The 144179-nt window shown below is 39.4% G+C and overlaps 3 protein-coding genes, 1 non-coding gene and 1 pseudogene across 5 annotated transcripts; 4 read left to right on the forward strand and 1 right to left on the reverse strand.

The window, feature by feature from the left end:
* The first annotated feature begins 27480 nt into the window (after positions 1–27480).
* On the forward strand, positions 27481–48281 carry LOC122025672 (probable aminotransferase ACS12). Its single transcript, XM_042584510.1, has 4 exons — positions 27481–28053; positions 28154–28285; positions 46850–47010; positions 47085–48281. Exons 1-4 carry the CDS (start codon positions 27676–27678, stop codon positions 47926–47928), a joined length of 1515 nt encoding a protein of 504 aa, XP_042440444.1. The 5' UTR covers positions 27481–27675; the 3' UTR covers positions 47929–48281.
* Positions 48282–81111: 32830 nt separating this feature from the next.
* Positions 81112–82909, forward strand: LOC122025681 (GTP-binding protein SAR1A-like). Its single transcript, XM_042584521.1, has 3 exons — positions 81112–81374; positions 81468–81599; positions 82395–82909. The coding sequence occupies exons 1-3, from the start codon at positions 81246–81248 to the stop codon at positions 82713–82715; spliced, it is 582 nt and encodes a 193-aa protein (XP_042440455.1). The 5' UTR covers positions 81112–81245; the 3' UTR covers positions 82716–82909.
* An 18822-nt stretch (positions 82910–101731) lies between these two features.
* LOC121998187 lies at positions 101732–103339 on the forward strand (annotated as a pseudogene).
* Positions 103340–103620: 281 nt separating this feature from the next.
* LOC122025690 (F-box protein SKP2A-like) lies at positions 103621–106234 on the reverse strand. 2 transcript variants are annotated; one of them, XM_042584534.1, is made up of 5 exons: positions 106061–106234; positions 105528–105748; positions 104533–104884; positions 104307–104448; positions 103621–104158 (listed from the first exon to the last, which is right to left on the reverse strand). In XM_042584534.1, exons 2-5 carry the CDS (start codon positions 105698–105700, stop codon positions 103779–103781), a joined length of 1047 nt encoding a protein of 348 aa, XP_042440468.1. In that variant the 5' UTR covers positions 105701–105748; positions 106061–106234; the 3' UTR covers positions 103621–103778. The 2 variants fall into 2 exon arrangements, with proteins under 2 accessions (XP_042440468.1, XP_042440476.1); XM_042584542.1 differs by lacking the exon at positions 105528–105748 and having other exon boundaries at positions 106061–106176.
* Positions 106235–118557: 12323 nt separating this feature from the next.
* LOC122039310 lies at positions 118558–118663 on the forward strand. The gene has a single exon (XR_006128160.1). It is a non-coding gene; the product is annotated as a small nucleolar RNA R71 (small nucleolar RNA).
* Positions 118664–144179: the final 25516 nt, after the last annotated feature.

Raw genomic sequence — 144179 nt, forward strand, 5'->3', positions numbered from 1 at the left:
ATTAGCCACATACGGCTGGAATATATACACAACCACGCAGTTAATAATCTCAGCCTACACGGCTGGACAAATATAACAACAACCACGCAGTTATATATATTTTTATCAACCCACTCGGCTGAAATCAAAACTAACACAGCGGAAAAACATAAATACAAGCCCATACAAAACAAAACAAAACACTGCTAGCCGGCTAGGCTTACACCACACAACAACACAACACTCCGGAACAAAATCGGAACACACAAGCCAAATACACACATATCATATACCACAATAAAATAACACAAAAAAAGGCGGAGACATGTCTTCTGATGTGATGTGGGGACCGGCAAGTAGGATATTCCAAGCGACTCCATAAACAACCTGGTACCTGAAAAAGATAGTGTCCGCGGGGGTGAGTTCAACAACTAAGCGGGTAACAACTGATATGCATAATAAAGAAAATAACAACCAGCACTAATCATGCGTACAGTCTCCTGATATAAGAAGAGTAAATGCAACTGAAATAAGCAGGAGAAAACTGTACTAACCAGGACCAGGGTATAAGTACAACAGGGTCGTCAGACCGAGAGTGTCATAAATCCTGTATGCATGTCAATCATATGCATCCATATAAATGCAGCAAGTAAATACAGCAAACACAAGCAATAAATGTATCATGTATATGATGCAAATGTAATGGTCACCCCTGACACGAGTCAGCCATGTCACACACAATGGTGAAACCGAGTGGGTAGGGCTGTGACAACCGTGCACTCTGACGTCACTGCTCCTGATGAGTGACCGAGTGGACGGGATGTTGTCGGAGTACACTTATCCTCCTACCCCAAATCATAAATGGGGGAGCACAATGCTCTCATCTCCAGGTACACGATGACAGGGAGGAATCTCTGCCGGCTACCACGCTGCGTCACACTACCCATGAGCGGACCAACGGAGCCAAACAAAGTCCAACTGTCTGCCGGCTACCACGCTGCTACACTAAACCAACGGAGCCAAACAGAGCAGAACATTCTGTTGGATCGAGAAGCGCTAGAGGGGGTGAATAGCACTCGCGACTATTTCGTTCGATTATCGGAATCATAAATCGTTCGTCGAGTGATTAAAGCAACAGAAATGAAATAACGAAAACATAGACACGAAGGATTTACTTCGTTCGGAGCCTAAGGCGACTCCTACTCGAAGGCCCGCGATCCTTGATCGCCTTCTGTGGGTAACAACTATAAGCACGTTTAAAACTAGTTACAAATTGCAAGTATAACAATCACTAAAAATATACCAACAACAATGCAGAATTGAAAAGTCTGAGCTCCGGGTCGTCGGGGTGTTCTTGCAGCACTTAGGGATGGTTGGGTTCGCAGCACTTAACAGAAGTTTGCTTCTAAGAACATTGATACAGCTGCTGCCTCGACCCCTATTTTTATACAATGTTTAAGGCGCCTTAAACAAACTCCAAGGCGCCTTGAAACTGAATTCTATCCTGATCAGTTCGCTGCGATAAGCCTTTGACTGTTGCGACCTGAAGGCACCTTCAACGCCCTTCAAGGCGCCTTCAGGCTTCTGTCCAAGGCGCCTTGGCTTCCTCCAAGGCGCCTCCAAGCTGGTTTCACAGCCAGCTCAGGTTTTGCACCCGAGGCGCCTCCAAACTCCATGGAGGCGCATCGGACATTGTTCATCCGAGGGTAATTGTGCACTTTGGTCCCTGCAAGATATGTTAATCACAAAAACACTCTGCAACACAAAGTTAGCATACAACAACAGTATGAATATGATAAAGAATATTGTGACAGTCTCCGGACTGTTCGGGTCTGACTTCGGATTTCCTACCGGAAACCTTAGGTCGACCCGACGCCTACTGTTCCCTCTACAGGGAACGCGTGCTCACCTACTCCACTCAGGAGATTTACCTGTTGCCAGTGCGATCCTCCAGATCGACTAAACTTTTGCTCAGCACTCGACACTTCCGGACTTTCTGCTGGACATCCGCTTCCTGGCTAGTCCAGTCTTTCACCTGGTTCGCGACACCAGGACTTTCCACCTAGGGTTACCACCCCCTAGGACTTTTGCCTGAAGCCTTCGACCTGCCAAGACTTTTCGCATAGGGTTACCACCCCCTATGACCTAGGGTTACAGCCCCCTAGGGTTTTCCCTTTGCCTAACCGCAGCTAGGACTTTTCTCCACCTAGGGTTACCACCCCCTAGGACCTAAGGTTACCACCCCCTAGGGTTTTCACCTGCCTAAATGCAGTTAGGACTTTCCTGCAATCTCATTCAAACTGTTAGATCACCACACACCTTAACTTTTAATCCTTTGTCATTATCAAAACTCAGGTTCGATCATCGGATGCTTCCTGCACCAACAATCTCCCCCTTTTTGATTATGGCAACCCAAATTCAAAGTTAAGTAAAACAAATGCATAAGTATATAAGAAGATTTTAAGTGAGCAAGCTTAAGTATATAAATTCGAATAAAAGCATAACTTAAGCTAACACTTAAACTTTGTGAAGCTCCCCCTTAATACAGGGCTTCCTTTTTGAATTTAAATAAAGTTTTACTTTTGAATTACCTACTCTCCCCCTTAATAAAAGCAACACTTTTTACTTTTGAATTTCCTACTCTCCCCCTTTGCCATATATCAAAAAAAATAAGCCAGTTGGAAAGCATGTTTCAAGTTTTTAGAAAAAATAGTTTTAGTCTTTGAAAAAATGCTTGTGAAACACTTAGCTTGTAACTAAAAAATTTGTTAGTTAAGGGAGAAAGAGGACTTGAAAAGGAATATTTTTCTCCTAAGTTAAAAAGGCTAATTTATGGATGACTTGAAGGATGGCTTTAGCCTCTTTGTAAACTTAGTTGGTTTTAGAGGAAAAGAGAAAAAAAATATGTAACTAAGTTTAGAAAAACTTAGCTAGATTTTAAAGAATTTTGGATGCAAATTATTTTAAAGGATCTTTTTAGGCTAAGTTTGAAAGTTGCTATATGAGTCACTTAGCTAAGCCTTTTGCAAACATTAAATTTTTGAAAATGTAGTTTCAGTTTGAAAAGGTAATCAGTTAAACAAAAACTTACTTTTGAAGAAAATAGGAGTAAGAATTTATGAAATCTTAGGACGAAGAGGGAGTAACTAAATATTTAATTTAGGTTATTTTTCCAGTTGGTCCTTAAGTCCAAGTATAAGTCAGGTTAAATAGATGTTAAGTTATCCAAATTGTTTTGATCAGGTATCAGAGCCCTAAAGCATGCTCAATCTTACAATCTCCATTTGAAAAGTTTTTCGAAAGATATTTAATTAAATTTGAAAATCTCTTCAAAAGTTACTTGATAATTAGCTTGACTCCGTTCACTCCCCCTTAATTAATGCAAACATGAATCCCTAGAGTTCTAGAGTCCAAGCATGTATAAAATATAATAGGTCTTTTATATTTTGTCTAATTTTCCATCTAAACCATTCTAGGTTTTCAGGCATGTTTAGCTTATGAGTGAGTGTCAGATAAAGTTAACTTTCCCACTAAAACTATTGAAAATATAAGTTTGAATTTCAAATTAGTAAATAGTAAACTTGGAGACTATAGTAACAATTAATTGAATAATATTTTGAAATTAATTGACTAATAATTTAAAAAAAAATTAAACGATTTTGGAATGAATATTCAAAAGATTTTTCAAATAATTTTTAAATGATTTTGAAATTTATTTCCAAAATATTTTTCAAATAATTTTTAAATGATTTTGAAATAAGTTTTTCAAATATTTTTCAAGGGATTTTGAACAGTTTTTCAAATATTTATCAAAGGATTTTGAAATAAGTTTTTCACACATTTTTCAAAGAATTTTTAAATAAGTTTTTCAAATATTTTTCAAAGGATTGTTAAATAAGTTTTTCAAATATTTTTCGAAGGATTTTTAATAAGTTTTTCAAATATTTTTCAAAGTATTTTTAATAAGTTTTTCAAATATTTTTGAAAGTATTTTTAAAAGAATTTTTAAAGGATTTTTAAAGGAATTCTTAAAATGATTTTTAAAATAATTTTTAAAAGGATTTTTAAAGTAATTTTTAAAATAATTTTTAAAGTATTTTTTAAAGGAATTTTTAAAGTGATTTTAAAAATAATTTTTAAAGTAATTTTTAAAGGAATTTTTTTAAGTAATTTTTAAAAGGATTTTTAAAATAATTTTTAAAGGAATGTTTTAAAGTAATTTTTAAAAGGATTTTTAAAGTCATTTTTAAAGGAATTTTTAAAATAATTTTTAAAGGATTTTTAAAGTAATTTTTAAAGGAATTTTTTAAAGTAATTTTTAAAAAGATTTTTAAAGTAATTTTTAAAAGGATTTTTAGAAGAATTTTTAAAAGGATTTTTAAAGTAATTTTTAAAGGAATTTTTAAAATAATTTTTAAAGGATTTTTAAAGTAATTTTTAAAAGGATTTTTAGAAGAATTTTTAAAATAATTTTTAAAGGATTTTTAAAGGAATTTTTAATATGATTTTCAAAATAATTTTTAAAGAAATTTTTTAAATGATTTTTCAAATAATTTTTTAAAAGGATTTTTAAATTAATTTTTAAAATGATTTTTCAAATAATTTTTTTAAAAAGGATTTTTGAAGGAATTTTTTAAAATGATTTTCAAAATAATTTTTAAAGGATTTTTAAAGTAATTTTTAAAGGAATTTTTAAAATAATTTTAAAAGGATTTTTCAAGTAATTTTTAAAGTAATTTTTAAAAGGATTTTTAAAGTAATTTTTAAAATAATTTTTAAAGTATTTTTTAAAGTGATTTTCAAAATAATTTTTAAAAGGATTTTTAAAGTAATTTTTAAAAGGATTTTTAAAGTAACTTTTAAAGGAATTTTTTAAAGGAATTTTTAAAGTAATTTTTAAAGGGATTTTTAAAATGATTTTTCAATTAATTTTTTGAAAGGATTTTTAAAGGAATTTTTTAAAATAATTTTAAAGGATTTTTAAAATAATTTTTAAAGGATTTTTTAAAATAATTTTTTAAAATTGATTAATTGATTATAGAATTTGAATTACTTATAGTTATGAGTTTAATTTTGAATTTGAATTCCTTAGTCATCTCACCTGATCTAAATTTTCAATCAGGGAATCCTATAATTTTTGTGAGATGAATTGAGGTTCAATTTAAGGGTTTGGTTTAACTTTGTGTTAGATTCAGGTTTAGCTTTGGGTTCAACAAGTAAGCATTCTTTGGATAAACTTCTGGGCTATGATGAGTCACAAGGAACTCATTAAAGTAATCATGCCTTCGAGGTTTTTCAAATAGTCCTACCAATTGAACTTAATACTAAACCTTGGTCTAACTGGTTAGGATCCATTTAAGGGTAGCTTCGGTCAGTTCGACTTGGCCAAATGCACCAGGTCGAAGCCATATCTTCCTAGACATACGATGCCCAAGCTTCCCTAACGTACTATCATCCAAAAACTTCACCAGTACCGTTGGTCAAGTTAAACCTAGCCCATTTTATCTAACCTTAATTACCCTGCCGGGTAGTCTACTCTTGTTTACCCATTTCGGGTAGATTAAGTTCGGTTACCCAGTCGGATAGTTTAGTTAGGGGTGCCAGCTATTCTGGATCCTCCTTCTATATTTTTATTTGATTTTAATTTAATTTTTAAGTTTGAATTTTAATTTAATTTTGAATTTAATTTAATTTTGAATTTTAAGTTCGTTTAATTAATTTTCTTTTTCTTCCCCCTGGATCGTAGCCTCGATATGGTCTATCGAGGTAGTAGACTTGATCCTTGGGGACCCAATATTGACCAAGTCCAACTTGATTGACCAAGTTGGACTTAGGTACCCATGCTTGGACTACCTTTCTATTTGATCTATTAACGAGTGATAAATATGAGTGGTATTTCCTTTTAGCCTTGAATTCAAGTCCTGATCGGTTGTAAACGGCTTTTTGTTTTCCGAGAATCAGATCAAGATTCTTGAAACCCAAAGTAAATCGTTCCAACATGTTCTTGAGTTCTTTAACTTGATTTTTCAAATTGGAATTTCGCTCGTCGAGTGATTAAAGCAGCGGCTATTTCGTTCGATTATCGGAATCGTAAATTGTTCGTCGAGTGATTAAAGCAGCGGAAATGAAATAACGAAAACACAGACACGAAGGATTTACTTCATTCGGAGCCTAAGCCGACTCCTACTTGAAGGCCCGCGATCCTTGATCGCTTTCTGTGGGCAACAACTATAAGCACGTTTAAAACTAGTTACAAATTGCAAGTATAACAATCACTAAAAATATACCAATGACAATGCAGAATTGAAAAGTCTGAGCTCCGGGTTGTCGGGGTGTTCTTGCAGCACTTAGGGATGGTTGGGTTCGCAGCACTTAACAGAAGTTTGCTTCGAAGAACATTGATACAGCTATTGCCTCGACCCCTGTTTTTATACAGTGTTCAAGGCACCTTAAACAAACTCCAAGGCGCCTTGAAACTGAATTCTATCCCGATCAGTTCGCTGTGATAAGCCTTTGACTGCTGCGACCTGAAGGTGCCTTCAACGCCCTTCAAGGCGCCTTCAGGCTTCTGTCTAAGGTGCCTTGGCTTCCTCCAAGGCGCCTCCAAGCTGGTTTCGCAGCTAGCTCAGGTTTTGCACCCGAGGCGCCTCCAAACTCCATGGAGGTGCCTCGGACACTGTTCATCCGAGGGTAATTGTGTAACAACCCGATTTTTCCCTATTTCGAGTTCCAAATATCCATAAAAATATTTGAAAATGCTTTTAAAATATTCTAGAGATTTTTAGAAATTTTTAGAGTATTTTTACGTAATTTTTGGAGGTCGTTTAGTATGTTTACAAAAAGAAAGAAATTTTGACAAAAACCGTTGAAGGCGAGGTTCGAACCTACGACCTCGGGTCGGACTGACCCAACCAAACCTGGCCCAATCAGTTGAGCTACACGGACTTTGTCAATCCAATATGGAGAAAATTGATATTAAAGCATAGTTGTGATTAAACCCGAATATAAGAAAGGAAATTAGGTTTTCATTTCCGAAAAACCAAAACAAATTCTCTCAAAAATCCCTCTCCTTCTCCCTCTCGACGGCGCCTCCTCTTTCTCGGGTGAAAACCGCAGGCACACCTAGGTGATTCCGACGGCCGACCAAAGCTTCCCGAGGGGCTCTCTTCAACTCCTTAAGGTCGCCTTGTCAGGGGAAGCACGCGAGCACAAAGGAAGCACCGCGAGCTCGGGTTTTCTCCGAACCCTAGAATCTCTTCCACCCTTCGGTTGTAAGTCCAAGAACCGTTAGTAAGTACTACTCACCTGTGGTAGGAGTAGTTCTGAGTCTCCAATTTTGTTTCCTTGCTCACGAGATTTGCAATGTCGGATAGATGATGCTAGGGATTAGTTTCATTCTTTCCTTCAATTGCTGCTTAGTTATGTTATCGTGTAGTGCTATGTAGTTTGGATTCTTCAATTCTTCCTTGCTGAACCGAATAAGAACGGCCTTAAGGTTTGCTGTTTTGTGATAGTTTAGGTTCATTTGCAGAAATCCTTACAAGGTCTTAGATGGAAATTTCTTCTGTTATTTCCTGCTGTAACCGATCATGTGGTTAGGGAATTAGTTGCTATTTCCTTACTTTTAAACCTGCTGTACCAGATTTAGCCTTATTGGTTGGTTCCCTTGTAGTTTAACAAGCCTGTATAGTTGGTGATTTGGAAGTGCAGTTTCAAAATTCGGTTGTTTGTTTTTTTGATAACTGTAAGTTATGCCTCCTCCATTATTTAGCCATGACCATTAGTGTTTAAAGCTTGAAACATTGATGTTTTGTGCTTCTGTGCTTGCTGTCGTGGGCTTTGAAGGAAGGAGAATAAGGGACAGGTTGTGGTCACTGGAATGGATAGTCATGGGTAGCATTTTTGGTCTCTTTTGCTTGTTACCAGGGTGCTAAATAGTGGCAGGAGTATCCTATATAAGTAGAAGAAGTATTGCAGATTTGGTTTAGCTTATGTGGCTTGCATTATCTCGGATTAATGGGGCTGGTAGTTAGCTTTCTTTTGCTCTATTTTACAGCATGTTTAGAAAGTCCAAGTTAACTTTCTTTTGCTCTATTTTACAGCATGTTTAGAAAGTCCAAATTAGCTTTCTTTTGCTCTATTTTACAGCATGTTTAGAAAGTTTGAACTAGCTCTCTTTTGCTCTATTTTATAGCATGATTAGCAAGTTTGAATTAGCTTTTTTTTGCTCTATTTTATAGCATAATTAGTAAGTTCATATTTGCTTTCCTGTGCCATGTTTTATAACGTGCTTAGAGAGTTCAGATCGGCTTCTCTTGTGTTATTTTCATGTAGCATGCTTGGTTAGTTGTAATCCTACACTTGTTAGATATATCTACAGGATTCTAATAGGCTCCAATAAAGGATTATAAGAAGCATAAGTAAAGAAAAAGACTAAAGTCTAGTTAAAAAGAGATAACAAGTAAATTAAAGTAAGAGGCTAGTACCCGACTTCCGAGGTTGTCGTTAAACAAATCCAGGTGACCAATTTCGAGGTCTTGGCCCTGGTAAGACCGAGGTCTTTATCCTCATAGGGCTGGAGGCTCGCTACCCCAGTCACTATTAGAGAGCGCGCAAAACAAAGATGGTACTAAGCCTGGGTCCAAAGAAAAAGAAAAGAAGAAGAAAGTGAAAGAGAAATTAAAAGATTAATTTCTGGTATAAAGATATAAGAAAATGAAACAAGTTTATGCTTAGAATCAATAAAAGTTTAGTTCTTTAATTCTAAGCCTACAGTAGTAGTTTCATTACTTTCCTGTCAGTTAGTGAGCATGTTTAGTATTCAGTTTTATTTCTGTATACCATGAGTACATGCAGTTTTGCTTTAGCATTACAGTTTCAGTATTATTGCATTACTTTTATGCACTTCGAAGTTTTTGTGAGATAGATTAGTACTTACTAAGCGTTTTCGCTTATAGTTTTGTTTTCTTTCCTCCTACTGCAGATAAAGGAAAAGCTAAGATATGAAGGGAGACGACAGAGTGGTAGTGGTGATGAAGGTGTGTGGTGACTGGACTATGGAGAGATCCAGAGAGTGCTACCAAACCTGCAAAACCTATTTGATTAGAGTTTATGCTTTAGTTCTTTCCTTTAACACTATTATGAAGTTTGTGAGATTGTAGTTGAGTTTATTTCCGCATATGCATTTAGTCACTTTAATTATTTGTGGAGTGATTTAGTTGGTTGTTTTTACTGGAGTAGTTCTTTCTTTTACTGTTGTTTTTATAACTGCGTGGTTGTGAAAAATGTGTTCCAGCCGCCTGTGGCTGCGTATATATCTTATGTACTATGGATTTGGTCACCGGTACAGGGGAGACTCTGTCGAAATTTTTCGGTAGGAATTTCTCTGAATCGTGATAAATCTAACTGATTCTAATAATAGCGTCAGTGACACTAGTAAGTAGAGTAGTAGTTAGGTAACGGTCACCCTTAGAGAGTAGTAGTAAGAAGGGTGGTCGTTACAAATTGTGCACTTTGGTCCCTGCAAGATATGTTAATCACAAAAACACCCTGCAACACAAAGTTAGCATACAACAACAGTATGAATATGATAAAGAATATTGTGACAGTCTCTGGACTGTCCGGGTCTAACTTCGGATTTTCTACCGGAAAGCCTAGGTCGACCCGACGCCTACTGCTCCCTCTACGGGGAACGCGTCCTCACCTACTCCACTCAGGAGATTTACCTGTTGCCAGTGCGATCCTCCAGATCGACTGGACTTTTGCTCAGCACTCGACGCTTCCGGACTTTCTGCTGGACATCCGCTTCCCGGCTAGTCCAGTCTTTCACCTGGTTCGCGACACCAGGACTTTCCACCTAGGGTTACCACCCCCTAGGAATTTTGCCTGAAGCCTTCGACCTGCCAAGACTTTCCGTATAGGGTTACCACCCCCTATGACCTAGGATTACCGCCCCCTAGGGTTTTCCCTTTGCCTAACCGCAGCTAGGACTTTTCTCCACCTAGGTTACCACCCCCTAGGACCTAAGGTTACCACCCCTTAGGGTTTTCACCTACCTAACTGCAGTTAGGACTTTCCTGCAATCTCATTCAGGCTGTTAGATCACCACACACCTTAACTTTGAATCCTTTGCCATTATCAAAACTCAGGTTCGATCGTCGGATGCTTCCCGCACCAACACATTCTGCCAGCTACCACGCTGAGTCACCAGACCAATGGAGCCAAACAATAGAACTGCCACACACCTGTCTGATATACCGCTAACCCATGAGTGGTGGTGTGTACAGATACATGTAATTGGCGATGTGCTCGACAATAATGGAGCAGACTATCGCACAGCATGCAATCATGCGAGATGATGCATGACATTAAACATGGCAATATCCTGAACAGCACAACAATATCCATATATAAATATAAAATGTGTACCACAGGACAATGAATCAAATCAAAGGTACACAGATCAGATAGGGTATCAAATAAACCCTAGGTCTTGAACAATGTATATAACATGGTTGTGTCACTACCTCTATAAGCATGTATGTGTTGGATCGAGAAAGCGCTAGAGGGGGGTGAATAGCGCTCGCAGCTATTTCGTTTTTTGAATCGCAAAACTATCGGAGTTAAAACGCAGCGGAATAAAAACAAACACACAAACACTGGGGAATTTACTTCGTTCGGAGCCTAAGATGACTCCTACTCGAAGGCCCGCGATCCTTGATCGCTTTCCGTGGGCAACAACTATAAGTTCGAATAAAGTACAAGTATTGCAAATAAGTACAGTAAAAAGAAACACGGTTATACCGACAACAGTATAAAAACCACAAGTTATGGAGCTCCGGGTCGTCGGAATGTTGCAGCAGCACTTCGGAATGATCTTGTTAGCGGCACGTTGAAGGAAGGAAGCCTGGAAGTTGATGATTCAAGGTGCTGCTCGAAACCCCCTTATAAAGGGTGTTCAAGGCGCCTTGAAGGCTATTCAAGGCGCCTCCATGCTGTCGAGTCTCCCGCGTGGATCAAGCTTGAACTGGTCGAAGTTCATCTGCTTAAGGCGCCTTATGCCCCATTCAAGGCGCCTTATGTCTCTTTCAAGGCACCTCCCAAGGTGCTTCACAGCCAGCTCCAGCTTTGCACCCGAGGCGCCTCCAAGCTCCATGGAGGCGCCTCGGACACTGTTCATCCGAGGGAAGACTTTATTATTTTGTACCTGCAAGACATGTTAGTCCCAAACAATATCCTGTAACACAAAGTTAGCACATAAAGTCATAAATAAGGTAACAAAATATTATCGATAGTCATCAGACTATCCGGGTCTGACTTCGGATTTCCGTCTGGAAACCCTAGGTCGACCCGACGCCTACTGTTCCCTCTACGGGGAACGCGTCCTCACCTACTCCACTCAGGAGATTTACCTGTTGCCAGTGCGATCCTCTAGATCGACTGGACTTTTGCTCAGCACTCGACGCTTCCGGACTTTCTGCTAGACATCCACTTCCCGGCTAGTCCAGTCTTTCACCTAATTCGCGACACCAGGACTTTCCACCTAGGGTTACCACCCCCTAGGACTTTTGCCTGAAGCCATCAACCTGCCAAGACTTTCCGCATAGGGTTACCACCCCCTATGACCTAGGGTTACCACCCCCTATGACCTAGGGTTACCACCCCCTAGGGTTTTCCCTTTGCCTAACCGCAGCTAGGACTTTCCGAAAATACTCAAGCAGACTTGTTAGATCACACAACACCTTAATTTTGAATCCTTTGCCATTATCAAAACATGAGTTCGATCGTCGGATGCTTCCCACATCAACAGTATGATCAGGTAAATACTAACATGATGTGCATAAAAATAAACAAACAAGCATGTAATAGATCGGGTAGTGATCAACCGAAGCAAATGAGAAACACAATCATTGCTATATGTTAAAAACATTATTATGCTTATCGAATGACATAAAGTCAAAGTACCCGCCTCCAAAAGAAAGGATCGTATCCGGTCCAAATCCGACGTCGAGATACTCATCTCGCATCAAAATCCTGTGTCACCAATAAATATATATTTTATTTAGCTACATTCCTATAAATAGCTAAATAAAAATCTCTTACACTAAATTAGGGTCAAACCCTAATTAACACAATAACATAGACCTAATTCCAATTACACATGTACAACCAATTACACAATCCAATTCATACCTAATCCAACCTAATTAAATATCTTACCTCAACACCAAAGTCTCCTCTATTGATCCACAACAGGTAGTTGCTGTCGGAACAGGGGCAGCCGCTGAAAACTAGATACACCACCGTCGAATTGAATCTAAAATTAGAGACTACCATCCTTAGTTAGCATAACCTTCCACACAACCCAAGTGCTGCTCATGGCAGGATAAGAACCAGATCACAGAATTGAAAACAAAAACAAACCCTAAGCCTTACCTCAAGTTCCACAACCGTTCTCGCTGCTGGAACCCAAGAGTTGCTGCCCAATAGGGTTGTTCACCGCTAGAAGGTGGCTGCCGAAAAATGGGTGGCTGCTGAAAGACACTCCTCACTGCCCGGATCAAAAGAACATCATAAATCAACCTAGAAATCCATTCACAACTACAATCCAGCCATAAAAAAAAAAGTTTTTTCCTTACCCTTCTCTGGATTTGGTGAAAATCTAGGGTCCTTTGGCGTGGCAGAAGACCATCGGCTGGAGACCTCACACAGATGGCGGCTGAGGAATTAGGGCAGAGGAAAAGGTGGTGCTGTGAGGAGATCGGAGAGGGTGTCGGTTGTGGCGCTCGGGTGGCTGGCGACTAGGGCACAAGAGGAAGATGGCAGCCGGAAATCGGGTGGTGCCGACCGGTCAAGTCAGCGTTGCTGGAGGGGAGAGGGAGGCAGCGGCGCTAGGGCTGAGGAGCGAGGGAGAAGGAAACCGCCGGCGCTAGGAGGTTAGGGCACGGGGTGAGTTCGGCGGAGGAGAAGAGGAATGGCACGCGGGGAAAAATGAGGGAAACGGCGAGGGAGAGGAGAAAAAAAAATAAAAGAAAAGAAAAAGGAAAAAGGAAATGATTTAAAGAAAATAAACATTTCCTCGTTAAAACGGGGTAACCTAAATAGGCTTTCCCAAGCCCCACTTTTATCCCAGTAAACTTGTCCATAGGATCTCCGAAAAATTCCAGAAAAATTTCTAAAAATTCCAAAAAAATTCCCTTATCATTATTCGCCATTTTTCGGTATTTTACATTCTCCCCCACTAATAAAATTTTGGTTCCCAAATTTCATTATCTACCATCAGCAAATACTAACAACAGGTAAATAGTGTAAATGCTGAACGGTAAATTAAATCACATACCTCAAGTGAAAAGATGGGGATATCGAGCTCGGATCGTATCCTCGAGCTCCCAGGTAGCCTTCTCATCTGAATGATGTTGTCATCCGACTTTAACCAGTCAGATTGTCCTGTTCCGCAACTGACGTTCTTTCCGGTCCAGAATCCATACCGGAACCTCCTCATAAGCGACGTCAGACTGAATGGGATCTGAGATATCTGTCAGTATATATGCTGGGTCGGCTACGTATCTCCTCAGCATAGATACGTGGAATACGTCATGAATGCCTGCTAGGGACGGTGGTAGTGCCAGCCGATAAGCTACTACTCCAATCCTCTCTAGAATTTAGAAAAGGCCAATGCATCGCGGAGCTAGCTTACCTCTGAGGCCAAATCTCCTCACCCCTTTCGTGGGTGAAACTCGCAGAAAAATATGGTCGCCTAAAAAGAACTCCAGGGGTCTGCGTCTCCGATATGCATAACTCTTCTGGTGGTCCTGCGCCTCTGACATCCTCCGTCTGATAGTATGTACCAACTCTGTCTCAAGCTGAGCTCTATGAGGTCCCAATAACTGGGCCTCCCCAACCTCATCCCAGAGGGTGGGTGTCCGACAAGGCCTACCATACAACGCTTCAAACGGTGCCATCTGGATAGCCAAATGCAAACCGTTGTTGTAGGCGAACTCTACCAATGGCAAATGGTCCTCCCAACTGCCTCCAAAATCTAATACACCTGACCTCAACAAGTCCTCTAGAGTCTGAATGGTCCACTTTGACTATCCATCTGTCTGCGGATGGAAAGCTGGAGCTGAGTGCCCAAGGCCTGCTGCTGACTCTGCCAGAAACGAGACATGAACCAGGGGTCTCTATCCGAAATAATAGTCAAAGGGGCAATCATGAAATCTGATGATCTCCCGACAATACAGATCTGCCAATCGATCCAGGAAATCAGTCTTCCGGATCGCTAAGAAGTGTGCGGATTTGGTTAATCAATCTACGATTAGCCAAATCACGTCATGGCCTCGTCGTGTCCTCGGCAAACCCACCACAAAGTCCATGGTGATGTGTTCCCATTTCCACTCAGGAATAGAAATCTGCTGAAGTAAGCCGGCAGGTCTCTGGTGTTCGGCCTTCACTTGCTGACAGACAAGACATCTAGCTTCAAAATCCGCGATGTCTTTCTTCATTCCGTTCCACCAATAGAAACGCCTCAAATCTCGGTACATACGGGTCCCGCCTGGGTGGATGGAAAATCGTGAGCGATGAGCCTCCTGAAGTAACTCCTCCCTGACCGGGTGAGATGGAGGTACGCATAAATGGCCTCGAAAATATATAATACCCGCTTCATCTTGGGTAAACTCGGGCTGCTGCCTAGAAGCTATCTGGCTGCCAATGAACTACAAATGCTAATCACCAGCCTGAGCCTCTCGGATCCTCGTCCTGATCGACGATTGAGCAACCATGGTAACCAGAATACCCTGCTCTATCTGTCCCTGCTCCTCAATGCCTAACTCGTAGAAACCCTGAATCAAATCTGTGACCACAACTCGGTGGCAAACTAAAGTCCCTCTAGACTTCCTGTCGAGTGCATCGGCAACCACATTAGCTTTTCCCCTCGGATAATAGCTAATGGTACAATCGTAATCCTTCAAGAATTCTATCGATCTCCTCTATTGGAAATTAAGTTCCTTCTGAGTAAAAAGTTATTTGAGACTCTTATGATCAGTGAGAATCTCAACTGTAATACCATAAAGGTGATGCCGCCAAATCTTCAAGGCAAAAATAATGGCGGCCAGCTACAAATCATGTACTGGGTAGTTCTTCTCATGCTCCTCCAACTGCCGAGAAGCATAGGAGACTACCCTGCCGTGCTGCATCAAAACAGCGTCCAAACCCTGTAGAGATGCGTCGGTATAGAGCATGAATCTGTCCTCTCCTGAAGGTAAAACCAAAATCGGAGCGGACACTAGTCTCCGCTTCAGCTCCTGGAAGCTGGCCTCGTAATCCTCAGTCCAAGTGAACTTCACGCCTTTCCTGGTCAGGTGTGTAAGTGGCATATCAATCCGAGAGAAATCCTCAACGTATCTCCGGAAATATCGAGCCAAACAAAGGAAGTTGCGAGCCTCCTCTATAGACTCCGTCTACTCCCAACGGTAACAACCTCTATCTCCTGTGGAACCACGGTATACTCCTACTGGTGACCGTGTGTCTCAAACATCTCACAGAAGACAACCAAAATACGCACTACTGTTCTTCACATATAGACATTTCCATCGAAACATCTCTAGAACTATGCGTAGATGGTGTACGAGACTCACCTCGGATCCGTAATAGATCACAACATCATCAACAAAGACAATGGAAACCGATCCAAACATCCTAGGAATACCAAATTCATCGAGTCCCTGAAAACATCTAAGGCTCCGCAAGCCCTAATGGTAAAACCAAGACACATAATGTCCGTATCACAGACATTCCTAACCATAAGATCCCCGACAATAAGTCAGAAATCTGATCACCAACAATATAAATCACCAAAGAATAGATCCTCCAGTGTGAGAGCAACGCTCCATCATAAGAAATACCACATATGTGGGAGTAACGCTCTACCACAAGAAATCCTCAATATGTAGGAGTAACACTCCACTACAAATAATCCGTAATATGTATCTGCAATAAATATGGGAGCAATGCTCCGCTACATGCAATCCGCAATATGTGGGAGCAACGCTCCACCACAAACGATCCATAACATGTGTGGGAGCAACACTCCACCACAAACAATACATAAGTGCCCAAGGCACCTAACTATCCAGCTAGAGACTGCACAAGATCTCTCTACCACAGATCACTATGGGTAGCCTAGGGTATAGCAACCCAGTAAGCAAATCAAATCCATAATCAACTCTATCATCATCCTAGTGGGTCGGTCACCCACTAATAGAAGAATTAGTTGACAGGGTAATACAACCAATAACATAATGTAGACACTCAACATTTTACATTCAACATAGGTAGAATCATCATGATGTCATCAACCATACACTTGGCACACGTGCACACACAACATATGTATAATCGACATAATCTTCCAATTAGTATACACCAAACATACTCACAACATAGGTATAATTTATCGTGATACCTCCAACAATGCATACCGAACTCGTGTGCATATATCAACATAGGTATAATCGACAATACACCTCAAACAACACTCACATGACATATATATACACCTATGCCAAGAGTATAATCAACATAATACTTCCAACAAATCATAATCGACACGAGTGTACACACAAAACAAATAGAATGAACAAGATACCTCGAATATTACACTCAAACACATATGCACATTTCACAACATAGATTTAATCGACAAAATACCTCCAATAAACCAATCAGACCACTCGGGTATAATCTACTAGAAACCCACAACAATCATAACTGGAAAAAATATACACCCACTACATGCAATTAGACCATCCATCATAACACTCCTACAACACATAATAATCACATGTACACACCACATAGATATGCAGAATCAGCATATTTAATCCAATCAATTTGATATTCCCTATGCTACCTTCTATGTTATCCAACTAGGCAAATACAGTCTAAAATTAACGTACCCATGGAATAGGATACATCGATTCTCTATAGATTGACTAACCCGACAATGGTATACGGCTAATTCAGTCTTTCCACGTCCGTACAAGCCATGTACTCAATGTGCTCAAGATATCCAACTAAGCACGAATAACCCAAAGATCAGCATTTCTATAAAATAGAGTAAGTCGATCCCCTATTGATCGAACCAACCAAAATAAATGAATCGGTCATTGACTATTTAAATTTAACAAATGTACGTTAATCCTCCGCAATCACAAAGGTATATCGATCTACGACTACCCAAGTCGACAAACGTAAATCAGTCTTCTACTGACCAATCTAACAAGAGTAAATCAATCATTTACTGACGAAACTAACTAAAGTGTATCAGTATACTACTGGCTGAGTCAACAAAAATATGTACTTACTAGTCATTACCTAGCACCTAGCCAATAACAACAGAGACTGGTATGTGTCTCCAACCTCTAACCAACTAGTAGTAACAGAAGCTAAAACTACTGGTGATATGATATGGAAAATCACCAGAGACTGTAATCCTCGATCTCTATTAAAGTCGACCATGATCAGGGGTTTACCTAACACATAAAATATATGCTATATCAACTAGACAGGTACTAATAAAGAATGCTAATACATGTTATAAACTGTAATAGTCAACGGTGCATATACTAACAAAAAGGTAGGACAACAGTATACCAACATGCCTCTTATAGCTTGGAGATGTCCTGTTGCTGCCAGGTCCCAAAACCCGAAAAGTCACATCGAGAAAACTAAAACGTGAAATCCAAAACACGGGATATAAAACTCGTAAACCGTGCTCTGATACCAAATAAATTGGTATCAGATAAATCTCGAAAATCCAGAACACATAGCAAGTATCGTATACCTGCTCTGATACCACTAAATTGTCACGCCCCGGGGGAGTCCCTGTCCGAAGAAAATTTCGGCAGCACCTCCCTTGTACGGCTAACAATCTGAAGCATTTCTACAGACACAATATACATCATCCACATGCGGCTGGAATATATACACAACCACGCAGTTAATAATCTCAGCCTACACGGTTGGACAAATATAACAACAACCACGTAGTTATATATATTTTTATCAGCCCACTCGGCTGAAATCAAAACCAACACAGCGAAAAAACATAAATACAAGCCCATACAAAACAAAACAAAACACTGCTAGTCGGCTAGGCTTACACCACACAACAACACAACACTCCGGAACAAAACCGGAACACACAAGCCAAATACACACATATCATATACCACAATAAAATAAACAAAAAAAGGCAGAGACATGTCTTCTGATGTGACGTGGGGACCGGCAGGTAGGATACTCCAAGCGACTCCATAAACAACCTGGTACCTGAAAAAGATAGTGTCCACGGGGGTGAGTTCAACAACTCAGCGGGTAACAACTGATATGCATAATAAAGAAAATAACAACCAGCACTAATCATGCATACAGTCTCCTGATACAAGAAGAGTAAATGCAACTGAAATAAGCAGGAGAAAACTGTACTAACCAGGACCAGGGTATAAGTACAACAGGGTCGTCAGACCGAGAGTGTCATAAATCCTGTATACATGTCAATCATATGCATCCATATAAATCAGCAAGTAAATGCAGCAAACACAAGCAATAAATGCATCAGGCATATGATGCAAATGTCATGGTCACCCCTGACGCCAGTCAGCCATGTCACACACAATGGTGAGACCGAGTGGGTAGGGCTGTGATAACCATGCACTCTGACGTCACTGCTCCTGATGAGTGACCGAGTGGACGGGATGCTGTCGGAGTATACCTATCCTCCTACCCCAAATCATAAATGGGGGAGCACAATTCTCTCATCTCCCGGTACATGATGACGGGGAGGAATTTCTGCCGGCTACCACGCTGCGTCACACTACCCATGAGCGGACCAACGGAGCCAAACAAAGTCCAACTGCCTGCCGGCTACCACGCTGCTACACAAAACCAACGGAGCCAAACAGAGCAGAACCGTCTGCCGGCTACCACGCTGAGTCACCAGACCAACGGAGCCAAACAACAGAACTGTCACACTCCTGTCTGATATACCACTAACCCATGAGTCGTGGTGTGTACAGATACATGTAACTGGCGATGTGCTAGACAATAATGGAGCAGACTATCGCACAGCATGCAATCATGCGAGATGATGCATGACACTAAACATGACAATATCCTGAACAGCACAGCAATATCCACATATAAATATAAAATGTGTACCACAGGACAATGAATCAAATCAAAGGTACACAGATCAGATAGGGTATCAAATAAACCCTAGGTCCTGAACATAGTATATAACATGGTTGTGTCACTACCTCTATAAGCATGTATGATCAGGTAAATACTAACATGATGTGTATAAAAATAAACAAACAAGCATGTAATAGATCGGGTAGTGATCAACCGAAGCAAATGAGAAACACAATCATTGTTATATGTTAAAAACATTATTATGCATATCGAATGACATAAAGTCAAAGTACCCGCCTCCAAAAGAAAGGATCGTATCCGGTCCAAATCCGACGTCGAGATACTCATCTCGCGTCAAAATCCTGTGTCACAAATAAATATATATTTTATTTAGCTACATTCCTATAAATAGCTAAATAAAAATCTCTTACACTAAATTAGGGTCAAACCCTAATTAACACAATAACATAGACCTAATTCCAATTACACATGTACAACGAATTACACAATCCAACTCATACCTAATCCAACCTAATTAAATATCTTACCTCAACACCAAAGTCTCCTCTATTGATCCACAACAGGTAGTTGCTGTCGGAACAGGGGCAGTCGCTGAAAACTAGATGCACCACCGTCAAATTGAATCTAAAATTAGAGACTACCATCCTTAGTTAGCATAACCTTCCACACAACCCAAGTGCTGCTCACAGCAGGATAAGAACCAGATCACAGAATTGAAAACAAAAACAAACCCTAAGCCTTACCTCAAGTTCCACAACCGTTCTCGCTGCTGGAACCCAAGAGTTGCTGCCCAATAGGGTTGTTCACCGCTAGAAGGTGGCTGCCGGAAAATGGGTGGCTGCTGAAAGACACTCCTCACTGCCCGGATCAAAAGAACAACATAAATCAACCTAGAAATCCATTCACAACTACAATCCAGCCACAAAAAAAAATGTTTTTTCCTTACCCTTCTCTAGATTTGGTGAAAATCTACGGTCCTTTGGCGTGGCAGAAGACCATCGGCTGGAGACCTCACATAGACGACGGCTGAGGAACTAGGGCAGAGGAAAAGGTGGTGCCGTGAGGAGATCGAAGAGGGCGTCGGTTGTGGCACTCGGGTGGCTGGCGGCTAGGGCACAAGAGGAAGATGACAGCCAGAAATCGGGTGGTGCCGACCGGTCAAGTTGGTGTCGCTGGAGGGGAGAGGGAGGCAGCGGCGCTAGGGCTAAGGAGCGGCTCGACCGGCGGTGGCTCGTGCTCGCCGGCGCTTGGGCAGGGATAGAGGAGAAGGGAATCGCCGGCGCTAGGAGGTTAGGGCACGGGGTGAGTTCGACGGAGGAGAAGAGGAATGACACGCAGGGAAAAATGAGGGAAACAGCGAGGGAGAGGAGAAAAAAAAATAAAAGAAAAGAAAAGGAAAAAGGAAATGATTTAAAGAAAATAAACATTTCCTCGTTAAAACGGGATAACCTAAACAGGCTTTCCCAAGCCCCATTTTTATCCCCGTAAACTCGTCCATACGATCTCCGAAAAATTCCAGAAAAATTTCTAAAAATTTCAAAAAATTTCCTTATCATTATTCGCCATTTTTCGGTATTTTACATGCAATCAAGGCCAACCCTTTCTCGGCCAGATGTGAGTTAGTTTGTTCATGAAGCTCAAACTCAGAAAACAATTCGTCTAACTTAATAGTAGAGAGGTCCTTAGAAACCTTGTAGGCATCTACCATGGATGCCCACAAGGTGTTCCTCAGAAAGGCGTTTAAGGAGTACCTTATAATGTCCCAGTTATCTACCTTCTGTCTGATCACATGGAGTCCATTTAGTAGTTCTTGAATTTGGGCGTGGAGCTGGCTGGCCGTCTCACCTTCCTGTATTTTCAGATTATACAATTTATTAACAGATCTCTTTTTCTTACCTTGGTGTCTGAGGTGCCCTCGTGGAGTTCGATCAACTTCTCCCATAGCTCTTTTGCGCTGGAGAACGGTCCCACTCTGTTGAGTTCCTCCTTGGTCAGTCCACACTGGAGTATGTAGGTAGCCTTTGTGTTCACCTCAACTTTCTTTATTAAAGATGCGTCATAGTTCTGGTATGACACTAATTTGCTTGAGCCGTCTAGTGGGAGTTCAAGTCCTATCTTGGTGATCATCCAGACTTCGAACTGGGTTTGCAAGTACGCCTCCATCCTGCCCTTCCAGCACCCGAAATCGTCTCTGGTGAAGAGCGGTGGTCGAGCGGTGCTATAACCTTCTTGGAGTGCCATTTAGCAAATCTGCACACACACACAGAAAAATCTGTCCCAAGACTAGGTCTTGGATTAGTAGTGCGGGAATAAGTTTAATAAAATAACGAACTCGAGTGGTGTTGCACCGACTTCGAGTTAAAGCCGATTCGAAGGAAAAATAATTAGAATTTAGCTATTGAGCTAATTCTAATAGACTCTGTAAAACTAAAAATACCACGAAAAAATTGCTTGAACGGTGGTTGCACCGATTCAAAGCGACCCCGCTCTGATACCAATTGTTGGATCGAAAGCGCTAGATGGGGGGTGAATAGCGCTCGTGGCTTTCACTCGATTCAGAATCACAAAACTCGAGTAATAACGCAGCGGAAATAAAAAGAGGACAATCACACAAGAACTCGAGGAGTTACTTGGTTCGAAGCCTTGAGCGACTCCTACTCCAAGGCCCACGATCGTTGATCGCTTTCGGCGGGCAACAATTATAATATCAAAAATGAATTACAAGTTAAGTACAAGGAAAATAGTAAACTTATACCAACGATAGAAGGAAAATAATAATATTAAGTCTCCGGGTCGTCGGCGTCAAGTCACAAATTCGTCGGATAGTCTCGTTAGCAATTTGTCGCAAGAAGATAGCTCGTGAGTTGTTGTTTTTTGGCTGCTGCTTAAATCCTCTTTTATACAGTGCTGGAGGCGCCTTCAATACCATCCAAGGCGCCTCCAAGTCTCCAAGTCAATCGCGTGGATCATTGTTGAACTCGTCGCACCTTATCAACTTGAAGGCGCCTCCATGGCCGTCCAAGGCACCTCAACTCCCTGGTCCAAGGCGCCTTCAGTCCTCATGAAGGTGCCTCCATCTCCTCTGGATAGCTGGCGTCGGCTTGTACCCGAGGTGCCTCCAAGCTCCATGGAGACGCCTCGGACACTATTCATCCGAGGCTTAACTTTGGTTTTTTGTACCTGCAAGATGTGTTAGCTCCACAACAATAACCTACCCTGTAAGACAAATATTAGCACACATAAAATATAGTAAAGACAGTAAATGATAGTCTCCAAACTGTTCGGGTCTGACTTCAGGTTTCCGATCGGAAACCCTAGGTCGACCCGACACCTACTGTTCTCTCTACGGGGAATGCGTCCTCACCTACTCCACTCAGAAGAGTTACCTGATGCCAGTCCGGTCCTCCAGACCGACTAGTCTTTCTGCCTAGGGTTACCGCCCCCTATGACCTAGGGTTACCGCCCCCTAGGACCTAAGGTTGCCGCCCCTTAGAGTTTTTCTCCACCTAGGGTTACCACCCCCTAGGACCTAAGGTTACCCCCTTAGGGTTTTTCTCCACCTAGGGTTACCATCTCCTATGACCTAGGGTTACCACCCCCTAGGGTTTTCACCTTGCCTAACCGCAGCTAGGACTTTTGCCTAAGTATCACTTAGGACTTACCTGCAAGCTCCATGAACATATTAGATAACAAATAATCTTAACTTTGAATCCCTTTTCCATTATCAAAACTAAAGTTCGATCGTCGGATGCTTCCCGCACCAACAAGGACTTGTTATGTGCTTGTTATATGTCGGTCATGTATTTATTTATGCAGGATTTGGATGTACTACATGTACTCCTGATGTATTAGTTTTACCTAGTTGAGCAGATTAGTAGATGATTATGTAGTTTCTTATGTGGCAAAAGGCAATTCGCTCATCCCAGCGCCCCCGCTAACCCGTCCTTAGGCCAACACGGAGGAGATAAATCATGGGTGACTACTAGCCATTAGTACAGGTGACAAGTCATGGGGGGAGGTATGCTCAGACACGTCGAGTTTTGACTTCAAGACCTCATGTGGCAACACTCCATGCCTTAACCACCGCACCACCCCAAGGGGACCAGATTATGTAGTTGCTTATGCTTTCATTAGAGGTAGTTTATATTGACTATCTTACTTTACAGTAAGTATTTCACCTGAGACTACATCCTTTAATTTCCTTATATATAGTATCATGCACTATTTTCTTATATTCGCTGAGTATTTTGTACTTACTATCCCTTGTTTTCCCTTTATTTTTATGTTAGTAGGTAGAGGATGTGCCGTGTCACTCAAAGGTCCTGACTGCTAGTCCCACATCACACTTGAGATCATGTTTTTCACATTATGTCTTGTTGCTTTGTATTTACATTTGGTTTTGTTCGTGGATTTTAGTCTTGCGGTGTATCTGTATTTGGTTACGATACTCGTTGTATTAATCCTTGCTGACACGCAGTCCATTTATGTTTTCTATGTTGTGTGAAATTGTGTAAATCCCTCTATTGTATAGTTGGTTATCTTTTATCTTCTGCTGTCTTTATTTCCAGCTGTGTGGGCTATATTATGTTATATTGTACATTGTTACAAAGGGTACCATCCGTTCTATTAGACAAGTATACCTCTGGGGCGTGACACATGTAGAAGTATATAAATACTCTCTATGAGAAGAAGAGAGTAGTAATTTTAATTTTGATAGAAAACTCTAATTTGATTAGGGCTTCTTCTTATTCTCGTCTCCCTCTCTCTCTCTTTATCAATATCCCAAGCTCTTGCCTCCCAAGAGTTACCGTCGGACATCTCCAGCCACCTAATTTGGCATCAACAAATTCAGTGTCGACAAATTTAGTGCCGATGAATTCGGTGCTGACGAATTCGATGCCAATGATTTTGGTGTCGACGAATTCAATTTTGATGATTTCAGTGTCGTTCCACTCTCCAAATCATGCCATGGGAGTTTTCTCAGATTGCTTTGTCTTCACGCTTGGCTAGTACCGATTGGTGATGAATAACTTGTGGCTTTGTGAAGCTATCTGAACGACAACTTGATGTTGGACTGTATACTAAAAGTCTAGCTTTTGTAAACATTTATTTTTGAAATAAAAGAATCACATTGGTCAATATCTGCATTTATTTGTTAAATGTAATTGTTCAATTAATTTATAAAGTAGATAACATGGAGTATGGTGTCACACTCAGGAGATCATGTTGTCGGTTCTCTATAAATTATAAACAGTTGCTCACGACTAAGATGGAAAGGAACAAACCATCAGAATAGTCGTAGTATAATTAAGTATTAGTTTATCTTTACTAATAAATTACACTGATACACTTTAAGTGTATTGAGTAGGATCATTTAGGTAAGTTATTTTTGTACTGACCTAGTAAAAGAACTAGACCTTAGTTATTATGGAAGTGTGTGCTCTTAATCCTAATATAATAACAAGCACATTTATTTCTTTGACTTATCAAAGGGTGAGGTTTAGCTCGATAAATCAATATGCCCGATAAGTTGGGAAATGATATTACTTATAGTGTGTGTTGTTGATTATAGAAGGAATCTGTATCCTAGTTATCTAGGTTGAGAATGTCCCAAGAGGAGCTCATAAGGATTGTCATGTTAAACCCTGCAGGTGGACTTAGTCCGACATGACAATGAAGTTGAGTGGTACTACTCTTGGAGCTAGATATTAATTAAGTGAGTTGTCGGTAACTTACTTAAGTAGTGGGCATTCATAATCTTAAACACAGAGAGACTAACACACTCATGATAAGAAGGAACCCATAATGTAATTTGGGATTGGTGCGGTAGTGCGGTAATAACTCTCTAGTGGAATGAGTTATTATCGATGAACTTGAGTTGTGTGTTCAGGGCGAGCACGGGATACTCAAGCTCATCGGAAGGCCAAAACCAATTTCTCCTCTAGGTCCTTGTCGTAGCCTCATTATAGCCTCAAGTCCATCCAAATGTAAGGCTCTTCTTGGTGTCCAAGAAATGGGTCGGTCCAATGCTTGGTCACCAAGCAAGGGCCGACCACATCCTCTCCTATAGGGGTCGACCCTTTGCTTGGTGACCAAGCATGAAGGGGTCGGCCACAATATTCAAGCAAGGAGGGTTGTTTTTGAATTTTTAAAATCTTCTCTTTGTAGAAAACTATAAGTTTTAAAAGAGAGATTTTAATTTTAAAAACTTTCCTTATTTGAATTTGGCCACATGTTTTAATAGAGAGTTTTAAAAGTTTTAAAACTTTCCTTTTTTAACCATCCTCATGGTTTAAGAAAAAAAGGAAGATAAGTTTTAAAATTAAAATTTTCTATCATCATGTTAAAAAAGGAAATTTTGTAAGAGAAGTTTTAAATTTTAAAACATGGTTTTAATTTTTAGAACTTTCCTTTTTTAACTCCTACTTTAGGGAAGAGAGCTTGTAAAATTTTATAAGAGTTTTTCTTGTAAAATTTTATAAAAATAAAATTCCTTTTTCCCCTTGATGAGGTGGCTGGCCACCTTGCTTGGTGCCCAAGCAAGTGGCCAACCATATTAATTTAATTAAAATCATCACAAAATTAAAATTAGTGATTGATTCAATCAAGAGGAAAGAAAAGGAAAAAGAAAAAGGAAAAAGAAAAAACTCTTGGATGATTTTATTTTTTGTAAAAAGTTTTTCCTTATTTACCTTGGGGAATATAAAAAAAGGGGTGAGGGGGCTTCATGAGATACAACTCTTATTCTCTTGCTTGGAGATCTCTTGGTGGTCGGCCCTCTCCCTTCTCCCTTTCCCTTTGCTCTCTTCTCCTTGGTGGTGGTGGTGGCCGGATTTTAGAAGAAGAGGAGGAAACTTTTGGGTGGTGTTCATCTTGGAGGATCGTCGCCCACACGACGTCCAAGGCGAGATGAGGAATACGGCAGAAGATCTTAAGGTCATTAGCTTACAAAGAGAAGGTATAACTAGTATTTTTCTTCCGCATCATACTAGTTATTTTTCTTTGTATGAATTCTAAATATAAAAGGAAATTAGATCTAGTTTATCGAATTTATTTTTCGAGTTTGTGTTTTCTTCTTTTTCGAATTTATGATTCGATTGTTCTTTTTGGTTAATCTAGAGTTATTTAAGGAAATAAATATTATCTTTCCTTAAAAGGCTTTGCCTAGGCGGTGGTGGTTGCTCCCATATCCAAGAAGGCCATGTGTCTCGCCATGCAGTCCTGGAAGCTAATTTTGCAAATAATATTTATGGAATTAATAACTTAGGTAGATTTGAATCAATAGTGTTAAGTTCCGCTTGCGATTCGAATCTAAACCATTAAAAACATATAAGTTAAATTTGGAATCAATGATGTTAAGTTTCGTCTGCGATTCCTAATTTAACTTCTAAAGAACACAATAGGTTATTTAAGGAAAGGTTCGACACTTGTACAAGAAATTTTTGTACAGTGGAACCGGTACATTTTCCTAAGATTAACCAACACTTGACGTGGATACGAATAGAGACGAATCTTTCGAGTATCGCTTGGTTGATTCTTATTCCACTCCTCATCAATCGGTTACTTGTTCGTTAATTTTGAAGGAGACTTGCCTTGTGAGGCTAGCAAACATTATCTATAAGGTTTGATCACGAACTGTTAGATATGCCTAGTATAAATTTACTTTCCATAAATTTGTAATCATGTAATTATGTCTAGCCGTGTTGTATCCTTATATGCGTCTGATATGTGTGATATAATAATTAAGAATTATTATGTTTTTATTTTCACTATGTCTATTTACGAAGCATATTTTAGTACGCACCACATCAAACATTCCTCAACACCTACATCATTTAAAAATTTAAAAGTTTAATTTTTTCAAATCAAAAGAATTTGAGGAATCTATTGATGATGTTAGTTAGTAAGTATCATTATTTTAAGTCTTATAATAAACTTGTGTTATTAAGTCTTTGAAATTTAAAAAATTCAAACCTTTTATTATCACAACTAATGTATTTCTGTTAGTCTGCCCTTATATATAAATTCGATAGCATAAATTAAAATCAAAATTTTGTAAATGAGTAGAATAAAAATTTTAATGTGGAAAGAAATGAGGATTATAATGGAAATATGATATATGTTTTTGGAATGAAAATTAGGCGTGTGAAATGCATGATACCAACTTTCTTACGTGAAATGTCGAAAAAATAATGTATGATTTGTTTAAAAAATAAAATATGATATATAATTTAAGAATTTTTAATTTTTTATTAAAATGCAAAAATAAAATTCAAAATCGCATCCCCGTTCCTGTCTTCTATCAGACCTCGTCAGTAGCGTCGGATATTCGCCTTATTATCTCCGTCAAATCGTAAAGCCCTGCGACAGCCACTTCTCCTCCGCTCGATGGCCTCCCTCCTCAGCTCCGCCTCCGGCCGATAACCTGCTACTCCATTCCTCTCCGAGAATAAAAGCGCATATCCGTCTTCAACTCGGACCGCTGCCATGCGCCTCATAGTCCCTCTCCAGGCGGTAGCCCAGGGGAGGGGTGGCCTCGTTCTTGGTTCCCTCATCCCCTGCGCCCTCTTCTATTTCCTCCAGTTCTACCTTCGCCGCCACCGTCCCTCCTCATCCTCCTCGCCTCCTCCTTCCTCCTCAGAATCCAACCTTTCTGAGCTCACCTCCATGCATCGCTCGTTCTCGAGGAACCTCCTCTCCACCCGTGGATCCGCCGGACCCTCCTGCATCTCCTCTCGCGGCGCTGCCCTCGCCAGGGGCGACGATAATCCCTATTATGTCGGATTGAAGAGGTGCGCCGAGGATCCGTATGATGCCTCATCCAATCCTGATGGCTTCCTGCAGCTCGGCCTGGCTGAGAACCGGGTACGAGATATCTCTTTTTATTCTTATCTTTCAAAGAGCGTTTCCTTTTTTTTTTTTGGTTCTGACGATTGTTTTTACCTTTTGTTTCTTTGCGTCTTAGTTGTCGCTAGATTTGATCCGTGATTGGTTGGTGAGTAATTGGAAGGACTCATTGTTGTCGGAGGAGCAAGAATTGAGTGTCAGGGGATTGGCGACGTATCAGCCGCATGATGGATTGATGGAATTGAAGATGGTGAGTGATATTCCTTTCTTTTTCTGTCTATATTCATTGAAAGGCTTTAAAATCTCAATGGGCGTGCTTTAGTCTGCATGACCTCTGGTTGCCTGTATTGATTTCCTGAGATTCTTGAATTAAATGGTAGATCAAATACTAATTGGCTATGGTGAATTATATAACTTGTTTGAAATTCTTCTCATGTCTCGGAATAATTTCATTCGTGCAAGAACTTTCAACATGATGTTACTTCTTCTTCCCTTGTTTTTCATATGTGAAGATTAATTTGAGACAGTGACTCATCAAAATTTTCAGATTTTTCTTAAGCATTTTTTATTTAAAAAAACAAAAGTATTTCAACAATCATAATTGCCTATTGTTTAAACATACTACATATGGAAAGAATTTTGAACTGTTGGAGTTGAAACGGTTCATTGCTCTTTAATTAATCCTTGATGTAAGGTTTCTTTCACAGGATTTTATAATTTATTGCATTCACAATTTAATTTGTTGCTCCTTTAGCTCATGATAAGAAAGTTTGCATGTCATGGTGTCTGTATTATCTCATTATCCCAGCTTAATTCGTGTACAGGCATATTCTAGAGATTTCTATTTCAAGTTTAATTTTGGTCGTTTTTCTTTATTAAAACCATATCTTTGTGCCAAGATATCACTGAGAAAAGTAAAAGGTACGAATTATCTAGTTTAGTCCCTTAGTGAAATCATATATCTTAATCAACTTATTGATGTAGACTAGTAAAAAAATATAATTTTATTTATTAGGAAAAACACGAAATTTGTTGCCTAGGATACTTAAGAGCAGAGCTGTTTATGTTTTTGGATCTCATGGTATAAGGTCTGGAAGCTATTCAGTTGTTTACCCAACACACTGACTTAAAATTTTTTGTGTAGATTGATATAAAAGTTGTACATACTGCTGTTTGGAATCCACTAATTTTTCTTGATGTTTCAAATAGGCATTATTGGAGACAAGATATTTATTTTGGGCCAAAATATTATTATTTTGCATAATGTATCAAACTTGTGTAATAAAATCTGCTAGAGTTAGTAAGAAATGGTCACTTTATATTTTCTCGTAGTGAATCTTTATTTCAGGCTGACATATATAAGCCTATGCATAGTCAGTGAGTGTTTCTTTTGTTTTATATAATCATAAATGCAATATCATGTTGCTTCACTCTTTGATTAGTTGAGATAGACCAACTTAATCCAAGTGAGTGGTTCTTTTGTTTTATATAATCATAAATGCAATATCATGTTGCTTCACTCTTTGATTAGTTGAGATAGACCAACTTAATCCCATCATCACATGGAGTAGACTATAGGTTAAGTGGATGACTTATCCACTTCATGTCCAATTTTGATGTAAACATCAAGGGTCAACAAAAACAAAAGAGAAGATACTACTTATTGGAAAAGAGGCAATAAATGAAAATAATTTATTGGATTGTTACATTTTTAATATCCTTGCTGTGAGATTTGGTTGTGAATCTTGAGAGCTATTGAGCTACTCCAACCATGAGAGAGTAAAGCATATGTTGATTATGAGTTGATTAGTCATTATTATTACTGATCATTATCAAAATTTTCACCTCATTTGTCTTTTTTTTTTCTTGAGTAAGATGTAGGATCAATGGTGCTTAGCTAGAAACTTGAAAATTAAAACGATTCGACACTCTTAAATAAAATACAAGGCTCAAGCTCAAATAAAGTAACAAATAATACTAGTATGATTTTTAATGTGGTTTAGACTTCCACTTCTACTTCGTGGCCTACTCGCTGGGCAAGTTGCTTGAAAATTTCAGTAAAATTGTTTTACTTCAAGAGATGGAGAAACCTAGTATAAAAGCTTTCGTTTTTACAAGCGCGGAAGTAAAACTTGTAACAAAAATAACACCTTTGCAAGAGATTAGGTTTGAAAAGAGTATTAAAAGACTATAAAACAGCAAGAGTAAGGGAATCTTAAGCTGTACAATTGTCATTGTAGTTTTCAAGTTAAGTTTGGATCAACTTCATACAGTTGTTTTGTTTAAATCTAATTGACTTAAATCTTCTCCAGTCTAGTGAAGCAGTGTTCTTGGAACCCTTATTTATAAATAACTATTCTTAAGTTGAATCAATATTTATTTAGTCAACTTAAATCCACATTTATTAACTTGGAACCCTATTAGTCAACTTTACTTATTTATAAATATCTACTCTTAAGTTGACTCAACATTTATTCAGTCGACTTAAATCCTCATTAGTCGACTTTATATCACAAACTTATTTGTCAACGGATAACATTTCTAGTTGACTTAAACTAGGTTCAAGTTGCTCATATTTATCTCAGTGATTTAATTGACTAATACTTTTCGATTCAACTTAATTCACATAAAGAGCAACCTGTTTTGGCAGTCAACTACATTAACTACTTAAATCATTGCAGTCCACTTAATTCTCCTTTAGTCAACTTAGGCCGAAATAGGACGCTTTTGTTTGTGAATAGAACATCTACAATTGACTATCAAGTCGATTCAATTGTTCATTCAACTAAATTTGCTTGAGGATCTTGACATAACCTGATATCAAACCCAAAACATTTATTCCTTAGTCGAATGAATGCCTAACTAAATCTCTACATTCCTTAGTAGCTTGTAATCTCTCAAGTCTCACTTGTCTTTACCTGCTAAGAGACCTTACCTCTAGAATTTCATCTTGTAAGAGACCTTGCTTTTGAGTCTTCATCTGTTTGCCTAGAATCCTTGCTTCCAAATCTTTCTCAACCACACCTGTTACGCTCTTGGTCAACCTTGACCTTTTGAGTATCATGCCAACACATGTTGGCCTTCTCCATCTACCTAGATCTATTGATCTTCTACCAAGCATGTTGAACCTTTTTATATAGCAAAAGCTCTTGCATTTTTTAAATCCATTTATTGAACACATGTTGAATCATTACTAAACCTGTAGTTGCTCATCAAGTTCTGCACCTGTGCACATATGATAAAGACATCAGAATAACAAAAGCCTATTTTTTTAACCCTTTATCAACCACATCAAACAAAATTGGTTGGATTCAATTACTTGGCGTATGATTGTACCAAAAAAAGCTTCAAACTTAGTTTTTAATAGTATTTAATGTATAGATAAGGTGCAAACTAATTTTTGGTATACTTTTTGTTTTGAATTTATGAATTTAGCTAATCTTAAATAGAAACTTAATAATAATTGCTTATGCACTACGATAATCATATTGCACGTTATTTGTATACATTTTTAAAGCGTAGAAAGGATATCATTTGCATCTGTGCTCATTCTTGGCAAATCTTGGCAAATAAAAACTTTTTACCTTGATTGCTAGCTTGAGACACAATCCTTATGTGAAGCGAGGGACCTTCATTACTTAAGCTACCTTTATATGCAAAGGGTGCTTTGGGAGGTCTCCCAAAGCAACCTATGACATCATTGCTAATATGTGATGCAAAATAGGCAATTGTTCTTGCATTCTTACATGCAAATGTGGGTTCAATAACTAGTCCATGATTATTGTATTGGATTAGGTTAGAAAATTGGAATTTAGGAACACTGAAGCCTAGTAGTAGTAGGTGTGATGATCATGAGAACATTAAATATAATATGCTTATTGAAAAATAGGTTAGTGAAAAGGCTATAGAAATTGATCAGACATGTTTTTGAATTTGATATATAACAGAAAAAAGAGTAGAAATTAAGCAGGTGCCATACAATATAATCATTATATAAACACAATTATAAAATAAGATAATCGGAGATAAAAGTGTTTTTTTTATCATAGTTGATAGAAAAAGAAATATTAAATATTAAAAGTGTTGATTCCTAAGATTGAGATACTACCTTAGAATAGAAATATGTTAAAATCACAGATTAAGTAGATCCTATGATTAATTAAAATATTTTAGAACTATATGTGATAATTATAATTTATTATATAGTGTTAGAATATTGTAACATAACTAGGGATATTATTGTAATTATACTGTATCCTCCTCTATATAAGTCAATAATTCCGTGGTGTCAAGACACGGATTTCTCTTTATAACATGGTATTAGAGCCAAGTTAAAAGGAAAAAAAAATCCTAATTTCCTGCGTCGTCGTTCCTCTCTCGCGCACAGTGTCGTTCACTGCGGCGCAGCAGTCCTCCTCTGACGTTCTTCGCACGCGGACGCCGCGGTTCTTTCCATTCCTCGCACGCAGAACAGGCGTCACTGTTCTGTAGCCGCTGTTCCTCTCACATAGAACAAGCGTCACTGCTCTGTTGTCCTTGTGCGCGCTACCGTAACCGAGGATCGGTCTCCTTTGCCGACTCCATCTCCGGCCTCCTCGAGAAGACAACTTCACGCCTCTTAGTTTCTCTCTCGCACGCGTGTTCGCGTCTCGCGAGGTGGCTTGAAGACGTGAATCCATGCAACAGCCACCTCTTGTTCACCGGAGACTCGAGTGCAACCATGACCCTCGTCTCCTCCGACACTATTTTCTCAAGCAGTCCGGAGCCTTTCTTCACAAGTTCTTTCCAAAATTAATCAATGGCTACATCTGACGTCCCAAAGCTAGATATCTCAATCTTTACCAATCACATCACTACACCCCTCTTTTCCGAGCAGTTGGATGGTAAAAATTACGTCTCTTGAGCCTCTCACATTGAGCTTTGGCTTGTTGGACAGGGTTCTGAGACACATCTCACTCAAACTGAAGAAGATGTTCAAATCGGCGATCGTCCTCTATGGAAGAAGGTTGATGCTCAGTTGTGTTGCATTATCCGAGCCACCATCCATCCATCCCTTAAGAATGTCTTCCGTACTCACAAAACCTACAAAACTATTTGGACACAGGCTCAACAACTCTTTACAAACACCTCTCGGTGACTCTATCAAGTTTGTGAAGATCTCATGACCATCCTCAGTGCCCATCAGATTAAGGATTCAATGTCAACTTTTAGTCTCTAGCCTTCTTTGTGACGTCAATGCTACCACCTGCGGCCATTCCTGTTGAAGAGCTTGAGAATCAGAACAAATTTTTTATGTCTGTGGCTTTATATGGTTTGCCCACAGATTATTCTTATGTTCATGATCAGATGGGCAACCCACAGAAGCTACCTAGGCGACTTTCCTTCGTATCCCAGCTCAAGTTTTGATGATGCCTCCTTCCGTTCCTGTTGACTCGTCAGCTTTGGTCTCTCGACATAATAACAGACCTCCACCTCGCAAGGGTGGCAAAGGACGTCCTTGGTGTGATCATTGCCACCGACCGGGACACACGATTGATAAGTGTTGGAGTCTACATGGACGACCTCCTCGCACTGCTCAGATCGTTCAGAGTTCTTGCTTCTTTATCTTTCACTTCACAGTTAACACCGGATCCGACCCCACCACCTTCTTATAATGACTTTCTGAAATGGTTTGAGGATCGTCAGGCTTCTGATTCCATTGCTACTGTTGCACACGCTGGTAATTCCTTTGCTGGCATATCTCGCCCTTCAGGTCCTTGGGTTCTTAATTCTGGAGCCACCGATCATATCACTGATAATAAATCCCTATTTTCTTCTCTTACTACTTTCGGTTATTTACCAATTGTAACCAAGGCCAATGGTTTTCAAACTCACCAGGCTATTGGTATTGTTCATCCTTCTCCGTCTCTTTCTATTCATAATGTTCTTTATGTTCCTGGAGCTCCCTTTAATTTATTGTCAATAAGTCAACTTGCTCGGTCTCTTGATTGTGTCATTTCTTTTACTAAAACGTCTGTTTCCTTTCCGGACTGGAGTACGGGGAGGATGATTGACTTCGGATATGAGTCTCATGGCCTATATCAGCTTCAACAATTCTCTCTTGTTGGTTCGGCAGCGACATCTCCACTTCTTATTCATACTCAGTTGGGACATCCAGGTCTTGATAAGTTGAGACAATTACATCCTAGTCTTTCTCACTTAGAGTCTTTGTCTTATGAGTTGTGTCAATTAGGAAAGCATGTTCGTAGTTCTTTTTCTCCTCGCACTGTGAGTTGGGCTACGACCCTCTTTGCTTTGGTTCATTCTGATGTTTGGGGTCTGAGTCGTGTTTCTTCTACATTGGGATCACGATATTTTGGACAATTTTTCCCATTGTACATAGTTATATCTGATGAAGGAACGTTCAGAATTGTTTTCTATTTTTCAATCTTTTTTTCATGAAATCAAAACTCAATTTGGTAGTTCTCTTTGAACTTTGTAAAGTGATAATGCACGCGAGTATCTATCTACTCAGTTTCGTTCCTTCTTGGCATCTCATGGTGTGCTACATCGGACGTCTTACCCTCATACCTCTCAACAGAATGAGGTTGCAGAACGCAAGAATTGTCATCTCCTCGAGACCACCCGGACTCTTCTTCTCCATTTTCATGTTCCTCATTAGTTTTGGGATGACGCCGTGCTTATTGCGTGTTATCTCATCAATCGCATGCCTTCCTCCACTCTCTAGAGTAAAATACCTCATCATCCTCTTCATCCTTTACCACCTCGAGTCTTTGGTTCTATATGTTTTGCTCATGATCTTGATCCTGGCATTGATAAACTCTTTCCCCGGTCTCATAAGTGTATTTTTCTTGGGTACCCACGGTTTCAGAAAGGGTACAAGTGTTATTCCCCTACTCTTCGTCGGTACTTCATCTCTGATGATGTCACGTTCTTTGATTCGGTTTCATGTTTTGAGCCTCCCGCTTCCCAGTCTGAGATTTCTCTCTCTCCACCTGCACCAATGACTATCTTTTATCCTCTAGAGGTGCCTCTATCATCCCCAGCCTCGTCTCCTCTTTTGCGGGTTTATCAGTGTCGTCCTCATCCTGCTTTGCCGCCGCCCAACACTGACACTGCCGTGGACACATCTTTGGAGCCAAGTCCTTCGCTGTTTCCTCCGGTCCCAGATCCTGAGTCTGATATTCCCATTGCACTTCGAAAGGGTATGTGTTCTACTCGTAATCCTTCTCCTCAATTATGTTTCTGAGTTATCATCGTCTTTTATCATAGTTGATAGAAAAAGAAATATTAAATATTAAAAGTGTTGATTCCTAAGATTGAGATACTACCTTATAATAGAAATATGTTAAAATCCCAGATTAAGTAGATCCTATGATTAATTAAAATATTTTTGAACTATACGTGATAATTATAATTTATTATATAGATTAACTTTTAATATGTTATATTATTACGAACATGTTAAACACTTTCATATAGTAAATGTTTGAAAATTAAGATATAATTCTTAAAGTGTTCTGACTTTATATACCAAGGAGCAACTTCCATTAGATGAATGATAACTGTTAAGTGAATTGTAATGATAGTAGTTAAAAAAAACTTTAAGCGTTAAAATCTTTCTCAAATGATATGACATGGAAAGATTATTTATAGCATATGTCAATTTTCAAAATGTCTAATTGAACATAAATAGATTCTATCTTGTCATGATTATTTAAACAAAAAACTTAAAAGTAGGAATGTTAAGCAAGCGTAAGATCAGATTAGGTCAATTCATATCTTAGTACGGTTTGGATTGCGTAAGTCATGGTAAGATTTAAGTTCAGATTACAACATTAACTACCATGCGAAACATGATTAAATGATTGAATTAGAAATCACTTTCATGAGAACCTTGATAAAGCGTGGTATACCCATGTTTGATAAGCCTATTTTATTTACATATTTAAGAATTAAAGGAAGAAACTTTGTTTCAAAGTTGAATAGAGCTAGGTGGTAGAATTTTACGAATAATAATGCAAGTGCTTTCAAAGATGAAGCAAGAATTTTGGAATGAAGGGTTTTATAATATGGAGGCATGTGGACTTTACTAGTAAATAAGATAAACAAATAAGACAAAATCAATACTTGAGTTTAAAAGTAGTGGAATATATAGAAAAAGTCAGTGATGCGTAGAAGAGCAAAAACCTATTAGATTAAAGAAATGTCTTGAAGGTTGGTGAAAGAATCAAGAGAACGTGAATAGGTATAAAGTAGCAAAAAAACTGATCAAAAGAAGATATTGCATTGTAAAGTCTAATGCATATGATAAATTTAAAGAAAAATGAGTTTTGTTGAATTGTTAAATTAGGGAAGGAAAATGTACAAATTTATGGAATATTAGATGCTTGAAGTATGAAAATATGAAGGATTTTATTGATGCAAAATCATAAAGAAAGATTAATTAATTTTTACCAATTATCCAATGAATACATTCTAAATAATCTAGTATTAGAAACCAATAGAAGTGACAAACGAAGAGGAGCTTTTAGAGGCTTCTATGGTTGTATCATGCTCTTTAGGCTAAAATGGAAAATTATATAAACTACTATAGTTTTGTCATGTCATATTGTTGGATTATAGTGATAGTTAGGTGAACGTTAGTGTTGGAGGGGAGGGGGTGAATAGCATGCCTACAATTAAATTTAATATTTTCTCTTCTTGCAGTCCTAGCAATGTTATAAAATAGTAGTGGAAAAACATAATTAGAATAAGCACTTATTACAATATCCTAGCACAAGCAATTTAATGTGGTTTGGCAGGTCTTAGCCTCTTAGTCCACGACCTATAATACTTTAGGTGGATTGACCTCAAAATTCTCTATCTTTTGCTTGACAATTTAATGTGGTTCAACAACCCCTGGGCTCGTAGTAGACGACTTATGATCCTTTGGCTAGATTAATCTCAGAATACTCCTTTCTCTTTGGTAAAATGCCGCAAGTGGAGAATCTTCTTTCAGAACCAGTAAGAATAGCTTTGAAGGCTTACAACATAATACTAGGATTTTACAAATGTGTCTCAAAATAACAATGGAAATAATAAAGTAATCAACTTGTTTATTCTTATCTTCGTGTTTTTTGAAACCTCTTTTAAAGCCTTCTCCACTTAGTGAAATCTTGACAGTGTCTTGTCGATGTGACATTCATTAAGTGACAAGTAATTCACAATAATCAATGATTAATAGGCCCATTTCCCGAGGCTTGGAATTGATTTTTTCAATAACTGCTTCATCTGGTTCATCAATCGAATGACAATCAACCATTAGTTGACTAGCTTTGACTGAATCCCATTGGTTGTGATCTATTCCTTCGATTCCTCGTATAATACTTATATTAGTCAATTAATCACAAATAATTAGTCAACACAATATATAATATTTCTTAGTCGACTGCACCCTCAATTAGGCTTCCAATCAATTATTCATTGCCAATCAATAGACTGTATAAATGAAAACAAACTAACTTGAAGTTTCTTGGTCAATTGCTTCCATCAACTCCCCTCAGTCGATTAGGAATTTGACTTTAACCCATTTAATGGCCAAGCCAGCGTAAATTGAGATTTACCCACGTCCGAGTACATTTTCACTCAACTTGTTGCTACCTTCCAAGACCTTCTCCAGCCAAGTCTCTTGTCTGTTGGATGCACCGAGCTCTTTGACTCCCTTAACGCGTTGTCTTTTTTTTTGCTCCACTTGCATAGTGCATCTCTAATAATCTTCTACCAAACTTCTTATCCTTGGATGCACTAAGCCCTTGGGTTTTTTTTTTGTGTCATCCTTCTTGCTCCACTTACATACCCTATTTCTCACAATACAAAAGCAAGGCTTAACAATTCTTTGTTAAAACATCAAAATCCATAGTCGCACCGAACCACTTGGGCAATTTTTTCTACTTTCATGTTTATCAATCTGTTTAAGTTAGGGGAAAAATAGCATATATATATAGTAATAAATGTTTAAATGCAATAACAAAATATTTTGAATCTGGTCCTAATTTTTATCTCTCCTTGAGCTAAAATAATTTTTTAAAAATTGCATCCACTCTTCTAGTCACCCTTTTTTAGAAGTTGTGGTCCCAATTTAACTTACTTGTCCCCTTTGCCAACATCAAAAATGAATTTTTAAGAACTTCACAAGGATTCAACCTATGATCAGATGCTTCTGCCTACTAGTCGACTATTGTCTTGTTCGAGTTGACTTCTATCATGCTAGCCGACTCATAAAATATGAATTTTTGAATGCAAGTTTTTTATATGCCATGTTTTCATAGAAAAATATATTTCCTTGAAAATTCCAATTAATTTTTTGAAATTTGACTATGTGAGCATGAATCTAAAATGCTAAGTGAATCAAAAACATATTTTGATTTCATTTTAACTATGGTTGACCATCCTAGGGTTTTCTAAATGCTAAGACCTGATTTTTTAACTTAAAACAAGTTAGTGTTGACTGTGTTTACTAGGTATTTTCTAGGTATCACATTTTTTTAAACCTTTCTAATTGTCATTTGTCCCCTCGGAGCTTGTAATCTAAATTATAGTTAGGTCTTTCTTTACTACGACTTTCCCTTTGACTACCTATTAGCATATTCAAATTGTTTGTACCTTAAGGGTTTCTACTTGTTTCCCGAATCTTAACTTTGCAGCCTTTAATTTCTTTAAATTATTTCTAGTGCATGAATTTTACAATTTGGATTCAAGTGAATCTAATGAATTTTCATGTCTAGATATTTACTTCTAATCTTACACAATAATTTATTAGCTTTATAATATTTATTTGAAGATTAGCTTTTGACCTTCTTTTTTTTTTTTTCCCCTTTTCTACTTTCAATTTTAGGTGTTGGCCCTTCGTGTGACCTTCGTCATAGTGAAAATAATTTACTATTTTCTTGCCCAACTTTCTTCCTCACTAGTTTCTTTACTTCTTGCTTATCAAAATTAGAATTCTTAAAGCATATTCTCATTTTACTACTTGATAGGCTTCTTTGTTGTTGTTCATTAAGGAAGAGTCTGATTGAAGTTTCGGATGATCCTTCTTTTGTACTGCTAGGGCTAGGATACCTCTCTTGTAAATTTATTCTCTATTTGCTTTTCCTACAACTCTAGAGTTATTCTATGGTTGTGAAAAAATCCTCTAAATTATTCACCTTAAGATTTGTAAGATGCATCAAGCATAAATATCCAATTAGGTGTTTTGGCATGTAATGGTCACTGTTCAAAAGACAAAAAAAGCCATTCATGATTTGTCTCTTTGCAAATGACTGAGATCGGTCGTGTGGGGCACCCGGAGTCAGCGTATGACTTTTTGCCACTAATTAGGTGTTTTGATCCCTAGGGTGTACTGAGTTAGTACCTAAGTGGTAGAATTGCATCTATAGGCAAGGGTTTAAGTCACGGCTATGACAAATAATCTTACTTAGGGGCGCTTAGTACTTGATTTAGCTCCGTTCATCTCACCCACGTCGTGGGGCCGACAATGAGGGGTGCTTGGTGTGAGCGTTATCTCGTTTTGCACTAATGATGTGTGATACGGGTTATGACGGATGAACCGAGAAGGTGATGTGACAGTCAAAGTCAAGAGGACGTGATGGTCAAAATCAAGAGGATATGGTAGTCCACTCCAAAAAGAGTAATATCCCTTCGTCTGGCTTGAATTAGTGAATTAGTTCCTTAGTGCTAAAACCCTTGGGTTATCCAGATCGGGTTTTAATCCGGAGATGGTCGATCGTTAAGCCGAGCGAACCAGGGAGTATAATGTCTTAAGGGTGGCCAGATCGTTAATCCGACCAGGTAAAGTGCACATACATCCGGTCAAGCAGAGGATGGGTCAGACATATTGTTAGTAACCCGGGGTAGTTTTGATGTGGTCAACTAAGTTCAGTTAGGTCTTGTTGTGTTTGATCCTTGTGTCTAAGTGTGCAGGAGCTTACGAACACAAGAAGTTGAGCGGAAGACGTAATTAGCGAGAAGGATGGCACGGGAAGGGAGTCGACGGGCTCGGTGCATCCAAAGGACGAGATGCTGTGGAAGAATATATCGACAGACGAGAAGGACGTGCGTGGCGCTTCGAGGGACGAGAAGCCGGGGAGGAAGGCTGCTCGAGGAGAAGGTCGGAGTTGGGTTTGGGTGAGCTCAACTCTGGTTAGCCGGAGCATCACCCACGCTAAGAGATCAGCAAAGGAGTTGATATGCCGTATGGAAGGCGCCTTCCATGGCTGGAGGGCGCCTTCGATGAACAGTACGAAGGCGCCTTCCGATAGTCGTTAGCCGCGGATAGAGTTTTATCCACAATGAATAAAACTTATCCGATGGAAGGCGCCTTGGACCTCATTGGAGGCGCCTTCAAGCTACGGATAGAGTTTTCTAGGGGCTATAAAAAGACCCCTAGACCTAGAAAATAAAGTACAACTGAACTACAACTCTTGTATTCACTTCCTAGTTATTCTGTAAGCTGCCAACGTCTGTAAGAGGCTACTTAGCTTTCAACAAAGGAGTTTTTTCTAATAGAGCTTTCTTTAACGCCTTGGATTAACAACCACCTAAATTGTAACCAAGTAAATAGATTGTTCTCTTACTTTTTTTTTAATTGTTCAGTTTTATTATTCTGTTTATTATTATTATGCTACTAATCAAATTAAAGGAACAAGAAGGGGTTATCTTTTTTCCTTATAGGCAATTTACCCTCTCTTGTCGACCCCGCTGCACCAACAAGTGATATCAGAGTCTAAGCACTTCAGAAGGACTAACCGCCAATTGAAGTACAAAGACGATGGTCGGATCGAGTATCCGCCAAAGTTCGAGGGAGACTTCCATCAATGGAAATTTGTCGAATGGAGGTATTTTTTAAAATGGATTTTGAAATTCTCTTAATTATGAAATATGATTTTGTAACCCCCACTGACCAACAAGGAGCTGAGAAAGAGGAGCATTCATGGACAAAGAAAGAACAGGCGGATTTCGTAGCTAACGGACAAGTCGAATTCCATCTGCTGAGCGTGGTACCTCTGCAGGAAGTCAGCAGAATCAGCGCATACGAATCAGCAAAGGATCATTGAGAGAAGTTCTTGGAGTTACACGAAAGAACGTCCGAAGCAAAGCTCGCGAGACGGGACCTTCTTTGGAACCAAATCAACAACCTCCGGATGGTAGAAGGCAAATCAATTGGTCATCTTCACGGAAGAATCAAGGAGCTAATCACTGGACTAAGGAACCTTGGAGAAACGGTAACTAATCGGGACACGCAAAGGTATGTCTTAAATGCATTCCCAAGAACACCGGAATGAACATCTATAGTAGATTCCTACTATATCTCCAAAGATCTCGAGGTAAGTACATTAGAATTTTTTTTTCCACTTTCGAATTACATGAGTCTCGGTGTGTAGGACATAGTAAGGAACCAAGCCAGAACCTAGCACTGCAAGCCCAGAAGGGCGGACCGGATTCAGACTTCAAAGCATCGATCGACGCAGATGAAGCAACATTATTGGTAAAGAAATTTAATAGATTTATTAAATCTAATAAATTCAAGTCGCAGACGAAAAAGGACTTTCGAAGCAAAAGGAAGATTCAATGCTACAATTGCCAAGAAGAAGGACACATTAAGGACGACTGCCCCAAACTGAAAAAAGAGAAAGACAAGGACAAAAGAACAATAAGATCGAAGCTCAAGAATTTAAAGGCAACATGGGATGAATCTTCGTCCTCCGAGTTTGAGATTGAGGCCTACGCCGGATTAGCCTTACTGGCCGATTACCAAGAAGAAGATGAAAGTAGTTCAGAGATGAGCATTGATGAAGGAGGAGGATTTTCAGAAGAAAGCTGCGATGAAGGGGGAGCATTAGAACACGAGGTAAGTAAGGTACCTGGCTTACCTCCTGAAAAGTCATTTCAATTTATTAAGGTACTCTCTAAGGATTTAGTAAAACTAGAAAGAGAAAATGCTAAGATAAAACTAACCTTGCTAATTTATGCCCCATAATAATGTATGATAATTTAAGAATAGAAAATGATAAATTGAAAGTATACATAGAAAAATTAGAAAATGACTATGCATGCTCGAATTCGAATAGTTATCAAAAATCAAAATTTAGAAATTATGGTAGAATCAACTGGTACATTAGAAATCACCAGGGATAGATCAGGAAAATCCCTAGAAATTATGTCCCTTCAAAATTTTTAATAAATCCAGTAGGTAGGAGGAACCTATATTGAGTTCCAAAATATTTTTTAGATCAAAATTCATCTTTTTAGAAATTGTCTTAATTAGAAAAATATTCTTTTCTATTCATATTCCGAGTTTAAAATTTTTTATACTATCCGATGATTTAATCTACAAACAAATTTTTTTTAAAGTTTTTTTTTCTGTTGAGTAATTTTTTTTTAATGAAAAACATACTTTGAAATTTAAAATTATTTTACAGACTTAAAATTTTAAAAATCTTATTTTTCTGTGATAAAATATAATATTATATGTTAAAAGAAATTCGAAATTAAAATTTCAAAGTAAATAGAAACTTGAAAACTTTCACTTTTTCTACCATTAAACTAAGATTTCTTGTTATGTACCCCTAGAAATTTATATCAAAATTTTCTACCTGTTTATGCTATTTTTCCTTTTTTTAATGTGATCAAAGGGGGAGAAATAGGTATAAGTTAAGGGGGAAGTAAGGACATTCTTTTGTTTTTTAACTCGCTTAATTCCCATAATTTTTATCTTTGTATTTATTTTTACAATTAACTTGTTTAATTCATTGCTTTACTATATTATTGCATTTTTAACTCTAACTTGAACTTGGGTTGATGCACATCAAAAAGGGGGAGATTGTTAGTACCCCGGAATAGTTTTGACGTGGTCAACTAAGTGCAGTTAGGTCCTGTTGTGTTTGATCCTTGTGTTTAAGTGTGCAGGAGCTTAGGAACACAAGAAGTCGGGCGGAAGACACAACTAGCGAGAAGGATGACATGGGAAGAGAGTCGACGGGTTTGGTGCATCTGAAAGGCGAGATGCTGCGGAAGAGTATACCGGCGAACGAGAAGGATGTGCGCGGCGATATGAGGGACGAGAAGCCGAGGAGGAAAGCTGCTCGAGGAGGTCGGAGTTAGGTTCGGGTGAGCTCAACTCCGGTTAGTCGGAGCATCATAGCAAAGGAGCTGATCTGCTTTATAGAAGACACTTTCCATGGCTGGAAAGCACCTTCGATGAACAATACGAAGGCACCTTCCAGTGTTTGAAGGCGCCTTTCGATAGCCGTTAGTCGCGGATAGAGTTTTATCTACAGCAGATAAAACTTATCCGATGGAAGGCGCTTGACCTCATTGGAGGCGCCTTCAAGCTACGGATAGAGTTTTCCAAGGGTGTAAAAAGACCCCTAGACCTAGAAAATAAAGTACAATTGAACTACAAGTCTTGTATTCACTTCCTAGTCATTTTATGAGCTATCAACGTCTGTAAGAGGCTACTCCGCTTTCAACAAAAGAGTTTTTTCTAGTAAAGCTTTCTTCAACGCCTTGGATTAACATGTTGTAATTAGTAAATAGATTGTCTTCTTACTTTTCTTTAATTACTCAGTTTTAATATTCTGTTTATTATTATTGTGCTACTAATCAAATCAAAAAAATGAGAAGGGGTTATATTTTTCCTTGTAGGCAATTTACCTCCTCTTACCGGCCTCGCGGCACCAACATATACGACACTTATATTTATTTTATTATCATCACCCGAACGGAATTTTGACACAATATTGTTATTATTAAAGAGATTTCCTGGGATTCTGAAACACTCTACCATTCACCAGCAAGTATATTAAGGTTGCGCAGAACGTAATTGAGCAGTTTAATCTGACATAATTGAATGACTCAATAAAAGAGGTCGGCTTAAGGATCGGCCGAGATATATTCAGCGCAGAGTACATTAGCTAAACAAAGAGGCCGGTTTAAGAATCAGCCGAGAGATACTCAACAAACAAACGACAGATAATATTTTAACAGTCTGCCAGGGTTGTCGGGGAATATTCCTTGGGCACTTCTTGCAGAGGTTATGACAATATACTTCCTAGATAATTTCATCAAGGGTCTAAGCCATAAACGACAAAAGAGGTATATCTGGGGGTAGAAAAAGATTCCTCGGGCTGTTACTGTATATCATCTCGATTGTACTTTTTCTATCACCAAACAAACTCAGAGGCACAATGCTACCTCATGATCACGGAGGTTGTGAGAGGTGGTATATAAAGGGGGATCTTCTTCGTTGGTAAGGTATGCATCATTTGCATCTGAAACCTATGCTCTTGCATATCCACTACTGATCTTTAGTTCACTCATCGGAGATCGTACTGACTTGAGTGCGGAGGGCCTTGTCAGGGATCCTTTCCCTGGTCTTTGGTCCTAACATTTTGTTGGATCGTCTGTGTGTGCACAGGATCTGAAGGAAATCGTCTTCTTGGAGCTTGGAGGTCTTCTCTTTGTCAACGATTAGGCCATCGTCACCAACGCGCCATCTCTTCATCTCTCGGATAGGATCAAGGTGTTTTGGGAAAAGCATTTATAACACTCCTTAATATGTCTCGATTAGACATTAAAACACTCTCGGAACTCTTGGAATCCTCAATCTTTCTTCTCTTCAGTAAAATGCCAAAGGTGGAAAACCTATTTTACAATTTCTTCAAAAATAGCTTTGGAGCTTTGTAACACAATTCTAGGGTTTTACAAATGTGGCTTAAAAGTAAAGTAATCAATCTGCTTGTCTTTGCGGCCTTGAACCCTCTTAAAGCCTTCCTTGTAATAGAATCTTGACATAGTCTTGTTGACAAGGCATCCATCAGTTGACTAATATTTCACTGTCAGTTGATTGATATGACTGATTCCCGTAGTTCACGACCAATTAATATGATGACTACTTTATCAAGGGTTCATTGTTCATGACAATTAACCGTTAGTCGTCTGACTAATCGTGATTGAATCCTGCAGCTCATGATCGATTTCCTTGATTCTTCGGATAACACCTGCAGCACAAACAATCAGTCACTTGACTTATAGAAACACGATACATAATGTTCCTTAGTTGACTGCACCAATCGGTTGCTATAGGTAATTAGTCTGGCTGAACAAATAGTAACAAACTCACAATAAGCATCTTGGCCAACTGCTTAGTCTACCCTACTGGTAATTTGACGTCAACCTATCTAATAGTCAAGTTTTTCTAAGTCTAGATCTACCCACGCCTGAGTACATTTTCACTCAACTTTCAGCTCACTAGCAGCCTTCCACCTCAAGACCTTCTTTCGTCAAGTTTCTCATTGCTTAGATGCACCAAACTCGTTGGCTCCCTTCTTGTTATACCTTTCTTCTCCCTTTCATCAAGTTTCTCATCTCTTGGATACACCGAATCCATCGACTTCTTTATTGTGCCATCCTTCTTGCTTCATTTGCGTACTTTGCTTCCCATGCACAACTATCTTCAATACTTTTCGTCCTACGGTCGTTTGGGTGTCCCATACCATCTTCTCCAATCTTCCACAGATTTTGAACCATTAGATACTCCATGTGTCACACACAAATCCAAAACAAAACCAAAAACATAGTCTAATTTAAAACTTTTGTCTAAACATCTAAATCCGTGGTCACACAAATATATATGTGTATATATAATATCTCTATAATGATAATAGTAAGATAAATATGTGGTTATTTGGAAAATAAACTAGAACATGTTCTTTAGTAGGATTAGTTAGGTGTAACTCAAATGTATAATAAAATGGAAGAAAATATGATCATATGATATGGACATGTTCTAATGACGACAAATGTATTTCATAGGTAGATAAATTGAATCAATTAAAGTTAATGTAGAAAAGAAATTAGTTGATGTAGTAAAGAAATTGATTTAATTAATTTTAATATTACTAATGATATGGCCTTAAGTAGAGTTGAAAGGAGAGAGAAGATTCATGTATTGGATGCTTACATATCCTAGATTATGATGATGTCAAAAGGAAATTACTTAATCTCCAGAGTCCAGAATGCTAAATGATCTTTAATAGTTGTTGCTCACTTTTCTCATTCCATTTATTGTTGGACAACAATTCGGAGAAAGAATCATGAAAGTCATTGCTATGCTACTTAGACTTGGATATGAGTATCCAACATGAGTATGGCCAACATGAAAATCAGTTTTTCTAAAATTGTTTGCATAGGAACTATAAGGGTATTAGTGTTTGATTCCTTGTGTTGGTGGCTGTCTTGGGTGTCCAATATGCGTATGGAGGGGTTAAAGGTCTTGAAGTTATATTGTATGACAGTGACTTCATTTGGTTGAATTATTATCAGTTGTATACCTTGAAAGGGTCAGCAATTTTTTTATTTCTATACTTTTGAAAACCTTTCTTCTAGTTAGCAGTTTGTAATAGAAACAAAAATGCAAGATAATTAATTCCTTGCCATATTGCTTGCTTCAGTTATTAAAAAACCATGAGTGCAAACTTCAATGTTTACCATGCTGCTTGTCTTTCAAAGGGGATTAGTAAGTTCTTGTTATAATTCTCTATTAATTTAGAAATGTTTAAAAGAATCTGGATATTATTGGTGATATATAGTGTTTGATGGCGGGATATGATCCATATTGCCAAGCAGAAATAGAAATAGTTGAAACATAACTGTTGTTGATGTACTACAATCAACTTTAGTTTTGTAGATAATGAGTTCCTTTATTGGTTGGCTTAATGAGGGCTATTCCTTTTTGTTGGAAATCAACTGCTTCATAATCTTCTTTATTAAACAGGCTGTTTCCGAATTTATGGGTCATATCATGCAAGGGTCAATTTCCTTCAATCCATCACAATTGGTTTTAACTGCTGGCGCCACTCCTGCAGTTGAGATATTAAGCTTCTGTCTTGCTGATGCTGGAAATGCATTTCTTGTTCCATCTCCTTATTACCCAGGGTAATTTTATTTCGTTACAGATTAATCATTATTCTGTCAATATAATAGAGAAAATTACATAGAATCTGATGCAGGTGGGATAGAGATATTAAGTGGCGTACTGGGATAGAGCTTATTCCTGTTCCATGCAGAAGCACTAATAATTTTAATATAAGTATTCCTGCTCTTGAACGAGCATACAACCAATCAAAAAAACGAGGAGTGAAAGTCCGTGCAGTTATTGTTTCTAATCCCAACAATCCAGTTGGTAATCTAATAGACCAGGAAACACTGATTGGTCTTCTAGACTTTGTCACAGAGAAAAACATACATCTCATTTCTGATGAAATATTTGCTGGTTCGACATATGGAAATGACCAGTTTGTAAGTGTGGCCGAGATTCTTGATGTAGAAAACTTTGACAAGAGCAGGGTTCATATAATCTATGGACTGTCAAAAGACCTTTCCATTCCAGGATTTAGAATTGGAGTTATCTATTCTCACAATGAAAATGTGCTGGCTGCTGCTTCTAAGCTAGCACGGTTCTCATCCATTTCTGCTCCTACGCAACGGTTGCTTGTTTCAATGCTTTCAGATGCAAGGTTCATTTCTGAATATCTTGCCATAAACAGAGAACGGTTACAGAACACGCAAGCTTTATTTGTGGATGGGCTGAAAGAGTTGGGTATCAAGTGCGCTAATAGCAGTGGAGGGTTGTATTGTTGGGCAGACATGAGCAAACTTATTGGGTCTTATAGCGAGAAAGGCGAGCTTCAACTGTGGGACAGACTGCTAAATGTTGCTAAGGTTAATGCAACCCCTGGTTCAACATGCCACTGCATTGAACCTGGATGGTTTAGGTGTTGTTTCTCTACATTGGAAAAGTCGGATATTCCTTTAGTGATGGAAAGGATTCGAACAGTCATCCAAAGCAATTAAATGACCTGTTATTCTTTTTTTTTTTCTTAAGAATATTCGACTCTAGCCTTGCATTTTCTGCTTCATAACTAACAAGAGGATTTCACTTCACTTTTTTAGTAGACTGGAATTTTTTTTAAAAGAAGGTGCCTGCTAGAAATCAGCAATGAATATCAACACCAGCTTGGAATCACAAGAATGAACTCAGATATGAACGGAAGAACAAGTGGAATGTCTACTAGAGTACAGAATTCTTTGTTAAATGATGCTAGGGGAAATTCACTGTTTTAGTACTAAGGATGACAGTTAATTCGTTATATAGGATATGGGGTGTGTTGATCAGAGAATATTAAATACATGCGTTTTTAGTCCTTTCCAGATTTGTTTATTTTTCTAATATTTTTAACAAGCTATATATATATATATATATATATATATATATATATATATATATATACTGCATTAAGGCACAATGCAGTGTGTTAGCATTGTGAAGTCGCCATTTAAACTAGGCTCTACGATATTGTCAAAACAAAATACAACATTAAATCTAATTAAAATGCATATTTCAAAAGAAAATATGACAAACAACACCTGCACTTACATCTCAGACACCTCTAGAAAAGAAAATAACATGAATTTAATCTATTAAACAAGTTAAATTAATAATAAAATTTATTACATTTTAATAAATAAGTTTGCATTTGAATCATTATATATATAAATTATTAATTTCATTTTACTTATTTATATTTAAACCAATAAAGCTAACATCCATACATTTAATAAATCCACAAAAAATAAATTATTGAAGCTAACTAATCTTAGTGCAATAACATTAGGATTGGGTGCGGCGGTAAGATGCAGAGCGTCTTTTTTAAATAATCAGAGTTTAATTTTCACATAGGGTGTATTTACAGTGATTAAATTAATAGTGAAATTAGGGCACCACGTTAGAGTTATCGTGCTTTTTAAATTTATTTAATGGACTAAATATGGTGTTAAACTATCTATCCAAATTAATTGGGATCGTTAAATCCGAATACTTGGTATAAAATAAATAATATTATTTGATATATTACCTAAAATCGTTACCAGTAGTATATAATAATATAGTAGTCTCATGCAAATAAATATTGACTATGAGCAGTTAGATAAGAGTTAAAATTTTCATTTTTAGTATTTATTTTATCTGTTAAAATTTTATTTTCTTTTTTACTTTATATTTTTATATCACAATTATTTTATTTGAGATTTATATCTTATTAGTTAGTTTAAGTGGTTAGCATAACTATCCGTGCTAAAGTAACTCTATATTAAGATGAAATCATTATACAAGGGGTGTGCGATATGCACAAATATTAAAACTAGCCAGTAATATGCATGGTAACATAATCTAACGATAGACATTAATATAAGAGTAATCAGGTATCATTTTTTTATTTTAAAAAATAAACCCTTCCCAATTACTCTTTATATGATTATCCATATACCTAAAATATAAAAAAGAATATCAAATTTAATGATTGACATAAAATATTAGATTGATAGGTCATCCATTGTAATTACTTTTCGATTTAGTCTAATGATAGATAAAAAATTACCATGAAATTGAATTGATCATCCTTAAAATTAATTGGAATAAGCTAAATACATCATGCCAAGTAAATAAATATATAAATAATATATCAAACTATTTAATCCGAATAGTTTAGTGTCTTTTAAGATATATTTTACTATTTTAATATCACTCTAATTCTTTTTCTAAACTATTATAACATTATGCATATAATCTATTATTTTATATATTAATTCATACATAAGGAATATGTAAATGGATTGAAGGTTATATTTATCCTCATAAGGTTTATTGAGCAATTGTATATGATCTGTGAGCTCTCTCTCAATATAAATATATTATTAGGAATAAAATCAAATCAAAGTCCATATTGATAAACGTCAAGGGTGATAATTAGATCTTATTAGATTATAGAATTAATTTAATTAGATCTTAAATTTATTGGATTAATAATTAATCTAATATTTATTTAAAATTTTCAAATAAGTTCAAATCAAATGAAGGTTATTAGATAACGTCTTAGTAGATAAGACTTGACTACGTTATTAAATAAAGTCTTATTAGATAAGACTTGGCTACTATACCAATGATGTAATTAGAATTTACCTAAATCTCTGACCGAGTCCTTTTCTGTTGTGTTTGATTGTTTATTTTTTGCAAACATATATAGCAACTTAGAAATATATTAGACACTACAAGTAAAATGAATATAATTTTGATTTATTTTTTTAAGTACGATCCAAATTAAAGAACTCAACTTCTACTACTTATTGGTGTTGGGTACACAACATATAACTTAGGATTTTAATATATGTCTAAAGTTAACATTAAATTATTTGTAATCTAATCAGTTAGTTGTGATCTAATCAGTTATGTCAAATTTATAGATACAAGATACTTGATAGGAGTTAAAAATCTAGTTATGAACTAGATAGTGACTAACTCTTCTAGTGGATCTAGGCATCTAAAGTCCTAGTTGTGAATCAGACATGAACTAAGTCTTGGTTAGGATCAAACAATAAATTCCTAGATGGAGATTAGGTGAATCAAATCCAAGTGGTTAAGGCTTAATAGATAAATTCCTAGCCGAAGACTAAGTGAATCAAGTCTAAGTGATTAAATCTTGACAGACAAATTCCTAGCTGATTGTTAGATGACTCAAGTCCAAGTGTATGGAATCAGCTAGAAGTTGATTGCTTGACACAAGTCCAAGTGTGTGGAATTAACTAGAGGTTGATTTCTTTGCAAAATCGAACTAGACTGGTTAAATCTAGTCAAGTAAGTGTGAGTAACTGTACACTTTATATCATATTTATTACATGTAACAACTATAGGGAAGTATGTTCGGCAGTTCCAGACAACCGAGTGGAGTCTAGGGGTGACTGGCTGGCATTAACTCTTGATGAAGGGATTTCGAAGGGTCTAGGTGACCATACAGGGTCTAGGCAACTGGAGTGTATAGGCGACCATAAGACGACATTATTAATAATCTGAGCAAGGTGGTGAAGATGAAGTTTGACCCCTGTTCAAGCGACTTGAGGGTGTACGAGTGTCCAGAGAGATTCGTTAACATTATCTTATGAATAGAAGTTGCAGCCTCATCAACACCTACACAGGCAACTGGGAAGGCTCTAGGCAACAGGGGAGTTCTATATAAGGAGTTTCATGACAAAGTTTGAAAGTATGAATCATCCCTTCTACAAACAATTCACTCTAGTTCTTGTGCTCTAAGTGCTCTTTTGCCTTCTGCACTGGGACATGGTGTGACTCATGCTTCATTTCTTTTGGCAACACCTAGAGTAACATTTATATTTATTTTAGTGTTGTCTTATTTATTTTATTACTCTAAACTGTTTAGATTTTTTTTCTGTAAGGTTTCTCCACGTAGGAGAAATTAAAAATAAGAATCATATTTTATAATTGTTATATGTTTATACTTTTGATTTGATTGGTCAACTTGCATGCTTAAACTATTAGTTAAATCTACTACATGTTATTATTGCCTTTGTATTACTTGATTGAATTAGTCTAAGTTTAATTTCTTTTAGCTATACTCACTCTGATTAATTCAACTGCTTTAAATTGCTATAAGCTCATTTTTAAATTCGTAACGCTATTCATCCCCCTCTAGTGTCAATTTCGATCCTACACTACTATCTACTAACGAACCACAATTTATTTCTTCATCCAAAATTAAATACATCAACCTAAAATAGAAATTTAATAAATGAAATATTTATTTTTGAATTATGTATAAAACTCCAACCACTTTTTTTTTAATCTAGCCCAACTAATCTTGGAGGTGGGCCAACCCTCCCTTTGTTCACTCATATGGAAAATCTGAAAATACAAGTGGTTCCTCACCCAGTAGCCAATATATTTTTCATCCCACTTAAGGAAGATACTTTAACACTATGCTATAGCTGAGATTTAAATTGTCAATGCTTGGTTAATCTGCTGAGTGTCTTACTGTTGCACCATGCATGGGCAAAAAAAAAAATAACTAATTGAACCTAGATAACAGGTCACAATTAGTCCAAAATAACTAATCAATTCATAATGTTAATTATTACCTTTAACTTGATCAATGTGCCCGGCAAGACCTAGTCATAGTAATGCCTTAGGTGCCAAGAAGCATCATTAGTGGCTTTGTTAAAGGACACAAAGAAAAAGTGTAGACTAGGAATTGGCTAGCAACATCTTGATCAACGATAATATTCACTCCTCCGGTCGAGGGTGGTAATATTTAAGAGTAATGTAAATTTATCATCTGAGTATCCGCTCTTTACGTCGATAAGCGCTGATGACATCTAAGAGTGCATGGAGAGAAAGAGAAAGCGAGAGGGTGAGGACTGTATGGAGAGTGGAACGAAAGAGAATCGAGAAGAGAGAGATAGACTAATGGGTGAAGACTGTAGGGAGAGAGACAGAAGAGGAGAGACATTATAAAATTCTAACTTCTCAAAAGACAACTCTAACTTGTCCCAACATTATTAAATTAGACTATCTCTATATATAAATATTTGGTTGGGCCATGATCCTGGATGTACAGGTATTATGTTTGGATCAGTTTTTGTTGGTCGGAAGCTTTACGTCTGATCGGCCACTGCCGTAGAGCTCCGCTCGATCTCTTTGTGACTAGTCTGTTGGTTTTCTGGCATTGACCTCCTTAACTTTGACCTCTACGTCAGCTATGATCTCCGTCCTTTGACCCACACTTAGTGGGTCTCTCATTATCACTGCATCAGGCCCTAATATATACAAGTCAATCTTGATATGCACTCACACAACCTTAATCACGCATACTTGGTGAGTTTATTCTAAATTCGATTTGACTTCAACTCAATTACTAAAATATAATTTATTAGTTTGTTTCAACTCAAATAGTCATAAAAATTTTATAATATAAAAACATTAAATATGATATAAATTCCTTTTGGATTTAGTTGTAATGGTTGAATCCTCAGTCCAACCCAAATTTTAAGCTCACTAATACTGGCCTTGTTTATCATGAGGACCAATTTGATAATAAGAACCTATTTTATAGTTTATCTATGCTCATGAACATTCTCCTCAAAATTGGTACAACTAATCCTTTGCACTGAGATAACAATGGTCTCACTTGATAGGAACATACTTTGACGCTTATGGATTAGATATTTGAAGGGGTTGTATATGCTCATTATAGGATATGTTGCAAGCCTTATGAAGAGAAGTGAGTAATCAACATAGGACTTATTATTCTTAGTAAAAGGAGTATATTGTTGGTATAATCATACCCTTGGAATAGGGTATGATTTTGTATTTATGAAATGGGCAAATAATTAAGTTAGGATTATTACTTCTTTTGATATGTGTATTGGCTATCTAGGACTTGAAGATATACAAATGAAGACAATTTGACATGATGAAGATGGGTATGGTGATCTGCTGGCTTGATGTCTAAGGAGTTTGGAGAAGGATGACATGACACATTAGAGGACCATTGGACGAGGAGCATTGAAGTATGACTAAGTCAAGGAAGCGAACATTATAGGCAAATGTGTGAAGGATGACATGTTGATGAGCTGTGGGTTCAAGTGCATCAGAGGGATAAATAGCCTTATGAAGATGGCGTCAAGGCAAAGTTAAACCCTGGAGAGTTGAGTGTAAGAAACTATGTACCTGCGTGAAGGGAAGAATCTCACATTGGTGGACTCAACCTTAAAAATGGTAGAAGTCATGGGACTAGTCAATTGATATTGGACACCAATCTACTAATTGTTAATTTACATGATCATAATAGTTATTTTATGAAACTAATCTTGAAATCTATATATTTTACATACTTGAGCTTGATGAAGAAGCAATTGTAATGTAATTATTTTACATATATTGATTTCCCTCTTCTTCCCTTCTATATTTCATATGATGGACATTATTATGCTTTCAATTTATAGGCAGAGAGGACCAATATGTTGGTGCAATCAACCTTTAGGGTTTTGATGTTTATTTGATAATATGTTTAATGGAGATTGATCAAGGTTGACATAGTCAATTGAGAGTCTAGTCAAGTCAAGGTTGACTACATGACTAGTAAGTGGAGAGTAGTCTACCGAGTGATTGCAAGTGGTGAGTAGTTTACTGAGTGACTGCAAGTGGTGAGTAGTCTATCGAGTGACTAGCAAGTCCAAGTATGTTAAGGTGGCCTAATGCTTGGCAAGAGGAAAACCTTGTAAGGATCTAGAGCGCTAAACATGCAGAAAGCGCAGGGGAAAAATTATCTAGATCCTATCTAGAGGATCCATGCGAAGGAAAACCATATACTAAGTGTGATGAGAGTTATACCTTTGTTGCATGCACTTCACAATCTCAACAACAACTTTTCTTTGGATGCAGATCTCAGCGCGATCAAGTGTTCGCGCCTCTATGGTATCCACAGGAACACGTTCCATCCGTTGCACGAACCTGACTTCGGAGAAGAACCACCTTCTTATGCTAGCAAGCAAGAGTGGTTCGGCCAAATCAAGAAGGGAAGAGGAAGAGGATGATGACAAGTTTTTTTTTATATAAAATACATTGACAAAATTACTTTTATATTCTTCCCATGAATGCCAAGGGTTTTTTCCCTTTAGTCTTCCTCTTATTAATGCATGATTAATCTAATTAATTACCATCATTGTTTTCATCTTCCTTAATGCATGATTAATCCAATTAACTATCATTGTCTTTTCATCTTCCTTAATGCATGATTAATCTAATTAACCATTATTGTCTTTCCATGAATGAATGGATTCAATTGAGTCTAACTCAATGAGTCCAACACAAATTAGACTCTATCCAACCCAATGAGTCTAACTCGGATTTGATTCATTAACCAATAAGCTTAATCATCTTATAATTGGCTCTTATGGCTAATACTAACAATCTCCCACTAGCACTAGTGCCAATCATTACAAAGATGATACCAACACTTTGGAGTAACCCATTATTCTTAAGATCCTTAGTATTTTACTCAAACTACTAAAATATCCACCTCCAAACCAATATGTTCTTTGTGTGTGACCCAATAGGCTCTCGTAATATTAGCAATATATCTAAAACCATTTTAGATACTGATCCGGTAGTAAGAGTGGAGCCCCGTGCGGGATAGAGGTCAATGACACGTGGAGGTCAAAGCCAAGATAGTCAACGTAAAGGTGTGGCCGATCGGAAGGCCACCTGGCTGATCAGCCACGACCGCACCCAATGCGGCGCAGAAATAGCTCAGCTGCGGGCCAGGTTTCCGACGCTCATGAGTCCGCCTAGGAAAGTTGAGGCGCCGGGCGGCTTGTTCGCTAGGACGAGTTGTGAATCAACGAAGACACTCCCATCCGAGTATGTGGCCGAGCGGCCTTCCCGCTCGGACCAATACACGTCCCCTCCCGGACGGCAGTGGGTCCTTGCATCTCTCCCAGTCAGGCTAGTAACAGACAAAAGGAGCAAAAGAGGACAAAAGGGATAGCCGGTGAAATCCTTCTCGAGACATATGTCGCCGACGAACAGCATGGTTGGCGGCCGGACCGGACAGAGAATCATACGATGGAAGTTTCCACTGTCATGTCAGAGATATGCTCGGACGGTTGAGGTATGACGTCAGGCACACTTTTCTGACACGACCATTTCTAGGTATGCTTTGAGGAGCGTGCACGCCTCGAAGAGCATGCACGCGCCTCCTGGGAGCCCTATATAAGGGCCTCCAACCTTCGACGGAGGTATGCATTCTCATCTACTGTAGCTCTTGGCCTCATTACGCTGTTTTGATTTCTTCTTGCCTAACTTGAGCGTCGAAGGACCGTCGTCGGGATCCCCCTCGGCTCGGTTTTGCTATAGGTTCACCGGAGTCCACGTCAGCTCAGAGTCTATGCGGAGTCAGCAGAGAACGCCACGCCCCTAGTATCCATCGACTCAACTCTCGGACAGGATCAAATTGGCGCCGTCTGTGGGAACGCACCTGAATCCGAGCCGAGAAGATGGAGGAAGCTAGACGTTCACACACTGTGACGCTCTCTCCCGAAGAACTCAACGCGCTCATCCAGGCGCGAGTGGCGAAGATAGTGGAGCAGCAGCAAAAAGTGCTAGCCGAGCGGAGGGCGCAGCAGGAGACCTCAACATCGGGCGGCCGAGCGACCCAAGAAGATCGACCGGAGCAACACTCCACTTGGGCGCAGAATAAAGGTTAGATTGGCACACCAGGAGACGTGCCACCCACCCCTATTCCATTCCACCGAGCCTTGTTCCAGACTCCGTCTGAGCTAGCTCAAGCAAACCACGGGTCATCCGACGAAGTGCCCGTGCGGGATGCTAGGAAGGGGAAGGTGCCTCAGACCGAGTCATCCCCCAAGCAGATCAATCGCTAGTTCTCTGAGGCGATTCTACAAGATCCACTTCCAAAGCATTACACCCCCCTAGCGATCGGAGAGTACAATGGTACAACCGACCCGGACGACTAACTCGGTAAGTTCGACAACGCCGCCACTCTACATCAATACACCGATGGAGTTAAATGCATGGTCTTCCTCACCACCCTGTCTGGCTTCGCACAACGCTGGTTCAGGAGGTTGCCAGACGGATCGGTACCGAGCTTTAAGGACTTTCGAACGGCGTCTCTCCACCACTTTGCCAGCAACCGACGCTACCAAAAAACCAGCGTCAACTTATTTTCTATGAAGCAAGGGTCGAGAGAAAGCCTCCGAGCTTACATCCAGCGTTTCAACCAGGCGACCATGGATATCCCCACGGTCTCATCCGAGACCATGATGCATGCCTTCACTCAGGGTCTAGTCGATGGGGATTTCTTCCGCTCACTCATTCGAAAGCCGTCCCTCGACTATGATCACATGTTGAAGAAGGCGAACGAATACATTAATGTGGAGGAGGCTCAGGCAGCCAGGAGGAAGGAAGAACCACCCGAGCCTTCAGCGCCGACCGAGCGTAGACCACCGGCCAGTCATTAACCCCCAAGGGGACCCCGCGCTGAAGGAGCACGCCCTCATCAAGAGGCAAGGCTGCACACCGTCCAACATGTGGCAGCCGATCGACCCAAGCCAAAAAACAAGGTATGGACCCCTATGTTTTGTTCGCTTCACCAGTCAGCAACCCACAACACCCGTGACTGTAGAAGTCTCGGCCCGATCGCTCACCCAGCGCCGAGAAGCTATCGCCGCCGATCGCCTTCGCCTGACTGATGGCATAATCATCAAAATGTCAGACGGCGAGAAGTTAGACAGTCACCCGAGCAGCGACACCCACACCAACCAAGAAACAACCCCCGAGCCTCCCATGAGCGGGCCAGACCGTCTGCTCGGGAGGAAGAGAATAGAAGCAACTCCGCCCAGGGGAAATCAACATCATCGCTGGAGGGCCAACCAGCGGAGACTCCAACTGAGCCCGCAAGTCGTACGCCCGACGGTTGGAGATCCATGCCATAGGATGCAGCCGAGAGAAGGCGAACGGGCCCGAGATCAGCTTCAGTCCTATCGACCTCGAGGGAGTTGAAATGCCTCACGACGACACCCTCATTATTCGAGCGGTATTAGCAAACTACACTATTCATCGCATCTTGATTGACACAGGGAGCTCGGTCAACATCATCTTCAAGAGGACCTTCGACCAGCTTCAGATCGACAGGGCTGAGTTGCTGCCTATGACAATGTCCCTGTTCGGATTCACTGGTAACGAAGTTCAGCCGGTCGGCCAGATAAAATTGGCCATCTTGCTTGGTGAAGAGCCGCTCAAAAGGACGCGGACCACTAACTTCATCGTAGTGGACACGCCCTCGGTGTACAACGTCATTTTGGGCCGACCAGCCCTAAGTGAATTCCGGGCTGTCGTCTCAATATTCTATCAGAAGATCAAGTTCCCTGTCGAGGACCAAGTGGGAGAGGTCAGAGGCGATTATTGGCAGCGCGGCGCTGCTATGTAGAAATGGTCCGAGCTGAGTCGAGGTCCGCTCGGAAGGCCCCCCGGATCAAGGTAAATGCTATAACTGAAAGGCCTCCCACCTTAGTTTATGAAGAAAAAGAGGAAGTGCAGATCCGGGATAGTCGACCGGAGGCCACCACCTTCGTTGCATCTGACCTGGAAGCCGGCCCGAAGGAGGAGCTAATCAGGTGCCTACAGCGCAACAATGACGTCTTCGCGTGGTCAACACACAAGATACCAGGCATCTCGTCGAGCGTTGTACAGCACGAGCTTCATGTCCAACCGGACGCTCGACCCGTCAAGCAGAGGAAGAGGGACTTCAGCGTGGAGCAGAATGTCATCATCTAAGCGGAAGTCAAAAAGCTTCTGGAAGCCGACCATATAAGGGAAGTGCAATTTCCGAGTTGACTCGCAAATGTGGTGCTGGTCTCCAAGCCGGGTAACAAGTGGAGAGTCTGCATCGACTTCCAGGATCTAAACAAGGCATGCCCGAAGGATTTTTACCCTTTGCCCCGGATTGATCAAATGGTGGATTCGACGGCTGGGTGCGAGCTGATATGCATGCTGGATGCATATCAGGGATACCATCAAGTGCCGCTCGCCCGTGACGATCAAGAGAAAGTAAGCTTCATAACTACGGACGACACTTACTGCTATAATGTGATGCCGTTTGGATTAAAGAATGCAGGTGCTACATACCAGCGGCTGATGAATAAAGTGTTCTGAAAGCAGATCGGGCGAAACCTGGAGGTATACGTTGATGACATACTTATTAAATCAATCCGAGTGGTCAACCTTTGTGCAGATATAGAGGAAACCTTCGAGACGCTGAGGACATACGGGGTCAAGCTAAATCCCCAGAAGTGTTTGTTGGGAGCAAAAAGTGGGTGCTTCCTGGGGTACATCGTGACCGAGCGGGGCATAGAGGCAAATCCCAGTAAAGTAAAAGCGCTGCAAGACATGCCGCCTCCCAGAAATCTGAAGGAAGCTCAACGCCTTACGGGACGAATAACCGCGTTGTCCAGATTCATCTCGAAGACCGCCGACCGGAGCTTGCCCTTTTTTAAGATTCTACGCCGAGCCACTAAGTTCCAATGGGACGCAGAGTGCGAGAAAGCCTTCGAAGAGCTGAAAGTATATCTCAATTCCTTACCTGTGTTAGCCAAGCCGGTCGCCGGGGAAGCCCTTAGAGTTTACTTGTCATCGACTGAATATGCCGTCGGGTCGGCTCTTGTGAGGCCGGACGGTGAAGAACAACCTATGTACTTCTTAAGCCACATACTAAAGGATGCTGAGTCCCGCTACACTGGTCTCGAGAAATTAGCCTTTGCGCTAGTACTCGCCGCTCGAAGGCTCCGCCCTTATTTTCTGGCGCACCCGATCGTGGTGATGACGAACAACCCCCTGGGGAGGGTCCTTCTCAATCTAGAGGCGTCCGGTCGGCTAATCAAATGGACCACAGAACTTAGCGAATTCGACATATGGTATCATCCCCGGACGACCATCAAGGTGCATTCGTTAGCAAATTTTGTCACTGAGTTATCAGATCCCGAGCCCGAAGCCACCTGGAGGGTGTACGTGGACGAATTGTCCACTTGGTAAGGAAGTGGGATTGGTGTGCTGTTAATCTCCCCCCACGGGGAACGGATGCATTTGTCCGTATGGCTGGATTATCGAGCGACCAATAATGAAGCAGAGTATGAGGCGTTGATAGCGGACCTACAGGCCGCTTGGTATGTGGGAACCAGCAAGGTCTTGATTCATTCAGATTCACCGTTGGCGGCTCAGCAACTCTCAAGAGCATTCGAGATAAGCAACGTCAAGCTCAAGCTTTATGCGGGAGCCTTCGAAAAACTGAAGGCCAGTTTTCGAGAGGTGCTCATCCAGAAGATCCCTCGAGCGGAGAATCAGGTTGTAGATGAGCTGGCTAGCCTAGCCAGCTCGATATCACCAATTATCATCCAACAGTCAATCGAGCAGGTATCTCTGGTTGCCCACATCGACCGGATGGAGGGGCTCACATTCCCAAATGACTGGCGGACGACTATAGCAGAATTTCTGAAGTCAGGGGCAACACCTTCCGATTGGGAGGAAGCGCATCTGCTCAGGAAGAGAGCTGGTCGATTCATCCTCATTGGCGACCAGCTCTATAAAAAAGCGTTCTCCAGGCCTTTGCTCAAATGTGTTGGTCCGGAGGATGTGGACTATATTCTGCAAGAGGCACACCAAGGCTCATGCGGCGGGCATTCGGGCGGTCGTTCGTTAGCGAGAAAGATTCTTTTGGCCGGCTACTTTTACCCAACTTTACAGGAGGACGCCGCTCGGGCAGTCACCACGTGCTTATCTTGTCAAAAATACCATAATTTCTCACATCGTCCCACGGAGGAGTTAAAGACATCCACAGTGTCCTGCCCTTTCGATAAATGGGGAATGGACATTGTAGGACCATTTCCAATGGCGATCGAACAGCGGATGTTTTTACTAGTAGCGGTAGACTATTTCTCAAAGTGGGTGGAAGCCGAGCCGCTCGTGAAAATAACCGAGCAGATGGTCAAGAAGTTCATCTGGTAGCACATAATATGCCGGTTCGACATTCCACGACGGCTCGTGTCCGACAATGGGCGGTAATTCGTCGGACAACAGCTCAAAGAATGGTGCGAGGGGTATGACATTCAGCAACACGTCACCTCCGTGGCTTATCCACAGAGCAACGGGGCAAGCTGAGGTCACTAATCGGGAGATCCTTCGGATTCTTCGACTTTGGCTCGACCATATCGGTGGCAGCTGGGTAGATGAGCTCCCGGGCGTGTTATGGACAATTTGCACCACCCCTAAGGAGGGAACGGGGGTCACGCCTTTCCACTTGGTGTACGGAGGGGAGGCTGTCGTTCCCGTGGAGGTCAGAGTAGAATCCAATCTGGTGCAACAGTACGATGCGAGAAACGCCGAGTGGAGGCAGTTGGAGTTGGACATGGTAGACAAGGAGCAAGCCAAGGCAGCCGTCCGACTAATGGTGTACCGACAAAGAATGAAGCAGAATTACAACAGGCGAGTGATTCCCAGGGCATTCCAAGTCGGTGACTTTGTATGGAAGAAGGTGAAGCCGGTCAGAGATGTGAGCAAGCTGGAGGCACCCTGGGCTGGGCCCTTCAAGGTCATCGAGAAGCTCCGATCGGGCGCCTATTACCTCGAGTATGAAGATGGATGGTAGCTAGAACGACCATGGAGCGCTAAACATCTCCAGCCATATCAAGTTGGATGAAAGGTGTGCCCATGTAATTCGTTATATGTACTTTTCGTTCCTTGGCTCCCTTTGAATGCAGGAATGATATCAAAAAGAAAAGAATATGCCGAACGGCTAGGCCCCATGAAGACCGTCGAGTGGCGACGTTAAACTCTAGGGTCAAAGCGGCGACCATAAATATCCCGCTCGGAAGACCGTCGAGTGGTGACGTTAAACTCTAGGGTCGAAGTGGCGACCATAAATATCCCGCTCGGAAGACCGTCGAGCGGCGACGTTAAACTCTAGAGTCGAATCGGCGACTATAAACCTCCCGGCCCGAAGACCGTCGAGCGGCGATGTTAAACTCTAGGGTCGAAGCGGCGACTATAAATATCCCGCTCGGAAGACCGTCGAGTGGCGACGTTAAACTCTACAGTCAGACCGGTGACTATAAACCCCCCGGCCTGAAGACCGTCGAGCGACGACGTTAAACTCTAGGGTCGAAGCAGCAACCATAAATATCCCGCTCGGAAGACCGTCGAGCGGCGACGTTAAACTCTAGGGTCGAAGCGACGACCATAAATATCCCGCTCGGAAGACCGTCGAGCGGCAACGTTAAAATCTAGAGTCGGACCGGCGACTATAAACTCCCCGGCCCGAAGACCGTCCCTCGGTAATAAGTTTAGCCTTGTCACCATGTAAACCTAATGGGAATTACGAAAGAGTGATGGTCTGGTATTCAACTGCCGAGCAGTAGCTCAAAGGGTAGGGTTGAAGGCCCACACAAACCAGACAACTCGCTCGGATATACATAGCACGTAAAGCAAACAGTGAAAGGCCAAAGATTCATTAAGCAAAATAAGTCGAACGACGAATACATAAAATGAAAAAGACCGAACGGCCAGTACACAGCCATGACTTCACTCTAGATAATTGAAAAGCTCGTCCGGAATCGTGGTCAGAAGATCAGCATGATCACGGATAGGAATAGTGAAATCCTCTAGAAGACGACCCTTTGTCTTCAGATAATCAGCCGTGGCGGTGATGGCGAGCTCGAACGCATGGACGAGCCGAGCGCAGGCTTTCTCAACAAATTTCTCCGAGCGGATGTAGTTCTGCTGCATGACAGCAAACCGGCTCGGCTCGACTTCTTGATATTCTTGGAGGGCGGCTCGGGAGGCCTCAAGTTCATCCTTGAAGGTCTTCAAATCGCCCTGGAGAGCAATCACCTCCGCCGAGTGGCCAGCCTTCTCGGCGGTAAGAAGATCAGTCAACTCCTTGACCTTCAGCTCTAGTCCTCGAGCCTCGACATTTTTCGTCTCCAGGTCGGTGATGGCTTGATTCTTCCTGTTGGTGGCCAAAGTGATCTTCTTGTCATATGTTTTGACTTGGGTCTCGAGCCGGTCCACCATAGTTTGCAAGCCCGAAGATTTGTGGCGCTCGGCCTCTAACAGTTTATTAGTCTTATCCAGGTCGGCCTTCAGCTCGACGTAAGAAGGGCCTTGAAGGGGAGCCCCACCAGAAACCTTGAGTTTTTTGAACTCCTCTTCAAGGAAAGCTAAGCGGTAACATACCGCTATACTTTCCACCCAATGCTGCAACCCAGTCAAAAGAAAAACGGTCAATATCGAACGGAGGAGAAGAAATGAAGGCTTGGAATAAAAGTTACCCCGGTGGTTTGTTGCAAATAGCTGTTGCCGAGTAGCCCAGGGGGAATCACACCCACGCGTGCTCGGGCGTCCTCCCAGACTTTCGCAAGGGGTCCCTGGACGGTTATTAACTGTTCGGGGCTCGTCGGCTGTTCGGCCGCCTACATATATTCCTCTGTCGATAGGTGGAGCAAGGCTTTGATAGTCTTGCGTCGGCAGGGAGTAGATTGAGCGGATGCGGAAGGGGTAGAAGATTGTCTGGCCGGCTCAGAGTGAATAAGAGATCGCTTGATTACCCTTGGAGCCGGAGGGAGCGAGCTGAAAGGCCGAGCAACGACGGGGTCGGAAGGCCAATCTCCTTGAGATAGGGTCTGGTTAGAAGACAGTGCTTCCACAGTCGCTGGAGCCAATGGAGGAGGATCGCCCATCTGCTCGGACACATGAACAGCTGAGGTGGCTGAGCGGGTTGGTGTGACCGTTCAGTGGTGTTTGCACCCAACCAACGGGATTTTGTCATCAGTAGACTCGGCTTCCTCGGGCCGAGTGGCCGGTTGCGTAGTTGATGGAGCGGTCTCCTCGGCTGCATCAGTAGCAACCGTCCGAGCGGCAGACGCATCGCCCGTCGTTTGCACCTCTTCACTCTCGCCTTCATGCGAGCCGATCGGGGTGATGCCAAGTCTCTTCGCCTCCTGCGCTGCAGCTGCCTCTATCTCGGCAGCCTTGCGTTTCAGCATGTCGAACACCACCGATTTCATCATGGTCTTGGTTGCAAGAAAGAGAAAAGAAATCAGTTAGACTCAAAGAAGAAAGTTATTTCTTACCAGGGTCGTTCGGAAGCCGCGTTCGGATCGGGCTTAAACCGAATAGATACATCATCCCTTCGGGCAGCAACTTATGGATGTCCAGCTTCAGCCCGACCAGCAGGTTAGCCGCGTGTAGAAAAGCGGGCTTGGTCCTATACCTTTTCAGGTCGGGGGGAGTCGGCAATGAAGTTTGCCATTGGGTTCGGAACGATGGTGGCTCGGGAAAACTCAAAAAGAAGAAATGATCCTTCCAATGCTTGTTGGAGGTAGACATTTTATCAAAGAAAACTAAGCTGATCCGAGCTTGAAACAAGAAGGTGCCCAGCTCGGACTGCTTGGGATAGTAAAAATAATGAAAAATTTGAGGCTTAAGGGGAATGTTGTGCACTCGGAAGAGCACAACTACGCCGCACAGCAGCCTAAAGGAGTTGGGCACGAGCTGGCCGAGCGGAATACGAAAGTAGTTGCAAACTTCTATGATGAATGGGTGGATTGGAAACCTAAGGCCACCTACAAATTGGTCACGGAAGAAGGTAACAGTGCCGACCGGGGGGTCATGAGGCCGGTCAGATGACTCGGCCAGAGTGAGTTTAGGGATGTCATATGCATTGATCAGTTTAAAGGCATCCCCTGAATCAAACTGACTCTCCATGGTTTGATACTAAAGGCCGGGAGAGGGGGCAGACGAACTGGCCATAATCGGAGAATGAAAACACAAAAGGTTCGTCGAAAAGGTTGACGGAAAGAGTAACGATAGAGGAGACGCCGAGGAAAACAAAGGGAAGTAAACACGAACACAAGAGAGGGTCAGAAAACTTACAAAAGAACCTAGAGGAAGGTAAAAATCGCCGGAGCACTGAGGCCAGGGAAGTCGAAGAAGCACGCGGAGGCAGGGACGATGGAATAGGAGTCGGCGCCGGTGCTTTATAAACCTGGGGCTCGGTCAACCTTAGCCGTTCGATCCAGGTCATCGGAAGCGAAGTTGGCATTTGACCGTCGAATTTAAACCGCCGCCTGTCCCATCGGAGCTAATGCCCTCGTCGTACGATGACAGCGGTGGCGCCACGTGGCGGCAAGTTAGGGGGCGACATTTAATGAACGTCATTACTCGGGCGTGGGTGCGTGCTCAACCTTAATGGCAAGGATTGGCATGAATTCTGAGGAGATCCGGTGGACGTCAGCGTTAATCGTCCTCGGATTGGCAAGGCAATCAGCGGCAAGCAAAACTGCCGAAGGCCTAGCAGGTAGGCTGCCGGGCGGCTGCATGGTAGCTGAACGGCCGATACACCGCCAGACTAGCAGTCCAGTCAATCGGACTTTCAGCCTCCTTCGACTAGACTTGAGGGGAAGGCACGTGATCCGGTAGTAAGAGTGGAGTCCCGTGCGGGATAGAGGTCAATGACACGTGGAGGTCAAAGCCAAAATAGTCAACCTAAAGGTGTGGCCGATCGGAAGGCCACTTGGCTGATCGGCCACGACCGCGCCCGATACGGCGCAGAAACAGCTCGGCCGCAGGCCGGGTTTCCGACGCTCATGAGTCCGCCTAGGAAAGTTGAGGCGCCGGGCGGCCTATTTGCTCGGATGAGTTGCGAATCAACGAAGACACTCCCGTCCAAGTATGTGGCCGAGCGGCCTTCCCGCTCAGACCAATACACGTCCCCTCCCAGATGGCAGTGGGTCCCTGTCTCTCTCCCGGTCAGGCTAGTAACAGACAAAAGGAGCAGAAGAGGACAAAGGGGACAGCCGATGATATCCTTCTCGAGACATGTGTCGCCGACGAATAGCATGGTTGGCGTCCGGACCGGACAGAGAATCGTATGGTGGAAGTTTCCACTGTTATGTCAGAGATATGCTCGGACGGTTGAGGTATGACATCATGCACACTTTTCTGACACGACCATTTCTAGGTATGCTTTGAGGAGCGTGCACGCGCCTCCTGGGAGCCCTATATAAGGGCCTCCAACCTTCGATGGAGGTATGCATTCTCATCTATTGTAGCTCTTGTACTCGTTACGCTGTTTCGATTTCTTCTCGCTTGACTTGAGCGTCGGAGGACCGTCGCCGGGATCCCCCTCTTGGCTCGATTTTGCTACAGGTTCACCGGAGTCCACGTTAGCTCAGAGTCTACGCGGAGTCAGCAGAGAGTGCCACGCCCCCAGCATCCATCGACTCAACTCTCGGACAGGATCAGATACATAAACAATGAGTGACATCTAGCAAGACATCATTGCTACCCAAGTGATGAGAATGTCAAGATCTGACTTAACCTTTTCGTGTCTATTATCTTGTATAACTCAGTCCTTCTATCATTGATATCTAGATTAATCAATGAGGCATAAACCATGTCATTCTCTTATCAATCTTTATGTTTTTTTTATCTCTAAGTAGACACACTCAAACAAATAAGCTTAATATCTCATATTGACTCATTTGAGCATGACATGTATTCTTATGTCCTACTAATCAAGGGGCCCATAAATATCACTTCCATCATATGGACGAGATAGATTCCATCAACATCACTCACATCCCCTTGCATAACTTATTGCATACCCAGTGATCAACTTTATAGTCCACATTGTTACAAGTGATGTTTGCTGATACCAAAGTACATAACTCCTTATGTAGGGAACCGTAGTGACTTTAAGTCTAAGGACTATTCATACTAATAATCATATAAGAATATTTATGACACTCATATAACGATCCATGAATCATTCAGTATATATTATCTAATATATACCCATGTGTCAACTTGATATCTCATATATATGACTTATGAGATTAAGTCATCCATTGACCTATATGCTAGTCTCAACGCATTAATATTGTCTTTGCATATTAATACTTGACTAGGAATAATTAAGAGTAACATTTTATATATATCTACAATATCTCATAATCAATTCAACTAATTAATATGTTGTAGATTATGTTGGTGCAACCTTAGGTCAAGGTTGACCTGGTTGACCCGACTCGAGGTGACTTGACTCGAGTTGTATTTTGATGTTTGACTTGGGAAGATTGTCGGTGCAACCTTAGGTCAAGGTTGACCTAGTTGAGTTGCATGTTGATGTTTGACACTCGTGAGAGAGTTCTATTCTTGATATGGGACAAGAATAGATGGTTGGGAGATTATTGGTGTAACCATAGGTCAAGGTTGACCTGGTTGACCTGATTCGGGAAAAAGTCCAAGTATGGAGACTTGGCAACGGAAAAGCCCAAGCAGGGAGCTTGGCACTGGAAAAGTCCAAGTATGGAGACTTGGCACTGGAAAAGTCCAAGCAGGGAGCTTGGCACGCGAAAAGTCCAAGTATGGAGACTTGGCACGGGAAAAGTCCAAGTATGGAGACTTGGCACTGGAAAAGTCCAAGTATGGAGACTTGGCACGGAGAAGTCCAAACAGGGAGTTTGGCACGGGGAAAAGTCCTGGTGAGTGAAGCCAGGCATTCGGGAAAATCCTGGTGAGTGAAGCCAGGTGAAAATCCTAGTGAGTGAAGCTAGGTGAATGAGAAAGTCCTAACTGGGATGTTAGGCAGTGTGGAAAGTCCTGGTGAGTGAAGCCAGGCAGTGTGGAAAGTCCTGGTGAGTGAAGCCAGGCAGTGGGAAAGTCCTAACTGGGATGTTAGGCAGTTGGAAAGTCCTGGTGAGTGAAGCCAGGCAGTGAGAAAGTCCTAACTAGGATGTTAGGCAGTGTGAAAACCCTAGTGAGTGAAGCTAGGTGAAAGTCCTGGTGAGTGAAGCCGGGCAAGGGAAAATCCAGATGGATCAAGGGTGATCGGACATCTGGTGTTGTTAAGTCCAAGTGAGTGAAGCTTGACATATGGAGTCGGAGAGGGCTTGGTAGCTCGTTCTCCGAACTAGGTTAGAGGGGGCACTCTAAACCTAGGAGTTGGATCGGTCCGCAGACCGATCCAGTGATACTCAGTGTTTCCTGATCGGTCTGGTGACCGATCAGATTCCACTCAGTAGCATACTGTGGAGTTCCTGATCGGTCCACAGACCGATCAGGCAACGATCAGAAGCGGAGAAAAGAAGCTCCTGATCGGTCCAGGGACCGATCAGGTGTATGCCTGATCGGTCTCCACGACCAATCAAGAGACGAGCGATTCTCTGTCTGTAAGAGAGCTGGGAGAGCTGGGATCGGTCTGGGGACCGATCAGGACAGAGCCTGATCGGTCCGCAGACCGATCAGGGTTCTAGCCGTTGCGTTGCAACCAGGGCCTGATCGGTCCGCAGACCGATCAGGGTTCTAGCCGTTGCGTTGCAACGGCTAGTTTCTTCGCTGTTTCTCCTTTGCAGGTATAAAGGGGCTGAGGGCTTCTACAGGGCAAGGACTTCCTCTTCTCTTCTGCTACAGAGCTGCTGTTCTGGTGCTTGAGCTTTGTTGAGCTCTTCGTCGCAAGCTTCGCGTGAGCTTCTCGACTGGGATATCCTGCTGTTGTAGGTGTTCTGAGGAGCTGCTGCTTCAACGAAATCCAGTCGGCGAGGAGGCAAGAAAACCTGTGTTTTTACATTCATTGTTCTTGTCTTCTTGTATTTCTTGTTGTATTCCTTTCTTGCTGTTGCAAGAATATTGTGGCGAGGTTTCTCCACCCACAAGGAGTATATTGTATTAGCCGATTTTCCGGGGACTCATCCACCGACGGATTGATAGGATTCGTCCACCTTACGGACACGCCGAGGAGTAGGAGTTTCATCTCCGAACCTCGTTACATCCTTGTGTTAAGGTTTGGTATTCTTCCTTTCGTTTCTATTTGTATTTTCCGCTGCGCTAACAAATTGTAGGAAGAAACGCGAAAGATTTGGGGCGGCTATTCACACCCCCCCTCTCTAGCCGAGTACGAAGGATCCTAACAAGTGGTATCAGAGCGAGGTCGCTCTTCATCGGATTCACATCCGTGGGAGCACAAGCGCTAGAGAATGGATCGGTTCGGAGAAGATGTCACAATTCCGCCTTTCTACGACCGCGACGATTTCGCGTTTTGGAAGGTAAGAATGAAGTATTTTCTTATGACTAACTTAGTGCATTGGAGTTGTGTACAATTAGGGTTCAATCCTCCGATGGATAAAGAAGGAGGACCTTTAGAAAAGAAGAAGTGGACGGAGGAACAAATCCACCAATCCGAGATCAACGATGAGGTAACGAAAATTCTTGAGTTTTCATTACCTAATGACATCTTGTGTGAGATAGGTGGTTACAACAACGCCAAGGGGTTGTGGAACAACTTGGCCAAGTTCCATGAAGTGAGCTCCACTTCAAGCCATGAAGAGGAGTTAAGTGAGCCAAGTAGCTCACATCATGGAGGGAGCGAATTGGGAGTTGAGGGCTACTCAACATCCAAGGAAGAAGAGGAGGAGAGTTCCTCTTGTTCAAGATCGGAGCAAGAAGAAGATTCTACCTCCGGAAGGGATGAAGGAGAGAGTCATCCATCCCAAACCCTAGGTAACTCAAGCATTTTAGTTTCAAATAAATTACATATATTATGCTTTGAGTGTAGGGAGTATGGACATTACAAGAGCAAATGTCCAAAGAGAGTTAGGAAGACCCCACCGACGCCAAAGGTCAAGGTAGCCGGAGTCCCGACACGCAAGGGCAAGGAGCACGTGGTGTGCTTCCAATGCAAGCGAAGGGGACAATATCGGAGTCATTGTCCGAGGGGGAGGCAACCTCACAAGGGCAAGAGACCGAGCACTTCTATAGGGGGAGCTAAGGCAAACCCTAAGGTATCATTTAAGTCTCATTCGTGCAATACTAGTAAGATGCATGCTAGAAATTTTATTGCACTAGTCAATAATGATAAGCATGATAACATTAGAAATCGATACACATGCTTAGGTGCCAAACATGTGAGCCTAGATAAGGATAACACTAGGAAAGCCAACCCTAGAATTACCTCATCTAAGGTTAAGGAGAACCTAGGTAGGAATCCCAAATCAACTAGACACATGCCTAGGAATGCCTCAAAGAAAAATGACAAATAAAAAATTGAGGTATTAGAGAAGGAGAATCAAGTCTTAAGGTCAAGACTTGATACTTTGGAAAAGTCTCTTAAGAACTTGGAGAAGTCATCTCTAGGGTTTAAGAGTCAAAAACCCAAGTCCAAGGACAAGAAAGGTTTGGGTCACAAACCTAAGTCCCAAATGGTCAAGCCCACTTACCACAATGTTCCATTTGATTATGGAACAAAACCTAGGGCTAGGAAGACCATTACCAAGGTTACAAAGGGAGTCACCCCTATAGTTGACCTTGATGAGACCCAAATGACCAAGGCTTCAAAGCCTAAGAGGGTCATTAGGAGGGTTGCTAGGGAAGTTATCCCTAGTGAATATTTAGTGAACCCAATGAGCTCTAATAGGTATTGGGTTCCTAGGAGCATCTTCTCTACCCCATAAATGGGTTAGAGAGTGTCAACTCCAATAAGAAGGGTAGTTAACCCAACTTTGAGGAAATTGACACTCAAGGAGCATTTTCAAGGTTTTTGGGAACCTTTGAAAATGAAATGGAATAATCTTTGTCATTCACTCCTTGGAAGAGTAAGTTGTGCCAAAGTGAGAATATATTAATCTTACTTTAAATTGACACAATTTGGAAAAACCTAGAGAAATATCAAATTGGGATTTTGATATTCTCTTAAGTAATCAAGGCAATCCGGGCCTTAACTTAGAAGTGCTACTCTTGTAGAATTTTAAATGGTATAAATCAAACAAGAGATCAAGAAATGTCAATTTGGGTTTTGACATTTTCTTGGAGCACTTTGAGCAATCTAGGATTAGAATTTAAGTTAGCTAAGTGATTAAGGATACTTAGATAGGTAATCTAGGTATTTTATTTGTGTTAACTTACCATGGTTGTTTGCCATATGCCATGTCATGACATCATATTTAATTTATGATCATTTGAAATGCCATGATAATGCTTAGGTTATTATATGTCATGTGTTAGTTTAGTTTCAAACTTTATGTCATGACATCATGACATTGGCACATGTTTTTACTTATGATATCATTATATGCCATGTCATCATCTCTTGCATTATAATCAATGAAATTGATTTAAGGACAAACATATAATTTGATATTGAGATCAAATTGATGTTTAGAAAATGCATGAGAACTTAGCCTAAGTTGACCTTAACCCATATCTCACATCAAATTGACTTGAATGTGGTTTGATACACCTTAGATGTGTGTGAGATATTAGGATCATGAGTTAGGATCAAGGTGCATAGTTTTGTACCTAGATGAGCCTAATTCAAGAAAAGGAGGATCATAGGAAAGCTTGTGTACAAGTCATGTACATCTAGCCCTAAGATTATGGTCCTAAATTCAAATGATTTTAAAATCATTTTAAAATTGATTTGAAAAACCTTGATGAAGCTTTCCTAGTGATAGCATTCATCATTGAACATTGTGATACAAAGTTGAGTTAAACTTGAACTATTTCAAAGTTCTTGAACTTTGTATCAAGATTGAAAAATGGAAACTATTTTCATAGAAAATTATTTTTCCGTGATAGTATATGGTATGAGGAGTGTATCCTCAAAATTTTACGATTTTTGGAATTTTCTGGAATTTATTAGGAGTTTCTGAATTTCCGGGAAGGGAAATCAGAAATCTCTGATTTCAGAGTGTGGATCGGTCACCGGACCGATCCAGGGAAGTTCTGATCGGTCTGGTGACCGATCAGTGACGATCCAGTGCGATCAGTGAAGCATGGATCGGTCTGGGGACCGATCAGTGCGTGCCAGTTTCTGATTTTCAGCTGTTGGTCTGAAATTTCAGCTGGAAGTTGGGTTTTGTGGATTTCTAAAGGTTTGAAACTCGCCAAGACATTGTTGGTGCAATGGTCAAGGGGGAGTTGACTTTTAGGGGGAGTTTTACCTAATTGTCAAGGGGGAGTTTTTACTCCAAAAGACTTTTAAGGATTAGTGATATGGGATTATCACTAAGTTGATTGTTGAGTTTAGTATCAAGGGGGAAATTAAGAGTTTCAAATGAAAGGTATGGAACTTTCATTAGGAAGAAACTCTTGACCTTGATACCCTCCTTTTTCTTTTTGATGTGTGTCAAAAAGGGGAGAGTGTTCATTGGAGAATTATTGGAGAACCCAAGTTAGGTTATCGGGTTAACCTAAGCTAGGGAAAGAATGTCAAGGAATGTTCAAGGAAGAACATTGGAATTCTTTTTGATGTGTGTCAAAAAGGGGGAGAATTATTGGAGAACCCAAGTTAGGTTATCGGGTTAACCTAAGGGGAGAATGTCCAGAGAATGTTCAAGGAAAGAACATTGGACATTGAAAGATGATTGAAAACCTAAGTTAGGTTATCGGGTTAACCTAACTTGATTATGAGTTTTGTCAAACATCAAAAAGGGGGAGATTGTTGGTGCAACCTTAGGTCAAGGTTGACCTGGTTGACCCGACTCGAGGTGACTTGACTCGAGTTGTATTTTGATGTTTGACTTGGGAAGATTGTCGGTGCAACCTTAGGTCAAGGTTGACCTAGTTGAGTTGCATGTTGATGTTTGACACTCGTGAGAGAGTTCTATTCTTGATATGGGACAAGAATAGATGGTTGGGAGATTATTGGTGTAACCATAGGTCAAGGTTGACCTGGTTGACCTGATTCGGGAAAAAGTCCAAGTATGGAGACTTGGCAACGGAAAAGCCCAAGCAGGGAGCTTGGCACTGGAAAAGTCCAAGTATGGAGACTTGGCACTGGAAAAGTCCAAGCAGGGAGCTTGGCACGCGAAAAGTCCAAGTATGGAGACTTGGCACGGGTAAAGTCCAAGTATGGAGACTTGGCACTGGAAAAGTCCAAGTATGGAGACTTGGCACGGAGAAGTCCAAACAGGGAGTTTGGCACGGGGAAAAGTCCTGGTGAGTGAAGCCAGGCATTCGGGAAAATCTTGGTGAGTGAAGCCAGGTGAAAATCCTAGTGAGTGAAGGTAGGTGAATGAGAAAGTCCTAACTGGGATGTTAGGCAGTGTGGAAAGTCCTGGTGAGTGAAGTCAGGCAGTGGGAAAGTCCTAACTGGGATGTTAGGCAGTGTGGAAAGTCCTGGTGAGTGAAGCCAGGCAGTGGGAAAGTCCTAACTGGGATGTTAGGCAGTTGGAAAGTCCTGGTGAGTGAAGCCAGGCAGTGAGAAAGTCCTAACTGGGATGTTAGGCAGTGTGAAAACCCTAGTGAGTGAAGCTAGGTGAAAGTCCTGGTGAGTGAAGCCGGGCAAGGGAAAATCCAGATGGATCAAGGGTGATCGGACATCTGGTGTTGTTAAGTCCAAGTGAGTGAAGCTTGGCATATGGAGTCGGAGAGGGCTTGGTAGCTCGTTCTCCGAACTAGGTTAGAGGGGGCACTCTAAACCTAGGAGTTGGATCGGTCCGCAGACCGATCCGGTGATACTCAGTGTTTCCTGATCGGTCTGGTGACCGATCAGATTCCACTCAGTAGCATACTGTGGAGTTCCTGATCGGTCCACAGACCGATCAGGAAACGATCAGAAGCGGAGAAAAGAAGCTCCTGATCGGTCCAGGGACCGATCAGGTGTATGCCTGATCGGTCTCCACGACCGATCAAGAGACGAGCGATTCTCTGTCTGTAAGAGAGCTGGGAGAGCTGGGATCGGTCTGGGGACCGATCAGGACAGAGCCTGATCGGTCCGCAGACCGATCAGAGTACGCACAGAAGGTTCGATGCATCAGGACAGAGCCTGATCGGTCCGCAGACCGATCAGGGTTCTAGCCGTTGCGTTGCAACGGCTAGTTTCTTCGCTGTTTCTCCTTCGCAGGTATAAAGGGGCTGAGGGCTTCTACAGGGGAAGAACTTCCTCTTCTCTTCTGCTACAGAGCTGCTGTTCTGGTGCTTGAGCTTTGTTGAGCTCTTCGTAGCAAGCTTCGCGTGAGCTTCTCGACTGGGATATCCTGCTGTTGTAGGTGTTCTGAGGAGCTGCTGCTTCAACGAAATCCAGTCGGCGAGGAGGCAAGAAAACCTGTGTTTTTACATTCATTGTTCTTGTCTTCTTGTATTTCTTGTTGTATTCCTTTCTTGCTGTTGCAAGAATATTGTGGCGAGGTTTCTCCACCCACAAGGAGTATATTGTATTAGCCGGTTTTCCGGGGACTCATCCACCGACGGATTGATAGGATTCGTCCACCTTACGGACACGCCGAGGAGTAGGAGTTTCATCTCCGAACCTCGTTACATCCTTGTGTTAAGGTTTGGTATTCTTCCTTTCGTTTCTATTTGTATTTTCCGCTGCGCTAACAAATTGTAGGAAGAAACGCGAAAGATTTGGGGCGGCTATTCACACCCCTCCTCTCTAGCCGAGTACGAAGGATCCTAACAGATTAGAACCTACTACTCTAGGACATTATTATACTTATTCATTCGACATTGAACTAAAGTAAATATAATAGCCAACTTTGTTTTTTATTAATTAATGAAATATAATACAAAAAGTGCCATGTCAATCATCTTATGATTGGTACTAAGGCTAATACTAACAATCTCCTTATGTCACTAGTGTCAATCACTGAAATATCTAATATCTATTGACCTAGTGTGACCATCATGCTTCCTCTGTGCTAAAGCCTTGGTCAAAGGATCTGGAATGTTAGCATTGGTCGGTACTCTGCATATCCTCACATTTTATCTATCGATAATCTATCGAATGAGATGAAAAACTGCTATAGTATCTAATACCCAACACCACAATTTAAGTAAAATACATACTCTGATTGTAATCTGGAATCATCCTTGTCAGTTTGGAAGCTAGCATCGGTGTAACCCTTTACAGCAAGCTCTTCATCACCTCCAAAGATCAAGAAATACTCTTGAGTTCTTCTCAAGTACTTAAGAGTATTCTTGACAGCAGTCTAATGACCTTCACCTGGATCTGACTAATATCTGCTCATCATGCTTAATGCATACGAGACATCTGGGTGAGTACAAAGCATGACGTACATAAGGAATCTGATCCATGCAGTCCCTTTCTTTCTTAGAAGAGGGGGATTGAGTCTTCGAAAGACTCACACCATGTGATATCAGTAGAAATCACTTCTTAGAATTCTGCATGGCGAAACGATTAAGAACCTTGTCAATGTATGTACTCTAACTTAGATCAAACAATCTTTTAGATCTATCTCTATAGATCTTAATGCATAAAATGTAGGTTGTTTCACCTAAGTCCTTTATTGAGAAATAATTCCCAAGCCATGTCTTCACTGACTAAAGAGTAGGGATATCATTTCCAATGACTCTACTCCCACTAACCCTCTTGTAGACAAAATGCTCATCTTAATTTTTGATAAAACCAAATGCTTTGATTGCATCATCAAATTGAAGATTCCAGCTTCTAGAAGCTTGCTTTAATCCATAAATAGATCGTTGCAACTTACATACCTTTCCAGTATGTTCGGGATTGACAAAACCCTCATGTTGTGTCATGTACATATCCTCGAGTAAATTTTCATTAAGAAATATAGTTTTGACAATCATTTGCCATATCTCATAATCATAGTAAACTATAATAGCAATTAGAATCTGAATAGACTTAAGCATCGTAACTGGTGAAAATGTTTCATCATAGTCTATACCATGAATCTGCTTGAATCCTTTAGCTACCAATCACCCTTTATAGGTATGTAGATGAGCATCCATGTTAGTATTTCTTTTAAAGACCCACTTACACCCAATGAGGTTGATCCGTTCAGGTGGATCAACCAAAGTCTATACTTAGTTAGTATACATGGATTCCATTTCGGATCTCATGACCTCTAGCTATTTCTTAGAATTTGGCCCCTATATAGCTTCCTGATAAGATGTAGGCTCATTGAGACCAACTAGCACTACATCACCATTGTCAGGGAAGAGAAAAAAATATCTCTTAGGTTGATGACGAGTCCTATCAGATCTGCGTAGAGCTTGTGCTACTTGAACAGGTTGTTGCTCCGCAACTTCTTGTGATGTAACTAAATCATGATCCACAACATCTTGTGGTACCTATTTAGTTTTCATCAAGGTGTCAATGCTAGTTTGTGTATCTTGAATTTCTTTAAGATTGACTTTACTCCCACTAGATTTTCTAAAAATAAATTCCCTTTCTAGAAAGATACCATCTCTAGCAACAAACACTTTGCCTTGTGTGGGATTATAAAAGTAATATTCCTTTGTTTCCTTGGGATATCCTATAAAATAGCACTTGTTCGATTGAGTTCCTAGTTTATCTAAGATTTATCATGGAACGTAAGTCTCACAACACTAAATATTCATAAAAGACATCTTAGAACTCTCTTCTCATACCATATTGTATATGGTGTCTTTATGATGACCTTAGATGGAACACTATTAAGTGTGAAAGTGGTTGTCTCTAGAACATGCCCCCAAAAGGAAGTAGGAAGATTTGTTTAACTCATCATTGATCGTACCATATCTAATAAAGCATGATTTCTTCTTTCTGATACACCATTCCATTGTAGTGTTCCAGGTGGAGTAAGTTGAGATATGATCCCACACTCAACGAGATGGTCATTAAACTCTTGGCTAAGGTATTTCCCACCTCGATATGATCGAAGAACCTTAATACGTTTACCAAGTTGGTTTTGTACTTCATCCTTGAATTCTTTAAACTTTTCAAAGGATTCTGACTTGTATATCATCAGATACACATAGCTATACCTACTGAAATCATCAGTAAAAGTAATGAGGTAATGATAGCCTCTTGTAGCTACTATTCTGAAAGGGTCGCATACATCGGTATGTATGACTCCTAACAAGTCATTATCTCTTTCATGTGTCCACTAAATGAAGTCTTTGTCATCTTGCCTTAAAGACAAGATTCATATATCTCATATAATTCAAAATCAAATGAGTTCAAAAGTCCATCCTTTTGGAGTTGGGATATACGACTCTCATTTGTGTGACCTAAGTGACAATGCCAGAATTATATTTGATTCAAATTATTAGACTTAAGCCATTTGGTATTTATATTATAGAATGGGTTGTCAAAGTCTAGAACATAGAGTCTCCATTCATAAAATGTGCACTACAATAGAACATTTCATTGAAGTAAATAGAACAACATTTGTCCTTTATTACAAATGAGAATCCTTTCTTGTTCAAACAAGAAACAGAGATAGTATTCTTAGTTAAAGCAGATACATAATAGTACTCTTCAAGTTCTAAAACATGCCTAGTGGGCAAAAATAAGGAATATGTTCCTACAACTATAGCAGCAACTCTTGTGTCATTACCTATTCGTAGGTCCACTTTGCCCTTTGTCAATGTTCTACTATTTCTCAGCTCCTACACATTTGTACAAATGCGAGATATATAGTCGGTATCTAATACTCATGAAGAAGAAATAGATAGATTGACTTCTATAACATATATACTTGAGGTATAAGTCTCACTTTTCTTTCTTTTCAGTTCCTCTAGGTACAACTTACAGTTTCTCTTTCAGTATCCAGTTTCACCACAAAGGAAGTAGGGGAGCTTTAGCATGTTTAGCGCCCTAGTTTCTTACACAAGATTTAAGTTTTGGAGTTAGAAAAATTTGAAACCAAAGATGTATGAAAATATGATTTAAAAAGAGTTAGTTTTAAAAAGTCAATCAATATTTCTAATAAATAAGTTTTGAAAAGTAGACTTTTGAAAATATTTCTAAGTATAAATATATGATTAATAGAATTGTTGAAAATATTTTAAGAAATTTAAAAATAAAAAATCGTCAACCAAAAATCAAGTGATGAAATTAGTTATTTTGAAAATAAATTATTTTGTAAAGAGAATTTTGAATCAAAAATGTGAAGAAAAAATTTCTTTTAAAAAAATAAAGGAGTCTAAAAACATAAGTGTAGAATTTTAAAGTGAAAATTTAAGTTTAAAACAAGATAAATTTTGAAAAAGATAATTATACAATAAAATAACTTTTGAAATATTTGAAGAATTTTTTTTTGAAATGTAAAAATGTTAGTATAAATCCAAATATTTGAAATTTTAAAAATTAAAAAATTTGGAAAAAATATGATAAAGAGGATAAAATATGAAGTTTAGAATTTTCATAGTCTTGAAATAAATTCAAAAATGATATTTTTGCTCCCCCTTAAGTTCTTACAACTAAAAAGGTTTTGTTTCTAAAAGATTGATGCAGATTCTCTATAGAAAACCTAGGGTCCTGCTTGAGATTTGAGGAGTTAGCCTCTTTTTGTATAATTTTACTAAGTTTTTCACTACAATAAAGAAAATAGAAAGTATAAATAAACTAAACATAAAAGAAAATAGAGACTTTTCAATCATACCGAGTCATGATCCGAATTCGAGGAAGATTGTAGGCGAAATGCAGACTGAGGGTTTCAGAAAGCATAGAGAGAGAGAGATGAAGTTGAAGAAAGATTGGGTGAGATAAATATTCTTCCCAAGCATCGGTTATATAGAGTTCGATTGATCGACCGATAAAGGGTTCGGTCGACCGATCCCTTAAAAATGTTGAGTTATCGACCAATCTGAAGAAGGTGGCTATTGTTCGGTCGACTGAACTAGGGGTTTGGTCGACCGAATAATTGATGATATTAGATATTTGCACAATTAAGTGAGTCAGATAAGATTAAGTTAAAGGTAAAATATGTTGGTGCAATTAACCTCTAGGGTTTTAATGCTTATTTGATAATATGTTTAATGGAGTCTTGGCAGGTCAAGGTTGACCAGATGACTAGGCAAGAGTAAGAATTCTACCAAGTGACTAGTTTTAACAGAGGATTATGCAAGGGAAATTCCTAACTATGGTTAGGCAAGGAAATATCCTAATTATGGTTAGATAAGGAAAAATCCTAATTGAAAGTTAGGCAGGTGAGAAGTCCTAACTAGATGTTAGGCAAGGGTGAGTAGTCTATCAAATAACTAGTAAGTCTAATCAGGTCAAGATAACTAGATGTTTGACAAGAGAAAAATCCTAAGGAGAGCTAACCATAGATAATGAGAAATCTTGGAGGAGTGAACTTCAAGCATGTGTGACCAAATAGTTTTCGATTAACCACACGCAATCGACCACACCAACAAATCTTGAATGTTGCTAACACTATCTTACTTTACTATTTTATATCTATTGTGCTAACTCAATGTTGTAGGAAAGTCTTATTCAATAAGGTTGATCAGACACTAAGTAGGAGCAGAGAAAGTCCAAATAGGTCTGGAGGAGCAGATGTTTGACGGGTAAGTTGAGATAAGCTCCTAGAGTGGAGCGGTAAAGCTTGTCCCAGTTAGGACAAACCTTAAGCGTTGATCCAATTAAATAAATGAATAGAGCTTTTTAAGTTGAGACCAAGGAATTCCTAATTGTCACATTCATGCATCTCAATTTTCTATTGCCTAACTCTATTTTGTAGAATCATTATCATTTGTGTACTTGTAGTGCTACCTTAGTTTTGCAAAAAGAAAGTCAATTGATTGATTAGTTCAATCAACTGAACTAGAGGATTAGTAGACTGATCCAAGTGGATAAGAATAGTAAAGGATCACCATCTAGCAAAGAAGGCAACAGGGTTTCGTCGTCGAATCAGTGGGATCAGTCGACTGATCTATTTTTGGTAAGCAATTACATATTTGATTGGATTGAATGAGAAAGGAAATTTACGAGATTGAGTAGACGGATTAGTGGGATCAGTTGACTAATAGCATAATTTATGGGATTGAGTAAATCAGATCGAAGCAAACAAGGGCACAAAGATTAGTCGATGGATAAGATGTTTCATCGACGAAAAGGATCAGTTGATGGAACGAGTTTTCAGTCAACCGAATGATGCCTATAAATGAAGCCTCAGGGTCTGAGGCTTAGTATCAATTTACTCTATGCTTCATTCATCTTTGTTGCTCCAACTACGCAAGTACTACTTTTACGACACCAAGAGACTTTCTAACAACCGAAGCTATTTCTTCTACAATATTGTTGTTGGTATACTATCCTCCTATTTTACTTGTATGATTCTGTTTCTTCGAAAGAACTATATTAGATTGCTTATCAGAAGTCACCAAGGATCGTGAGCCATAAAGTAGTAGTAGCTAGACTACGAACCATGTAAAATCTACTGAGTCTTTGTCTCTCTTTTTATTCTGCTACAACTATAATTTGATTCAGTGTTAAGAAGATAGAAAATAAAATATTTTAAAATGATCGAGATTCACCCTCTCTCTCAACTTCTATGATTCTATAGAGTAGTCTCATATCAGATAATTTAGGGCAAATAGATTGTAAAATTAGCTTTAATAGAAATATGCAATATTTCCACATCAAACAACCCCCATGGGTTGACATAGTTGGTATATATATGAGTGTTTACTACAATAGGTCTTGGTGTTAATTTTCAATGGGTGTGAAAATGTCTCGCTGGATATTTGACTTCTCCTATGTTGTAATGCTTCCACACCAAACAATTAAGGTAAATAGGTTAAAAAAAATTATTTTAAATAGAAATGTAGAACAATCTTATATCTAAGAATTCAAGGTAAATAGATTTTATAGAATTTGTAAACCACGCCATTAATATTATTAAAAATATTTTAAAAAATTAAAATTAATTTTTTTTAGATAAATCGACAATCGCTGATTGAACCGCCAATTCAAATTGACAGTTGAACCGCTAGTTCGTCGATTAATCAAGGGTCCAACTTGTAATGGGTCATTTAGAAATGAACTGATTACAAGTTGGACCCATTGAACCAGGTCAACTGGTAATCGGGTCGTTGATCTGATTATGATCCGAGCCAGATTAGATTCAAACCTATTCCGTAGTCTAGTCTAATAGACGCTATGCAATTTAATAGCTCATCTATTGTTAGTTTCCCTCCAACAGATAACAAAGTGATCTAAAGTTCACATCTTAACTGTAGCGCATTGCAATGAATTTTTCCTCTAGTGAGAAGTGAACCTAAGAATGATAGCCGTCTAGATAAGTCTTCATTAGTACTTCTCGATTAATTTTGATGACCGATAAAAAACTTTTATAGAACTGGACCGATCATCTCCAGGATTAATCGATTCGAAGAAATAGATACTTTGATTATAAAAGAAAAATTTTAAATATCAATTCCTCCACTTTTCATTATTCCAAGCATCCTGTTATTTTGCCTATAGTTCATGTAGAGGCATTGTCCCAGATAAGATTTGGTCGATTCTTAGGTAAAATCCTTCGTAATTTACTTAGGTAAAATCTTTCATAATTTACTTAGCTGTATCTAATAAGGAGTCAACGATACTGAACCATTTGAAATAAATATTATTATATTGTTATCTTTTTACTATTTCAAGTATCCTTCAGCAATAGATATTGTTACCTTTTTACTATTGTTTAAGTATTGTTTGGTTGGTAATTTCTTATTTTAAAAAAAAAAGATATATCATTTTATGAAAAAGAAAGTGAATATTTAAAAATTATTTTATAAGAAAAATACATATTTTTGAAAAATTAAAAAATAGAAACCAAGAGTTTTTTTTAGTTCCTATTTTCCCACCTCGCTCTTTGCATTAAAGCGTCGGTTCGATTGATTTTCGGTTTGAGTTTGGCGAGATTTCGGGCTCCCAGTACCCGGATCTCATCCGTTCTCTTTGATTCTCTAGATTTTGTCGCCCAGTTATTACTCGCCGGCGACGATGTTCCTTGTTGATTGGTTTTACAGCGTCCTTGCCTCCATCGGCCTCTTGCAGAAGGAAGCCAAGATCCTTTTCTTAGGGTTGGACAACGCCGGAAAGACCACTCTCCTGCACATGCTCAAGGATGAGGTCGAATTCGATTTCATTTTTCAACCTTGTTTTGGCCCCTGATTTGCTTTGATTTGAGGCTGATCCGCTTGGATTTGTCTTGTTTGAACTCAGAGGTTGGTTCAACACCAGCCTACACAGTACCCGACATCAGAGGAGCTGAGCATCGGGAAGATCAAGTTCAAGGCTTTTGACTTGGGAGGACATCAGATCGCGCGACGTGTCTGGAAGGATTACTACGCCAAGGTTGATTGCCTTTCCATTCTTTTCTTTTTCCGTAGCCAGTTTTTTTTTTTTTTTTTTTTTTTGAATGAAAAATAGAGCACGGGTGGTTGGATGGCAGATCTATCAGTTGGGAGGTGGTATAATTAAGTTGTCGCAATTCGCCGTCCCTATTGCTTCTCCATTCTTCTGGAGAAGGCAGCATTTTGCTGCCCTTCGCACTCAGCCAAAAGAGAAAAAGCAATCTGTGGCGGATATTGATTGATTGCCAATCTCTTCCAAGGCTGCACTTGTGGTCCTTGACTGCTTGTGCGTTCCAAGAAGCATTTGGACCATTTTGCCGGAGTTCCTTAAGTTTGGGAATTTCCTTTTCTTGGAAGCCATAATTTAAGTAATAATTAATTTTGGAAGTTTTACTTGCCGGAACATCTGGAATTCGACTCAATTTTTTTTTATATATCAAATTTCAATGATGTATGTATTATTTATGTCAGTATGGTCTTTTAAAGAAATTATCTTTGCTTATCTTTTGTCGCCATTCTGAAACAATCATGCATTGATTCACATTGCCATATATGCAGAAAATCATTTAACATATCTAAATTACGTTCACATAATTCACCCATTGTTCCTGCAGCAAGCTTATGTACCAGTGGTAATGACACTTGTGGAAATACTAAATTTGTTCGGAGATTGTTTTTACTAATTTTGAGACTATAGATTGCATGTCATTTATATCTCCTTTTAAGAAGTTAGGAGCTTACATTGCTGGTATGTTTTATTGCCTATGATTTTTTTACTTGCTGTTTTTTTTAATAGGTTGATGCAGTGGTATATCTAGTGGATGCATTTGACAAGGAGAGGTTTGCAGAGTCAAAAAAGGAGCTGGATGCACTTCTATCTGATGATTCCTTGGCAAATGTTCCATTTCTCATTCTTGGAAACAAGATTGACATTCCGTATGCAGCATCAGAGGATGAGTTGCGCTTTCATTTAGGCTTGAACAATTTCACAACTGGCAAGGGCAAGGTGAATCTTGCAGACTCCAATGTCCGCCCCCTCGAAGTTTTTATGTGCAGCATTGTGCGTAAGATGGGGTATGGTGATGGCTTCAAGTGGGTTTCTCAATACATAAAGTAGGTTATGAACTCAACTTGAAAGATTTACAACATATGTTCCTTTAGTTGAGTGCAGCCAAAACTTTTCTTGGTTTAAAACTTATCTTGGTTTCTTTGGTGTGATGGGTCTTGACTCTCTCATACAGAGGAATTAGTGTGATAGCAAAATAGATTTGTGAATTGTGATTATAATGTCTGTTTTTTTTTTCTGGATCTTGATGTAGGCAATGCACTTTTTTTTTTTTCCTAATTTTTTTTTCAAAGTATTTATTAGTATGATTCAATGCTTCTGCAAGGTGAAATGTAGGACAACTTATTCCGCCTAGTACTTTATGAAATAATCAGTGATGTAAGACATGAAATTCTTGTTTTAATTACAATGGTTGGTACTCATTGTGGCCTTTGTTGTCAAATAAAGTTGATTCATGATTTGGTGGTAGTTGAGTTTTAGTGTGATTGGAAGGGAAAGTGATTTTTTTTGGTAATATATTAATATAGAAGGCTTGTGTTTGCTGCTAATTTGAAAAGCTGAGTGTGGATAGATTAGCCTAGCCTGTTTTTTATATCTTTGAATTCATCAATGTAATTTATGTCTTAGAATTTTCTGTTCAAGCTTTTGTTGAATGCCTAGAAAAGTTAATCTATCCTATATATGTATTTCATGTATTCTTTGATTTTATATGATTTCCTATTTTGTTGCAAGTATGTGGTTAGGCTGTTTGTGCAATCAAACTCTAGAAGGTTTGACTTAAGGAGAAAGCTTTTAATAAAAAAGGTAGATCCGCTACCTTAGCGGTCCCCCTAGTGTCGGCCCCATGAATATGGAGGGAGGTTCATGCAGGTACACAGGCCATAGGCGTATAGCGAAGGAGAAAGCTTTTAATGTAATATACTTGAGTTGTGTTAGTTATTTTAAGTTAGATAAAATTGATACTCTTATATCAAGAATGTAAATGCAGTATCTTAATGGCTATGGTTGCAATTTGACTAGAAGTCTTGGAGGAGTGACGCAAGTGGACGTCCAAGAGATATTGATTTATGAGAAATTTCAGAGGTGGAACTCCTGACAGATAGGAAGCCTCGGAGTAGTAAACTTATGATAGATTAGAAGTTTCGGAGGCTTGAAGTCCTAACAGATAAGAAGTTTCATAGGAGTGTACTCCTAACAGATATGATTACAATTAAACAAGAGGTCTCTGAGTAGTGATCTCCTAATAGGTGAAAGTTTAAGAGATATTAGTGATGAAACTCATGGCAGATAAGAAGTCTCGAGTAGTGAACTAGCAGATAAAGGTCTTCTATGTGTTTGTGTTGGGGTGTTGGTTCAAATGGCCTTGATCGAGTAGGACTCAAAGCCAAATTTTTATAGATGGAGGTTTGTCGAGGAGCGCCTGAGGGGAGGAACATGATCAACATGAAGACATGCACGATGAGTGTTATTTATTGAAGTTTTTGTTTAGGCGCATGCATGCTCGATAAGAGATTATTTATTTTGGGGTTAAAGTTGATAAATTAGCTTGAGGTCAAGGATGATTAGTCGATTGATATATATCTTTGGTAAACTAGTTAATTGAGCTGTCACTGTGGTCAATTGTCAGCTTGTTTGAGAAGAAGGATTTTATTTTAGCTTGAGGTGACTGAATGACAGAGTAGTCGATTGTAATTTAAATTAGAAATTGATCAAAAACAGTAGTATGACTTCTTTTTTTTTGCGCAAAATAATACGTAGAGGGTAGTCGAATCAAACTTTGTTAATAGGGAAAGGTCAAAAGAATTATGTGAGTGAGCACATGAGGTGTTGTCATTATGAGGTCTGAAGTTCGAATTTCAGTAAAGTCGAGGTAAATGTCTTCTATATGTGTTAGTCACTATTCCAAAGACTAGTAGCTGTCCGTGATTTACCTCCTCTGTGTTGGTCCTGGGACGAGTTGACGGGGGCGTTGAGGACGAATATATTCGTCTTTTTTACCATCATCTTAGGTCATAAAGCTATACAAATGAGTTGATTGATTGACACTTAAACATAATCGTACGAAGAATAATTATAAGTTCTCGGGAGTAATGGTATAATAATCATATCTTCCAATAGTCTTAGTTGAGGTGTATTGTAGAAGATTTTTCTATGTAATAAGAAACAGGCTTAAGAATGTTTGTCATATGTTTTTATGACTATTTTTTTATTTATTTTAATAATTGATGGAAAATTTATGTAAGATTAGACTGATTACTTTTAAGATTAGTTAATTTAAAAATTTAGATACTTGAATTATCAAAAAGAAAAATAATCACAAAAAATACTTTATGATCAATAAAAAAACTTATGTAGAATTGAATTACTCTTAGAATTAATAAGTATAAATTAGATATTTAATGTAAATTTATGAAAAAAAACAATCACGGGCTTGAAGAGCCAATTGCAAGCCAAAGCCCAAGTCGGAGGTCAATGACGAGATGTTGACAGACAAGTATATGAGTAGACTTTGTGTCATAATAATACTAATAGCAAGCAATTGGTTAAGAAATGATTGTTGCTTATAGGGTTTTGAGATGGAAGGAATTGTTGATTGTTTTCAAGTCAATTGTTGGTCATCAAACAAACTCTATAAATAACGAATCAATTCTATAAAAAATGAAATTTGTCATCCGTTATACCATTAAAAAGGAGTAAATTAAGAAATTAAAATTAGTCAAGGAAGAATAATATCTTGATCTTTATCAAAATTCAACCCTCGATATAAATAGTGAATCAATCCACTTCAAATAGAGGAGATGGATATGTCTACTGCACTCTTTTGTGCGCATGATATTACTATATTTCTATCTCGAAGTGTTGCATTCAATCCGGACGAAGTTTTTTTTTTTTTTCTGTTAGGTTATATTTACATTGTAGTTCCTTTTCTACTTCATCTTATATTTTATAAAAGAGAATTATATTTATACAAGATGGCTTTACCTCCAAAAAGAAAGATTTCTTCCATTAGTAGTTTCAAGGAGTAATTCACTTAAAAAATTATAAATTGTAGAGAAAAAGATTTTTTAATGGTGAGTTTAATTTTTATTATTTTGCTATATTAAACTTAATATTTAGACTTCCAGAATACTAATATTAAAGTCTTCTTCTGCAAAGTAAAGGAAAGAAATTTGAATTTAAAAATTTTATTTATTCACTCTCCTCTACATGCACAACCATTCAAGCATAGCTTAGGCCCCCACGGACGGGATCAACCGGTTATGACATGAATTCTTGCAACATGGGTCGAGAGGTCGAGGGTCTACGGCAGCAAATGCGATAACATCAATATCTGTCCGTGCTAAACACCTGAGACGACCATGTCATAGCCGGGCCCGTATTCACCGTGATTTACTCCCTCTCATACTTGTGGGGCCGGGGTGAGGGGGCCGCTGGGTTGGCGGTTCCAACCTTTTTGCAACATTCAAGCATAGCTTAGAATCATAACTGGTTATGGACTAGTTATTGGTTGACTCGGTTCAGACTGACCGATTTCAACCTAAAATTAATTATGAATCGACAATTTGAATCACTAGTTTAAATCGACGGTTCAAATAGTTAGTTCATGGGGTATTTGTTTTTTAAAACCACTAGATAACTTTTTTTTAACGCTTCATATTTTTTTTCAATCAATATACAAAAAGCCTCTTATTCATTAATATTCATAAACTAATATATATAAGGGGAAAATTTTAAAAAACGTTTTTTTAATTAAAATCGTTAAAAGAAATTCTTTTTCTTTTATAATGGTAAAAACGTCTCATCCTTTTAAAGCTTTTGTGCTGTTATAACATAAATAATGCATAGCTGTTATAACATGGACATTTTAATTATAGTCCACATTGATAATATTATTTATTCTATTTGAAATCGAAGAAGATGGTGTACTAGATAGACTATAACTTGGAACTAGAAGATGCATCGAGCAATTCTGCATGTCAAAAAAGTGAGTAGAGGAAAGGAAATGTCAACAACCGGGGCAGGGAGGGGTCGTCGACGCAGGTACTCTGACGCTCAAGTCAAACAACTGAATGAGAGGAAAAATGAATGTAATGAACAGTATAAATGAATAGTGAAATCTAAATGTCTTAAGTTGCGTAGTGTTGCATTTGCATTGCGTATATGTTCCTATAGATGAAGATCCCTTTATATAGTAATCACTCGGTTTAGCAAAACCTACTGTTGATGTTTCTATGGGATCAGTTGCTTGAATGGCTTCACAGTAGGGTAGAGTGTTTTTAGTCATAACAAAATTGCTCATAAACACAGGATTGAAGGATAGTTACTTATCCTGAAGCTGATTATTGCTAAAAAGGGCAGTTCCTCACCAAGCTAGACTAGCACAAGTGTTTGCTTGGGCTTACAAGGCCAATTGCCTGTGATGCCAAGATAAGACTTGTTCTTTTGTTAGCTTAGTTTGCATAATACCAATATTTTAACAATAATAGTGTTAGCATTTCGGGCCCAAAAACTATTTTTTACGTTGCGGAAACCCCGAAGCTAGCCACGAATCCATGCGAAGATATATTTAAAATTAAATCATATACATGTTTCTACACTAGATCTACCTTAGATCTACATGAAAAGAGAGTATACCTTTGTAGCGAAGCCCTTCGCTTATCCCGCTCGTCCAAAAGTTGTCAGATCTCGTAGAGTGTCAAGTGAACACTCCTCTACAAGAATCCACACGGACAAAAGGTGGAGAATAACCACTTAGAGTGTGCTATCACTCTTGGGTGGCTCAGCAATGGATGAGAGGGAGAGATGAGAAGAGAGGAGGAAGAAGATGACTTCAATTAGCACACAAAATGCTTAATGCACACCATTAAGTGGCCGACCACTTTTAGAGACTTTTAAACATCCATGTAATACCAAGAGTCATGACTCTTAGTCTCCCTCATGAGGTGGCACACACTTGATGTAGCCTTGATGATGTGGACCATCATCATTGGCCGACCCCCATGCCATGTCACAATGAAGTGGCATTTGGTCAAGTCAAACTTGACCCTTCATCTACCCTCACAAGTCAAGTCAAATTTAACTCATTTATCTCCCATGGTTGATCAAATCTAACCATTGATTCAAATCAATTTGATTTAATGAATATCTATTCATTGAATTAAATTGATTCAATGAGCCATAATATAAATTAGATTCATTCAACACATGAATCAAATTGAGTCCAACTCAATTAGTCTAATTTGGATTACTCTTAATACAATTTGGTTCATCATATGAATCTAATCCTCTTGGTTCATCATATGAACCTATTCTCCATCTAATTGCCCTTTGTGTATGACCCTATAGGTTCTTGTAACATTGGCAATGCTCCTAAACTCATTTAGAAGCATAAGTAATGAGCGGTATCTAGCAACACATCATTACTACCCAAGTTACAAGAATGTTGAGATCCAACATCACCTTTGTGACTACTAATTGTGACTCTCACAATATGTGAAAATGTCCTTCTATCCTTAACATCTAAATTGATAAAATGAGGCATAGACCGTGTCATCCTCTAATCAATTTATATCTTGAACTCCAAGTAGACTCACTCTAAACAAATGAACTCAATATCTCATATTGACTCATTCGGGCATGGTCATCACTTAGTGGTCTCACTCTATCAAGAATCATGATGTCTCTCCCGTCATATAGGAGGGATAGATCCCATCTACATCACTCACATCCCTCTGCATAATTTGTTATATACCCAGTAATCGCCTTTATAGTCCATCTAGTTACGGGTGACGTTTGACGAAGCCAAAGAATGCAACTCCTTATGTAGGGAACCATGGTGATTTCAGGTCCAAGGACTCATAGTCATACTAATAGTCACATGAGAAAGTATATGACACTCATATAACGATCCATGATACTTTCTCATGACGGGTCATTCAGTATACATTCTCCAATGCATACCCTTGTGTCAACTTGATATCTCTATATCCATGACTTGTGAGATCAAGTCATCGAGTTGACCTACATGCTAGTCTCATCACATTAACATTGCCCCTGAATGTTAATACTTGACTAGGAATGATTAAGAGTAGTGTTCTCTATATTATCTCACTATCAATTCAACTAATCGATTGATATAGATAAAAACCTTCTACTCAAGGACGCTATTATACTTAGTTATTTGGCACCAATACAAGTAAGTATAATAACCATAAAGAAATGTCTTTATAAATATATTGGAATATGATGCATCGAGTCCATACAACAATCATCATATAATTGGCTCTAGGTTTCTAACTAACAATCTTCCACTAGCACTAGTGTCAATCAGTGTAGGCTCTAAGGCCCAATGACCTAGTGTGACCATCATGCTTTCTCTGTGTCAAAGTCTTGGTCAAGGGATCAGTGACGTTAGCCTCTGTGAGTACTCTGCAAATCTTCACATCTCCTCTATCGATGATCTCTCGAATGAGATGGAAGTGTCGTAGTATGTGTTTGGTTTGCTGATGTGAGCGAGGTTCCTTAGCCTGTGCAATTGCTCCATTGTTGTCACAATAGAGCTCTATAGGATCGGCTATGCTAGGAACCACCCCAAGCTTACTAATGAACTTGCGGATCCAAACTGCCTCCTTAGCTGCTTTTGATACAACAATATACTCGGCCTCTGTTGTAGAATCAGCAACTGTGTCTTGCTTCGAACTCTTCCAGCTCATAACACCACCATTCAAGCAAAACATGAACCCAGACTGTGATCTATAATCATCCTGGTCAGTTTGGAAGCTGGCATCACTGTAACCCTTTACAGCTAGCTCGTCACCGCCTCCAAATATCAAGAAATATTCTTTAGTCCTTCTCAGGTACTTAAAAATATTCTTGACCGCTATCTAGTGACGCTCACCTGGATCTGACTGGTATCTGCTCGTCATGCTCAAAGCATACGAAACATCAGGATGAGTACATAGCATGGCGTACATGATAGATCCTATGGCTGAGGCATAAGAGATCTTATCCATGCGGTATCTCTCCTCTCTAGAAGAGGGACTTTGAGTCTTCGAAAGACTCACACCATGTGACATTGGCAGAAATCCTTTCTTGGAATTCTGCACGGCAAACCGTAGTAATACCGTGTCAATATATGTACTTTGACTTAGGCCAATCAATCTCTTAGATCTATCTCTATAGATCTTTATGCCTAAAATACAGGCTGCTTCACCTAAGTCTTTCATTGAGAAATAATTCCCTAGCCAAATCTTTACATACTGCAGCAAAGGGATGTCACTTCCAATGAGTAGTATGTCATCCACATACAATACAAGGATGACAATTGTGTTCCCAACAACCTTCTTGTAGACACAGGGTTCATCTTCATTCTTGATGAAACCAAACTATTTGATCGCATCATCGAATCGAAGATTCCAGCTCCTAGAAGCTTGCTTTAGTCCATAAATGGACTTATGCAGCTTGCATACTCTATCAGTATGTTGTGGATCTACAAAACCCTCAGGTTGTGTCATGTACACATCCTCGAATAAGTTTTCATTCAGAAACATGATTTTGACATCCATCTGCCATATCTCATAATCATGGTATGCTGCAATAGCAAGCATGATCCGAATGGACTTAAACATCGCTACTGGAAAAAAGATTTTATCATAGTCAATACCATGAATTTGCTTGAAACATCTAGCTACCAAGCGACCCTTATAGGTAATAAGTTCATCTATGTCAGTATTTCTCTTAAAGAACCACTTACACCCAATGGGTTTGCCCCTTCAGGTGGATCAACTAAAGTCCATACTTGGTTGATGTACATAGATTCCATCTCAGATCTCATGGCCTCTAGCCATGACTCAGAATTTGGTCTCATCACAGCTTCCTGATAGGAGATAGGCTCATTCTCAACGAGCACAACGTCATCATAGTCAGACAAGAGAAATGAATATCTCTCAGGCTGACGACGTACCCTATCAGACCTGCGAAGAGGTAGGTCTACTTGAACTGGTTGTTGTTCCTCAACTCCTAATGGAACAATCTCATCATCTACAATACTTTGTGGTTCTAGTTCAACTTCCATCAAGCCTTCAGTGCTATGGTCCATATCTTGAACTTCTTCAAGATCGAACGTACTCCCTGTTGGGACCTTGACGTCCGCTAGAAGGGGGGGGGGGGTGAATAGCGTCTCACCTAAATTGATCGCTTCCTATAATGTTAGTTCACAGCGGAAATACAAAAACAAATACTAACAAGAGAAAGCAAACCTAACACGTTGATTTAACGTAGTTCGGAGATAAAGCTCCTACTCCACGGCTGTCCGTAAGGTGAACGATCTCAATCCGTCGGTGGATGATTCCCCGGAAGACCTCCGGCTAGCTCAAGCTCCTTGTCGGTCGAGAAACCTCACCACAAACACTTGAATACAAGTACACATATCACACGAAGGCTTGGGAGAATTTAATAGGCTTTAACCAAGTCTATTTCATCAACCATGCCCAAGCACCTCGAGCTCTATTAAATAGAGCTCGAGAGGAAAACACTAAGCTGTTTTCCCGCTACCAGTCGACTGGTGTATGCACCAGTCGACTGGTCCTTTAAGTGAAGCCGACCGTTACCCAACGTTCGGCTACCAGTCGACTGCTACAGTGTCACAACAGTATTGCTACAGTGTCGTTACAGTACTGCTACAGTAAATCCTAAAACACATAGAATTTTACCCTGAGTACAATCACTCAGCACTCGTCCTCGCCCGACCAACCTAGACCTAGCCTTCTAGCCTCCTCCATCAGCCTCGTGTCCCTCGGATGTCTCCCCATCTTTCACGTCTTGCCTTCTAGAGCTTCCTTCAGCCTTGTCCATATTGTCGGGTCTTCCTTTGCCAAGAGGCTCCTCACCTCCGGGACTTCATCCATTGCCAAGTCACACTTGGACTTACGTTGCCAAGACTACATGCTTAGACTTACACCGCCAAGACTCATTCTTGGACTTTTCTCATTTCCCAAGATCACACTTGAACTTTCCTTATTGTACCTGTATCCTACACACTCACAATGCATATCAAATACAACAATAAACCTAACTTAAACCTTTGCCCAAACATCAAAACCTAGGACACCTAGATTACTCCAACACTTCCATTAGTTTTTCTAGAAATAAAGTCATTTTCTAGAAATTCCCTAGTCTTAGCCACAAACACTTTGTGTTGACTGAGAATGTAGAAGTAATATCCCTTCGTTTCCTTGGGATATCCAATAAAATAACATTTATCAGATTTGGGTCCCAATTTATCCGAGACTTGACGTCGAATGTAAACCTCACAACTCTAAATCCTCATAAAAGACATCTGGGCATCTCTCCCAGTCCATATCTTATATGGTGTCTTTATCACAACTTTGGATGGAACACGGTTAAGTGTGAAGGCTACTGTGTCTAGAGCATATCCCAAAAAAGATATAGGAAGATCTGTGTGACTCATCATAGATCGTACCATATCTAGTAGGGTTCGATTCCTCCTTTCGGATACACCATTCCACTGTGGTATTCCAGGAGGAGTGAGTTGGGATAGGATCCCACACTTAGCTAGATAGTCACAAAACTCATGGCTAAGGTATTCACCACCTCGATCTGATCGAAGTATCTTAATACTCATGCCTAGCTGGTTTTGTACTTCATTCTTGAATTCTTTGAACTTTTCAAAGGATTGTGACTTATGTGTCATCAGATACACATAACCATATCTACTGAAGTCATCAGTAAATGTAATGAAGTACCTATAACCATCTCTGGCAGTGACATTGAAAGGGCCACATACATCACTATGTATAAGTCCTAACAAGTCAGTCGCTCTTTCGCTGTGTCCACTAAAGGGAGTCTTGGTCATCTTGCCCAGTAGGCATGACTCACATGCCTCATATGATTTAAAATCAAATGAGTCGAGCAAACCATCTTTATGGAGCTGGGATAAGCGATTCTCATTTATATGACCTAAGCGATAATGTCAGAAATAGGTTTGGTTCATATCATTTGACTTGAACGTTTTGGTACTTATATTATAGATGGGATTCTCTAAGTCTAGAATGTAGAGTCCGTTTATCAGAGGTGCATTACAATAGAACATATTATTTAAGTAAACGGAACAACATTTGTTCTTTATTACAAAAGAAAAGCCTTTCTTGTCCAAACAAGAGACTGAAATGGTGTTTTTTGTAAGAGCAGACACATAACAACATTCATCTAATTCTGGTACAAGCCCAGAGGGCAGAGATAGATAATAAGTTCCTACAGCAACTGCAGCAACCCGTGCTCCATTGCCTACTCGTAGATCCACCTCGCCCTTTGTCAATGCCCTGCTATTTCTCAGCGCCTGCACATTAGTACAAATTGAGAAGCACATCCGGTATCCAATACCCACGATGTAGAAATAGATAGATTGACTTCTATACCTGAAGTAGAAGTCTCACTTCTCTTCTTCTTAAGATCTTCCAGATATACTTTGTATTTCCTCTTCCAGTGCCCGGTCTGACCGCAGTGGAAGCATGTAGCATCCTTGGCAACCCCTCTTTTAGGTTTCATTATCTTGCCTTTACCCTTGGCTTGGGACTTTCCCTTACCTTTAGGCTTGCCCTTGCCTTTATGCTTTTGCACCATCAAAATGAAGTTGGGCTTTACTTTCTTAAGGTTGAGCTCAGTAGTTCTCAACATGCTTAGCAGCTCAGGCAGTGACTTGTCAATTTCGTTCATGTTGTAATTCATGACAAATTGATTGTAGCTCTCTAGCAAGGATTGCAAGATCAAGTCTGTGGCTAGCTCTTGGCCAAGTGGGAATCCAAACCTCTTTAGGTTTTCTATGTAACAAATTATCTTGAGCACATATGGACCTACGGGAGTCCCATCTTGCAATGAAACAGTGCCTTGGAGATCTCGAATCTCTCGTGCCTCGCTTGTCCTTGATATAGTTGATGAAGATGTTCAACCATATTATAAGCAGACATCAACTCGTGTTGCTTCTGAAGCTCATAGTTCATGGTCGTAAGCATGAGGCATGACACATCTAATGCATCATCTTGATGATTCTTATAAGCATCTCGGTCAGCTCGCGTGGCAGTGGCAGGAGGTGCCTCGGGAATGAGCTGCTCTAGGATGTACAGTTTTCTTTCTTGTATGAGAACAATTCTCAGATTCCTGTACCAGTCCAGGAAATTAGCTTCATTAAGCTTGTCCTTGTCAAGAACAGAACGCAGGGAGAAAGTATTCATGTTTGTCGACATGGCAATCTACAATAGAAATAATGCAGAAAGTAAATATCATATTCCATTTTTCATTTAATTAGGCCTTTAACTAAATGATACTCCCACTGACTCATGGGACAAGATCCACATCATACTATGACTTGAGTTAGCTTTGGATAAAACGCCCAAGACTTAGTATGATCAGTAGATAACGAATTATCGAATACATCTCTATGCAACTCTTGTTTATAGGATAAAAATCCTCATTTATAAGAAAACTTGAGTTAGCTTTGGCTAAATTGCCCAAAATTTAGTATAAATGTGATTTGTATCCTATCTTCCAACCGGAAAATGCCTATAGTCATACCCGATTAAATTGAGTTAACTAGTTATACTCAATCTAATTGAGTTTGTACTCACCCAAGCTTTGATAGGCGGGACCAATATTGTCCCTCCGCACCCTACTAAGATAATATGTGTTGCTCTGCTTTGGCAGATTCAACAACAACAAATGATCGAGGTAGTGATGGGTATCAAAACTTGGTAAGAATCTCGAGTTGACTTGATTAAGATCTAATCTAATCGTTAATGTGTATCATATACGCATCAAGGCACTAATTACCCTACACTACCATGCATCACATACACACAAGCAAATATATCAAGATATATACATATATATTGTGATGAGGTCATGACCCTACTACGATCTTCTCAAGCCAATGAGAAGATCGGACGGTCAACGTAGGATCAACGACTTCTTCAAGCGTCTCATTTGATCGCCATGTGTTGACAGCACCCTCCTCATAACTCCTTCTTGAGTGAACCTTCCACCGCTTCATTTTGTACATTACAAATATGAAACTCGAGTTACATTCGAGTCTAAAACTATTTACAACAGGAATATAAATAAAGGATGCATGACGCGCAGGTCGCAAATCACATACAACACGCACAACAAAAAAAATGGCACGCAAGCCATATTATGAATTACAACACAATTTTTGTCCAATCAAATTGGGTGTTTTGGGCCATGATCATCACAATATCATACATAATTCTAAATTATGTATTTTACATAAATTTTATAATTTTACTACTATTTTTATGATTTTTATGAGTTAAAACTTCCCGGTGGTCCTGATTAGCGATTTTCGGGCACGATCGTGGGGCAATGCCCCTTGCGGGGTTAGGGGCAGCACCCCTACTCACAAAATTAATATCGCGAGTGCCCCATCTTGATCTAACAACGCCTTAAGCCGCTACCCCAAAACAATTTGGACGAGACCTTGCCGTTTCGGAAGATTTTTCTCGGTAGTTGAAGCCTACAAGCGTCCAAACACTTGTTGCTTCGCCTCTACGAGAAAAATACTCACAAAATCCATAAAAATAGTAAACTTACAGAAATTTATAGATCTGAAATCTTTTCATAAAAATAAAATACAAACAAGTACATGTTTCGCACGTGGCTCTTATACCACTGTTAGCATTTCGGGCCGCAAAAATCGCATTTTACGTTGCGGAAACCCCGAAGCTAGTCACGGATCCATGCGAAGATATATTTAAAATTAAATCATGTACATGTTTCTACACTAGATCTACCTTAGATCTACATGAAAAGAGAGCATACCATTGTAGCGAAGCCCTTCGCTTATTCCGCTCGTCCAAAAGTTGTCGGATCTCGTAGAGTGTCAAGTGAACACTCCTCTACAAGTATCCACACGGACAAAAGGTGGAGAAGAACCACTTAGAGTGTGCTAGCACTCTTGGGTGGCTCGCCAATGGAGAGGGAGAAATGAGAAGAGAGGAGGAAGAAGATGACTTCAATTAGCACACAAAATGCTTAATGCACACCATTAAGTGGCCGACCACTTTTAGAGGCTTTTAAACCTCCATGTAATACCAAGAGTCATGACTCTTGGTCTCCCTCATGAGGTGGCACACACTTGATGTAGTCTTGATGATGTGGACCATCATCATTGGCCAGCCCCCATGCCATGTCACAATGAAGTGACATTTGGTCAAGTCAAACTTGACCCTTCATCTTCCCTCACAAGTCAAGTCAAATTTAACTCATTTATCTCCCATGGTTGATCAAATCTAACCATTAATTCAAGTCAAATTGATTTAATGAATATCTATTCATTGAATTAAATTGATTCAATGAGTCATAATCTATATTAGACTCATTCAACACATGAATCAAATTGAGTCCAACTCAATTAGTCTAATTTGGATTACTCTTAATCCAATTTGGTTCATCATATGAATCTAATCCTCTTGGTTCATCATATGAACCTATTCTCCATCTAATTGCTCTTTGTGCGTGACCCTATAGGTTCTTGTAACGTCGGCAATGCTCCTAAACCCATTTAGAAGCATAAGTAATGAGCGGTATCTAGCAACACATCATTACTACCCAAGTTACAAGAATGTTGAGATCCAACATCACCTTTGCGACTATTAATTGTGACTCTCACAATATGTGACAATGTCCTTCTATCCTTGACATCTAAATTGATCAAATGAGGCATAGACCGTATCATTCTCTAATCAATTTATATCTTGAACTCCAAGTAGACTCACTCTAAACAAATGAGCTCAATATCTCATATTGACTCATTTGGGCATGGTCATGCACTTAGTGGTCTCACTCTATCAAGAATCATGATATCTCTTCCGTCATATAAGAGGGATAGATCCCATCTACATCACTCACATCCCTCTGGATAATTTGTTACATACCCAGTAATCGCCTTTATAGTCCACCTAGTTACGGGTGTTGTTTGACGAAGCCAAAGCATGCAACTCCTTATGTAGGGAACCATGGTGACTTCAGGTCCAAGGACTCATAGTCATACTAATAGTCACATGAGGAAGTATATGACACTCATATAACGATCCATGATACTTTCTCATAGTGGGTCATTCAATATACATTTTCTAATGCATACCCATATGTTAACTTGATATCTCTATATCCATGATTTGTGAGATCAAGTTATCGAGTTAACCTACATGCTAGTCTCATCGCATTAACATTGCCCCTGAATGTTAATACTTGACTAGGAATGGTTAAGAATAGTGTTCTCTATATCATCTCACTATCAATTCAACCAATCGATTGATATAGATAACCTTCTACTCAACGACACTATTATACTTAGTTATTTGGCACCAATACAAGTAAGTATAATAACCATAAAGAAATGTCTTTATAAATATATAGGAATATGATACATCAAGTCCATACAACAATCATCATATGATTGGCTCTAGGGCTCTAACTAACAAATAGTTCATGAAAAGACTAACCTTGCTCTGATACCAAGAGTTGGGGCAGAGTGAGAGAGAGAGAGAGAGAGAGAGTTGTGGATTGAAACAGCAAGTAGGAAATAAAAGAGATAAGAACTTATTTAAAAGATGCAGACTCTTCTTATTTCGAACTTCAGAAATTTACAGACCCTTGTAGACTATTTTCTCAATAAGGCTCAAGTGATTCTTGAATGCCTTGCAAAGGAACACGAATACGTCTTATATAGATAAAGAGAAAGCTCTTCTAGTGCTCATTGGGCCTCATCACAAGATGCTTTCCTTATCTAATAAGAACGAATATCATGAGGTGTCCATAGTGCTTACTTTATAGCACTTAAAGTAAGATTTACAGCACAAAAGTAAGATAAGATTCCTTGCTTTATAGTACGACTTGATATAAAGTAAAGTAGGATAAGGTTTCAGCGCATAAAGGTTTCTGCTGGTTCAGACCTTGAAATTATTCATTCTCCTTGTTGCGTCGTTAAGTAAGCTAGCTGTCAGTTCTAGCTGGTGATCCATCTGTCGTGTGATAGGATGCCTTCCTGACCACCAGTTGTCCTTCGTGCTTAGCTGTTGGCATTCTCATAACATAAGGGAGTGCAGTATTCAGAGTTGTTGGAGGGCATTCATGGCTTGTATGGCCGCCCGTTATTAGATGTTGTGCAGCTCATCCCGGATCCTCTAGTCTTCGTCAAGGGATATGGGGTACTGTCGTTGCAATAACTTTTGGTATTGCTCAGCCAGCTCGAGAGGTTGTTGATTACTTTTAGAATCTCCTTCTCCACTTCCAGGCTGGGTTGTTGATGAACTTCCTTCAATGCTAGAAGGATTAATTCCAGTCCGCCAAGTATTTACTCCGGCCATTCTAAAAGGACAAGACAAGTTATTAGTCGTGATAACGCATCGACTAATTGATTATCCTTGCTGTCAATATGTTCGAAGTGGATAGGAATGTCAGTGCTGATTATATAATCGGTGAAGGCTAACCACCGTATTTGGGAAGGTTTATCGGAGGCAATTTTCTCGAAAAAACTTATAATTGCTTGACAATCTGTTCCGATGATCAGCTCCCGTTTATTAAGATAATAAATTTTTACAGCTTCTAAGGTGTTTATAACTGCGTGTATTTCCGCGATTATTGTAGACTTGAGTGGTGAGTACTTGCCGTTGGCATATGCACAAACCCTTTCTGAAGATTTTGGGTCAAATTTGCATTTCTTCCATTTGCACACCCCGCCCCATCCTTCTACACCTATCAGTTTCAAGAATAATAAAACAATCCTCGAGAGGGACTTCCAGATTAGGAAGATTTCGGACTGCTTCTTTTATCCTTTTAACTAAGGACCAATCTTGAAAATTCATTTGTTTGTCAGGACTGGTTTTTGCATATAGAGGTCCAAGTAATCTGGCGAAGTTAGGAATATAATTACAGGCATAGTTTAAGATGCCTAACCATGATTGCATGCCTTTCTTTGTCATGAGGTCTTCATCTTGGAATTCCATGATTTTGGTAATAATGAGGCTGAAGCTTTATCTTTCTGTTCCCGAGTATGGCTCTAAGGAATTCTATTTCAGGAACCGCTATCTTCATTTTAGATGGGCTGAAAATTAGCCCATTCTGTTGGCAAATGCTGAGCATGATTTTTAAATATTTGCCGTGCTCCGCTTCATTTTTGGAGAAGACAAGAATATCATCAATATAAACGACTATAAATTCTTCAGTACCTTTAAAACAGTTGTCAATTTTTCGTTGAAAAATTGCTGGTGCATTTTTTAGGTCAAATGGCATCACCAGTCATTCAAATAAGCCATCAAGTACTCAAAATACTATTCATTCAATGGACTCCGGATGCATTGCAACTTGATGAAAACTGCTTTTAAAGTCAAATTTGGAATAAATGGAACTTTGTACTGATCTTTTGTAAGATTGTATTTATACCTGGTAAGCTGTACTGGTCTTTATTTGTCAAATCATTAAGCCTTTTATAATTGAAAATCATCCGCTCTTTCCCTTTTACTTCCCGCCAATGTCTGGATCAATAGTTGTCCCAGAATTTACAATTATTACTGTTGTTCTGTGTCGACTGCGGCTGGGTCTAATAATATGCAGCTTTAATAATGTTTCAACATGTGTAAACGCTACCTTTTGATTGGGAGTAAGATTCTTGAGTGGTCTATCTTTGATGATGCAATTTGGATTTTTGATGTCCAGATAACATAAAATTTGATTCTTCGGCCAGTGTTGTAGGGGATTATCTCCTATGAATACCTGCTCCTTGAGTTCCTTTAGTAAAGGGGCAAATTGCTCAGTAAAGGATTGTGAAGATTTGCTAGTAGTATAGGAGACAATTTCTTTTATCTGAAGATATTCTTCTTCCTCTAAATCAAGTTCCTTTATAGCAGCTACAGTATCTGCGCGAGGGAAGTGTGTTGATGATAGTTAAATTTTTGTAAAAGGTAACCACATTACCTTCAATCCTGACCCCTCCATTCATTGCCCTGATGAAATTGCAGCCAATAATCATCTGTATCTTGTCTCTGAGAACTATGGGAAAACTATATGTATAAGGAATGCAGAAATTATTATCTCCAATAGTCATTTGGCCCGGTCTCATCTTTAATTTAGCTATTTGTTGGGAATTTATACTGCTAAAGTGGACTAGGAAGGTATTTTCTTCACGCGCTTGTTTAGGGACTGAATGCTGGTCAACACAGCAAGTAGTTGCACCTGTGTCTAATATTGCTTTGAGGGAGAACTTAGGAATACCTGGAATGTCCATCTCAACTTGTAGATTATATAACATGTTTTTTAACAAGTCTTGGGCCTTTGCCTTCATGTATTGTAGAAATCACCTCTGTTGTTTCAGAGTATAGCATATTAGCAGTTTCTTCCTCTGAAGCTACTTCCCTATGGAGTTCCGCGTAATCTGCTTGTAGTTCTCCTTCTAAAAGAATTTATTCATAAAATTTTTTATAATGACTGACCTCTTTCTGTAGTCTTTCAATTTCGGCTTCGCACCAGGAGATGTACTTTTGTTGTTCCTGTAGTAATTTGTTAGGGAAAAATGGTGCTGGAGTAGCAGATATTACGGATACCTGTTTGTCGAAGTAATAAGGGTCACAGAGGTTGCAGGAGGTTATCAGACACTTGGGGCAATGTATTCTGGCCCTTTTCAGAGTTTCTCTCTTACATCCTGTACACTTTGTTGGTTGTGGAGGGAAGGTATCACTATTTGCGTGCCATCTGTGCTGGTATGGGTATTGCTCATTCGAGACCTTTATTTGGGGATGATATCCCCCAACAACTTGTCCTAGCATAAAAATATTTTCAGAGAGGGTTAGAGTTTGGATTGACCTTTGGAGATCACCAGTGTCTTCCTCCCCTTCTGAAATGCTGAATATTGCATCACTTTGGTCTTCCCTTTCTTGGACGGATAGTATATCACAATCGTCGGGAATATCTAGTTGTTCAAACATGGCCACACGTTTAGAGCTCCTTTTATCATTAGGCTAGTCTTTGGCAAAATGCCCTTCTTGGCCACAAAGATAGCATTTGTATTTTTTGTTTTCAAGCAAATGCTTTCGCTTTTCAATGCATGCATGAGTGCCATGCGACTTTCCTTTATAAGTTTTGCTCCTTCGAAGACTATATTTCTTTGATCCTTGTCCTTTATAATACTCAGATATGGGTATTTGACTGCAGAAGGACAGGTAATTCTCAATTTGAATACTCTTGTAATGGTATACCAAAACTGTATCTACCAAAACTAAATTGTTTCGATCTCAATTTGGATCTTCAAAATTAATTGAGTCTTTAAACCATTGTTTAATTGGTCAATTAAATTTTTTTTTTTGCTTTCAATAAAAATCAATTTATTATGTTGAATATTTTTAAAATTTATTTTTTATTCAAAATAATGTAAAATGTTGTTTTTGAAAAAACATAAAATAAGTTATTGATGTTTTTTTTTTAAAATAATGTGAAAACTACTTGTTTCTTAAAAAAATAGTTAGAAACTACTTAAAATTATTATCCATGGTCTTCTGTATGCCATGTGATGCAGAAGGCCACATGGTTTATAGAAGTTGATAGAACTAATAGAAATATAACTCAGATTACCAAAACAATCATAGAAAGGAAAAATATATAATCATAAATAGTTTACTAGATAAAAGAACAGAAGAAGAGATCGTGCATATGAATATTCCTTAGAATTCTATAAGCAAAAGAACTCAAATGTGATTCTAATTAGAATTGATATATGGTAAATGAAAACTAACTAAATTCACAGGGTTTACCGATCATGCTATATTTGCATTCAAACAGAAAAGAATTATATAAAATGAAACTTTCTATTTCAATGAAATTAAAAAGAAGTTTCTTATTATTGAAGTTACAAAACCAAATATATCATACAGAAAGAAGTATATATTAGCTAACTATATCTTTGTGTCATGTATTTTATCAACTAAAAGTTTTAGTAAAAATTAATGAACACTTGGAATGAAAAGATGCAGATAAAGGGACTGATGGCCTGTAAGCACACGGGGTCAAGAAGATTCTTTTATTTTAATGGGAATTCTCATGTTCTTTTCCTAGGTAGCCAGCCCCCTGTTTATATGTTATCTATATATATTTTTTTCACTATTACAACCTTCTGTTTCCTATATTTAGAGCTGTACCTTTATCTGCTTACAATTTATAATAAAAAATTATGTATTCATCCAGCCATAATGTAACTATTTTTTTTTAATTTTTGTACAAAAATCTAAAGCATAGAGAAACTACCCCCCCCGGGAAGCCTGTGCACGGTCTTCTAGCTTTGTCGTTGTTGTCTGTGGCTAGGATTGAGCTGATCCCTCCTACACTAGGCCTGCTGCTAGAGAACTGTCACTGAAGTTATCTTCTAATATAGTTCACCTGCTCTAGATCAATGCCATTCTCAGATGAGACTTGAAGCAGATTCTGGTGGTAAAGTAACTCATGGTAAAGAGCATGCAACATAAGCAGCAGCTCCAACTATAGGTCTCAAGCTTCTTAGCTTCTTCTAGCTGACCTAATAAGAGAGGCCTTGTGCTCATTACCTAGATCGAGCTTTTTGTTGTTTGTTGCCCAAATGTCATAGCTTTGTTGGAGGGGGAACTGTCAGATAAAAAATGGTGAGAACAAGCTGTCAAGCATTTTCTCAGTTTATTACTGCGATGAGCCAAACAGAAGGGAAGAAACTGTCGAGGCAATCTTTTTTACGAAAAAAAAAGAAAGGAAAATTGGGCTTGATGAAGGTGGACATGCATGCCATTTTGTTAGTAAAAAAGAAAATTCGGTCTTTAATTCATGCTCTTTTTTGTTTTTTTCCCCCTTTTCACTAGGAGTTTTGCCTCTGATTTTTGCTTAAATTACTAGTATTTAGCCCAAGAAACTTATTTAGGAGATGTACATTATCACATAAGTTTGCATTGGTATTAACAATTGCAGTGTCTCATGATAATGTTGTTGCAGATTCAGGGTTTTTTTTTTTTAAATGTTAAAATGCTCAGCTTGACAAGTTAGCTGATCATAACTGTCTATCGAGTGGCAGTTTATGATGTAACTCCAAGGGACACATTCACAAATCTTTCAGATATGGGCAAAGGAAATAGACCTTTATATTCAACCAATCAGGATTGCATTAAAATGTTTGTTGGTAACAAGGATGATAAGGTAACGTCACATATTTTTATGATTAAATTTTGTACAAAGTAATGTACTGTTTGGTATAGATCATCGTTCATTGTGCTTGTCTCATTGAAGGAAAGCGAGAGAGGTGTAACCAAGAAGGTATTAACTTTGCCAGGGAATATGGATGTTTGTTCCTGGAATGTAGTGCAAAAACTCGTGTCAATGTGGAGCAATGCTTTGAGGAGCTTGTTTTAAAGGTATGCAAAGTAATTCCAAGCATCTACATGATAAGATTGGTCTCCCTCCCATGTACTCCTTCCTAGTAATCATTTTGCAAAAGTAAAGCTCTAGTAGGCATTTTTATGCAGATTTTGGAAACACCAAGCCTCTGCGCTGAGGGTTCGTCCAGTGTGAAGAAAACCAATATCTTCAAGCAAAAACCTCCTCAAGAAGATGCTTCGACCACCAGCTGTTGTTAATAGTTTGTTTGTCCTTCAACCTCTGGTTGTAATCATTCTTAAGTTTCCCCTTGATCGTTATAGGTTCATGTACAGAGAAATCCATTTGATTTGTGCTTCGCATACACAATTGGTTCTGATAAATTTCAGCCAGTGCAATTTTTATTTGATGATAGTGAAACTTGTTTGAATAATAAATTATAAATTTCCTTTGAAGGATGGTCTGAAATCCACGGTTCATTTTTGTGCTTTTGACTTGAGACAACTTAATCAATATCAGTTATATCTAACTCAGCTTAAAATTGGGTTGGAAATTATTTTAGATATCAAGTGCATTTGGTTGCAACAGATAACACAGCTACATAGCATCAAACATACATAGATTCCTAAGTACCAACATACACCCCCAGTGCAAGAAACAAACAAGTTACCCAGGCTAGCTAATTACATTCCAACCTGTTCAGTAAGGAGCATGGTGATCAGCTAACACAGTTGCCTCGGCATGGTGAGCACGAACAGCACAGGCACAATGCACAGAAGTGAGGCCGAGACAGCCACTGATGATGAGCGAATTCCTCTCAAGGCAGGTATGCAATGATGGGAATGAGTCACACACAGCTTGAACTGCAGAAGCTGTTAAGGCTGTGCACTGACTGATGTTGAGGTTCATCAACCCTTCTTCATTGCTGCTGCTGCTGCTGCTTTGCCAATACCCAAGTCGGCTCTTGCTGCTGTTATTTGCCAGAGAATACATAGCTTTGTCGGTGATGTTCTGGCAGTAATACAAGTCCAGAGATCTCAGGTGCAGGCAACAATTCGCTAGTGCAATCACGCTCTCATCTGCACTGACAACCGAGAGAGGTAAGGAATGCTGATCCCGACAGAAAAGGATGCCTTTCAACCAAAAGCTAGCAGAAAATTTTACTCCAAATCATACGTGATGCTTTAGCAGATCACGACAAAGATGCATTAGCTATGTAAAGAATACCTGTAATGAGCACACAGCCACACAAGTCCAAATCCCTTAGATCAGGGCATCCAGATGCTAAACTGGTTACTCCTTTATCAGTGACACTTTCACACCAACCCAAATTCAAAGACTGTAATTGGCTGCAATGATGCGATATGGACTGCAGCAAACATATACATCAACCCACAAGAATTACAATGACCATGCCATAAATATCTTACGAAATACAAGGGAATTAACATACCTGCAAAGCTGTGTCGGTTGCAGCTCTAACACATCCACAGAGATTCATCTTTTTCAGTTTTACACAGCAACTAGCAAGATATGCAAGGGCAGAGTGGCCGAAAGCAGAACATCCACTAATATTTAGTTTTGTTAGGTAAGGACAGCCGTTGCCTAGTGCATACAAAGAGCTGTCAGTCAGCCTTAGGCTTTTGCTAAGGTCTAGTTCCTGCAATTCATGACAGTATTTAGCAACTATCTCAACAGCATTGTCCTCAAGTTGTGGAACATAATTTTGTCTAAGAGTCAAAACTTGAAGCTGTGGGAACTTGGGCACAAGTGCCTGCACAAGAATGTTCATGTCTTTGTTGCACCTGCAATATAAAAACTTAATGGGAGTTACTGGAGAACCCACTCCGAAATGAACACAGGAAGACAAGAAGCTACTGAAATCATACCCAATATGAAGGTTTCATTACAATAAAACAAAAAAGAATCCACCTATTACAGAAGATTGACACCTTCAGAAGCAGAACCAAGATAGCTCCTTACTTGCAATAATATCCAAAATAATTTCAAATACTTAAGAAGTTGGGTGCGACTCATTTGTCCTCCTTTTTTGCCCACCTTGTTAGTACCATCTTAAAACAAATTTTGCTTTCTACCACTAGTCTTCCCAAGTTCCTAACTTCCTACACACTTGGTGTGTCGACATGTTCATGAGAGAGAACATCAACACCTTGCTCAGTTTTTTGTAACCTTGTATAGTTTGAAACAACAGGAAAGTTTCTAATCATGCTTGTTCTCCGTTTTTGTTTTATATAACACAAACCAAAGTATAAATATTTGTCAATATTTACCCTTCTCAATCATGATTGCCAAACGCTACCCTTCAAAAAATCAACAAGCCCACTTCGATAATCCAATATGATCCATCATCATATTTATCTACCTGCCCAGTGAGCTCTTTAAACAGAATTGCAAGGGATATCAAACAACTAAAGCTAGAGAGTATACCATGATAATGAGAGACTCGTAAGTCCGATGGCATCTCTCCAACCAGTACAAACACATGAGGCTACCACCTCAATCTGCATGGCGCCATTGCTGTCTACAAGCGAAAGGATTCTCCGCAGCAGCTCCGCAGGAAGGTCCTTCCAATCCATCGTAACTGCAGCATCTGTCTCCATCTTCTTTCCAAAAGCAGACACCGCAACTAGCCTCGAGGTCTCCAGCACCTGGTTCCCGTCAAAATCATCTAAGAACCATCATGCACGAGCCCTCCCGGCCACGAATACACGAGCAATCATAAACCCTAACTAGTGAAAGCAGGAAGAAACAAACAAGAGACTGATCGGAGCCATCGATTTATCCGATGGACGGTGAAAAAACTCGAAACCTCCTCCCCCTTCAGTCTTCACCGAAAAAGAAAACACCAGCAAAACTCCAAAACAAAAAACAAAAAAAAAACAAAAAACACATCTTTGGGGTTATGATCACGCAGGAACACGATCAAAATTCAGAATAATCGAGAGGAAAGGCGATCATACCGGCTGATGGAGGATCTGATCCGGTAAAGCTTTGATAGAGCTCGTCAGAGAGGGTTGGCTGGATCGACCGAGGGCTGTGACTGGGAGGGGCGTTGCGATCTCCGTGGAGGGGCGCGGCGTCCCGGCTGGTGTTGTCTTTATATCAAAAACCCGACGTGGCGATTGCAGGCGCGGGGCTCGGGACGGCCAACAAGACACGTGGCGGTTGGCAGAGTCGCTTCGTGGGCTCGACGAATCCAGGAGCCAGTCGTCCCCAAAACCGTGCCACGTTCGCAACAAGCAACGGCTGTGATGCGCGACGGCCTCCGTATCAGGACAGAAAGCACGGGGCCACGCATCTGTTCTTGTGCCAGTAGGAATTTCCGTGTTTAAAAAAAATAAAGAAAATAAAATTTTCCTACGCTCTACGTACTAAATAATTTACACATTGCAAAACTATTATATAACAATTTTGTAATAATAAAAATTAATATATTAATTGTTTTATTTATACTGTTAATTGATTAAATTTGTTTCAAAATATTACGTGTCAAATCAATAATTTATTTTATTTGTAATAGAATATAAAGTATGGATATAAATTTCCTGAAACGATAAGTATTAGCTAGATTTGTAAAATACTAAACTTAGCTATCATCTCTTATCAAAATACACTGACTGCTATTGTCTTTTAGCTTGATAAAAATGTAAATTGAAAACCTTTGAAAAGTGAAATGTTATCATATTATTTTATTGTTAAGAATATAAAAGGTGGATATATTACTATCCAATATCAAATATGAAAAGCTTACGAATATGACAAAAGGTGGAAACAAATAGCCCCAAATTTTCTTATCATGTTACTTAAAAGCCTTGCAGCATTATTGTAATGCTATCATGCAAATGCAATGCAGCACTCAATTGCAACTTTGTGCTGTAGTCTTCCCTTTTGGAAGAATTAATTTTGTTACCCATCAATTGGGTTCACTGAACCTGGACCATTTTCATCACATCAATCATACAACTCTAATTTGTTTAAATTTTAATTGCAACATTGTGTTGTTATACCCTACCTTAAGTGGTGATTTAACAAGAGCAAAATACATTGCACTTCTTTTCACATGCCACTCTCATGTTGTTCCATTAGCTTTGCAAAGGCTCGAGGAAAATCTTTTGCAAATCAATTTTTTTTTTTGGGTTTCGTCTATTGTAGCATCGTCATGAGATGCCATTTCAAAATGATTATATCGACTAAAGTATCATTTAAAAATTTTGAGACATGTCGACATATGAGGCATTAGGAGACGGGCAAAATTTAAATTTGTATAATGGTAATATTGGAAGATTGTTAACCTTCTTGGTTATTATTTAAATATAATTACATCCATAAATGAAGTCATGCTTTTTCTCATGATGTAACTAGTAGATTGTAGTAAAAGTTTCTCATAACATTATTGCTTTGGTGATGGATCAAGGGAGATAGTGAAGTGATCCTAAAGCTAGTTTAAGGCCATGTTATTAAAAGTTCTTTAGTTTTAGTGATTTTGTAATGAGATTTTAACTTCACAATATGTCATGTGATGGCATTAGAGGATCTCACGCTTGTAGACATAATGATTTCTAGGCTACGATATAAGTGGTTTATTAGGGAACAATCCACTTGAAATTACTCACGACGAGAACCCATTTGATAGTTCATTTAGTATCTATGAAATCCCATGTAGACAGATGCAACTAATCCTTAACACTTGATGTTTGGTTCCATGAAAGGGTTGCATGTGTACCCTTGCTATTATTTTGTTGCTAATCTTATAATGATGAGGCATTAATTAGTAGAGGACTATAATCACTCATAGTATACAGAGGAATCGAAGATTATATCACATGATCAATTTGATTAATGATTAGTGCAATTCAATTTGTGCACAGTGAAAATCAATTGAGAAGCGTTCTCAAGTTGGTTTACCTTTCATGGGTTATGGCTATATTAATTAAGTTCAAATTGGACAAGACCTATTGGGACAAATATGGCCCAAGTGTTAGGGGCACATCATGAAATAAGATGATAAAATAATTGCATTGCACAATAATCATACTATGATGTCCTTTTGAGGATACCTTCACTTTCGAGGTAGGAAGTAGTTTTGATATATATCTTGCAAGAGGCCAATATGGACTTGTGTTCCTAAACCAATGAAGAAGGTCTTCATCCAGAATCAAAGTGTTTTGCTGTCACACACACTAAGATCAAACACTTGACATATAATTGCTTGTAACCATGAGAGAAGAGACATTTAACTATTAGTTGTCTCAACTCATAAATTAGATAATTAAAGAAGTTAATTATGTTAATTAATGTTGGGTTAACTTGGGCCATTTTTGAAATGTTAATTTGGAGAGTCTTGTTACAAAATTAAAGGTTAATTTGTACGGATGGACTTAGGGGTTAAATTGAAAATTAATCAAAGATTAATTTAATTTTAATTTGGACCCAATTTAAAAAATTATGTGGATATGTGATGTGTGTGATTCATACCTATATTTTGATCATATTTTGTAGGCATTTATTATATTATAGGAGTATATTTAGATAAACTTCTAGTATGTGTATTTATTTCATGATTTTAATTTAGATGTCAGGTGAAGATTTTAGCATTTAGAGCACATTGTGTTGGTGCAGGGAGCACCAGACGATTAAACCTGAGTTTTGATAATGATAAAGGGTTCTAAGTTAAGTGTTATTATTATTCTAACAAGTTAAATTGAGTGTGTAAGAAAGTCTAAAGTGATCTTAGGCAAAGGAAAAGTCCTACCTACGGTTAGGCAACGAAGTCCTAATCCGGAGGATTAGACAAAGTTTTGGCGGATCGAGGACGTTGGGCGAAATCCTAGAGTCGAGGATACTAGGTGAAAGTCCTGAGGGTTGCGGACACCAGGTGGAAGACTGGACGGGTCAGACATCGGACGCCCAGCATGAAGTCCTGATATCTCAGACGCTGAGTAAAAGTCCAGACAGTCTGGAGGATCGGTCTGGCAAAAGGTAATCCCTCCTGAGAGGAGTAGGTAAGGATGTGTTCCTCGAAGAGGGAACAGTAACCGTTGGTCTGACTTAGAGTTTCCACGAAACTCAAAGTCAAGACCGGACAATCTAGAGGTTGTCAAATTCATACTTTATATAAATTGTTTATTGCATATACTAACTCTTTTTTTGCAAAAAGTGATGTGTTGGAAAAAGGCAGTCCGACGTCCGAAGTTGATTTGGGCGCCTGGAGCTACTCTGGGCGCTCGGGCGCCCGGAGGTGATCCAGTGCCTGGAGGTTATCCGGGTGCCCGGAGGCTGCTCTGGGTGCCCGAGCAAGCTTTAGTGAAGCAATAGTTTGGGCATCCTGGTGGTCCGGGTGCCTGGGCGGCCAAAATTTGATTGACACACTGAGCTGGAGCGCAATGACTGGCCGACCCACGTCAGCGGTTCTGGCGCCCAAAGAGGGTCCAGACGTTCGAACGCGGAGAAGTTTCAAAGAGAGTTCGTCACGTTAGCATAGGCCAGGCACCGGAGAGGGGATCTAGGCGCCGGGAAGGGGCTATAAAAGGAGGATTCGACTAGCAGCTTCAACACATCATTCTAATCATCTTCCACTCTTGCACGCTGCTCAGAAAAATGCTTTTATGCCACCCAAACGTTGCTCCGACAACCGAAGGCTTGATTCTTCAAATATGTAGATCGTCGATACATTTAATTTATTTCAATTCTTCAAAAGTTGTAAATCTCTACTTGTACTATTTCGAACTTATAGTGATTGTCCATCGAAAGCACTCAACGAGTGCGACCACACCTTGGAGTAGGAGTCATCATAGGATCTAAACCAAGTAATTATTGGCCTTGTTAGCGTTGTGTTTTCTTTTCTTTATTCCGTTGCCGCTTATCTCTTGAAAGTTTTTAAATAAACGTGAAAGCCAGGAGTGTTATTCAACCCCTTATAGTGCAACAATTCTATAATTGGTATCAAAGTGGGGCCACTTCGAATTGGTGAAACCACCGTTCAAATAATTTTTTCATGGTATTGTTTTTAAATTTTCGGAATCGATCAGAGTCAATTGGAATCAGTACGATTACCCCTTCCGATCAATTTTTTTCACAATCGAGTTTTTTTGTTTCTTGAGGTTGGTGTAACACCACTCGAGTTCTTTAGTTTTTCATAAGCTCTTTATACCACACCGCTAATCCAAAACTAAGTCTTGGGGCAAGTCTCCGTTGGTGATCTTGTAGCCTGCTAGAAGGGAGATTGAATAGCTAAGTCACCCCCAAGTCAATTATTTCTCTACAAGAAGGTTAGTGTATAGCGGAATATACTAAAACAACAAAAATAATAAAGAAAGAACACAAACGCTAACAAGCTCGATGTAACATGGTTTGGAGATTGCTTGCTCCTACTCCACGGGTTGCCCTTGAGGTGGACGATCCCTTAATCCTTTTATGGATTAGTCCTTGACAATCTCCGGCTAGAGCTTTCTCCTTTTTAGTGGAGCAAACCTCTCACAATGCTCTCTTCCTCTTTACAAGATAAAGTTTAGGTTGAGGAGGAAGAGAGTAGGCTTTGGAAGCTTGGAGGCAAAGACTAGGAGAGTTTCAATCAAAACCAGTAACCTCCTTCAATGCCCCAAGCTTCCTATAAATAAGAGGAGAGAGTTGAACAACAAATCAACTCATCTCGACACCAGTCGACTGGACCATGCACCAGTCAACTGGACCATGCACCAGTCGACTGATGTAGCAGTTGGATACAGCCAACGATACTCCGTAGAATCTATGATCCTACCAACGACCATATACCAGTCGACTAGTGTTAACACTAGTCGATTGATCTTCACAGCTGATGAACACAGAACCTTTCTGTGCTCTCGTGAATTTGGACCAATCGATTGGTACCTTACATTCACTCACACTCATCCTTTCTGGAGTCGCCCTTGAAGCCCTCTTCCTCGGCCTTCGTCCCTCAGATGCACTTGAGCCTGCAGCTCCTTTCCGTGCCATCCTTCACGTTGTCTTGAAGTCTGCTTCCCTCAGCTCCACTCCATTGCTCCTCGTTCGACAGTCCCTCGGATGTCTTCCACACCATCCTTCACCGAATTAAGGATCCAAGCCTTTGGATGAGCTTTTGCTCATGTGTTTCACCAAGTTCTGCAAGACTCAAACATATATCAAACCAATATTAAAACTTAACTTAAACTCTTTGACACATACATCAAAACCATGATCGTACCGATCAAACCTAGGTCGATTGCACCAATAGTCTCCTTATTTTATTGTGTGCAAGACCTTTTTTTAAATGACATACCAAGAAGGCTATAGCATCGCATGCCCACCACTATTCTCTAGCGAAGATTTTAACTACTAGAAGAGTCGAATCGAGTACCACCTCAAAACTCAAGTTGAAATGTGGATCATCATCCAAACTAGCTTCTCACTTCCACTCGACGGCATCGAAAAACCAGTATTATGAGAAAATTGGGACCAATGCTTAATGAAGAAGATAAAAGCCATGTAAAGTCAACCTATATAATGTGGCTTAACCAAAGAAGAGTTGAATCGGATTGGCCCCTTGTTACATCACCGCAAGTGTACAGTTACATCGTCAGTAATAAAAGAATATGGAATCCACAGGGACTGGTTATAAGCACTAAAGATGTCTCAAAAGTAAATTAGCTAAACAATTGTGAAGACATTATATGTCTTAAGAAACAACTAAAGATTAGAAGTCAAAGTTAAATGTAGAAACTTAGTTTTGTGAAAGTTCTAGGAGATTTGGTTTCTTAGTGATACTCATTAATGTAAAATGATCTACAAATCCTATCCTCAATTGAAATGTGTTTGTAAGAAGTCACCGGTTATTTCCTGCAGAAAACACCGATCAAGGACTCATATCTAAACCTTAAGCAATCAAATAGTTATGATCCCTATGAAGCCCGTTTAATGGGGCAGCTCTGTCACGACACCCCGCGGTCATACAACATAGAAATATCATCACTAATCAATTGACAATAAGATATAGAATTCAGTATATCAATCCGTCCTACTTCTTTGTAGATCCCTGCTTCATCCCCTCAAAGTAATCCCCTAAATGTCCATTTAATGGGGCAACCCTGTCACGACGCCCCGCGGCAATACAATCTAGAGAATTCTTCTAAAAGATTCCACAAGAAATACAAACAACCAATCAAAAATGGTATTAGGGCACAAAACACAACAATCCATACAAGATTGATTGATACAAAACATAACAACATCCTTGAATCAAGAAGATGGCAAATCCATGAATCTTACATCAATTTACATCACCAATACTCTCTCCATCCTAGAACAAAGGAATCTGCTCCATAGAAAATAGGAAAAGAACCGAAGACGAGAGGATTGAAGACATTCCGATCCAAATCAAGAAAATAGAAAGGAACGCTTATCTCAATACGACGAGTGATCTCCGGAACCAATCCACCACCCTTGGAGTCAAATCTTGGATGGAAAATGCCTCCTAATAGGTGGAAATTGTGCCCAAGAACTGATCTCCCCAAAGGGAGAGCCTCTCCTTTTCAAAGTGGGGGAAACCCTTTATATAGAAGAGGGAATTTGGGCGCCACACAGCCCAGGACACGTCTGTGTGAGATTCACACGACCAGAGTGCTCCTCCCCTCGGCCAAGGTCACACGGTCGTGTGACCCTCACACGACCATGCCATGTTCTGCTTTTGCCTGCTTACACGACCGTGCAAATCCACACGACCGTGCCAATTTCTGTCTCTGGAAGTGTTGCACGATCGTGTGGCATACACGGTCATGCCATTTTTTGGCTCTAGAAAGGTTGGCACACGACCGTGTACTGGCTGGCTTGAAAAGGTGGCACGACCGTGTAAGCTTCACACGCCCAAGACACTCTTCCTTGCTGTTGATGCTACCCGACCCTCTCGTCACCACATGGCCAGGGACATTCCCCTTTGCAAGGCCGTGTGGCACACATTGCCAAAGTCGTGTTCCTCCGTTTGATCGTAGAATTAGCTACGAACATCAATTCTTCTCCAAATTTGACTCCTAAAAGCATAAAACACGCAAGAGCATATCTCCGAACAAAGAAAAATATTTATGTCAAAAGTAAAGTAAGGAGCATGAAAGTGCATAGCTAAAGCATGTATAAAATATAAGAATGTGCATCAAAACATGCTAAACAAGTGTATAAAATATACGCACATCACACTCCCAGACTTAAACTTTTGCTTATCCTCATGTAAAATGTTGAAATCAAGATTTATGTATTCAATAATGCATCATAATCCTTAGTGCACTTTTCTAACTCTATCTATAAGTTTCAACGATGAGCATGATCATAGAAATAACCCAAGTATGGCTTAAGCATAAGCCTCTAGTGCATAGTGCAAAAAGGCAACTCAAACCCTTCAAGTTTCAATCTTCGTCCTAGTCAAGTCGTCATCTAATTGAGTTCCTAATGTTTCCGGTGATAGACACTTACCTACCACATACTTGGTTCATATTTCTCAATCAACCCAGGGTCTTAAAGGCGTACTCGATATCAGGAGAACCCTAGAAGTCATTTCCCCAGTAACCTAACTCGATCTCAAAGGGGTGACTTACTAGTTTCCACTCACGACAACTGTTTTTTATATCCCCTTTTTTTTCTCAACATTTTTTTTCTTCTTTTTTTTTCATCATCATGCACCTTTTTTACACTAAGTGATTGCATTGTGCAACACTTAAACACATAAGTTCATAGGCACAAAAGTTGGGATATTTTGATTTTCCAAATGAGCTTTCAAGATTCAAGCCTCATCTAGTAACCAAAATGAAGTTTGAGAAATCACCATGGAAACCAAGTACTAAACAAATAGGATGAATCATGACTATTTCAATGATATCAACTATTCAAGCTCAAGTAAAATGAAGTGAAAGTAAGATCCTTAAGGTTAAGCCAAAACTTAAACTTATTTCTATATGATACTTAGCTCACATCATGCTACTCAAGATAGAGAAAAGAGGTACACTAAACATACTAGCATCATTTACAATATCATGAATCAAGATAAAGAACGTGCTAACAATTTTTCTTTTGAACAAGTAAGCATAAAAGTGAGGATTGATGTTTTCTTCAATAGGAATGCCATAGAATTTTTCAAAAGATATTCAAATGACTATAAAAAACAATCCAAACAAAGTAAAACAAATGCAAAACTAAAAACTGAAAGTGCAGAAAATAGAAAATAAATGCAAAAATTTTTAGGTTACAAACCACCCCCCCCAGACTTAAACTTTTCATCATCCCGATGAAATCAAAATGGTGGTGGAGGTGGACGAGGGAAAGGAGGTCTACGTGGACGTCTGATAGGAAAGCTAGGAAAACCTGGAGTCTCACTCAGGATCCTATGATACTCATAGAGGACATCTACTTGTTGACTAGTAATACTCATGACCTGCATAAATTCTCTCATTCTAACTTGATCAATATCATAGTCCTGAACAAATTTGGCCACTTGACCTTGAAAATTCCTCGTGAACTGAAAATGATTCCATACTTCTCTAAACTGATCATCTGATAAATAAAAGTGACCCTCCAACATTACTCGTTGGGCATCCTACTTCTCATGAAGTGAGTCTAGAGATGCACGAAAATCAGAAAAATCAAATCTAGAACTACCCGTACCATAGGCAAAAGAGTGCCTAGCAGGTTCCGGATGTTCGGAAGGCTACGAATGTCCAAATGAAGAGGGATCAAGGTGGGGCTCTATGTCTCCGGATATGGAAGGAACATTCTCAGGATCTCTATCAGTGATTACTCAATAGTAGGGTTGCGGATAGAGGTGCGCTCGAGATAAGGAAGAGGTAATGGAAAACCATTCTTCCTAGGAAAAGTAAAACCATTCTCATCTCGACAAATCATTTTCATATCAAGACATGCTTCAATATCAATCATGTCATTGCCATGAATGACCTCCAACCCATCTAGATCAAGATTTAAACTTATAGCTATTTGAGTAATCAAACCACCAAAAGCAATCGATTCCGAGGATGCCTTTCCGGCTCTCACTAAGGTTTGCAAAAAATGGAAACCGGAATCAAAGTTAACCTTATGTAACATAGCACATAGAGCATAAAGTTCTACTTTCTTTATAACCCCATCACTTTCCCCTCTACCAAAAATAGTTTTACTCATGACACGATGTAAATATCTAAAAATGAGGTTTTGCATATGAGAAGCCTTAGCTCAATAGGGCTCATAGGGTTGATCTAATCCAGTAACCAAATTCCAAAAATGATTTTAATTAAATCTTGAGTCAAACCTGTTAGAGTTACCAGTAGACAATCCAAAATAATTATTGGAATCACTAAATGCCCACTGAAACTCTTGATTCATTAGTTTAAAAGTAATCTTGCCAACAAAATCATCTTCATTAGCAAAGTGAACATCTAGTGAACTCAAAAATTCTAGTATAATTCGAGGATATGTAGGTAGATGTTTGTACATGATATCGTTCCAATCAAGAGACCCAATCATCCAATCTATATCATCCCTAATTCCTAACATGTCTAAAATAGTTGGGTCCATATAACGTGTACACACAATCTTTCTATTGACAAGAATTTCAAATCTAGACTTATGATCTTCATTTCTAAAAATAATATTGAATTCATTATCGTTACCTTCGTCGCGTGCTATCCTCTTTCCCTTGCCCTTTGTCAGTTGCTTTCCTTTTTCTTTGCTTGGCTCCCTTCCTCCGCTTGATCCACCGCTTCCTTTGCCAAGTTTCTTCAAAATATTGGACATGTTGTCAAGCTTGAGTAAGGAAAGGTGTTGTTTTGTTGGAGAAGTAAGTTCTTGTGAGAATAGATCTTGAAAGACAAGATCTTTGGGACTAGGATTTGCAGATCTTGAAGATAGGAGAGGAGAGAAGCGTTGTTAAGATCTAGATCTTGAGAAGTTTGTGGAGAGAATTTGAGTTTAAGATCTAGATATGAGAGGATTAGAGGAGAAGTTGAAGAAGAGAAGAGTTTGGGAGAGAGGAGTGACTTGAAGGAAATGGGGGTGTATGGCCAACATGGCCTAGGTATGGCCATGTTTTCAAGACACAGCTAAGGCAGATCACTCCACACGGGCCGTGTAGATCTACACGGCCCTAACCTTCTCCTTCTTGGGTTAGTCCACACGGCCGTGCCAATTTGCATGACCACAGCCATCTTCTTCACGGTCTAGTTCACATTGCCGTGTGTGGGACACAACCTCATCCTTCTCCTTCTCGAGTGACTTTGCACGACCGTTCTGGATAGCACGGGCAGTGCATATTTCTCCTCTAGATTTTTACACGGCCGTGTGTGGGACACGATTGAGCACGTCTCTTCTTTTGGAATCATCACACGGCCGTGTGTGGGACATGACCAAGCAATTTTTCCTCTCGGGAGCCCTTACACGACTGTGTCTTATGAACACGACCCATGCATCCTCCTTCTCTGCAAGTCATACACGACCGTGTATAACACACGTTCAAGCTCTGTTTTTCCATGTATTAGATGATCTTGCTCTTTCCCGACTTCTCCAATGCTTCCATGCCTATGAAGTAGTCATGGCCAGCTCATGGAAGCAAAATTACAACCCTTGGGTTACCTCCCAAGAAGCACTTATTTAAGATCTTTAGCTTGACCGATCTCCTTGATCCTTTTATCTTTTTCTTGCACTAGGAGGGAAGATGTATTTTTCATTTTTATTGGGAGGCCTTCTCCCAATATCGCTTGCTGGATCATGTTCCTCATCCGACGACCTCCCATGATGATGGAAATTCCAATCCTCAAGCTGATAAACGTCCGCCCTGCTACAAACACTTAATAGAAAAGAAGAGACATGGTTAGAAGAGTTATACAAATCATACTCCAACCTTTTCTTACTGATTACCAATGAAAGTTTATGATTTTTAACATCAATTATTGCTCCAGCTGTTGCGAGGAAAGGTCTTCCCAATATGATTGGAATCTTCGGGTCCTCTACCATGTCTAGTACTACAAAATATGTGAGAATTATAATGCCACCAACCTCTATCGGCACGTCTTTGATAATACCCATAGGATGTCTACAAGAGTGATCAACTAATTGTAGTGCCATGGTAGTAAGTTTCAAGCTTTTGAGACCTAATTTATTACTGATTGAGTATGGAATGAGGTTAACACTTGCCCCCAAATCACAAAAAGATTTTTCTATGAATTCAGATCCTATATTGCAAGGTATGTAAAAGCTTCCTGGATCTTTAAGCTTTGGGGAAATGTTCTTCTCAAATAAAGTGTTGCATTCCTCAGTAAGTGCAATGGTCTCAATGTCTCCCTTTCTTCTCTTATTTGACATGATGCCCTTCAAAAATTTGGCAAACTTTGGCATTTGTAGAATCGCATCAATTAAAGGAAATTCAACACAAATTTCTTTAACTTTTTCCAAAAATCTACCAAAATCTTCATCTTTTTTCAGCATCACTAATCTTTAAGGAAAAGGGACTACTTGATTCTGTGAGTTTAGTGGAAGAGTCTCTTCAACCTTATTGGTACTCCCCTCCTCTTCTTGAATTTGAAATAATTCAGATGTAGGAGGAGAGAGCTCTTCTTCAGTTTTCATCCCTTTTGGAGCAGTCACTTGAGGATTACCCAAGGTCCGTCTGCTCCTAAGCTCAATTCGATTGCAATGCTTTATTGGATTGACATCAGGTTTTTCAGGAAATTGTCCGGGTGCTCTTGAAGATGATGAGGCTAGCTGGGCAATTTGGCTATCTTGAATCTTTTGATGCTTTTCAGAATTATCCATTCTTTGAGTTAGATTCAAAATATCTTGCTTCATTTCATTTTGATTGGAGATAATTTCCTCAAGCATCTTCTCTATTTTAGAAAACTGATAACTTTGAGAAGATGGTTGTTGTTGCTGAAAATTTTGTTGCCCCGACTGGAAATTTTATTTACCTCCCATGGATGATCCTTGTTCTTGATTATTTCTGTAAGAAAAATTTGGATGATTCTTCCACCCAGGGTTATATGTGTTGGAATATGGATTGTTCTGCCGTTGATTAAAACCCATGATAGCGTCACATTGCTCTAATTGATTTATTTGTGCAGATATAGCTCCCAAAGGATATGAGTCTTGAGAATGATCAGAACTTCCATATGTTTCACAAGCATATACTATGACATTTACTGTGTTAGAATTTGTTCCCATATTTTCTAACTTTTTAGTAAGAGCATCCAGCTTTGCAGTCATTAGAGTAACTGCATCTACATCAAATTTTCCTGATGCTTTTATTGGGTTTGAATAAGAATAGCCTCCACTTCTCTCTATTTCCCATTGATGATAGTTCTGTGCTACACTTTCAATAATTTCTTCAGCCTCATCTAGACTCTTATTCATAAGTGCCCCTCCAGCAGCTGAATCTAGGGATACTTTAGTATAATAGTTTATGCCATTATAAAATGTGTGCAAAACTAACCATTTCTCTAACCCATGGTGTGGGCATTGTCTAAGCATATTATTGTATCTATCCCATGCTTTAAATAAAGATTCTGAATCGGATTGTCTGAAGCTTGTAATAAGATTTCTCATATGAGCTGTCTTGCTAGGAGGATAGAACTTATCTAAGAATTGCTGCTCACATTGTTCCCAAGTGGTAATGCTATTTGGAGGTAAGGAATTCAACTATTGTTTAGCTCTATCTCTTAAAGAAAACCCAAACAGTAATAACTAACTGCTTCTGAAGGAACACCATTCATTTTCATGGTACCGTAGATTTCATAAAAGACTTCCAAATGCTAATTAGGATCTTCATGCGGTCCACCTCTAAATTGATTTTGCTGAACCATGTTGATTATTGCAGGCTTGATCTCAAAGTTATTTTCTTCAACAGAGGGTCTTGTAATGCTTGAGCGGAATCCTCTAGCATAAGGTGCTGCATAATCCTTAAGTGGTCTATTTGTCATATTTGATTGTTCTTGCTCTTCTTGATTTCTTTGCAAAATTCTCCTTCTATGGAATGTTCTATCAATCTCGGGATCAAGAGGAAGTAGATCTCCTACAAAGTTAGATCTTCACATACAAGAACAAGATTAAAGAATTTGATTTAAAGAAAAGAAAAGAATAGAAAGAATTTAGTTTACAAAAAGAATTAAAGATCAATGAATGCAATGAATGAATGAAATGAGAAAGAGAAAAAAAAATGCAATGAAAGAATGTAATGAAAGAATGCAAAACAGAATTAGAAAACTAGTTACAAGTTAGATGTAAGATAAGAAAAGAAAAGTTTAGTCTAACTCAAATGATAATCTCTAATATTATAGACGCAGTCCCCGGCAACAGCGCCAAAAACTTGTTACGTCACTGCAAGTGTATGATTACGTCGTCAGTAATAAAAGAATATTGTATTCACAAGGACTAGTTATAAGTACTAAAGATGTCTCAAAAGCGAATTAGCTAAACAATTGTGAAGAGATTATATTTCTTAAGAAATAACTAAAGATTAGAAGTCAAAGTTAAATGTAGAAACTTAGTTTTGTGAAGGTTCTAGGAGATTTGGTTTCTTAGTGATACTCATTAATGTAAAGCAATCTACAAATCCTATCCTCAACTGAAATGTGTTTGCAAGAAGTCACCGGTTATTTCCTGTAGAAAACACCGATCAAGGACTCGTATCTAAACCTTAAGCAATCAAATAGTTATGATCCCTATGAAGCCCGTTTAATGGGGTAGCCCTGCCATGATGCCCCACGGTCATACAACATAGAAATATCATCACTAATCAATTGACAATAAGATATAGAATTCAGCATATCAATCCGTTCTACTTTTTTGTAGGTCCCTGATTCATCCCCTCAAAGTAATCCCCTAAATGTCCGTTTAATGGGGCAACTCTGTCATGACACCCCATGGTAATTCAATCTAGAGAATTCTTCTAAAAGATTCCACAAGAAATACAAATAACCAATTGAGAATGGTATTAGGGCACAAAACACAACAATCCATACAAGATTGATTGATACAAAACATAACAACATCCTTGAATCAAGAAGATGGAAAATCCATGAATCTTACATCAATTTACATCACCAATACTCCCTCCATCTTAGAGCAAAGGAATCTACTCCATAGAAAATAGGAAAAGAACCGAAGACGGGAGGATTGAAGACATTCTGATCCAAATCAAGAAAATAGAAAGGAACACTTATCTCAATACGATGAGGGATCTCCGGAACCAATCTACCACCCTTGGAGTTGAATCTTGGACGAAAAATGCCTTCAAATAGGTGGAAATCGCACCCAAGAACTGATCTCCCCAAAGGGAGAGCCTCTCCTTTTCAAAGAGGGGGAAACCCTTTATATATAAGAGGGAATTTGGGCGCCACACGACCCAGGACACGGCCGTGTGAGATTCACACGGCCAGGGCACTCCTCCTCTCGACCAAGGTTACACAACCATGTGACCCTACACGGCCATGCCATGTTATGCTTCTACCTGCTTACACGACCGTGCAAATCGACACTGCCTAACCAATTTCTCTCTCTGGAAGTGTTGCACGAACGTGTGGCACACACGGTCATGCCATTTTTTAGCTCTGGAAAGGCTGCACGACCGTGTGGCACACACGGCCGTGTACTGGCTGGCTTGAAAAGGTGGCATGACCATGTAAGCTTCACATGGCCAAGTCACTCTCCCTTGCTGTTGATGCTACACGACCCTGTCATCACCACACGACCAGGGCCATTCCCCTTTGTAAGGCCGTGTGGAACACATTGGCAAAGTCATTTTCCTCCGTTTGATCATAGAATTGGATACGGACATCAATTCTTCTCCAAATTCGACTCCTGAAAGCATTAAAGATATAAGAGCAAATCTCCGAACAAAGAAAAGTATTTATGCCAAAAGTAAAGTAAGGAGCATGAAAGTGCATAGCTAAAGCATGTATAAAATATAAGAATGTGTGTCAAAACATGCTAAACAAGTGTATAAAATCTACGCACATCACCCCTTCAATAATGCCAAAGATTTATGGAAAAAGCTAATCGAGCTGCACGAGGGTACCTCTGACACTAAGCTAAGAAAATGGGACTTAATTTTAAACAAATTATATAATATAAAAATACAGGAGGGAGAGATGGCGAGCCAACTACACACACGCACCCAAGACCTTCTCAACAGTCTCCATACAATTGGTCAGAAGGTGAAAAATCGTGACATTATAAGGTATGCCCTTAACGCTTTTCCAAGGAACACTTTGTAGGCTAGATGCACTACAACAAAAACCCTCATAGACATCGGTTTTCCACCGCTGTCTATTACATTTTCGACTGATGTCTATGAAGGCGATGTAAAAGGTCTGCCATTTTAGACATCGGGTTAAAACCGGTGTAGTATCACTTAACGACATCGATTTTTGAATCAGTTATTAACCGGTGTAGTATCACTTAATGACACCGTTTCATCAACGGTGTAAAACCGATGTAATATTATATGTTAATAACACAAGTTTTGACAATGGTATACGACCGATGTAATATTAGTTAATGACACCGATTTTGCATCGGTGGAAAACCGATGTAATATTAGTATTGTTTAATGACACAAATTCGATTTCCGAAACAGTGAAAAACTGACAGTATCCAAGAAAATACACAAATATTCACAAATTACACAAATATTTTTCTTCCTACAGTATCTAAAAAATACACAAATATTCATAAATTACATAAATATTCTTCTTACAACAGTATCCATAAAATACACAAATATTCTTTTTACATCAAAAGCTAATATATATTGTACACATCAAGGTAGAACATCGTGAGTCAAAAATCAAGCTGAGTCTACATTAAATTATGAGAATCAGAATCTGTTCAACTTGCTATACTGCTCCATTCTTCTTGCGTCTTTCATTTCCCTAATCTCACCACTTTTCACCTTCAAATGCCTAGTTTTCTGAGTTAAAACATCCACTGTTCTAATCTGTCAAACAAAAGTATCATTTGGTCTACTTAACTACAGTAAAGAATAAAAACAGAAGAATTATACATGCTGCAGAAGTCCTAGAATATCACCATCAGAAAGAAATTGATATGGGACAATATATGCAATTTACATTCCATGCAAATGCATGCATAATCCAAAGTTTTCAAAAATCAAATACCTTTCCTACTCAAATGTAATCTAGCATGCATTCAGCCCACTCGAACCGCACTTCATCAATTTCAACTTTGGAGTACTTGAGATTTGTAAACTATAAAAAACACATAAATAAGATATTAGTAAACCAAGACAAAAAATCATAGTTGAAAAAGTAGTAAGAGCACCAGGTAACAAGATGACTAATTTGAATGCTTAAAAAGAGACACATTCATCATTTATCTCAACCACATCATATAGTGATAGATCTATCATTTCTGGGAACTTAATATATTCCAAACTAGAAATTATTGCAACAAAGTTTTCTCATAGTTGCAATTTAATTAATCAGTACTTGATGGAGGTTCAATCTTTTCATATTTAGAATATCATTCAAACGTCCTAGTGTAGCAACAATGATATCAGCTCCACGATCCAACTCTCTTAACTGGGGTCCTTTCTGAGCACCTCCACACAAGCAATAGACAAACATAATAAAAGAAAAGAAAAAAATGCATCACATAAGAAAATATAATTAAATACTGCTTGTTATCTTGAATTTCCCATGACGGGTACTCAGCATAACCATCTCATTCAACTGTAAAACAATGACATTTTCTAAAGCATAATGACTGCACATAGTTAGTCCCAAGACATCTCTCCATGGCCTCATGGCATAAAATGCTAACTAGTCAACATGAATTTCAAACTTTATCCTCTTCGAGCTAGCTAGGCTTATAAAATCATTTTTAAGAACAAACTCGACAAATTCAAGACTGTTCTTTCAACTAGACATAAACTTTGTATAACTAGAGGAAATCAAATGAAAGATCAGATCATAAACTCACAAGTAGGACAACTGGAGCAACGAATATCTAAAAGGGATCTATCTACTTGTTCATCTCACATAAGAGAAGTTCAAAGACTACATAGAAACACATCAAGAACCACAGGAAAAGCACACCAGCAGCAAGATCTGATATAATGAGGGAAAAGCTAAGAGAAGTTCATAATCAATAAAATCAAAAATATGAGTTTGTATTATTACCATTGCTGGAAGTGAATTCTTGTGGTCAACTCCAAAATTTTCAATTATATCTTTCATATATCGCATGATATAAAAATCACATTGCTCTGCATCCGATTGATGAGGAGCCTATGTTAGAAAAGAAATATTGGAATAACTCCTTCAAGGATAGTGAAACAGTTGCTAATCAAAAGGACATACTTGACAACTACCCATGTTGGTTGTTTTTTCCCTTTCCTTCCCGCCTTCGCATTATACATTTTCAAGGCCCTTCATGCATATAACCCATGGAAATTGTATTGCCACATCAAAATACATCCATGTTTTAATAAAGGTAAGAAAAGAAGCAAAAAAACTTACATGTTGACAACATATTTCCAATCTTGATCACGAATGCGGTGACTAAGAGGATCCAACAAAAAATTAATCTCCTTCTCAACATTGATCATAGTCAAAATCCAGTGAAAACTACACAAAGAAATATAATTAGTGTATATATGCATCTTGCAAGTTCTCAAAATATGCAAGTGAGAGTGATATATAATGTTATTCTTACTCACCCAACATTGCATGGCACAACAACCAATTGACTAGTTCTTGGATGAAATTTTTATTCTGATTTCTTGATGGTACATACTCCACAGGCACTGGATCCACCAATCTGAAATCCTGCAGCAACATCTTTTCCTGCATCTTTCTATATATATGCCTATAATTGGAAAATATCCCCAAAAAATGATGAAATCTAAATTAATGAAACACATAAATAAAGTCCAATTCGATTGAAAGCTTATCACATATACACAACTATGCAAGTGTCTGTGATTGGCTTCAATTCACAAAAGGGAATTATGTCATCACAGTTAACATGATAGTGGCTTCAATGTTCTCATATATCTTTCAAATGTTACTATCATTCTCGTGTGTGAGGTCAAGTTGTGTGGACTAGTTTGGTATAGATGGATATTTCCATTTGAAAGATATATGAGAACATTGAAGCCACTATCATTCTCAATATCGTTGGGATACCCACAAGATGCATCAGAATTAGCACATACAGATCCATTTGTTTCCTCCAAATGATCACCTACTGCATCACATTTTTCATTGTCTCTCTTAACTCCATTTGTCCTCGAATCCATTTCAGCACCAATTACCATTGAATCATAATGGCTGCCACCCAAATTCGAAGAATTGGAATGTTGAGACACATAAGAATTGTTGTTGGCTAGTGCTTTCCGTCGACTAGTGTTAGGATCCAAATCTTCTGTTTTCTTAGAAGCAACATTGATGCTTGTATTTGGAGCAGCTCTTGGTGCTGGAACAGGAGCTCTTGTGACCCTTCCATATTTGGGTGGCAAGGTCTTTCCATTACTTGATGCCAAGCAGCTTGGGCAATGCCATTCTGCTTTAGGAATGTCTTTGCTGCCATAAGATGGAAGACATTTCAAATGGTTTCCTTTCTCACAAGCATCACAGACAAGCAAATTTTCTATATCTGAAATCACATTTTTGCATATCTGGCAATTTAAAGAAGCATTCATATAGTCACTTGATGGAGGAATCCAGTTTGGGTGATCCAGAACCTTCGATTGCAAGATCCTCTGCACACTCTTACCAATCTCATTGTGATTGGTATAAAGAGAAGGTGCATGAAAGAATGCCAAGCCTTGAGTAGGTTGATGTGTAATATGCAGGCCTCCTTGTCCTGCTTGAACTGTAGAAGACTTTATTTCCTGATTTTTCATCTGATGAGAAGATTGGCTAGCATTTGCACCGACAATACCCTCTGACCTAATTGAAGTATGATCCAACAATTTGTTTGGTTGGCTAAACCTTGACACAGCAGCAACAAATGGTGATTGCATGGAAGAGATGGTTGGGATTTTCTGAGGTGGATTTTCAGCTGCAATAGAAAACAAGTTAAGCATGAATGAAAATATTAGGACATGTCCAATATTACACGTAGGGAAAAACCAAATTCCAAACAATAGAGGAAAGGATTCACAAAGGAAAAACTAGCCTTTATATTTATGCTAAAAAAAGGATTGAGCCTTTAGCAGACATGTCTTACCAGTATACCAGGCCACACTGCTTGGTACCAAAATAAAAAATAATTAGGAAATAAACACAATTACTGATATTAGTACCACAATGCTATCTCTGACTCATACAATTATCTATTCTTTATTGAACTGCAGCTATAACTAATACTAGTTCACATAAAACTTCAGTAAAGAAGGCCAAAATATTTTAATACTTTTTAGGAACTTGATAAATTTGAGAAATTAAGCAAAAAGGAAGTAAGAAAAATGATAATGCATTAATCAAGTATTCAAGTCATAACAAAGCAAAGGAAGTCAGAGTTTCACAACATTGATAGATAATACAGACAGATATGGTCTAAAGCTTTTACCTTGATCTTGTGTCAGATAAGATGGTCCACTAGGTCTAGCATTTAATCCATTATGTGCTGAAGGCAAAGCTTTATCACGGGAACTAGATGAATGTTTAATGGTATTGACACCAGCTTGCGCATCACTAATCAGTGACTGCTTCAAATTAGGGGCAGCCCAGGCCAGCATAGGAACATGAGATATAGTTGAAGAATTATGAAAGCCTCCAGAGGATGTTGGCATAGGACTCTTGTCTTGTGAAATCCTAGAAGCACTAGATGCAATGGTACCATGAGATTCAGATTTTGCACCAACACTTACAAGAAGCTGTTGAGAGGAATGAACTGATGAATGCACGTTTGTTTCCTTGGACACTTCCATCTGTAGAATCAGACCACAAGCATAGGTTATCAGATAAGTTCTGTAGTAACTAAACACTTAAGGAAAATGTCATATCAGATATCTTACATTCAAACAAATTCTGCCGTGAAAACTGGAAAGCTAGTTATTTTCAAATGCTGTGCTTTCCAATACAAGCTAAAAAATAACATGGATATCAAGTAACATATTAACAATGCATAATTATCCATATGTAAGCAAAATATAACTAAACCTCATTACAATGTTCAGAAATTTCTTTGTATTTACTTATGGTATAGAAAGAAATCAGAGATTTGACATTGTCATTCCCTTCTTAAAGAACAATAAAACAACAAACATGTTGAAACCACATGATTTTGCTGATTTGACAGTGACAATCTTTACATTTCAATAAAGTTGCAGTATCATGATTATTATTATTATTATTTTTAAAAAAGCATAATCTTAAGCCAATATATGCCCTGTGCTAGATGCTAGAGAGCATTTCAACTACTTCGAAGGTGATAATCTTTACATTTTAATAAAGTTGCAGTATTATGAAATAAAAGGCATAATTTACTACTAAAGCATTTTCTTCACTGGATTTAATCTAGAGAGCAAGTCAACAAGAAGAGTGAGTAAATGGAGATTATGACCTGGATCTTTCATAGACCTAACTTTTTAATATGACAGAGAAATGATACAAGGACTTGGGTCAACAACGCAAACAAAAAATTGGAGCAAATAGCAGCCATTTCATAGAATATTAATTTTCTAGGTAAATAGCAACTCGAAACAACGTAATTATGTGAGTCTGCAGGATTCAACAGACAAATGAAAGGTAAATACCTACTGAAAAGCAATGTAAGCAGGCATACTAAATGAAAACAATAAGGCGCAATATGCAACCACTTGGATCTCACTAGATGCATGTTCTCCCACCACTGCACTCTGTTTAGGGCTATCTCGTACTAAGATCAAGAGCAACTATTGTTAAGGCAATTGGATTCCTTGACTCTAAGCGAAGGAACCAAAACGGGGCAGGAAGACGGACCTTTTTCTTGGTCAACATCAACTTCTCTGCGATGGACATCTTGGGTGGTTGGAATCCCAAAGCAGGATCCTTAGACCTGTTCAGCCCGAGATCCTCCACCACGACCCTCACTGCCTCAGTGGAGACGAGATCCTTCGGTTTAACTGCCTCACACATCACCACAAGCCTCTCCTTGGCCTCGGTCACCAGCGCCTTCTCGGTCGCCGTCGACTCCTTGCTGCCTCGCATCTGGCCCAAGGCCGACAAAACCATAACGATCTCCGCGACTCTCTTGAAATCACCATCGTCCCTCACCCTCTTCCTGGTCTTCGGAGTTGCACTGGCGGAGGGGCATTCAGTAGTGATGATGAAACTGTCAAAGATGAGGAAGGATGTTAGTAGCGACGAATGGATAAAGGAATGCGAAGAAGGAATCGAGCGGTGGTCTTGGGAATGCGAAGAAGGGCGTTGGAGGAGATGCTGTGTGGTTGGACAGAGAAGCATGAGCGTTGTGTGTTGATCCTAATCGGGAGAGGAAGGGGCGTCGATTTAGGAAGGGGAAGAGGGAGATGAGGCTGAGAGAGATGGTCGGACGGCTAGCAGCGAGGAGGAAAGTGGTGGGGTGCGATATAGGTTTAGGTTTGGAGGTAAGAGTGAAGTGTTGTAAATTTCGGCTAAATATTGGTGGGAAAATTAAATTATTTTATTTTATCATAGACATCAGGTTTTAAAAATCGCTGTTAAAATCGGTGTCTATTAACGAAAAAAAGGCGCTCATAGACATCGGCTTAAAAAACCGATGTCTATGAGCAAAAATTTGCGCTTATAGACACCGGTTTTTAGAAAAACCGGTGTAAAATACTCAAAGACATCGGTTTTTGTTTAAAACTGTTATTGTTCCACCGATGTCTATGAGGATTTTTCTTGTAGTGATGAACTGTTTTTTGAATTTAAACTTCACGAATAGACTAATGCACTTCTGGTCGAGAAAGGTATTGCATTTGATATAGTGATGAAGAGGGCCCCCACCAAAGATAGGCCAAAGCAGGGGAAGACCGATTGACGTGGAAGTTAAAGTTAAGTAAAGAGTCAAAGCCGATTGAGCGGGAGAGTTATGGCCAAGTGGACCGAGATGTTTGAGTAGACGAGTAAGGCCAAATGGATAACTCGAGGTTAAGAGACAAATAAGTAGCATATTCCCCAGTTGCCGTCCCTGCCAAGCGGGAGGCATATCCATTTGAATGAGAGGTAACCCTCTAACAATGAGAAAGCTAAGAGAAGGGAGAGTGCTCGGTGCGACATAGTCGAGAGAGTGTGTACCGGCCGAGCGGATGTGTCTCGACCGAGCTGCCACTGCTTGGCCTATAGCGGGACTCACACGTATATCTCCTTGTACTCTTTTGGAGGTTTGTGCCATTGATAATAGAGCATGTTCCACAGACAAATCGTACAATAGAAGCTTCTAGGCTATTATATTAGAGATATGCATGCTTTTTTAAGAAAAAGTGTCAGAAATACTTTTTTACTTGTCTTTTCATAGGATACTTGGAAAAAAATGTACATGCTTTGAGATGTGTGCACATTCACTACAGTGATAGTATAAAAGAAGGTTCCCATCTATAAAAAGAGGGTATGCACAACTTCATTATTCTACATGCACTTTTGCTATAGTTTTCCTACTATTTTCTAGAGCGCCGGAGACTGACTTGAGCATCGGAGGGCCAATATTAGGAACCCCTTCCTGGAATGGCACTGACACTTTTATGTTACAGGAGCACGTGAAGTCTTCTCCATGTCAAACTTCCAGCCACGTCCCCAGCTTTCCATCTTCTCTTCTTTCAGACAGGAACAAATTTGGCACGGTCTGTGGGAACTTTACCTGCATCCGAAATAAAAAGATGGAAGACGCTGGACGACTCACCACCGTGATGCTAATACAAGAGGATTTGGAGCTATTGAAGGAAGTGATCCCCGAGCTAGTCGCTATCCAGGAGCGCCGAGCAGCCTATACACATCAACCACTAAAGGGCCTTGAGTGGGAATAGCACAACTGCACCAAGAGTCCCGGGCCCATGTAGTCCAACATGTGGAGGCTGAGCGGGTGAAGCCCACCGAGCCCTAGCTGTGGACCCTGCTTTTCTACTCTTATCACTGGATAACAACACATAACACCAAAGATTGCTATAGTCTCAAATTGAAGCCCCGCTGAGCAACTTCACCAAGGTTCCGTTGTCGATCCCCCTCTTCTGATGGACATCATCATTATCGATCGAGAAGGTAATGAGAAGAGAGGAGGCTGGCGACTGAAGAACATCGACAGCAGTATCAGCTCAGATATTTTCAAAGGTGTGCCCGAGCATTTGCCAAATGGTCACGCCCATCAGCCTGGGAAGAAGAGAATCAAAGCAACGCTGCGCGAGACGACATTGGTATAATCACATGAGGCCCAACCGATGGAGATTCCAACAGGGCCCGGAAGTCGCACGCCCAACAATTGAAAATACACGCTGTTGGATGCAACAAGTAGAAGATAGAAGGGCCAGAGATCATTTTCGGCCCATGAGACCTGGAGGGAGTAGAAGTCTCTCATGCCAATGCCCTTATCATCATGGCAACCATTGTTAATTACAATATTCATCGTACTTTTGTAGATATAGGGAGTTCGGTGAACATCATATGAATATCATATTCAAGAAGGTGTTTGAGCAGCTTCAGATTGAGCAGAGCGAGCTCTAGCCCATGACAACACCATTATATGGATTCACAGGCAATGAAGTTTTGCTAATGGTCAGGCTCAGCTAGCCATATCACTAGGGGAGGAGCTGCTCAGACTGACAAGGATGACTAACTTCATTGTGGTGGATGCCCTATCCACTTACAACATCATTTTGGGTCGACCGATGCTGAATGAGTTTTGGGCAGTAGTGTCCACATTCTGTCAGAAGATCAAGTTTCCTATGGATAATTTGATTGACGAAGTCAAGGGAGACCAGCTAGTAGCTCGATGGTATTACATCGAGATAGTTAAGACCGAGTCACGCGCCACTCAGAAAGAACAGTGGCTGGAGGTAAATACCATTCTGAAAGATCTCCCATGCTAGTCTATGATGAAAAGGAAGAAGTCCAAGTGCATCCTACCCGATCGAAAGCCACCACCTTTATAGCGGCTGATTTGGGTGCAGAAAAGAAGGCGGAGCTTGTTGTCTGTCTGAGGTAAAACCATGATGCATTCTCATGGGTGACACACGAGCTCTTGGGCATCTCACTGACAATCACCCAAGATGAGTTGTACGTCCAATCGGACGATAGGCCAGTAAAACAAAAGAAAAGAGACTTCAGCTCTAAACAAAATCAGATCATCCGAGTGGAAATAGTAAAACTATTGGAGGCCGACCACATACACGAAGTACAATTTTTGAGTTGGCTAGCTAATGTGGCGCTAGTCTCCAAGCCGGGTAATAAATGACAGCTTTGCATTGACTTTCAAGACATGAACAAGGCATGTTCGAAGGACTATTATCCGCTGTCATGCATTGATCAGATGGTGGATTCGACGACGGGCTGTGAGTTGATTTACATGTTGGATGTGTACCAGGGCTTCATAACATCTGACGGAACCTTTTGCTACAATGTGATACTGTTCGGACTAAAGAATGCCAGAGCCACTTACCAAAGGTTGATGAACAAGATTTTCCGAAGGCAGATCGGCCGAAACATGGAGGTATTAAGGAGAATTGCCAAACACTGAGAAGGTATAGAATCAAGCTCAATCCAAGTAAGTGCATGTTTAGAGTAAGGAGCGGACGCTTCCTCGGTTACATCATAACCGAGTGTGGCATTAAAGCAAACCTAGGCAAAGTAAAGGCGCTCTAGGACATACCCCCTCCATGCAACCTGAAGGAAACTCGATCGACCATGGAACGTGAACCATCTGCAACCCTATCGGCTAGGATAGTAACCGTGCAATAGAATTCATGTAAATTGTAAAACAGTTTATTCTATGAATGCAAGAAAGTTTCAACAAAAATTCACTGAGTGTCAAAAACTATCAACCCACTCGAGTGAGTTATAAGTAAGCATGCTCTCGCACCATAAGATTATTAGCCACGGGGTTCAGACTGGGCATATCCCAGACTCATGTGCCACTCGGCCATATTATAAGTGAGCAAAACCCTCGCACCTAAGTGTGAAAGACTCTCAACCCACTCGGGAGAGTTATAAGTGAATATGCTCTCACACCGCATGATTATCAACCATGGGGTTTAGACTAGGCGTATCCCAGACTAACGTGTTACTCAGTTGTGTTATAACAAAACAAAACTCTCACTCTTAAGTGTTAAAGACTCTCGACCTGCTTAGTCGAGTTATAAGTGAGCATGCTCTCGCGTCGCAAGATTATTGGCCATGGGGTTTAGACCGGGCACGTCCCGGACTCATGTGCCACTCGACCATGTTATAAGCGAGCAAAACCCTCGCGCCTAAGTGTCAAAGACTCTCGACCCACTCGGGCGAGTTATAGGTGAGCATGCTCTCGCGTTGCAAGATTATTAGCCACGGGGTTCAGACCGAGTGTGTCCCAGACTCATGTGCCGCTCGACCGTGTTATAAGTGAGCAAAGCCCTCGCACCTAAGTTTCAAAGACTCTAGACCCGCTCGGGTGAGTTATAAGTGAGCATGATCTTGCACCGCAAGATTATTAGCCACGAGGTTTAAACTGGGCACGTCCCAGACTCAGGTTCTGCTCAACCGTATTATAAGAGCGGAAAGCTCTCGCACCTAAGTGTCAGACACTCTCAACCTGCTCAGGCGAGTTATAAACGAGCATGCTCTCGCACTACAAGATTATTAGCACGAGGTTCAGACTGGGTGTGTCCTAGACTCATGTGCCACTCGACCATGTTATAAGTGAATAAATCCCTCGCGCTAAGTGTTAAATACTCATGATTAATTCGATCGTGTTATAAGAGAGAGAAGCCCTTATGCTATGTGTCAAAAACTCACGAGCAGTTCGGTTGTGTTATAAGCGAGCGTAGCCCTCGCATCATGTGTCAAAGACTCATGAGTTGTTCGGTAGTGTTATAAATGAGCGTAGGCCTTGTGCAATGTGTCAAAGACTCACGAGTTGTTTGGCCTTGTTATAAGCGAGCGTAGCCCTCGTGCCATGTGTCAAAGAATCACAAGCTATTCGGCCATGTTATAAGTGAACGAAGCCCTCATGCTAAGTGTCAATAACTCATGACCCGTTTGGTCATGTTATAAGCGAGCGTAGCTCTCGCTCAATGTGTCAAAAACTCATGAGTCATTAGGCCGAGTAATGAGATCACAGGACTCCATAGTGAAGAACCTAAGAGCACTGAATGGGAGAGTAGGGATTCATACTTAGAAACTATGTGAAACTGTTGAACAGAGGACTATGAGGTGCCAAATGGAAATGCCTTGATTCATACCTGGGAAATTTTTACAGGTTACGCTAGGTGGTACAAGAAAAGGCTGAAAAACTTAAAAAAGAAGCTATGCTAAGTAGCTGAGCACATAGTCTAGGAGGGACAATGAGATCTTCTCCCTGTTGATAATTTTACTTGCTAGATCGAAAGAGATGTAGCAGCCATATTTTAATTGCTGAAGGGTCCCATCGATGCCATAGTTGAAGAGATAGAGTGTCTAATTGGTGAATATGTTGTTAAAAGCTGGGGAGTGAAGATAATTCACTCTAAATGATTCAAGCCGATCAGGTTCCTCCTCCTTGAATTTCTTAAATTCTACTTGGAACGCCTCCAGTCTAGCCTTTAGTGCAACTAGCTCGATAGCATGCTCATTGATTATTCTCTTTTGCTCCCCGAGCTAGAGCTTACTTGCCGCTTGCTCCGCCGTTCGACGGACTTGCTCGGTTGCTAGAAATTCTTCTACCTCTTTTAGTTTCTGTGCCAAGACCTAAACCTCCTTGTTCTTGATGTCCAGATCTTCAATGGCTGAGTTTTTTTGGCATTGGCAGAGTTTATCATCCACTCAAAGTGTTGAGCATGCTTAGCAGCTGATCGAGTTGCAGAGCTTGGTCATGGTTCTGGTTCTTCTCCACGGCGAGGGCCTGATCGGAGCCTAGCAGCTGCTTAGAGCTCATGTCTAAGTCTTTATTCAGTTGGGCCATCTTAGCTGTCAATTACTCAACCTAAGCCTGAGATGTGTCTATTTGTTCGACCGGTGCTAGAAGCTGTTGGTTCTTGTGTTCGAGGAAGGCCAACTGCTAGCACATGGCCAGACTCTCCACCTAAAATTACAAGGCAAATAAATCTAGTTAGTGACAAGCAGGGAAAGTAAAGAAAAGAATTCAATAAACTTACCCTAATCGATTTCTGGGTGAAGCTGTAAGCCATCTCCCTAGGGGAGATGGTCGCCACTCGGGCCATAACGTCTGCCTAGACTTACGCTAAGGGACCTTGGTGTTAGAGTGTATACTAAAAGCCTAGCTTTTTGTAAACATTTATTTTTGAAATAAAGAATCACATTGGTCAAATGTCTACATTTATATGCTAAGTGTAGTTGTTCAATTAATTAATATTATAGATAACATGGTGTGTGGTGTCACACACAGAAGATCATGTTATAAATTCCTTATAAATTATAAACAGTAGCTCATGACTAAGATGGAAAAAAACAAACCATTGGAATAGTCGTAGTGTAATTTGGTATTAGTTTATTTTAACTATAAAATTACACTAGTACACTCAGAGTGTATTGAGCTGGATCATTTAAGGTAAGTTCTTTCTATATTGACTGAATAAAAGAATAAGACCTTTGTTATTACAGAAGTGTGTGCTCTTAATCCTGATATAATAACAAACACATATATCTAGTATTTATTTCTTTAACTTATCAAAGGGTGCGATTTAGTTCGATAAATCAATAGGCCCGATTAGTTAGGAAATGATATTTATTTATAGTGTGTGTTGTTGATTATAAAAGGAAACTATGCCCTAGTAATCTAGGTTGATGATGTCCCCAAGAGGAGCTCATAAGGATTGTCATGTAAGCCCTGTAGGTGGACTTGGTCCGACATGACGATAAGGTTGAGTGGTACTACTCTTGGAGCTAGATACTAATTAAGTGAGTTGTTAGTAACTCATTTAATTAGTGGGCATTCTATATCTTAAACACATGGAGACTAACACACTCATGATAAAAAGGAGCCCAAAATATAATTTGGGATTGGTGCGATAGTTCAATAATAATCATTTAGTGGTATGAATTATTATTGATGAAATTAAATTGGGTGTTCGGGGTGAACATAGGAAGCTTAATTTCATCGGGAGACCAAAACCAATTCCTCATCTCGGTCCCTATCATATTCTCTTATTTATAAAGTATTATACCCACCTATACCCGCCTTCTAACCCACCTTAAGGTGGCCGGCTAAGCCTAGCTTAGAGCCCAAGCTAGGGACGACCAAACCAGGGTGAATTGGTTTGCTTAGGTGGTCGGCCCTAGCTTGAACCCAAGCTAAGGTGGTGGCCGACCACAATAAAAAATAAAAGGATTTTATTTTTAAAATCTTTTCTTATGTGGAAGCATGTTTTAAAAGAGAGTTTAAAATTTAAATCTTTCCTTTTATAGCTTTCTACAAAAGATTAAGTGAAAGGTTTGATATCTTTCCTTATTCGTAGTTAAAAGGAAGATTTTAATTTTTGATAAAACTTTCCTTTTTTGTAACCATCTTCATGATTTAAAAGAGAGTTTTAAAATTAAATCTTTCCTATTATAGTTTCCATAAAAGATTAAGAAAAGATTTGATATCTTTCCTTATTTGTAGATTGAGAGGAAGATTTTAATTTTAAAGAAAACTTTCCTTTTAGGAAATCATCCACGTGTTTTAATAAGAGAGATTTTAATTTATAAAATTTCCTATTTTAACCAATCATGAAGGGAAAATTAATAGAGAAATTTTTATTTTAAAAATTTCTGGAAACAAGTAAGGAAGTTTTAATTTTGTGTTTAAAACTTGCCTTATTTGGAGCAATTGATATGGCCGGCCATGATAAAGGATTAAAGGAAATTTTAATTAAATTTTCTTTTCATTGTCAAAGAGAATAAGGAAGTTTTTATTAAAACTTTCCTTATTTACCAAGACCAAGGAATATAAAAGAGAGGGTAGATGTGCCTCACCTAATAACATATCATCTATTATTCCTCTCTTTTCTTCCTTGGTGTGGCTGACCCTAATCATCCTCTCCTCTCTTCTTCTTGTGGTTGAACCATATCATCTCTAGGAGTTCTTGTGGTGGCCGGATTTTGCTTGGAGAAGGAGAGAAAGGAGGCTTTGCTATTGCATCCCTTGGAGCTTGAAGGTTGGTGGCCGAAACTTGCAAGAAGGAAGTTGTCTTGGTGGTTCTCATCTTGGTAGATCGTTGCCCACACAACGTCCAAGATAAGAAGAGGGATATGATAGAAGATCAAGAGGTTGTTGCTTACAAAGAAAGATATAACTAGTAATTCTATTCCGCATCATACTAGTTTTTCTTTGTATGAATTTTGAAATACCAAACACAAGAGCCTAGTGATTCTAGGTTTCAGATTTGTTTCAAATTTATGTTTCTTTGTTTTTTGATCTTGTGATTTGATTGTTCTTTTTGGTTAAACCTAGAGTTCCTATAAGGAAATTAAATATTAAATTTCGTTGAAAGGCTTTGTCTAGGAAGTGGTGGTTGCTCCCATATCCAAGAAGGCCTAGTTCCTCGTCGTGTTTAACCTGGAAGCCAATCTTTGAAATTAATATTTAATTGAATTTGTAACATGGGTGGATTTGGATCAATAATGTTAAGTATCGTTTGTGATCCAAGTCTAAACCTCTAAGAACAGATAAGTTAAATTTGGAATCAATAATGTTAAGTTCCGTTTGTGATTTCTAATTTAATTTCTAAAAAACACAATAGGTTGTTAGGAATGGTTCAGGACTTGTACAAAATTTTTGTACAGGGGAACCGGTACGATATTCCGAGTATCAACCAACAATTGGTATCAGAGCTAGAATTTGCCTTTGTGTGTTTGGTTTTCAGTTTAATTATGCACATGTTATACATAATTTAGGCAGGATAATAGTAGGATGTGCTAACTCTGTGGTTGCAGGCTCCAACTATTATGACTTATAGATATTGTGTGTGATTGGACCCTTGGACATGTCAAGGGCATTTTTATGCGTGCATGATTGTATGTATTAAATACAACTGGAGCTGTATTAGTTTTAAGATTTTACATTTTTGTTTCGATCTAGATTACATGTACATTCCTTTGTAGAATATAGGATCGATATATGTAAAATTCTATTTTTATCGTGGATCGTATCCTTGCAAGACGTGGTACTTTTTTGTGTACTAGAGGTGTAGTAGAAAAAGAAGCAAGATAGATGCGACGACAAGACCCGATTGCGGTGGTTAAAGATGGCAGCAGCTAGGGTTGACAACACCCGGAGGAAAGTGATGGAAGATTATTCTTTCCATATTTGTTGCTTTATTTGCTATGATGTGTGCTTGCATAGTTAAAATTCCTCACCTTAAATAACTAAGTGGGAGAGGGATTAGTAAATAAATTCCACGGTCTCCATTACTCGTTTGTAAGTGATGCGACAAACTTGCGTGTTGGCTCTAAGTGCCTCCCTCCCCATCGGATGAGTTTGTTTGTAGATCACTAGATCAAACTTCCTTTATGGATGGTTATAGGAAATTATTTAGGAGCGTGTGATCTTCTCCATCCGAAGGGGCACAATCCTATTTAATGGACTAAGTATCAAGTAATGGTATACACTTAGACACATTTAATAGTATCCTCCCCATCGGAGTCACTGCTATTATTTGTGCGACCGAAGGAAAAACCAACTATTAATTTTATTTGTCATAAAGTTAGGATGACAAGAATAAAATTAATGGGTAAAACCTCCTCTTACAAATGTTTGATTTTCTATACATCCACACTATCGTGGCATGCAAAATATACGGTGTTTGAGGTGTTGGTAAATTTAAATAATATTATTTGAGGAATCAATATTATTCTAAATTTAGAGTCTTGACCAAAAGTTTATTTTGTGATTCTTAGGATGACTTTCAACCCTCTGGCTATTATTCTAAAAGAGAACAAACTTACTAGTCCAAACTACATATATTGGAAAAGAAACCTGAACATTGTCCTTACTGCTGAAGGCTATAAGTTTGTACTGTTAGAGACCTGCCTTGATGCACCTAATAGTGATTCTAGTGAAGAAGAGATTAAGTATCTTAAGAAATGGGTAAAAGCAGATGAGATGGTGCGGTGTTACATTTTGGCCTCAATGTCAAATGTGCTGCAACATCAGCATCAGGACTTACTAACTTCTTATGATATGATGAACAATCTCAAAGAACTCTTCGGACACCAGAATTGGGCTGATAGGCAAGAGGCAATGAGAAAATTAATGACAACCACCATGTCAGAGGAGACACCCGTAAGGGATCATATCCTCAAGATGATGGCTTATTTGAATGAAATATGGATCCTTGGAGCTGAAATCGATGGGGAAACCCAGATCGATATTATTCTCCAGATGCTACCCAGAAGTTTTGAGCAGTTTCGCCTGAACTATAACATGAACAAAAGGACTTATACATTGGCGGAACTTCTGACAGAACTTCAGGTAGCAGAAGGTATATTTCGTCATAGTTCTTAGATTCACTTTATTGAAAATGTTTCTACTTCTAAGTCGAAAGGCAAGAAGAAGAAGAAACAGATTAGCTCAGCAAAGAAGGTGAAAAGATCTCTAGGTACTGAACCTAAAGCTGGAGTTAAGAAGCCAAAGGGCAAGTGCTTCATCTGCAAGCAGTTGGGGCATTGGAAGGCGGACTGTCCTCGTAGGAATCAGAACAATAGAGGTATATCTTATTCTCTTGTAGTTGAAACATGTTTAGCGGTGTTATCTACCAGTACCTGGTGTGTAGATACAGGAGCCACTGATCATGTCTGCAATACATTGCAGGGGTTCCAGGAAACCCGACGACTATATGAGGGAGAGATAACGGTCTACATGGGAAGTGCTTTAGAAAGAATTTAATTTCAGTTTCTAAATTGTTTGTGGATGGATATTCTATTTCTTTTTATGACAAAGTAGTTATCAAGAAGAATAGGGTTATTATCTGTTTTGGTACATTAGTAGGCAACTTGTATACTCTAAATCCAATTTCTCCCATAAAGCAACAAATGAAAATTAAAAACATATCTTCTAATTCTAATAAGAGAAAGGAACCTTCGGAAATGAACCAAACGTATCTTTGGCATCTAAGACTTGGTCATATTAACTTAAGTAGGATTCAAAGGCTAATAGACGATGGACTCTTGGGTTCATTAGTGTTGAAAAACTTTCCAACTTGCGAATCTTACTTGGAAGGTAAAATGACCAAGAGACTTTTAAGGCCAAGGGGTATAGAGCCAAAGATGTGTTAGAACTGGTTCATTCTGATTTGTGTAGTCCTATGTCTATCCAGGCAAGAGGTGGTTACAAATATTTTATCTCTTTTATAGATGATTATTCGAGATACAGATACATTTACTTAATGCACCGCAAGTCTGAGTGCTTTGATAAGTTCAAAGAGTATAAGGCTGATGTGGAGAAACGTCATGGTAAAAGTATCAAGACACTATGGTCTGATCGTGGTGGCGAATGCCTCTTTGGAGAGTTTAGGAATTACTTATCAGAGGCTGAGATTCAATCCCAATTGTTTGCACCTGGTACACCCTAACAGAATGGTGTGGCAGAATAAAGAAATAGGACTCTTATGGAAATGGTTAGATCGATGATGAGTTACTCTGAATTACCAAATTCATTTTGGGGATATGCACTAGAAACGACAGCGCACATTCTAAACTTGGTACCTTCTAAATCAGTACCTTATACTCCCACAGAATTGTGGAATGGGCGTAAGCCTAGTCTAAGATATATTCGGATTTGCGGTAGTCCAGCACATGTGCTGAAGGGAGACACTGACAAGTTGGAATCACGAACAGAAGTTTGTCTGTTTGTAGGATATCCCAAAGGAACGAAAGGTGGTTTGTTTTATAATCCTAAAAATAAGAAGATCATTGTTAGCACCAATGCTCGGTTTTTAGAGGAATATTATATAATGGACCACAAATCCATGAGTAAAATTATTCTAGAAGAAATAAGAGAGGACACGCCTTAGTACCAATAGTACAAGATGAAATATCACAAGAAACTGTAACACGTATCACAAATGATACACAACCACAGACAGTGCCTCGTCGTAGTGGGAGGGTTGTGAGGCAACCTAAAAGATTCATGTTTTTGGAAGAGTCTTCGGACTTGATCCCTGGTGAACATGAACCTGATCCCCGAACATATAACAAAGCACTCCAAGATAAAGATCTAGTATCTTGGCAAAGAGCGATGAACTCTAAAATAGAATCTATGTATTCTAATAAGGTCTGGGAGCTTGTAGAACCACCTAATGGTGTAAAAGCCGTTGGATATAAGTGGATCTACAAAAGGAAAAGAGGGATAGATGGGAAGGTAGAAACCTTCAAAGCAAGGCTTGTTGCGAAGGGGTATACTCAGAAAGAGGGAATCTATTATGAGGAAACCTTTTTACCAGTAGCTATGCTTAAGTCTATCCGGATACTCTTATCTATTGCTGCTCATATGGATTATGAGGTTTGACAAATGGATGTCAAGACAGCTTTCCTTAATGGAAGTCTTGAAGAAAACATCCATATGAAGCAACTAGAGGGGTTCATTGAAAAAGGCAAAGAGCGTCTAGTATGTAAGCTAAAACGATCTATTTATAGACTGAAGCAAGCTTCAAGGTCTTGGAACATCCGATTTAATGAAGTAATCTAGTCGTATGGATTTATTCAATGTCCAGATGAGTCTTGTGTATACAAGAAGTGTGATGGAAACGTGGTGGTATTTCTTGTACTATACGTAGATGACATTTTATTAGTTGGAAATAATATCAAAGTGTTGTCGGAAGTAAGGGTATGGTTGTCCAAGCAATTTGATATGAAGGACTTAGGAGAATGCACACATATTCTTGGGATCAAAGTAATAAGGGATCATAAGAAAAGAATGTTGTGCTTGTCCCAAGCTTCATATATCGATACAATCCTAGCTTATTTTAGCATACAAGACTCCAAGAAAGGTTTTCTACCTTTTAGACATGGAGTAGCTTTATATAAAGAGATGTCTCCGAAGACATCAAAAGAGATAGAGGACACGAAGGCAGTTCCTTATGCTTCGGCTGTCGGAAGCCTAATGTATGCTATGTTGTGCACGAGACCGGATATCTGTTTTACCGTGGGCATGGTTAGCAGATATCAAAGTAACCCTGGACAAGGACATTGGACTGCTGTAAAGCATATATTAAAGTACCTGAGAAGGACTAGAGATTATATGCTAGTTTACCAAGCAGATGATTTGCTCCCTGTGGGTTACACGGATTCTGACTTCCAATAAGATAGGGACAATAGTAAGTCTACATCAGGTTATGTGTTTACTTTAGGAGGTGGATCCATTGCATGGAGGAGTGTTAAGCAGAAATGCATTTTTGACTCAACCATGGAAGCTGAGTATGTGGCAGCCTCTGAGGCAGCAAAAGAAGCAGTGTGGCTCAGGAACTTCCTAATGGACTTAGATGTGATTTCTGGTTTGCCCAAAAGCATCACAATTTATTGTGATAATAGTGGTGTAGTAGCAAACTCGAAGGAACCACGAGCCCATAAGGGGAGTAAACACATAGAGCACAAGTACCACCTGATACGAGGCATCGTAAAGCGAGGAGAAGTTGTTGTTGCCAAGATTGCATCAGTGAATAACCTGGCAGATCCTTTCACTAAGGCCCTTCCGGTGAAAGCTTTCGATCAACATGTTGAAGGAATAGGAATCAGATGTGTGGCAACATTTATGACAGCATAGTCTTTTAGTATAAGTGGGAGATTGTTAGAGTGTATGCTAAAAGCCTAGCTTTTTGTAAACATTTATTTTTGAAATAAAGAATCACATTGGTCAAATGTCTACATTTATATGCTAAATATAGTTGTTCAATTAATTTATATTATAGATAACATGGTGTGTGGTGTCACACACAGAAAATCATGTTATCAATTCCTTATAAATTATAAACAATAGCTCATGACTAAGATGGAAAGGAACAAACCATTGGAATAGTCGTAGTGTAATTTGATATTAGTTTATCTTAACTATAAAATTACACTAGTACACTCAGAGTGTATTGAGCTGGACCATTTAAGGTAAGTTCTTTTTATATTGACTGAATAAAAGAACAAGACCTTTGTTATTATGGAGGTGTGTGCTCTTAATCCTGATATAATAACAAACACATATATCTAGTATTTATTTCTTTGATTTATCAAAGGGTGCGATTTAGTTCGATAAATCAATAGGCTCTATAAGTTGGGAAATGATATTATTTATAGTGTATTGTTGATTATAGAAGGAAACTATGTCCTAGTAATCTAGGTTGCTGATGTCCCCAAGAGGAGCTCATAAGGATTGTCATGTAAACCCTGTAGGTGGACTTAGTCCAACATGAAGATAAGGTTGAGTGGTACTACTCTTGGAGATAGATACTAATTAAGTAAGTTGTCTGTAACTCATTTAATTAGTGGACATTCTGTATCTTAAACACAGGGAGACTAACACACTCATGATAAGAAGGAGCCCAATGTAATTTGGGATTGGTGCGGTAGTTCAATAATAATTCTTTAGTGGTATGAATTATTATTGATGAAATTAAGTTGGGTGTTCGGGGCGAACACGAGAAGCTTAATTTCATCAGGAGACCAGAACCATTTGCTCCTCTCGGCTCTATCGTAGCCTCTTATTTATAAAGTATTATACCTAACTATGCCCACCTTCTAACCCACCTTAAGGTGGCCGGCCAAGCCAAGCTTGGAGCCCAAGCTAGGGCCGACCAAACCAAGGTGAATTGGCTTGCTTAGGTGGTCGACCCTAGCTTGAACCCAAGCTAAGGTGGTGGCCGAACCATAATAAAAAACAAAAGGATTTTATTTTTAAAATCTTTTCTTATGTGGAAGCATGTTTTAAAAGAGAGTTTAAAATTTAAACATTTTCTTTTATAACTTTCTACAAAAGATTAAGTGAAAGGTTTGATATCTTTCCTTATTTATAGTTAAAAGGAAGATTTTAATTTTTGATAAAACGTTCCTTTTTTGTAACCATCTTCATGATTTAAAAGAAAGTTTTAAAATTAAATCTTTCCTATTATAGTTTCTACAAAAGATTAAGAAAAAATTTGATATCTTTCCTTATTTGTAGATTGAGAGGAAGATGTTATTTTTAAAGAAAACTTTCCTTTTTGGAAATCATCCACATGTTTTAATAAGAGAGATTTTAATTTATAAAATTTCCTATTATAACCAACCATGAAGCGAAAATTAATAGAGAAATTTTTATTTTAAAAATTTCTGAAAACAAATAAGGGAGTTTTAATTTTGTGTTTAAAACTTGCCTTATTTGGAGCAATTGATGTGGACAGCCATGATAAAGGATTAAAGGAAATTTTAATTAAATTTTATTTTCATTGGCAAAGAGAATAAGGAAGTTTTTATTAAAACTTTCCTTATTTGCCAAGACCATGGAATATAAAAGAGAGGGTAGAGGTGCCTCACCTAATAACATATCATCTATTATTCCTCTCTCATTTCTTCCTTGGTGTGGCCGGCCCTAATCATCCTATCCTCTCTTCTTCTTGTGGCCGAACCACATCATCTCTAGGAGTTCTTGTGGTGGCCGGATTTTGCTTGGAGAAGGAGAGAAAGGAGGCTTTGCTATTGCATCCCTTGGAGCTTGAAGGTTGGTGGCCGAAACTTGCAAGAAGAAAGTTGTCTTGGTGGTTCTCATCTTGGTAGATCGTTGCCCACACAACGTCCGAGATAAGAAGAGGGATACGATAGAAGATCAAGAGGTTGTTGCTTACAAAGAAAGGTATAACTAGTAATTCTATTCCGCATCATACTAGTTTTTCTTTGTATGAATTTTGAAATACCAAACACAAGAGGCTAGTGATTCTAGGTTTCAAATTTGTTTCGAATTTGTGTTTCTTTGTTTTTCAATCTTGTGATTCGATTGTTCTTTTTAGTTACAACTAGAGTTACTATAAGGAAATTAAATATTAAATTTCATTGAAAGGCTTTGTCTAGGAAGTGGTGGTTGCTCCCATATCCAAGAAGGTCTAGTGCCTCACCATGTTTAACCTGGAAGCCAATCTCTGAAATTAATATTTAATTGAATTTGTAACATGGGTGGATTTGGATCAATAATGTAAAGTATCGTTTGCGATCTAAGTCTAAACCTCTAAGAACAAATAAGTTAAATTTGGAATCAATAATGTTAAGTTCCGTTTGCGATTCCTAATTTAATTTCTAAAGAACACAATAGGTTGTTAGGAATGGTTCATGACTTGTACAAAATTTTTGTACAGGGGAACCGGTACGATATTCTGAGTATCAACCAACACTTGGATAGTAATTTGATACTGGGGAGAGTGCGGTTCGACATCATTTGAGTGGTGCCACTCGTCGATCGGTAAGGGAAGGATGGCCTTGATATGGCTGCGTTAGCTCAGATTAGAGGGCTCTGAGGGGGCCAGGGCTTTGGATTTGGACATCAGGGAGGAGCGGATGATGGAAATAGGGGCCTCGATGCTGACCGCTAGAGGAGGAAGATAGTCGATCGGCTGAGCAAGTATTGTCCCGACCGAGAATGTGGACAACAAAGGGGTTCAATCAGAGGACGGGGAAGTCGGCAAGACTGTGTTGCCCTTAGGAATCGAGGAGGAAGAGGTCTCACCGTGCTCAGATGAAGGTTAAAGGGTCATTACTAGAGCAGGGGCCTAGAAAGTTGAGGTTGTCGAGCGGTATGAAGACTCAGCTAGATGTCGCTTGCGGGGTTAGATGAGAATCTAGCCCAAAGTAGCCAACTCGAATGGGATCGCGACCGGTACCATGGATGGACGCGTGGGTGGTATCTCACTAGTATGAGTGGTTGCCTTGCTAAGCACCGCCCGCTACCTCCCACCTCGCTAGTCGCTGCCCGGTTTCTTCCATCTTTGTTGGTCGGCTCATTGGAATGCTCGACCGGTGGTAG

The sequence above is a fragment of the Zingiber officinale genome, chromosome 1A (assembly GCF_018446385.1).
Source record: "Zingiber officinale cultivar Zhangliang chromosome 1A, Zo_v1.1, whole genome shotgun sequence".
Taxonomy (NCBI): Eukaryota; Viridiplantae; Streptophyta; class Magnoliopsida; order Zingiberales; family Zingiberaceae; genus Zingiber; species Zingiber officinale.

Coding starts and splice junctions, on each gene's coding strand:
- LOC122025672 (XM_042584510.1), top strand. CDS start 27,676: ATGCGCCTCATAGTCCCTCTCCAGGCGGTAGCCCAGGGGAGGGGTGGC. Junction 28,286..46,849: donor GATTGATGGAATTGAAGATG/GTGAGTGATATT, acceptor TTTATTAAACAG/GCTGTTTCCGAATTTATGGG. Junction 47,011..47,084: donor CCATCTCCTTATTACCCAGG/GTAATTTTATTT, acceptor AATCTGATGCAG/GTGGGATAGAGATATTAAGT.
- LOC122025681 (XM_042584521.1), top strand. CDS start 81,246: ATGTTCCTTGTTGATTGGTTTTACAGCGTCCTTGCCTCCATCGGCCTC. Junction 81,375..81,467: donor TGCACATGCTCAAGGATGAG/GTCGAATTCGAT, acceptor GTTTGAACTCAG/AGGTTGGTTCAACACCAGCC. Junction 81,600..82,394: donor GGAAGGATTACTACGCCAAG/GTTGATTGCCTT, acceptor TTTTTTTAATAG/GTTGATGCAGTGGTATATCT.
- LOC122025690 (XM_042584534.1), bottom strand. CDS start 105,700: ATGGAGACAGATGCTGCAGTTACGATGGATTGGAAGGACCTTCCTGCG. Junction 104,885..105,527: donor ACGAGTCTCTCATTATCATG/GTATACTCTCTA, acceptor TTTATATTGCAG/GTGCAACAAAGACATGAACA. Junction 104,159..104,306: donor TGGCTGTGTGCTCATTACAG/GTATTCTTTACA, acceptor TTGTCAGTGCAG/ATGAGAGCGTGATTGCACTA.